Genomic DNA, 141,408 nt, shown 5'->3' with positions numbered 1-141,408 from the left:
CCTTGCAATGAGGAAGGCCTTGCAATGTTAGAGGAGATTCTGGATTACGTTTTCATAATAATCTTTGTTAAAAGAAGGTTAGGGTTGAAGTGTTTCGGTGGAGCCCAGCTCAACCCCCCAAACACAGGATTTTAAAAAACCCACAAAAAGTTCTTCCTTTTTGAATAATATCCAGAGTTTGGAGTCTCACCACATCAGATTACTTTTCTAGATGGGGATTGTTTTAAATGTCCCTAAGAGAGGACGGTTTGGGAAGTTTTGCTGCACGTGACACACATTCAAGTCTAAGTGTGGGAAAAGGGCATTCACCACTGTCAATGACGAAGATGGTTCTAGAGTTGTCGGGGATCCTCAGATCCTTTCTTGGTATGTTCTTGCTGAGCAGGTTGAGAGCCTGGTCCCGACCTTGCCCAGACACCTTCTTACTGACCAGCATGTCCAGCAGGTGCATTGTGATCATCTGCAAATCCTTCTTCGTGTCTGCACAAAAGACCAGACAGCAGCAGGTTAAAAAAAGCGGCACTTTGAAGGCTGATAACCATTCAAAAGCGGTATTCAGTAGGGTAATTTTACTAGAATGTACATGGGGCTGTGTCCTAGCCCATGTGTCAATTTCATACAAGTGCAGAAAAGCATTATGATTGCTCATTCTAATTATGGTTCGGGGGCCTGCAGGTCTTCTGAATAAAGGTGTTTTTAACCGTGCTTGTTGCTGGATAATATGTAGCCTAGCTCCCTGGCCTCAGTGTTTGCAAATCCACCCACAGGCAACTAAAAGCAGAATTTGCAGGATCTACTGTTCAGTGCAATGGGAACCCGAGATCTCTTCATATCTCGGCCATCATTCAGTGGTTACATAGAATTAATTACCCAGCACCAGAGCCGCTTCTTTCCCATGTTCCTCTTTCTCTCCCACTCCTGATAAGGAGTCTGTAATGACTTGTAGGAGATTGCAAACAGCCATAGAGATTTCTTCGTTATCCACAGCCATCCACATACAAATTTTGTCAATTCCCAGGAGGTGAAGGATTGCTGTGGCCTGCCCAGATGAAAGATAGGATTCAGTGTTACAGTTCATATTATCTACATAAAGCAATTTACATTTCACACTCATTAAAATGTAACACTTGGCATGGGCAATGAAATAACAGGAGAATATTGAATTTGTCCAATACAGCACAGGGAGTGGTTTTGTACTTCATAAGAACGGACATGAGTCAGACCAAAAGGTCCATCTAGCCCAGTATCCGGTCTTCCGACAGTGGCCAATGCCAGGTACCCCAGAGGGAATGAACAGAACAGGTCATCATCAAGTGATCCATCCCCTGTCGCCCATTCCCAGCTTCTGGCAAACAGAGGCCAGGGACACTATCCTTGCCCATCCTGGCTAATAATCATTGATGGACCTATCCGCCATGAATTTATCTAGTTCCTTTTTGAACTCTGTCATAGTCTTGGCCTTCACAACATCCTCTGGCAAGGAGTTCCAGAGATTGACTTGTGCATTGTATGAAGAAATACTTTTTTGTTTGTTTTAAACCTGCTGCCTATTAATTTCATTTGGTGACCCTAGTTCTTGTGTTATGAGAAGGAGTAAATAACACTTTCTTATTCACTTTCTCCACACCAATCATGATTTTATAGACCTCTATCATATCCCTCCCCCCTCCCGTGAAAAGAGTCATCTCTTTTCCAAGCTGAAAAGTCCCAGTCTTATTAATCTCTCCTCATACGGAGGTGTACAATGACCTGTGTGACAGATGAAAGCCCTCGGAAGCACAGCTGCTTCAAAAGATGTGCCAGAAGCCACAGGCACAGGGAACATTCATCACATTTTCTATCGGTAAATGAGATCTGTATCTTTGGGGGATAGGGACTGTATTCTGCCTCCATGGGGGGGACCATTAGGGAGCTTCCTACAGGAACTAAAATCAGTGGGGGGTGATTATTGTGAATCCTAGGATAGATAACTCCAGAGAAGCACCATGCCTTGGGGTGAATGGCATATATGGTTCAGAGCAGGTCAAGAGGCCCAGTGGGCAAATGAAGGGCTTTTGATAGAAAGGGTGAGCCTGAACTGACTAGTGACCCGCCTTTGATCCTCATTTTGACATGAGACAAACAGGGGGCCAAACCCTGCTAAAAGGATTTGAAAGATTGGAACATGCCTCTATGTCAGAGGTGGGCAAACTATGGCCCGTGGGCCACATCCGGCCCACGGGACCGTCCTGCCCGGTCCTTGGTCTCCTTTCCCGGTGGGAGGCTAGCCCCGGTTCCTCACCTGCTGTCCCTCCTCCCCCGCAGCCTCACCTTGCCGCGCCACCAGCGCTCTGGGCGGCCGGGCTGCGCGTTCCTTCGGGGCAGCGCAGCAGCATGTCTAGCTGCTACCAGACATGCTGCTCTGAACGGCATGGTAAGGGGGCCGGGGCTTTGGATAAGGGGCGGGGGGTCCCACGGGCAGTCAGGGGACAGGGAGCAGGAGGCGGTTGGATGGGGCGGAGGTTCGGGGGCAGCACGGTCAGGGGATGGGGAACGGGGGGGTTGGATAAGTGTGGGAGTCCCGGGGGCCGGTCAGGGGGCGGGGCTGTGGACGGGGTCAGGAGACGGGAAATGGGGGGGGGGGGGGGGGGAGGGTTGGGGGCAGGGGGGGCCGGTGGGGGCAGTTACGGGACAAGGAGAAGAGGAGGTTGGATGGGTTGGGGGTTCTGAGGGAGGCACTCAGGTGTTGGGAAGTGGGAGGGGGTGGATAGGGGGCGGGGTCCAGGCTGTTGGGGGAGGCACAGCCTTCTCTACCCGGCCCTTCATACAGTTTCGGAACCCCGATGTGGCCCTCGGGCCAAAAAGTTTGCCCACCCCGATCGAAGTAGACTGTCTGTTTTTATAGAATGTTTTCTTTGTCATGCTTTGGTCCTAAATCAAATGTACTGAGCTCAGCGAAAGCTGACTGGTCACTACTAGACAGTGCTGTCTCTAGTGGTGTTGTACGTACCCACACGTGCACCCACACAAATACGGTCTCAATCTCTCAGCTGCTTATTCCGTCTGTGACGGAGTAGGGAGCATTAACTTGGTAGCGTTGCAGGCGGGTTTTACTAGTTTACGGTCTTCTGCTAACACGGGGCGTGGCTCCATTTCCCTGGGGTGCTGCACCAGTACTAGATGGAGATGGGAAATAAGGGTTTGACTTCACTGAGGGATGATATTTGATGACTCGCACGTAAGCGATGGCGGCTGCCCTTCGTAACCTGAGCCCAGGAGGGGGTTGGGGCCAGGTGACACCTTCTGTCCCGGAAACTGGACAGAGGCTGGGGGAGGAGCCAGGGGGTGTGGCTTGGTGAGGCAGCAGGAAGGGGCTTCAGTTTGGAGCTGGCTGGGAAGACGGAGGGAGGCCCAGAATCCGGGTCTGGGCTCCCCATCCCCGCAAGAGGGACCTGACTGAGGGGTGCTGTTTTCTGTACCTACAAGCTCTGTTTTAGACTGTGTTCCTGTCGTCTAATAAACCTCCTGTTTTACTGGCTGGCTGAGAGTCCCGGTGAATCGCAGGAAGTGCGGGGTGCAGGGCCCTGACTCCCCCACACTCCATGACACCTTCCAAAATTGAAGTCTTACTACTTATCAGTAGAGTCTGGATTGTCATGAGTCTAAAAGAGGGCTACTTTTTAAATGAGTCATTTGAGGACCACAATACTCACCAGGGTGGGTTAACTTAAAAGGTGGCTCATGGCCCACCAAAACTTTCGGGCTTTTCTAGATACCTTTATCTTTCTCCTCCAGCCTCTGACTTCACCTAATGAAGGTCTTGGCTAATCACCTCCCATCCTTCTCATAGAGACCATGTACCTCACTGCTCTATCAGGCCACCTCCTGGCATGGAGTCCAGGGTCCTGGCTTAACCCACCGTTGGTCACTGCCGCCTCCTACAGGATTGTGGCTGTACATACACCTCATTTCACAAGGGCCGGTGTTAAACCAGCCTCAGTTACATGCCGAAGGATATCTTTGAACCTGAAGTCCAAGAACAGCATCACAGGTTCAGCCTGTCAAGTTTGCACCCTATAAAGGCTAACTTTTACCCGCTGGCTTCTCTGTATTTCATTCAGTGCAAGGTTCACTTTTCATTTGTCTTTTAGAAACAGACTCAGTTCCATGAACAGCCAGATCATAGGAGTTCAAAATTTATTTTTCTTGTCCTTTTAGTAAGAGGAGATCGATATGGAAGTAAAAATGGCCATTCTGAAATAGTGAGAAGCAGGTTCCTTTGAGCTAGCGAGAAGCAGGTTCCTTTGAGTCCCCCGGTTATAGTGAGAGACTGAGGCAGGATTTCTGAGCCACATGACTTACCCGTGCCTTGTGTCCAGTGCACATGCCCGAAAGGGTCCTTACGGCCGCTAGGATCATCTCCGCATTTTTGGTTTCTATCAGCTGCAGCAGCAGCGCCACCCCATTGTTCTGGAATATCCTCTCGGCTCCTGCTTCCTCCCGCCCCAGAACAATGAGATTGTTCGCAGCCTGGGAAAAAGGAGGTGTAAAAAGTCAGAGGATCAGTAAGCAAGGAGTGATATCAATGGCCGTTCATTGCCCTCTATGAAATGATTGTCTCAATCCACATCCTAGCGAATTAGTTGCGTTCAGAAGGAGACTTTGCTGCATGAAGGAAGGGAGTGATTTAGGGTAAGTCTACATGGCATGCTTCTTTCAGCGGCGTGCAATGTACACATCCTGTCACAGAGATACACAGCTGTGTAGATGGAGAGGCACGGCTTTGACCAGTAAAGATGCCTGAAGGACACAAGGTATGCACTGAAGTACATCCTACACGGCTCTGGAAACTTTAACGGTTTGCAAATATTTGAAGGCATCACAACTGAAAAGGAATCATGTGGGGTGGTGTAATGGGGGGGAGGGGGGAAGATAGCTAGGAATAATGAAGGGAAAGAAGAGTTTCCTGGCAGCAAGATCTGTTAGGCCAGTGGTTCTCAACCAGGGGTACATGTACCCCTAGGGGTACACAGAGGAATTCCAGGGGGTACCTCAACTCATCTAGATATTTGCCTAGTTTTACAACAGGCTACATAAAAAGCACTAGCGAAGGTCAGTGCAAACTAAAATTTCACACGACGACTTGTTTATACGGCTCAATATGCCATACACTGAAATGTAAGGACAATATTTATATTCCAGTTGATTTATTTTATAATGACATGGTAAAAATGAGAGAGTCAGCAATTTGTCAGTAATAGTGCTCTGTGTTTTTATGTCTGAGTTGGTAAACAAGTAGTTTTTAAGGGAGGTGAAACTTGGGGGAATACAAGACAAATCAGACTCCTGAAAGGGGGGCCAGTCGTCTGGAAAGGTTGAGAGCCACGGTGTTAGGCTGTGGAATAACGTCCCATGGGAAGTGGAGGGAGCACTCTCTTTGGGCGACATACAACTCAACTGGGCAAAGAGCAGTCCTGCAGGTGGAGCCGGGGTCCTTCCCTTTGAACATCGGCAAACGTTTTGGGGAGGAGGGAGCGGCAGGAAGAGGGGGAATAAGGGATGGGCAGTTAGATACGGGCCTAAGCTGCAGACACCAGATCTGGTTTTGACTTGAGTTTGTGATTTGGGAGCTTTGCTGACATTCCAGCGGCTTTGTGGGGCTGTGACTCTGAGCATGTCAGTTCTCTGCTGTCTCACTGAATTCAGCTCCTCCCTTTCCCCCTTCTATTTGTTCAGGTATCTGGAACCCTATGAATGGCTGGGGAGGTGTAGCAGGGTGAGCACCCGCTCCAGCCGGAAGGGGTTGGAAAAGCCCTGCAGAGGGCTGGGGCAGGGAGCAAAACCCCGGCTGATTGTGGGAAGTGGCTGCAGCTGGAGCCACGCCCCAAACAGACTAACCGGGCCTTATAAGAAGGCCAGGGCAGCCAGAGTCAGTAGTCTCTCCTCTAGCTGTGGAGGGAGACAGGCCTGGCTGCTGGATGGGTGAGAGGTACCTGGGAGTGAGGCAGGGCTGGGGAAAAGCCAGAGGAGCAGGGGAGCTCCAGCCTGGCTACTCCCCAGGCTGTAGGGCCTGGTTCCAGGGCCCATAGAGGTACTGGGTGGTAGAAGGCGGCAGCCTTGCCTGTGATGAGTGGCTTTTCTACTGCAGTCTGCCCCCATGAGCTGGGGCTAGGTAAGGACTGGCAGTAGCCTAGACTGAGGCAAGGTGGGGGTAGTGGGTGGGGGCTCCCCAGGGAAGGGAGAGCCACAGAGATTGTTGGGGTATTGCCAGGGGGCAGCACCCCAGAGAAAATGGGCACTGGAGTCTGGGAGGGACACAAGGGCCAAGCCGTGGTGGATCACCGGCCTGCAGGGGGCGCTCTGGGCTGGAAATTGAGCTAATTCCCTGAGAGACCAGCAGGAGGCGCTGCTGGTGTGAGTCCAAATGCTCACAGGAGGGCAAGGAAGACTTTTGCTCCTGACTGTGGGCTTTGAAGTCTGACAACGTATATCAGTCATCTCCCCAGTTGCCTTTTAAGTCTCACCTTCTCTCGCTTCTCTTTCTCACTGTTCCCATCCAGCAGGATTTCAAACATGTTCTGCACTCTGGCATCGGTGGAGAACTGAATGTGCAGCTGTAGAGGGATGAAAGAACATCACGTGTTAGGCACAAGGGCAGAAACCTGAGGCCGAGTTTCCCCCATTTCTGTTTAGGCTGCACACATCTCTCTCAAACTGCAATATTTTAAACGGCCTGTTAAATCAGCTTCAACTGCACGCTGACTTTGGTTTTTGACTTTTGAAATGTCTCTTTCCACCTCTGCAGCCCAGAGATTCAGCCCATAAGCTGTTCTCTCTGCGTGGAGTGCAGGCCTTTGAACACATGGCATGTCATCTTCCAGCCCTCTGAGCGACATTTACCAGCTACACTCAGCGGATACGCTTGCTCCGGAGTACAGTGGCACATCTTCAGCGTCAATACACCTGGATGCAAAGCTTTGTGTGCACCGCCCAAGCATTTGGTGCTGCTGCAAAGGCATTTACCTTTTCCTGAATCTTGGCTCCCAGACGCCTCAGGGTCTCCTGGAAGTTTTTGTTGCGGGGCTCAATGGTGGCACACCTCTGGACGTCTTTGAAGGCTTGGTCCAGCTTCCCCAGGCTCTCCAGAGCCTGGCTGCGCCTGTACAGGGCCTTAATATCCGAAGCATTGATGTCAATCGCTAGGAAAGGGATCAAGAACAAAAAGGCATCAACATTTGCTTCAAAGTCCAGCCGCATACAGAGGATTCACTAAGACAGTAACGAAGGTACATGGCACTTTCCCAGGGCTCGGTTACCCTGTTTCTTCAATAAACCTCTATCCTATCTGATAGCTGACACAGTCAAATGCAATCTGGATATCGGTTTCCAAAAACATGAAATGATGCTCAAAAGAGCAGTGACTTAAAGTCATTGATTCTTTAAGATGCCTGGTGGGTCTTGCCCACATGTTCAGGGTCTAACTGATTGCCAGATTTGGGGTCAGGAAGGAATTTTCCCCTGCGTCAGATTGGCAGAGACTCTGGGTTTTTTGTTTTGCCTTCCTTTACAGCCTGGGGCACAGCTCACTTGCCGGTTTAAACTAGTGTAAATGGTGGATTTTCTGTAACTCAAAGTCTTTAAACCACGATCTGAGGACTTCAGTAACTCAGCCAGAGGTTAGGGGTCTCTTACAGGAGTGGGTGGGTGAGGCTCTGTGGCTGCAACGTGCAAGAGGTCAGACTAGAGGATCATGAGGGTCCCTTCTGACTTTAAAGCCTATGAATCTATGTCAGTGTGGAACCCACTTTAGGTGACTGACAACCTGCGTCCCACCTGGTGGGGTTGAGTCCTCCAGACTGATCTAACCTACCAGGGATGGTAATACTGCTCTCGAACGTGGCATCTGACCTCGTAGCCCGTTCCAGGGCACAGTGCTTAACGAACATCAGGGAGTTACTTCCCAGAGCTCCCTTACAGGTTTCCAATTTGGCATGTTCCTGAAGCTGGCAGAAGAGGTAGTTTGTGCTCTGGTGGACTGAGGGATCCATTGGCCATTTGGTAGCTGATTGATAGGCACTGTGTGATTCATTTTGATATCCTCTGGGAGGAGAGGGCCACCAAGAGATGAGAATACAGTCTGAAGGGCTTTAACATACCAATATAGAATAATAAAGTCCCTGAATGTCCCGAGTGTGGAGTTTCTTCTGCCCAAGCGCCGAATGGGGATTTGGGAGAATACAGGTAAGGGAGGAGACTGTGCAAATGGAACACCGAGACCACGTTAGGCTTAAGCCTCAGAGGAGGTCTCAAAACTCTGTTGCACAAGGGGGTTCCGCCATAAGAGCTCGGCGTTCACTGACCCTTCTAGCCAACGTGATTGCAGCTCAGAGGAGCCTTGAGGGAAGGGTGGTATAAAGAGCATCCCAAAAGCAGCTCTTGCAAGAACGACGTTGAGATCCCAGGCAGGAGGGGGTTCTCGGACGGGTGGGTCAGTATGCAACAATCCCTTCAAGGATCTTTGAACCATGGGAAGAGGCAGCACCAGGTTTCATACGGACATTGCTGGTACTGGAGTGGTCGTCAGTGCCAAGTCTTTATTTGACACAGAGTTCCAGTCCATACTGGTCTTTGGACCAGCTGGTAGGGGCACTCGTAGGGGATGACTTTACAGGGACCTGATCAGAGATCGATCTTCTCTCATCTGGGTCCGAGGTTGCCTGCATGCCTTTGTCCATCAGGTGAAGCTCAAGGCAGGCGTCCCCATAATCCCATGTCCATGGAGAGACTGTTCAGCGAACAGAACGCCAGTCTGGAATATGGCCCAGTGGTTAGGAGATTAGCCTAGGACTTGAGACCTAGATTCCATTCCCTGCCATGCCACAGACTCCCTGTGTGACCTTAGGCAAGTCACTTAGTCTCTTTGTGCCTCAGTTCCCCATCTGTGAAACGGGGATGACAGTCTAGCCCAGCCTCACAGGGCAGTTGTGAAGATAAATACCCGAAGATTGCGAGCTGCTCAAGTATTATGGTGATGGGCAATTTATAAGTACCTAAGTTAGCTAGACTCACAATAAAGGCAAAAAAGACAACAGTTGTGGCAGGCAATGAAAGGGATTAAGCCACTGCAAGACAGGCAAGGCTTAGAGCCCGCAGGCACCAAGCGAAACAAAAGGTTTAGTGATTCTGAATTAAAAGGGGAAAAATAATAAGGGTGGAGAAAACTGATTCCAATCTGACTCAGAATCAGATGAAAAAGGGCTAAGAGATAGTGGGTCAAACATCACTAAATTCTGTCTCACTGCCACGGGTGGAAAGAGGGAACAGAAGGACAGTAGTGGTCACCATGCCCTTGATGTCCTTGGATTTGGGGGGTGGGGAACCATGAGGACATGCGTGGCACAGACATAGCCCAATGGACACTGCTATTCAAAAGATTCAGATCTTGCGTGCGTGAGGCTCACACGTACCTAGAGTGGGATTCACACTGACACTTGAACATGAATTTTTGTCTAGGGAAGAGATTTTTTTCCTATTAGGACTCTCTGTTGCTTTTTCCCTATTAGTTCACTGAATGGATTTGCCAAAGTAAAAAAAGAACATCCATTCTGAGTCAGACCATGGTCCATCGAGCCCAGTATCCTGTCTTCTGACAGTGGCCAATGACAGGTGCTTCAGGGGGAATGAACAGAACAGACGATCATTGAGTGATCCATCCCCTGTCATCCAGTCCCAGCTTCTGGTGGTCAGAGATTAGGGATACCCAGAGCATGGGGTTTCACCCCTGACCATCTTGGCTAATAGCTATCCTCCAGGAACTTATCTAGCTCTTTTTGAACCCCAATATAGTTTTGGCCTTCACAACATCCCCTGGCAATGAGTTCCACAGGTTGACTGAGCATTGTGTGAAGTAGTAGTTCCTTTTGTTTGTTTTAAACTTGCTGCCAATTAATTTCGTCAGGTGATCCCTGGTTCCTATGTTATGTGAAGGAGTAAACACCACTTCCCTATTCACTTTCTCTAACACCATTCATGATTTTATAGACCTCTATCAGAACCTCCCCTTAGTAGTTCAAGCTGAAAAGTCCCAGTCTTTTCAATCTCTCCTCATATGGAAGCTGTTTCGGACCCCTAATAATTTCTGTTGCCCTTCTCTGTACCTTTTCTAATTCTAAAATATCTTTTTTCAAATGGGGTGACCAGAACTGCACACACTATTCAAGATGTGGGCATACTATGGATTTATATAGTGGCATTATGATATTTACTGTCTTATTATCCATCCCTTTCCTAATGAGAGTGCCTTCACTGACGTTTGGGATCTTTTTAATCTTCAGTTTTTAAGGACACGTTTATCAGTGTAGAAAACTTTCATCCCCCTTTAAGCACAATGGACATGCAGAGCCGATACCTGTGTTCTTGTTCTCCAGCACACCCCATTCTGTGAGCACATGGAACAGGGATGCTCTCATTTCATTGTAAAGTTAAGAGGATGAACTTTATATGAACTAGTATAGAATCCTGGTATTTAACATTCTAAGCAAAACAATTGCATAGCTGATTTCTTGAACTACACCAAACAGTAAAGTTACACGAGTACAATAGATAGATAGTTATGGGATACCTTTTTTGTATTTACCTTTTCATTTACGCAAAACCTAACACCAAACAAATAATAAAATTAGTTAAACTCAAACTTTTTTTTTATTATTATTATTATTATTAAAGCGGACATAAAACCAGATCTGAGAACAGACTAGATGGAGGAGCAAATGCATGTAGTGAGATTCAAATCCCACGTTTTAGAGCTCTCTTTCTGCTTACCTCTAGAAGCATCGGATGCTGCTTGGGCATAGCTCTCCTGTCAATTCAGAGGGAAGAGAGATTTATTAGCTATAAAGATGGGCAATAGACACTCTTTCCTTACTGGTATAGAATCATAGAAAGGTTGGCACATAAGACACATTGTAACAGCTTCCCGTACAACCATTGAGCAATGGAGGATCTCCAAAGAACTGGTTCTGCATCATTTCAGGTTTTTCTCCTGGCCATGTCAGTAGCGAAGATGATCAGGCAATCGGCAGGCTTGTGTATGATGGTCTTTTGTAGAAATCATCATAGCAAGTCATCGTAAACCAGCCTAGTGCGAGTTCGACTCCTTTGATGTGTGTGCTAACAACATATTGTGGATAAGCTGGCACCCAAGTTCATATACTGCAGAGACACGTCTATATAAAACTTACACAGAGGTATAAGGGTCAAGAATTCAGATCCCTCTGCTACCAAAAATCTCTCTTGTTTGGGCTAAAGATCTCCCTTAACTGGTAAGCAGCATGGGACCCTTCTCTAGAGGCTGGGCCCAAGGCTAACATTCCTCAGCTAGTACATTATGCCCCGGAGGCATAGTGGGATGTAGCATCTGGTATTTTTGCTTCATCCTCAAACAAACAGTGTCACCTGGAACTTTGTTGGAATTAACCTCCCCTTGGTAGTGAGCGCTGGCAGAGTTAATACTGCAGGGCTATGGCTCTTTGGCAGGTTGAGAATAACTGAAGGCCTCCGTTTGTATGGTCCCTGCTTTTTAAGAACTTGTTTCCATATGGTTTGTGCTAGGCAATGTGTTCCAGTCAGATCCTGTTTGTTTAATAGGCAGGAGGCCTCCGACACAAGGACAAGCGATTGAGGACAGTGGCTCAACTCCATTCCCTCCCAGTAAACAAACCCCTCCGGGGGGGAAGGAAAACTCAGTGGTTTGAGCATTGGCCTGCTAAACCCATGGTTGAGAGTTCAATCCTTGAGGGAGCCGTTTAGGGATCTGGGGCAAAAATCTGTTTGGGGTTTGGTCCTGCTTTGAGCAGGGAGTTGGACTAGATGACCTCCTGAGGTCCCTTCCAACCCTTATCTTCTATGATTTTTAGCCCTTCACACTAAACCTCTACAAATACTTGTCACCAAAGTGACATTATGGCCCAACCAGAAACACTCCATGGAAAGAAAAATGCACTTTAGTGTATCTAGATCAAAGTAACGTCTTCGAAATTAGTTGTGACGCAGGTGGCTCAAAGCTATTGCAGAACACCAGTACCCTGCCTGTCCCCGGGGCTCACAACTTGATATGCTGAAGAGAGCAAAACATTCTGGAACTGGTAGTGCGAGCGGCACTGTTTTCTATATTAAAAATAAAGTGAGCAGATAAGCCCCCCAATGCCCCAACCCACCTGTCCACCATCACTAGTTGCTATAATCCTTCACTTCCTCCCCCAATCCAGCCCCAGTTCAGAGGTTCTCCTCTCACCTTTTTCAGGAAGCAGGCCGCCCTATTCCTGTACAGCACAGCCTGCAGTGACTTGTCCTTGGTAAATTTCAAGGCTTTGGTGTAGCTGTTAATAGCATTCTCATAGTCATCGGCCTGAAAATACTTATTGCCTTCCTCCTTCAATTGAGCTGGGTCCTCCATCTGGGGAAGGAAGCCACAGTTCAGCCTCTCGTAATCTTCGGGGTAGTATCAATGTAAGTTAATGCTTTGGTTAATATTTGCAAAACGCGCAGCATTTTCTATGCTCAAGTACCTGCCTCATAGGGCGCAGGGAAGAGTAAACATCTCCCTTGTATTGATGGAACAGTGATGCATTATGCTGGATAACTAGCGCAGGACAACGCAGCATGTCCGCATCAGGGTAGCAATACTGGGATGGGGAGTTGCTCTAATTTGTCTCCAAAAATCTTTTCACAGTCCTTTCCTGGTCATTTTGCTGCCCTGTATTAGGGAGCTAAGCATTATGGAATCAGGTAAGTTGGACTGAATGCGCCAGAGACGGAAGGAACTATTCCTCCATCCACGCTGGATTCTTTCCTAATGTACATTTATTTTAAACAGTAGAAGTCTGGAATTCCAGATCCCAGTGCCTGGGTAGTGTGACAAGGTCAGGCCGGATGGCTGCAGAAGGGGCTGGGAAAACAGGTATGTTTGCCCTAGAATGCTAAAAGACCTTTTTCCCCACAAGCTGGGAAGGGGTTATTGAGGTCAATTAGGGACACCTGAGTTCAATTAAGGGCTGCCTGAAACCAGTTAAAACCTGGGGGGGGGGGGGAAAAGGGGGGAGACAACTGCAAGGCTGGCGGCAGTAGGGAGATCGGCTTCTCCAGTGTGAGAGACTGCACCCCTCCCCATAGGGGAGACACCCAAACCCAGTCCCTGTTTAGGGGAAGGACTGACACCCTGGGGCCAGCGACAGGACAACTCCTGCCTTAGTGAGGGGGTCAGGGAAAGGTCTCCCCTTTTTTTCAGTGCGTTAGAGACTGGTTTCCCTTGGTTTGGCAGGGGAGCACTCCTCAGGCCTGCCCTGAGGCCTACCGGGAAGGCTCTGAGAAACAAACCCCGAAGAGGGAAGACAGACATGCTCCAGAGTGGGGCTGATTTACCCCAGGCCCCGGCCCTGCCACAGGAGGGAGCGCTAGGTCCGGCGAGGCAGACGGGCTGCCTTGCCACAGTAGTCAAACCTCGACCCAGTCTGATCTCATGATCTCCACCCAATGCATGCAGCTTCAGCAAGAGGCCATGCATTGCAGATTTTAACACCACCACTTACAGCCACTTCACTGAAGGTTAAGGAAGCAGAGGAGAGCAATTGAAAGCTCATATTGCCATCACTTGGGAGAACCAGCACATTGTTGCTGGAAATGTAGCTGCTCTTAAAACTGGCCCTGGAGAATGTTGGCAGCCTATTTACATATATTGATGTACGGGATGCAACTCCAACCAGGAAAGAAGTGGGATTGCTAAAGTGGAGACTAAAGATAATCTAGGCATGGCCCAACACCTTAATAAATACTCTGCCTCAGTTGTTAGTGAGGCTAATGAAGAGCTTAGAGGTAGTGGCAGAGTGGCAAATGGGAATTAGGATATGGAGGTAGAAATGACCACATCCGAGGTGGAAGTCAAACTCAAACATCTTAATGGGACTAAATCAAGGGCCCTGGATAATCTCCATCCAAGAAATTAAAGGAACTGGCACATGAAATTGCAAGCCCAATAGCAAGGATTTTGAATGAATCTGTAAACTTGGAGGCTGTACCCTATGACTGAAGAATTGCTAATATAGTTCCTATTTTTAAGAAAGGGGGGAAAAAGTTACCTGGGAAACTATAGGCCTGTTAGTTTCACTTCAATTGTATGCAAGATTTTGGAACAAATTTTGAATGAGAAAATAGTTAAGGATAGCGGTAATTGGGATAAAATACAAAATGGTTTTACAAAAGGTAGATCGTGCCAGACCAACCTGAGCTCTTTCTTTGAGAAGATAACTGATTTTTTTAGACAAAGGAAATGCAGTAGATCTAATTTACCTGGACATCAGTAAGGCATTTGACAGTTCCGCGTGGGAAATTATTAGTTGGGGTTAATATGAGAATTGAAAGGTGGATAAGGAACTGGTTAAAGGGGGACTACAATGGGTCATTCCAAAAGGTGAACGGTCAGGCTGGAAGGAACCCCGCTGCCTGTCTGGGGTTCTGTCTGCCCCCCCCCACTGCCAGTCTGGAGTTCGCGGCCGACGGCCCCGCTCAGCCCGCTGCCAGTCTGGGGTCTGTCCGCCAGCCCCTGTAAATGTATTACTGGCATGCGAAACCTTAAATTACAATAAATGAATGAAGACTTGGCACATCACTTCTCAAAGGTTGCCGACCCCTGGTCTATAGTATTACACTGCATTTCTGTGGTGAGTGGAGTGGTTACCCGCTCCTGCCCTGTGGGGCTAGAAACAGCCCAGGAGAGGGCTGTGGCTGGGGCAAGAAGCCTGGGCTGATTGGGGCAAAGTAGGCTCAGCTGGGGCCATGCCCCAATCAGGCCCAGCTGGCCCTTATAAAAGGCTGTGAGCCAGAGGCCCAGGCAGTCTCCCTCTGTCCATAGAGTTTGGAGCAGGGCTGGGGAAAGGCCTAGGGAGCCGGGGAGCTCCGGCCTAGGAAAGCCCCAGGCTGCAGGCCTGGTAAGGCCCATTAGGTATTGGGTTTCAGGAGGCAGCCCATGGGTAGGCAGAGGCAGCAGGTCCGAACCCCCTTTGCCTATGATGAGTGGCTTACACTGCAGTCCGCCCCAGTGAGCGGAGGGGGTAGATGGGGACTGGCAGTAGCCGAACACTGAGGCGAAGTGGGGATAGGGGGTGGGGGTTCCCCTGGGAGGGGGAGACTGAGGCTGGGAGGGGTACTGCCAGGGGGGCAGCACCCAAGACAAGGGCACCGGGGTCCTGGGAGGGACATGGGGCCAGCAGTAAGGTGGATCACCGGCCTGCAGAGGGCGCTCTGGACGCTGGGAGAGCTAATTCCCTGAGGACGACCAGCAGGAGGCGCTGCAGCGGTGAGTCAAGACCCTTACATAAGCATGAAAGGCGGGGCCAAACTGAAGTTAATTTTGCAAGACAATAAATACGCAATGTTTTGTATTTCGGCATTACAGGAAAACGTTTTCAGAAGCAAAAACCCCATGTGAGTTTCTCGTCAAAATTCAAATGTTGACATGGCCACTTTAAAAAATTTTTTCTTATAAAACGTCAACCAACTCTAATTTGTTAACGAAATCCAAAACCAGCCTTTTAAAAATCCAGCCAACAAGGCAAGTAAGAAAAAGGCTAACTAAGGACTTCCTCAGATGAACGACTCATGTTGTCCCTACTCCTAGGAAAGAATTTCTAGAACCAGCTCAAACACTTTCCACTGCCAGAACTGGTGTACGATTAGTATGCCAATTGGAGTGGTTTGCTAGGCTGAAGCATTTAAAACAAAACCCAAACTGCTCCTCAGTGTGAAAGGGGCTGACCTGGCTTTTTAAAAGCATTTAAAGCCAGAAGATCTTTTTATTAGCAGCCAATTTGTGTGTGGGGGGGGGGGGGGGGGGGTGGTTGCAGTCTTAAAACTCAGCACAGTAAGCGGTGGGGTCAGTGTGCATGCATCACATGGTGAGAAAAGACCCTATCTCGCATTTCAGTTCCTAGCCATATTTGGGCAGCATTAGTTGCCCCTGCAGCCTGTCAGTGTCACCTGTCACTGAACTCAGAGTTCCCCACCCCCGCAGCAGAAATGCATTCCAAATAAAAAAGTCAATTCCTTAATGTCCGAAGGCAGTGCATTGCATCCCGCTGGTTCCTGCCCATCCCTGCCCTCCATACCTGGGGAGGAGATTTCAAAATGCTGCGACCGTCACCCGCTTGGGACACTCACTCTGCTTTGCTGAGCCCGTCCACTGGCTTCCTCCCCTTATACTACAGGAATAGGCTGGCCTCCCGGGCTTTATATAGCTCAGTGACATGGTTAGGGAGCCCAGGACAGCGAGCAAGTGGTTGGGGGTGAGGTCAGATTTCAAAAGGAAGAGAGTTTCTTGAATTGGAGGATTCTGATGCCTCCTGCTAAAGGGCCGAAATGCCTTTCAAAACACCTGCGTTGCTGTCGCCGAAAGCTGGACTCTGGGCTTTTTAAATAGGAAAAGCCGACAGCGGGGCTGATGGAACACCCCTGCCCAAAATGCGCAGACCCCCTTCCCTGGCTATCTAAGGAAGCATGAGACATCTGAGCCGCAGGAGCAAATGGTTTGACTCCTGTAACTGGGGAAAAGACCTGGCACCAGCTGCAATAACTAGAGCCTCCCAGCGCCTTCGAGAAGTTGCTTCAGAGGAATCCCATTCAGCTCTTCCTTCTCTGGTCTGTTTCGGAATCCACGGAGAGCTGCTGAAGCCCAGAGACAGCTGTGCTCACTGCCAGCCCGGGAAAGGTCCCAGAGGTAGAACCACACTCACGTTCAGTCCCGTATTGCCCCATGGCAACCGCTGAATCCTACCAAGGGGCTATGCCTTCCCACAGGATAATCTCATATCCAGGCGACGAGAGTGTTGGGTCTCAGAATTAGTGGCACACTAATCAGGACAACAGGTAAAGGTTGTGCAATGCTTTCCCAATGAAATAAGGTGCTTGCAACATTAGAGGAACTTTATTTTTTCAGAATTACAAAAACTGCATTTTTAGGGGAGTTAAGATTGCAGGGTGAACATAAGAACAGCCACACTGGGTCAGACCAAAGGTCCATCTAGCCCAGTATCCTGTCTTCTGACAGTCGCCAATGCCAGGTGCCCCAGAAGGAATGAACAGAACAGGTCATCATCAAGTGATCCATCCTGTGTATTTCTCATACCATTTTTTTTAAATTACCCAACATATTCCAGCTGTGCTCCAAATACAACATTAAGAGAAGTGGAAATAACTCAGACACGAGAAAACTCAGCTCTGGTTCCTGGCTTCTGACTCAGTCTCCACCCATTAGGGCTGGCTGCCCACACCCCAGCCATGAGTTTGCACAGACCCCCCTGACCTCTCCACGACCAACGCCCAAGCAGGGATATGGAGGGAACGTGCACCCCGTTCCCTAGCAAACCCCACGGGGCATCTGATCTGCAGAGAGCCATGCTCAAGCCCTCCGTGAACAGGTAGCCTAGGCTTGGGCCATTGCCTCACCGCCTGAACAGGGCCTGAACAGTTTGACGGGAACAGTCAAATTGAAGGGATTGCTTCTTCAGTGCTGCCTGCTCTTTATGCTCTGTCTCCCGGCCTATCCCACTGAACAAGCCAAGGTGGGACTGTTAACTGGAGAAGCCTTGGACTGGCGCTCTGCTTTGCAGGGGCATGACAGTGGGACACTGGCAGACTGGAATGCTTTCCTCTGGGCGTTGGCCACAATTTTGGATCACCCTGTCAGGGGGTGTTCACCCCACGCTTGCCCTGAAAGGGTTAATATGCACTGAGATGGGAGCGAATTAACCCAACAGGCCACAGCATCAGCAATCCCCTGATTGAATGAGGAAGCCCAGCTGAGGAGGAACCAGCACAGCTGGGACTATCAAGGCAGGAAACTAGCAGCAGAAGGGGGCTGCTGGGAAGGTCTGCGGTCACTCCCTGGGAGGGGGGAGGTGTGTTTGGGCTGGCAGCACAGGGCTCTGCTCAGGGAAAGGCAGTAAGGTCTAAGAGGGACCAGACCTTCTCTGCTGGCAAGAGGGTCCCTGAGCTGGAACCCAGAGAAGTGAGCAGGCTCGGGTTCCCCTGCCAGCCACTGAGGGAGTGGCACTACGAGGCAGTGAATAGGAAGACTGCCTGAGCCTGTCTGTGGGGGGGAAAAAGTATGCTAGATGGACACTGAGCTAGAGGACGCCAGCTTTAAGTGTTTTGTCGAGTTACTTCGTAGGTTGAATCATGGCGAACATACAACCAGGAGCACTGCAATGAACAAAGGGTCCGAAGTCATAATGGCATCCCTACGGGAGGAGGCGGTGGGAGCAGTGAGACTACAGGTGACACAGATGCACAGACCGATGGATGAATTAGCAGGTCACACCATGGACGAGCTATTGGAGAGAGTCTGGACCCAGAAGCAGTAGAGGCAGCTCAGACTGCAGCGGATGATCCAAGTTACGAGACGGGCTTTTGTCCTAAACCGCCCTCTTCTTTCCCCATTGACATTAGTCAACCAAACTGCTCATAAACCAATATCTTCAGTTATTTGGCCTTGTGATGGTCCACGCCCCTAAGGTTGCAAGCGGCGTGGACTATCCGCCACAGTCCGTCAAAATAGCCCTTCGGTCCAGGGCAGTATGGCCTAGCGGCCAGAGTCTTGCGACACCCCGATTTTTTTCAAAGGAGTTCATACTCCAAACAGATGCATCAGAGGTAGGCTTAGGAGCGGTCCTCTCCCAGGAATGGGAGGGGGAGGAACACCCAGTACTGTATCTAAGCCGAAAACTACTCCCTCGAGAACAACACTACGCAACAATAGAGAGAGGCCCTGGCGGCAAAATGGGCCATTGATGCCCTACGCTATTATTTACTGGGGAATACCTTCAAATTGATCACCGACCATGCCCCCCTCAGATGGATACACAGCATGAAGGATGCAAACCCCCGAATTATGCGCTGGTACCTGTCCCTCCAACCATACGACTTCCGCGTTTTTCATCGTCTGGGTAAGGCGCATGCTAACACGGATTTCTTTTCTAGACTGGGAAAGGAGGATGGGGAGACGGACCAGCCCCGGGGACGGCCCTTCTTAAGGGGGAGGGTGTGTGGCGGGGTCAGGCTACCCCGCCTTAGCCCGGAAGGAGTTAAGCCCCAGGGACTGACAGCGGAAGTCCCGCCTCCCTGGGCGGACTGGGCATGCACCAAGTGCTATAGGAGTATAAAGGGAGGGAGACCAGCTCATTCTGGGCTGGAGCCCGTAGGAGAAGGACCTGCTGGGGAAGCTTCTGCGGCGGATCAGCCACAGCCGTTGGCTGCACCGGGAAGAGCCGCCGTCCATGGCCCGCCAGCGCCCCGGCGGTTGGAGGAGACCCAGGGGACGACCGAACCCGCCAAGTACTAAGGACCCGACGACTCCTGGGAGACCCCAACGGAGACTATGGTAGGAAGGGACACAGTGGTATTCCCCCCCAGGGAAACTCAGCGTGTTTCGGTCGGAACCCCCCCGTTGAGTTGGTGAAAAAGCCCTACGCTACGGTTAGGGCCCTGGGTCGGGGCCCCCCTACTGGGGCTGTCGCATCCCAAGGACATGGACTCTGGCCGCTAGGCCACGCTACCCTCCACCCGAGGGTTGCTTCCTGAACTCTGGCCAATAGGCCCTACTGCCCTGTAACCGAGGGCTGTGTTACAGACTCCTGCCGTTAGGCCGCGTCTCCTTGAGGAAAAGGGGACGTCAGACTCTGGCCGCTAGGCCATACTGCCCTGGACCGAAGGGCTATTTTGACGGACGGTGGCGGATAGTCCACGGCACTTGCAACCTTAGGGGCGTGGACCGTCACAAGGCCAAATGACTGAAGATATTGGTTTATGAGCAGTTTGGTTGACTAATGTCAATGGGGAAAGAAGAGGGTGGTTTAGGACAAAAGGAATACAGAGTGACACTTATCGTTATGGTTATATTGAGTTTGCAGACTAAATTTATGTTGTGAAAGTCGAAGGTGCAGAGAGAACACAACAGTGTGATAGCGGATTATATTCAGGAGGACTGGAGATGTGAAAGGGAATTTCAAGAAGATGATTTTTAAGCATTAGGTAACTGTCTTTCAGAGAAGAAGAACTGGTAACTCCAGGAGTCAACCCCACCGCAAGTTCTGTCCGTGTCTGTAGCATCCCAGCTTCAAAGTGGAGCGAGAGGCATCCAGGTACCTAAGCAAAACACAGCACCCAAGAGAAAAGTTATGCTACTTTGGAGAGAGAATGCCTGGCCATTGTGAGCGGTCTTCATTTTTTTTTTAAACCTAGCTGTAGGGCAGGAAGTTTACAGGTGTACACAGACGCTCACCTGGTTGCATTAGATGAAGGGATCCAATGGCAAACTAACACTGGAGTTTGGCTGTCCCGGCTTGATATGGGAGAATTCATCACAAAGGGGATGAACAAAACAGCAGGTGCTCTATCATGCAAGGATGTGAGAGCTTCCAAAACCTGCCTGCAAGCATATACTTTTGCAGTTTAATGTTAAAGGTAGAGCTGGGACATATAAACCTCTGTACCCCCCGCCCCCCAATCAATAAATTATACAATGAAGAGGAGAGAGTGAGTGTTTTGACAGAGAAGCTGTAGTCCAACCGAACCAGGTACATGAGTTAACACCGTGATAGTTGAGGGCTATCCAGAAACAGGAGAGACACCCAATTCAAATATTGATATTCTACCCATTGTAAGTGGTAGGAAAAGCAAAGAAGTCTACAGAGATGCCTTCCACCAGGTATAGGCAATGGGATGAAGAGCAAAGAGAAAAGCTGAATATGGGGGAGAACTTCCTGACTCTGGGATTTATCACACACTAGGGAAAAGTCTCCCACGGGAAGTAGCGGAGGCCCATGACTTGAAGCGAAGAGCGACACAGGAGGAAAGAAGCCTGCCATTTCAGATGACAGGAGACCAGATGGCAAGGCAATCAATATGTTCAATGGGGATGAAGTTTATCAGTTTAGTCTGCAGCTTGCCATGTGGTTGGGGAAGTGTTTGGAGATGAGAGGAACAGAAAGTTACTGTGCTCAAACTTTCAACATTCATTTTGCCTCTTGTACCCAGGTGCTGCAATCCAATCCCACGTTGGCTTGGACGGGGCCTAGATAACCTAATAGGTCTCTTCCATCTCTAACTTCGAAGACTCCATGACAGAGCAGGTGTCTGCTGGGTCTCCAAGTTAAGGTGACTGGCCAGTTTTGCCTGGAATACCCTATAAACCTGCCATGCAAAATGCACCTCTTTGGGGGAACAATAGTAGAAATAAGGAGGCGATCAAGGCTCCTGACTCCCCCAGCCAATTGGCACGTGCTTTGAAGTGTGACTGAAGGTTATTGCTCAGGCATCTTCTGCCTGACAGCCAATGGGCTGCAATGTTTTTAAAAAGCGGTCGGCGGCATGACTGGCCAACCTGTTCACTGTAAAAAAACTCCAAACATAAATATCACTGATTAAATAGCCACCGTGAGACAAAGAGCAAAATTTCTTTGGATTCGGTAAGGTTTTGGAATGGACTTCAGTATAGGTTAGGTTGTGGACGGGGTTTCGCTTTCCTTCCTGCAGCTGCGCTGCTACTATGCCTTCCTGTACATCATTGAAAATCCTCCCCATTAGCCATCGGCTCAGGTAGGCGAGAGAAGGCCCTTACACATAGGTGGTGGTGGTTGGGGGAACACTTCTTGCCTGGCCCGGCACCATGGCAATGGAGGTAGATAGTTTCATTTTCCTTTGGGAGTCAGTGCTGCTAAACAAACCGCATCCCTTCCCCTCCTCCCCGCCCCCGGGAATATTAGCCCTTGGTGTGTGTGGGGGGGTGTTTGGTGGGACCGAGTTGGTGGCAGTTGGTTGGCTGGGCACAGGGGCTGCATGCAGACTGGTGACTAGCAGGGGGCACCAGCAGTCTTCCCACTACCACAGCAGTCAACTGGAACTTTGTTTGATGTTAAAAATACATAGTTCCCAGGGTGGCCCTTTCACATTTACTGTTTTAAACATATTTAGTGTTCGAGAATGGCACAGAAATTGACCAATGCTTGTGCCAAATGGTGGTTGGCATTAGAATTTGTCCTAGCAAAGGACGATACAGAGGTGACACATGGGGGACATGCAGGGTCAAGTGGAGAGGGGCTCTGTCCTCCTGCTGCGCCTGCCCCCCTGACATGCTTGGCCCCTGTCCCCGGCAGCCAGGCCTGGGCTGGGAGCGGAGGGGGCAGGACCAGCCACTTCTCGTGCCAGCCGCTCCGGGTTGCTGCTCCGTGCAGTGCAGCGGCTGCCCGAGAGAGCTAGGTGGGTGGGAGCCTCCCCCCCCTGCCCAGCATGTTTCTGGAGTGGGGGGCGCAGCGGGAGAAGGGCAGCGTCCCTACCCACACAGGTAACATGGGACAGGGAGAGTGCGGCAGACCTGGGCTGGGCGCAGGGTGGGGGGGGAGGTCACTGGGCAGAGGAGACATGTGGGGCAGTCACGTGTTCTCCCCTTTAGATTGTGGCCCCCCCAGTAGGGGGAGGCACGAGTCGTGGTAGGTGTGTTACTGTCCTAGAGTCCAAGATTTGCAGGTTCTGTTTTTTTGCTGCTACATTGGGTAAAAACAGCTTCTGGTCCCAGATCCACACCTTCCTCAAGCAAACGGGCCAAGTCCGGACAAAGATACTGCAAGCAATGGCAGGAAGGAAAGGACCTGAAAATGGATTATGCCCGTCGTAGGAGATGTTGGTCTGACTCGCCGCCAATCCTACAAATGGACACTTTGTGCCTGCTAGGATGTGGCTCTTGTGAAGCATGTGAAGGTGGGAACAGCATTTCTCTTGTGCTGTTCCTCTTCCTCAGTGCACTGGACTGACTTTGGGGTTAGTGTTTCTCAGAAGGTCTGCTTCTGCTTCATTGCATCAGAGGAGCCCGAGAGAGGCTTGCTTTTCAGCGTCCCATGCAACTGTACAGAACGGTGGGTGGTTTGGGGGACATCGTGAGTCATTCGATAAGGACAGAATTGCACTGGCATCACGATCCCTGCTAAAATTATTAAGGGTGATTTGAGAGAACTGGATGGTTGCGACTACAGTTAACTTAACCGCTTGACAAAATACAGAGGACAAGCACGTCCTACAGTTCTGGGTAGAGGTGTACAAACCCACTGATGCAAGCACAGAGAAGTGCTTTAGGGAACCTGCGGCGTTTGCGCTGTCTTTGTTGTCAATGCCGCTAAGCTATGTGGACATGGACACGGACAAGACTCTCAGATGAGCATGGTCTGGCACTGAGTGTGTGGGGCACACCTCCTCTGCCATGCCCAAGGGCTCCGATACAACCAGCAGGTCTATCTCCATCCGAATGGTCTCCCTTGAGACCTCTGAGCAGTGGCTGGTCTTTTACCAGGACTTACCCGGGAACTGTGGGCAGGTCTAGTCTGGCTGCGGAGGGGGACAACCTCCTTGCTGAACCCCTGCTACACAACCAGCACATTGGTGGGAAGATGGTGGAACCCCCCTTGGTCCACCACGGCTGGTGGCAGTGAGATGAGGGACCTCCTGCACTACAGTTGGAGGATCTGGGTGGACCCTGTAGCGCTAGCCCGGCACATAGGGCTGCACACCCCTCGTGGCCCCTGCTGCGTGCTCCAGGAGGCCAGATCGGCCTTGCCAGCTGCTTCTCTCAAGCGGGTCCTAGGAGAAAGTGCATTTCAGAGTTTCACACTTGTGCATTGTGTGGCGAGATGGAAAGCCTGGCACACGTCTCCCTAGAGCATGCTAGCTTGCAGCCTCTGTTCTGGCTACTTCAAGGCTTCCTGAGGGATTACTTTAATAGGGCTCCATCTGGGAGCTGGAACCCCTGTTACTTATTCAATTGTTCCATGCTCTACTGGACTGTATATTGGCCTTTGTTGGATAAACTCCACAGTCTTATTGTTGTGGACCCTCACTTTCCTCCCCCCCCCTTTTTTTGGCATCATGTCTTAAAATTAGTGTGTAAGCTCCTTGGGGAAGGGGTCACCTCTCACACTGTGGGGTACTATTAAATAGTAACCAAGCCTGCTGAGGGTCACTGCTCTCCGCCATACAACAGAACTCTGAGGTAGAGGGAACCAGTAGGGTCAAGGACCGGATATGACTTGAGGCCTCCCAGCACTGCAGGGCTGTTTGGAATTCCCCCAGGACTGGTTTGAGAAGCTAGTAATCAGTTTGGAGCTGGGGATGTGGGCCAGATGTTCCCCCCCTGGGCCCCAGGTCTGTCTCCTCCAATAGCAGGGAGGAATAAGCCAGAATGTGATGCAGAGAGAAGATTTCCAGGCCAGGCTCAGAGGTCCCTGTTCCAGACCCAGACGGTCGCACCCATTGCCTGATTTGTTCTGCTCTCCGCTCTAGCAGCATCTGCACGTGGTGCTGTGATTTATTCCCTCTATAGCAGTTTGGGAAGCCTTTAAAAGCGCCTGCAGGTCTGTGAGTGCCTCTAGTTGTGAGCCCATGCTCCCCAGAGCCATGGGAGGGCATTGGTGCATGCAGGTACCTATTGTCCAAGACTGGCTCATTTTCCTGCCCTCATGGTGGAGGTCTGGAAAGATCCCTCAAGTCCTGCTGGCCCTAGGAAGGAGGTGGGCGTGGGGCAATCTGTGGGGCCAGGACTAGATCTGCCAGGGAGACTCCGGTGTTTTGTAATACTTGAAATGGACTGGAGCGACCCACGCCAAGGCACTGTCATTGTAACTGAAGTAGGAGGAGGAAAAGAACCCTGCATGGATAGGGGAAGCTGCCAGAGGGTAGTTTAACCCTCTCGTGCCAACCCTCCCCTTACTGATGGCATTTCACCCTGATGCCAGCCGTGCCTAGTTTAATGCTGCTCTGCTCATTTTAGATTTTCCCCTGCAAAATACAGCTTCCAGCAGCAATTGCCCATCTTCCCTCTCCCTGGCACCATGGCAGAGGTACCCTGTGTAGCAGGATGGATCACTCTGGAGCAGAGTGAATCCCCATCAACTCAAGAAAGAACAGGTGTGTGTGTGTGGGGGGGGGTGTAACTGAGACTGGGTAATTGGTGGCCCTGAGTCTCCTAGATGGAGTGTTGTGTCTCCACTCCAGGAATATAGATTTAGGGAGGGAGATGGGATCGTCCTGACCTTGAAAGGGGCAGTTTCTGACAAAGGGGACAGCAAGTTCTGGAGGCCGAAGAGCCAGTGACACACATTTGTCGAGATAGGGGTGAGGGTAAAAAGAAGAATTCTCTGCTCCAAAGAACCCTTGGCAGTTCTGGGTCTGAAGAACAAAACTGCCTAAACAGATGAGACCAGCGGGTCCATCCAGTCCAGTGTCCTGGCTGCAACGCTGGCACATACCTGATGCTTCAGAGGAAGGTGCAAGAACCCCCAAGGGGACAACCATGGAATAACCTGCCCTACATCAGATGTACACAAATCAGTGTTTCCACTTGAGAGAGAAGTGGCTCATGGTGGTTTGGGGGACCTGCCTGGCCGCTGCAGTGTGGTTTACACACATACAAACTCCATTGTTTTCTAAGCACTGTTTTGTTTAGAAGATCGTCCTTTGCCTTTACCTTAGCTCTGTAGCCTCCACGCCCAAGTGGTGCCAGGAGAGCTAACAATGGAGGGCTGTTAAACCCTGATCATCAGTTCAAATGGAAGCACCCGTGGACTAAGATCTGGCTATTGCCAGGGAAACTGGATTGCCAAGTCTGACTCCAGAGGAGTGGTGACCAGGCAACAGATCACCTGATGTGTGTGTGTGTGTGTGTGTGGGGGGGGGGGGCGGATGCGGATTCGGGGGGGTGGGGTGTCACCTGGCAAAGGGGACTGGAAGTCAAGCAAAGGATGTAAAAGGGGTAAAAAAAAAAAACCAAGGGTGATGTCATGGTAGGGGTCTACTACCCTCCACCTAACCAGGTGGAAGAGGTGGATGAGGCTTTTTTTAAAAGCTACTAACAAAATCATCCAAAGCCCAAGACTTGGTGGTGATGAGGGACTTCAACTACTCATACATCTGTTGGGAAAACAACTCAGCAGGGCACAGATTATCCAACAAGTTCTTGGAATGTACTGGAGGCCATTTTTTATTTCAGAAGGTGGAGAAAGCTACTAGGGGAGAGGCTGTTCTAGATTTGATTTTGACAAATAGGGAGGAACAGGTTGAGAATTTGAAAGTGGAAGGCAGCTTGGGTGAAAGTGATCATGAAATGGTAGAGTTCATGAATCTAAGAAATGGTAGGAAGGAAAACAAAAACAAACAAAGTGGAAGTGGCAGAGGTGCTTAATGACTTTTGTTTCCGTTTTCACCAAGAAGGTTGGCGGCGATTGGACATCTAACATAGTGAATACCAGTGAAAATGAGGTAGGATCAGAAAAGGCTAAAATAGGGAAAGAACAAATCAAAAATTACTTAGACAATTCGATGTCTTCAAGTCACCAGGGCCTGATGAAATGCATCCTAGAATACTCAAGGAGCTGACTGAGGAGATATGAGCCATTAGCAATTATTTTTAAAGAAAATCATAGACTCATAGACTCATAGACTTTAAGGTCAGAAGGGACCAATATGGTCATCTAGTCTGACCCCCCGCATGATGCAGGCCACAAAAGCTGACCCCCCCACTTTCCCTTAACTCTGCTGTTGAAGTCTCCAGATCGTGATCTAAAGACTTCAAGTCGCAGAGAATCTTCCAGCTTGCGACCCCTGCCCTATGCTGCGGAGGAAGGCGAAAAACCTCCAGGGCCACTGCCAATCTACCCTGGAGGAAAATTCCTTCCCGACCCCAAATATGGCGATCAGCAGAACCCCGAGCATACAGGCAAGATTCTCTAGCCAGACCCTCATTTTACCAGCGATGGCCGTTATTGCCTAATTGATTAGAATCACGTAATCCCATCAAACCATTCCCTCCATAAACTTATCTAGCCTAATCTTGAAGCCAGAGAGGTCTTTCGCCCCCACCGTTTCCCTCGGAAGGCTGTTCCAGAACTTCACCCCTCTGACGGTTAGAAACCTTCGTCTAATTTCAAGCCTAAATTTCCCCACGGCCAGTTTATATCCATTCGTTCTCGTGTCCACATTAGCACTGAGCTGAAATAATTCCTCTCCCTCCCTGGTATTTATCCCTTTGATATATTTAAAGAGAGCAATCATATCCCCCCTCAGCCTTCTTTTGGTTAGGCTAAACAAACCAAGTCATGGAAGATAGGAGAGATTCCAGATGACTGGAAGAGGGCAAATCTAGTGCCAATCTATAAAAAGGGAAATAAGGACAACCCGGGGAATTACAGACCACTCAGCTTAACTTCTGTACCCGGATAGATAATGGAGCAAATAATTAAGCAATCAATTTGCAAACATCTAGAAGATAATAAGGTGATAAGTAACAGTCAGCCTGGATTTGTCAAGAACAAATCATGTCAGACCAACCTGATAGCTTTCTTTGACAGGGTAACAAGCCTTGCGGATGGGGATTGGTGCGGGGCGGCGGGGGGGGGGGAGGGGGGGAGAAGAAGAGCAGTAGATGTGATATAGCTGGACTTTAGTAAAGCTTTTCATACTGCCTCTCATGGCCCTCTCAAACAAAGTGGGGAAATACATCCTAGATGGAGCGACTATAAAGGGGGTGCAGAACTGGCTGGAAAAACACTAACCCAGGAACCTATCCTTGCAACAAAGCCCGATGCCAGCTCTGTCCACATATCTATTCAAGTGACATCATCATAGGGGAGACTGGCTGGACCCCCTGACGCTTGCTCGGCGCATGGGGCTCTCCAGGCCTCGTACTCCCCAGCGCGTACTTCAGGAGGTAAGGGCCGCTTTGCCGCCCGCTGCTCGGGTCTACCTCGACTGGGTCCTGCACGAGGGCACGCCCCGCCCACCCTCGGCCCTCTGGACCTTTTCATCGGGCCCCTGCCCCGTGGACCCAACCGGCCCCCCGCCCCTTCTCCGTGAGCTGGCTGCACGACTTGCAGCCGGTTCGTTTCCAAACCGCGCCAAGGAAACATCTATACATGCTCGTGCTCCACACCCTTCACTTCCTCACCCTCGTGTCCCACCCCGATACAAAGTGGCGGGACCTCCTACCACCTGTTGAGGGTGAGAAGCCCCGGTGGGCCAGCCTATACTCCATGCTGGTCCCGAGGCCCGCCGGGAATATCAGCTGGCGGCTCCTTCATGGGGCCGTGAGCACGGGCGTGTACTTGGCGCGGTTTACCCGTCCCAGACACCTGTCCTTTCTGAGGCATGAGGGAGACCCTGGCTCACGTTTACTTGGAGTGTGCCAGGTTACAGCCCCTACACCGGCTCCTCACCAATATTATGTTGCGTTTTTGGTTGCACTTTTCCCCTCACCTTCTCATTTACGCACTCCCTATCCGTGGCCCCACTAAGTCATGGGACCTCCTGGTCAACTTCCTCTTGGCCCTGGCTAAACTGGCCATTTATAAAACCAGGGAGAGGAGGTTGGCCGATGGAGGCTCCTGTGACTGTGGGGCCTGTTTCCGGTCCTCTGTCCGTTCATGTATCCGGGCAGAGTTCCTCTGGGCGGCATCCACTGGCTCTCTTGACATCTTTGAGGAGCAGTGGGCGCTGTCCGGGGTTCTCTGCTCGGTGTCCCTGTCAGGTTCCCTTCATTTGAGCCTTTGACCTCACTCCCATCCCTGTTCTCATTAGTTGTCCCCCGGAATCATTTGGTTTCCAGGCCCTGTGGATACTCCCCTTAGGCTGGGGGGAGGTCCTTCCGCCCACCCGCCCACTTCCTGGATCCCAATAGGATGAGTGCAGGGCACTGGACTAGATGACCTCTCAAGGTCCCTTCCAGTTTTATGATTCTCAGAACTTCTCACTGGTCATTTTAGAAGGGAAGAAGAGACCAAGATGGAAAGGGCGACGCGATCCTGGTCAGTGCTGGTTCTGGGAGACCAAGTCCCAAAGAACTCGACAGGTGAAGAAACTGAGGCAGGGACTCAGGCGTTTGCTTTTGCATAGATCTGCATCTCTTGTGCTCTCTGCAGAGCAGTGTGATTGTTCTAGAAATCCTTTTGCAAAGTCTGTTTACTTTAGCAGTCTTGCATCGCTCAGAGAGGATGACTATCTACTAGAATGCCCACAAGGAGTGCTGAGAAGGGTGCGCTTAGGCTTGTGGGGGGTGTTCACCACTAGTCTGGGGATTAAGGGTGGGCTGTGGGGTCCCCACTTCCAAAGAGCAATACCAGAAAGTCTGGAGTGTGCCAGAAGCAGAGACCGTTGCTAGAGCTGGAGATCCAGGGGAACTTTAAAAAGAAGCCGCACATGGGCCCAAACACAGGAACCTGGTGAGGATCCAGGAGGGGGAGCCTGACCAGTTTAAACTCCACTTTTTCTGGCATGCATCAGAAAATGCCCACGCTTAGTCTTTCAGTGAGGTAGGCCTCAGATTTGCCATTTCTTCAGCTCAGGGCTACCAGTTTAGAGGATCCGAAGGAGACAGTCTGCTGTTTGTCAGCATTCTCTGTAGGGAGTTGGGATTCCAGTAAGTGTCTCCCTTCCTGGTGACAAGACAGACTGCCTGAAGAAGAAAGCTAAAGGGGACTAGGCTTATTTCTAGTCCTAGCTACATAGTTTACAGCGCAGTTCTGCAGTATTCCCAGGTCTGAGTACCTTCGAAGAATAAGTTTGAATAGGGCTGCATGTCGTAAACAGGATCTGGGGAGAGCAATGTTTAGCAAGGTAACTTACTAGCCCTTTGAGCGCATCACAGAATCACAGTTGACTTCTTACTGTACAGCCAACACATTAAACAGAGTAGCAGAGCTAGCCGCCAGCCATTTCCAAAGCCGCACTAAGGAAATAACCCTGCTTTGTTATAGTCTATGTAGGATTTTATACCATGCATATTACCATAGTATCTGAGCATCTTCCAGTCATGCATTAAGCAGAGGGACTAACATCTCATGTGTTTGCTCTCCTTCCCCCCACGGGAGAAGTGTGTGCAGGGGAGTGCTTTGTTTTGTATTCTCACTAGTGTACACAGTGCTGTGTTTGGTATTGGTAGAGAAAGCCAGAGTCAAACACTCAGCCTTAGGGTGAAAGGTGGGGAAAATTTGTGATAGACCTTGGATCCTGTGGCAGTTCATTCCACAGGTTGGGATGTGTTTCCAAGAAAGCAGTCAGTTCTTTAAGACTATTTGTCCCCATGGAACGAGAAAGGGAGATTAATTCAGATTGTCATTCAGAAGTCAACTCAGACTGTAATTAAGACAGCCATTAAACAGGTCTGAAATTGACACTTGTTTCATTTCACTCCCATATCACAGAAGCCTGCCTGCTTTTCAGAGAATCAGTAGTGGGTTAGTATGTCAGAGCCAGTTTGGCACAGGAAAAGTATCCCTTCCTTGCTTTGTGGATTATACACTCTAGCCCTAGTGGACTCAAGAGTGGGAATATTAGATCAAGAATTTGTACAGAAGTAGTTCAGCAGCAAGCATTACTCATTCTGAAGCTGTGATAGTATTTAAAGTCTCTAGAGAACCTGCCATATTAGCTAGTGATTGCTGCATGTTTGTAGAGAACTATTAACTGAACGGATCTGAGCCCAGAAATCAAACATTGCTTCAATATATCCCTGAAGAGCATTTTGGTTACTATGAACCTCAGGATCCTTATCAAGGACTTTAGCTACTTCGCTTTCAGGTGGCTATTAGCTTGCAGTGCTCAGAGCTAAAACTCTGCAGACCCAGCCATTTAGATTCGCTACCTCAAGCTGCTGGAGTAATTTTAACATGAACACTAACAAGACCACAGACTTGTTTAAAGCTACAAGTCCTTATATGAAGGAGCATCATTGTAAGTAACTGACTTTCTGATCACATTTGAGTTGCCTGCTCCCTTATAGTGACTATTTAAGAGGTTTCCTTTCTGCTGCCTTAGTTTGCAGATTGTATTGACTGTTTCCTAGAGACCCTCACAGAAATAAAGAGCTGCATTTCATGAACCTCTCCTAGTTAGCAGTTTAGGCAAGAGAAAAGAATAAGAGCTCCAACTTGCAGTCCTTGCTCACTTGATACAAGCCTCTAAGAATGAATCTTTGCTCCTAATATTCATCAGGGATCAGTCCAGAAAGAGAGAGATGGAGCCTAGTAACCTTCATCTAGAAAAATCAGCAGTCTAGTATATCTTGCTTTTCAGTTCTAAGCCTGGCTCTATTTTCTAGCTGATCTCAATATTAGTTTACTCTACTTCATTAACTTTTGCTGCTGCTGCTCCACCTTTTCAAAATTTCCCCCTCTCAGCACTAACACTCTTTCCCAACTATCCCTTCCCCAAACACTAGCAATATCTGCTATTTTAGCAATCAATCCACAAACTCCCCCCTTCCCACTATTTATAGATCAGGGGAGGCACTGAATGGCAATCACCTGTGCTAATTCTGGCCGGCAAGAGAGCCACATCCTTCCACAAAGCAACTGATTAGAAATGCATCCCAGCTGGGAATAGGCTTGGATTTTTTTTCCCCCTCCTTCCCCACCTCCCTTCCGCAGTTGTCTTGCTGAGCTATAGTAAAGTTGTGGTGCTTTTAAGTCATATACCAGATTCAGAGCAGTTTGGGGTCATTGATAAGGGATTTCTACAGCAAGCTGGTTAGTGTGCTGTGATCTGAAGATACCTGCGTGTTGTATGCATGCCCAGTGGCATTATTGTTAACCAGTGTTTGTTTCTAACAGGGGCCCTGGTGTCTTTTAAATTTTTTTACAAATTGCTATTAAAAACAGTGCGGAAAGGTTTTTCTTTCTGCTTTCTCAGTGAGGGGCATTTCAGCAAGGAAGAGAGACCCAGCCTTTCAAAGGTATTCAGGCTCCCAACTTCAGTTGAAATCAATAGGCGTTAGGGGTCTAGATTTCAATGGGCGTTAGGAGCCTAAATATCTCTGAGGATCTGGGCTAAACAATTAAAGTCCTGCTCACGCATGTGCTGAGTTATATGCCCGAGCGTAGCCTCGTTGCCCGTGACGGGGCTGCCCACATGAATGAAGTTAAACACATGCAGGATGGGGGCTAACTAAGGTAGCCGACCTGCCTGTGTGCACGGAAGCTCATTGCAGGCGTGGGGCTCAACGGACTATATAGAGAAGCAACGGAAAGGACTGTAGGAAGTGCTGCCAAAGCAAACAACTGACGAAAGAGAAAGGGGGGATCTGTTGCTAACTTCTTTCAGTTATGATAGGCCTCGATCCTACCGTGAGATCACAGGGGTCCCCCCCCCGTGTGGATCTGATTGTAGGATGGTGGCCACTGTCACCTTGGGGGTTATCAGTCGCGCTAGTGATTGTAATATGATTGCTTTGAGATCCGGGAAGGAAGGGGCTATAGAAGTGCAAAACATTTGTTATTCTATAATGATTTCAAACTTGCGGCAAAGTAGGGTGACCAGGTGTCCCGATTTTATAGGGACAGTCCTGGTTTTTGGGTCTTTTTCTTATATAGGCTCCTATTACCCCCCATTTTTCACATTTGCTGTCTAGTCACCCTACGGCAAAGGGAGAGGCCAAGGCCCTGGTTCAGGAAAGCACACGTGGGTCGTGTTTTCCTGCTACTACTGGAATTTCCCTCCTCCTCCGGCTCTCCCCAGGCAGCCAGCAGGTGGAGATAGACAGCTCGGGCTGAGCCTGGCCCGTGTTTGCTCTCTGAACCCGGCAGAGGAGCAGGAAGTGGAGGCAGAGGCAGGCTTGGGGAGCTGAGCTGTGTGGGGCATGGTGTTCGCAGGTGAGCGGCGGCCGCCTGGGGAGCACCGGGGGCGGGTGGGTCAGGCGGGGGGTGTGTAATGCAAGCGGGGCTGGGGCCCAAGCAAGGTTTTTACATTCATAACTGACGCAGCAAGCCCAGGGGTGCCGGGGCTCAGCCCGGGCACGGATTAAGCTCTGGTTCCCGGGGATGCTCGGAGAGCAAGTGGGACCAATTGGGACGGGTGCGGGAGGGGCAATAGGTGCCTATATAAGACACAGCCCCGACTATCCGGCCCGGCCCTCTGAAATCGGGGCCTCTGGTCGCTCTCCGCTCAGGGCTGAGCTTGCTAGCGGCCGGTTGCTCTGCAGCTGTTGTGGTCCTGTCCCCTTTCGCTGTGGGGCTGCTCTGTCTTTGGGGCTGGGGGTGCCAGGTTTGCTAGCCCCGCCGTACGTCTGCAAGAGCCCCGTAACGCAGTTGCTTATTCCGGGTCCCGCCCTGGAAGCGAGGTGGGACAGGCTGCCCCGTGTGTGTGTGTCTGGAGAGCGGCTGGACGGGAATGGAGCGATGCCCGTGTTCAGAGTCGTGTTCTTCTGCCTGCTCGGCTGGGTGCTCCGGGAAGGGGTCTCGGCGCACTGGGCTCTTCTGGGATTCTGTATTATTTGTATGACTTTATTATTTGCATGCTGGTTAGTCCTACACACTAGGAATAAGGTTCCCTAGGACTGCTTGTTTCCCTGCAGCCAGGCCTGAGGTCCTGATGCAGTCACAACGGTCCTGCCATCCCCTGGCAAACGGCTTGGAGGTGTCGTGCATGCATATTCCTCGCTAGCAATGTCAGAGCTGGGCGCAGACGCTCTCTGATTTCTACCCTGCCAAACTCCTGGCCATGACCACGTTAAAGAAAAGATGCGGGGACCAGCGCAAAGGGCTTGGAGACCTCGCTCCTCTTGAAAAGATGGAGCAGGGACTGGCTTTTCATTGTGTGCGTCCAGCGCCTAGCCCACTGGATCCCTCATGACCGCCTCCAGCTGCTGGCACAAGACGAGCAATAAATAATAATTGTGCATGACCCAGGTAGTGACCTGCAGCTGCAGGATCCAGGAATCGCTGTGAGCTAGCGGAGGGCTACACAAACTTGTCGTTCAGATTCCGACAATCCCTGATCCCGAGAGACGCTCCCTGGTGCGCAGTGCAGCAGGGCGAACCGTGCAATGGTCCTCGCTCGCAGTGCTGGCCGCGGGACTTGGCCGTGGCTTTGTTCATGGAGCTGCAACCGAGACGCAGGTGGTGGTACAGAGAGTGAAGGGCAATGGTGTTTCCGTGTCCCCGGAATAACAGACCCGCCCTCTTCTCTCTTGCGCAGGGTGCAGGACTGCGTGGCGCTCGGCCGCCCCACATAGAGATCCTGTCCCCTTCCCTTCAGGGGCTGTCACAGGGACATGGTGATACTCCGAGCAGGCCTCTGCCCCGGCCTTACGGCAGAGATGATCCAGCTTCTGAAAGCCAACAGCATCGCTACAGGTAAAGGGGCAGCCCGGGGTCTCAGCACTAGGATCTCCCTCACCTGGACTTCTGGGCGAACCCCGGGGAGTAGTCAGGGAAGGGCACAGAGCTCTCTCGCCCACTGGCCGTGCTCCTGCACCGACGGGCGGGACTGGCTGGGAGCTCAGTATTGTGCTCCAGGAGCATTCCCAGATCCTCCTACTGGACTCTGCTCTCTCCCTGGAGCAGTGTAGCGTAGGAGATGGGGCTCACGCCTTCCTCAGCAGTGTTAGGGGGTATGTACCTGAAGCCCGTTAAGGCAGCCAGACACCACGGAGCTGTGTCTGGCTCATCTCTGTATCTAAGGCGATGTCTGCGCGGCAAGTGTGAATGCAGCACACGGAGACATAGGTTTGACCTAGCCAGCTCAAGTACCACTAGCAGTGACACTGTGGCAGTGGCCACTCGAGAACATACACGGGGTCCCAAGCGGGTGTGTAAGGCCTGTACAGTGTGTGGAGTGTGCCGTGGCTTCATTGCTACAGTTAGCTGAGCTTGCGAGCTCGACGCTAGCTCAGGTGTGTCTACGCGTGCTGCAGTCACACATCGTATTGCTGTGGAGATGTGCCCTAAGGCTGTGGAGTAGCGTCCAGCACCGCAGCATTTTGGCACTTGGCACATCTTGTATATTTTATGTCATGCTGGGCCTCTCCACGCTCTGCAGGGACACTGAAATGCTGCACTTAGGCGCTATCTGCTATTCCCGTCTTGGGCTTCCACGCCACTCTGCCAACGCACTGGGGTCCTGCCGTGTCGCGCTCCCTGCCGTTGCAGTCCCGCGCCGCTCCTGAGCAGCTGACGACGACGGTGCCGTGGGTTTGCCAGCGGGTGATTGATAAGCCCCAAAGGCCATTCACTTTACACTCCGTGCTCCTTTACAAACCCAGGAGTGAACGTGTCTCAGACTAGCCCTGTGACATCTTCAGTGAGCGTTCCTTTGATTCACCACTGCTCGCCATTGGGCTGAGCTCAGATAACACCGCTCGGCGTCTATGAGTGTGTACAGCTGCATGTTAAGTCTCACTGCCCAAAACTGGATTTGGCTCTGTCTTCTGGCTCGGGGAGGACAGGGCAGAATAGTGTCACCGTGTGTTGTATCGGAGGAGTTCTCTGGCATTCCAGGGCTGTTACATTTTGGCCCCCAGCTGCTTATCTCTGACTGTTACTTGCAGTGGTGGACCTTGTCTCCTCGGACCTGGAGGAAGTTGCCCGGAAGTGCTGCCTGTCCTACAAGGTGAGAAGAGATTCCTTGGTGTTGATGTTTAATCTGGGAGCTAAAACTGTAGCCTGCCGGAGAGAGCCATGTTTAGCCAAATGCTTTCATGTGGGTCGTCTGTCTGCAGAGACCGCCCCCTAATGCACGACTGGGCTAACGATGCATCAGTCTGTCTGCTGGGTGCTGTAGATCTGACCCGATGTTCCTTAGGGCCTTCCGTCTGTCTGCAAAGGCTCCTTCTCTGGGGAAGTCGTCATTCTTTGTACTGAGATAGTCTCCTAGCAGCCCCAGTCATGGACCACAACCCATTGTGCTAGGCACAGTACAAACCCAGAACAAAGATGGTCCGTGCCACAGATCTCTCTCCAAATTCTTCAGTGTCCCATTTGGGGATGGCCGTCTGTCCACACAGGCCCTGGTCGCCGTGAGACGTGTGTTGCTGGCACAGTTTTCAGCCTTTCCTGTCAACGGGGCGGATCTCTACGAGGAACTCAAGAGCTCCACAGCCATCCTGTCCACAGGGAGCAAGAGGTGAGGACGTCACACGCGAAGGGGAGAGGGGCAAGGGTTAAAGCTGAATAGTTCTTCCCTTCCCCACCCTCTGTTGCCAGAAGCCAAGTTGGACTTTAAGCTTCAACCTGGAGACAGCTCCAGCCGCTGGGCTGAGATCTGAGCTGACGCGGTATCTGTCAAGATTCCCTTCCAGCAGGGACTGAGCTGGAGACCTGGTGCACCTGGAAGCAGCAGGGCTGCCTCTTGAGTAGAGAGAGATTCTGCTTTGCCGGTCCACAGCATTAGCATGTTAGCACTAGTCACCTATTTCAAGCCACCAGCCTACACTCCTGCAATTGACCCTTGCTCCGACCCCCCATTGTATTCATCTCCCCGAGCACTTGCACAGCTGCTGCATCCTGACTGGAGATTTTTATCCCATTCGGTTGCAGAACGTTATAAGCATTTGCCCAGGTGGCGATTTGAGCCATTAAGGATGGTTACTGCTGCCGGAACAGCAGTGATGGCCCTGAGCGTGAGGACCAGGGATAGAAATTAACAGTTCGATACTTGGTATCGACCACTCCCCCTTTCTCCTTCCCTACAGAAAGAGGAGTGAGAGGACGGGGGGAGAGTCCGTGGGGACGTGGATGTGCTGGCTGAGTACATCTGAGACACAGATACCCAGAGGTTGCTGATTTCCAGCCTTCGTTAGCTCAGGATTGATTCTCGTTGTTGTTGTGTGTTTCTCCTTTAGCTTGGATAAGCTGCTGGACTCTGGCCTGTACACTGGGGAAGTGACCGAGCTCACAGGAGCGCCCGGCAGTGGCAAGACACAGGTAGGCCGTTCTGGGCCTAACAGAGCAGATGTTATAATTCCTCCCCCTCCCCCAGTTATTTAAGGTGGCAGCTCCCTACACCCCATCACTTGTGGCACATTCTGCATCCACAGGGAAGAGGGAGCTTGGGTCTCCTTTGTTACTCCACCTTTCATTGTTTGATGGTTGATACTGTGCTCATTGGGGGCTAACTGGGGGGATATTTACAACAACTGAAGACCAATAAACAGCTGTTGCCGCACATCTGGCAAGAATCCAGACTCATCCTACCCCCTGTGGCCACTGATCTTCTTCAGCTACTAGCCCAAAGAAGGAGATGCGTTAAACTGACTCATCTTGCGCCATGTCCGAAACGGGGGGCTGTGAGCTGTGACCCAGGCTTTACCTAGAGCACATGGCAGGTGCCCAGGTGGAGTCCAAGGCCTGGATCTGTTTGGTGAGGTCTGCGTCAGTCTCCCTGCTAGCAGAGGTGAAGGGCCCTGGTGGCTCCGCTCTCCTGTCACTGTATGACTGCGTGATAGTGGTTTGCAGACAGCGAGCCCGCTCCTTAGCTTGGCTCAGGTGTAACGTGCTGGGTTCAGTTTGAAAACTAGCCCCTCCGCTAGGAAGGACGGCTGCAATGGGGTGAGATCCATCCACGCGCTCTCCCTCCTAGGTGTGCCTCAGCATAGCCGTGAGCACGTCCCACGACCTCAAGCAGAACGTCCTCTACGTCGACTCCACGGGCGGGTTCATGGCCTCTCGCCTGCTCCAGCTGGCTCAGACCAGGACAGGGGATGAAGAGGAGCAGGTCAGTGTGGCTGCATCCCTGACCCCGACTGCTTCCAGCGTCAAGAGCAGCGGAGCTAGTGACTTCTCGGCTGCTGTCGCTGACAGTGGCCTGCCCCTGAACCAGCAGAGCGGATACCCAGGAATCCGATTTTTCCTCTGATGGGACTTTCAGGCAATTCCGTGCTCCAGCCTTCTGTCTTCTTGGGCTTCCCCTGGCTCCCTCTATGAGCACCAAACCTTCCTTTCCTGGCTCAGTGGGAGCTTTGGGTGCCCAGCACCTCCTGAGAATCAGGCCACCTATTCAGGTCCCTTGTTACAGATTTAAGCTGCCAAACATTGGCCTTAATTATTCTATGCCTCAGTTTACCCACCTGTAAAGTGGGGATAATGGCACTGCTACATGGGGGCAGTGGGCAGGGTTGAGGACCCTTGGATTAAAGATGCTTGTAGACGTGTTGGCTGGGAATGCTGGGCACCAGGTTCGAACATATTGTAGCCACCCGGACTTTGAAAGGTCTTGTTTGGGTTTGGAGGATGGTGCGGTTCATGGAGAGGGTGAGGCTAGGTCTGAATGAGCTGTCTCTGCGTGATGCTTCTGCTCTCCTCTCCCTGCAGGTGGAGGCTCTGCAGAGGATTCAGGTGGCCCGGGTGTTCGATGTCTATAAAATGCTGGATGTGTTACAGGAGCTCCGGTGCAGCGTGTCCCAGCAGGTGGGGCTCTGGCTCTCTCGCTGTGATTGTGTAAAGATCCACCCAGTCAGGGCAGTGGCCCGATCCTGGGAAGCCGCGGGGCTGCTCACTTGAGTTCGAATGTGCAGGATCGGGCGGACTGTTCTGTTGACATCAGGATTTCCAGGCTACTTTAAGACTCCGATCTCTTCATCCTGCCCCAGAGCTACTGGTGGCCACGCATCCTGTGCTGGCATAAGCTGTACTGGTGCCACTCTGCGTGGAACTTGGTGCCCTATGTGTTGCCCTCACACACTCTGTGCTCCGCTCCCCAGGTCCTGAGCTCCTCTGGGCCGGTGAAGGTGCTGGTGGTTGACTCCGTCTCAGCGGTGATTTGCCCGCTCCTCGGAGGCAGGCAGGCGGAGGGTGAGTGAGGGGCGCCGCGGAGCGAGCACGGTTTGAGGATTCGAAACTGGGTCTCTGCAGCAAAGAAACACTGAGCTACCCATGGTGGGGACAGACAATTCCAGTATTTCTTCTGGATCTTGCTAATTACCTGCAACGTTTCCAGCTGGTATTCTGTGCTGTCGATGAGCCCCAGTATAGTCTGATCCCTGAGCCCCCATGGAATGGGGAGAGGAAAATTTTGTTGTTGTGTTTTATTCCAGGGCGGGGTGGGGTTATATAACAATGCAGCAGATACAATGCACTTACTGGAGACCACTTAAAGCTGTACCATTCAGATACCCCCTTATTCGCTCCCTCCCAGATAAGCTCGAACACTTAGCTGATTTCTTACTCGTCAGAATTTTGTGGGGCTGCTGGAACCTCTACAGATTTTTGTCACTGATTTCTAGTAAGCTGGGGGTGGCGGGGCTGGATTGATCCTGGAACTGGACGGCCACTGGTAAAACACTTCACATAGGCCAGAGCGTAACTTCTAGTCACTACTGACTTGGGCTGCATTTGATTGTGCCTAAGAGTGAGGGACTCCATTGCCCATTGCGAGTCCTCTGAGCCATCTGGCCTGTAGTTATTGGAAGTCAGTGGGGGAAAATGTCACCTAACGGCTGTCTGGTGGCCTGAAACAATCAGGAGACTCGCAGTCCGGTTTCTAGAGGACAAGTGTGCACGCTGGTCACCATCACAATTAGGGCCGGGTGGCAGTCTCAACAGAGAGGCAAAGGGTTGAATGGGTCATGGACAGTCATGTGGCCTAGTGGGGGAAGGCATTGTGGCCTAGTGGATAAAGCACTCGACCGGGACTCAGGGGAGTTCTATTCTTGGCTCTCCACCTGGCTTATGGGATGACCTTGCACAAGTTGCTTTCCTTCTCAGTTTCCCCATCTGTAAAATGGGGATAATACTACTGACCTCCTTTGTAACGCACTTTGAGATCTGTTGATGAGAAGCACCGTAGAAAAGCTAGGTGGCGATATTATTCTAGCACTGGTCCCCCTGGCTCAGGGGTGGTGCCCGTTAATGGGGTGTGTGTTGGGGGTGGAGGAGGGAAAGATGGAACTGCTGCTGCCTATGCTAGGTTTGCTCCCTGGATACGAGAAATATCCAGGGACTGACAAATAAGCATGTATTAACTGCACTAAGTACATAATCTATCGGGGTCACCTGCCTGGGTGGGAGTGTGGAGGACTGAGGGAACTGCTCCTGATTCATTCTCTCAGGAGAGGGTCCTAGGTCTCGAAGAAACTGCCGATGGAAGCAAGCCCTGAAATGCTATTGTATCGTCATCCACAGGCTTGGCCCTCATGATGCAGCTGGCCAGGGAACTGAAGACACTCGCCAGAGAACTGAGCATGGCTGTTGTGGTGAGTTCGTTGGCCAGTTGCTCTTCCTGGGCTGGGAGCAGGGGACCCGGAGTTGAAAAGAATTTGGGGGCAGAGAATTATGACAGAGGTGAATCTGTCCCGGAGGAGTTCAGGACAGGTAGATGACAGGGCTGTTTGCATTGTTCTCTGAGGCAACAACTGATGTAGATTCCTATATGATCTAGTTGCCAGAGTGGCCCTTGAGCCAGTTGTCTTTGAGTAGGTACAGGGCATTACAGCATTTATAAATGGATGGGGCCTCCGTGCTCTGTCCTTTGGTTCTGGGGCTGGGCGTTTGCACAGAGGGTTTGATTCCTGGGAGGAATGCTGTGACCCTGAGCAATGTGCCGAATGGGGAGGTCCTGGCTGAGAAGCATCACGAATAGTCAATATACTGGAGCGGGCATTAAAATGTATTGGGAGAATCTGGCTTTGCCGTTGCGCTGATCACCCATAAAGCAGCAAGCAAAGAAGCAGAGGGGAAGAACAGTCACAGATTCAAGGTTAAACTCACCGCCTGGGAGGCACTGCAGTTCCCAGGAATGAGGGAGTCAGCTATACATTGGCCTCTCCTTGCTTCATGGCCAATCTGGGGCCAGCATTCATTTTAAGCCAACGCACAGGTCTTATCGAAGCCGTTTGTGTTACCCATGCGAACACACTGTGGCTTTTTGTCTCCCTCTAATGGCCGGAGCAGGTATAGTCAATTGAGCCCATTTGAGCTAACAGACCTGATGCTTTAGCTCAAGTAGTGGAGGTTCATGTTTCTAAAACATAAAGTGGTGGCCAGGCAGGGGTATGGACTGTGGTGGACTGGAGAACTGCCTGCTTGGGGAAGCTTGTCCAGTACTGCTTGAGCTAAAAGATAACCTTGGAAGCAGTAACGCATTTGTAAACCTGTATACATGGCCTAGCCACTGGAGAGGCACAAAGAGCCAAACCGGATGATATTTCGAAGGGCACGGGGCTTAATTTGTGCCAGGGCTGAGCCCCGGCACCTCTAGGCTGGGCAGTTCTTAGCCCCGGCACCTCTGGGCCTCCCGAGTCAGTTATGAAAGTAAAAAAACTTGCTTGTGCCTCGGCACCTCTTTCATTACCAATTAAGCACTGGACGGGCAGCATGGCCAGTCATGACAAGGGGCAAAGGAAGGAAAGGAACAAAAATCAGTGGAAGCAGCTGATTGCATCCATTAGCTCCCTCATCATCAAGAAAGGGATAGATAATAAGACAGAAAATATCATGTTGCCTCTATATAAATCCATGGTACGCCCACATCTTGAATACTGCGTGCAGATGTGGTCGCCCCATCTCAAAAGAGTTATATTGGAATTGGAAAAGGTTCAGAAAAGGGCAACAAAAATGATTAGGGGTATAGAACGGCTTCCGTATGAGGAGAGATTAATAAGACTGGGACTTTTCAGCTTGGAAAAGAGGCGACTAAGGGGGGATATGATAGAGGTCTATAAAATCATGACTGGTGTGAGAAAGTAAATTACTCCTTCTCATAATACAAGAACAAGGGGGCACCAAATGAAATTAATAGGTAGCCGGTTTAAAACAAACACAAGAAAGTTATTTTTTCATGCAACGCACTGTCAACCTCTGGAACTCCTTGCCAGAGGGTGTTGTGAAGGCCAAAACTATGACGGGGTTCAAAAGGGAGCTAGTTAGATTCATGGAAGATAGGTCCATCAATGGCTACTAGCCAGGATGGGCAGGAATGGTGTCCCTAGCCTCTGTTTGCCAGAAGCTGGGATTGGGTGACAGGGGATGGATCACTTGATGATTACCTGTTCTGTTCATTCTCTTTAGAGCACCTGGCATTGGCCACTGTCAGAGGACAGGACACTGGGCTTGATGGACCTTTGGTCTGACCCAGTATGGCCGTTATGTTCTAAGTGTCCCAGTGTTTCATTGCAAGAAGTAGCAGTTATTGCTGGTAACTGGCTGGAACTGATAAGGTGGTTTGTTGCATTCCAGGTGACTAACCACGTGACCAGAGATGGCAGCAGTGGTCACCTGAAACCAGCCCTAGGTCGCTCCTGGAGTTTTGTGCCCAGCACCCGGGTGCTGTTAGAGAGCAGAGAAAGCACTTGGGGACAAGCTAGCACCCGTCGCATTGCTTCCTTAACAAAATCGCCCCGGCAGGTGAGACTTTCCTGAAGAGCCCGTCTGGGAATGGTGGGGATGGCCGTGGAGAAGGTGGTTTGGAGTTAAGTCAGAGATAGGATGCCAGGCAAGGACCGAGTCCTTAGGGAAATAATGCAAGAACTCTGGCTTCATTCAAGAGTCACCAGCAGGACTCTGTGATGGGCTTTGGGGACTTGAAGAAAATACAACCAAGCTATAAACTGTGGAAGTGCATGCATTTCCCCCGCTTCTAAATGGCCCATTTTATCATTCCGGACATACTAAATCAGTTGCTCCATTTCTAATTTGGGTCACACTGACTCAGTCGTTCCATCGAAACACTCCTGACTATGCATGGTCGTTAAAGATCCCATATAACTACTGGCAAGAGGAAGCACATTGGCTCAGGTGTCCTGGTCAGTTACTAACATAGGTGACTATATCGTATTGTTCTCACTGCAGTTTCAAATTAGATACTATGGGCCAAGCCCTCAGATGGTATAAACCCATGTAACTCCATTGAAATCACTGGATCTGTGGTGATTTATACCACCTGAAGATCTGGCCCTATATTCGGTTTCCCTTCCTGAGCCAAATTGCTGTCGAGTGTATTTGTATTGCAGTGGTGTCCAGAAGCCCAAATCAAAATCAGAGCCATATTGTACTGGACACTAAATAAAATAGTTAAAGACGATCCCTGTCCCCAAAGAGCTTACAGTGTAACACTGACAGTAGGTACAGATGTGCCCTTAATTATGGACTCTTAGGGCTTGTCTACATGGGGACATAGAGAAAAGTTTATCCGAATGAACTAAATGTGTGAATTTGAAATGGATCAGTTAAATCACATTAAATCCGAAGAAGTGGGTTGTAGCCCACGAAAGCTTATGCTCTAATAAATTTGTTAGTCTCTAAGGTGCCACAATTAAATCCCTGTGTGTATTTACTTATTTCACTTTGGAAGTGAATTAAAATAAACTGAATTAAAGCCACTGTAATTCTGAATGAGGGTGTTCACACCAGGATTTAATACGGTTTCACTAATCCAGTTCAAATTCATGCCTTTGGTTAATTCGGATTAACTTTCCTGGATGCCTCGGTATAGCCAAGCCCTTAGATATGTGAGCTTAATTTCCTCTTGGCTTCCCTTACAGCCAACTGGGATTGAGGTGGAGCTGGACATCGGAAGCTGTGGGGTATTGGAAGAGAGCCCAGCTGCATCCGGAGAGGGACGCTGATGGAGGGTGAAAAGTGAACAGCAGATTACAAGGGCCTTTACCGTGGGCACCTTTGCAGCTAACATTACTGAAGACTGCAGAACCAGACCACGTTAGCCAAGCCATCTTGGTGGCCAGGAGAGATGCTTGGAGTCCCAGTAGAAAGGACTGTAGAAACAGGTCTGTTTCCTGTTGTCTTTGCCAATTAAGGAACTCCCTCATCTTGGACAAGGGAGGTTTGGGGTTCCAAGGAGATCTCAGAGGAATGCGTTTGAGTCAGACAAGCGCTGCGTGTGGCTGTAGCACTTTTCTGGAGTGCATTAAAACCACAAGCCCTTTCCTGGGGGTTCTGTGGATTATCAGGGGAACCTTTGTCTCAGGGTGTCATGGGATCAGCAGGAATTTTGCTGAATTATTTGATGAATAAACACCAGGCTGTTGGTAACGTGGCTTTTTATAACCAACTGCTGCCTGATCCCAGAACCTCCAGCTCTCTAGTGAGGGTCCCTGGGAGGCCTCAAAGAATACCGTCAAGACCTTCACGAGCTGGAATTCCATCTACTGTAGCTGCCATTAGTTTTAGTCCTGTTATACCTCTAAAGGATCATCACTACAGCAGCCTTCAGGCCTGGGTCCCGCTCTGCTTATTCTGTAGCAGCACTAGGGTGGACACAGGCTGCTAAAGGGAAACCACATGATAAGTTCTCAGAGCTTTTTATGGTCACATCTTTTCGACCCAGAGTAATCATGGGTAGTTTGTAGGTGGGGGCAGTGGTATTTTAGTGTATATTGCATAAAGAGTTGCTGCTACCTCATGGAAAAAGGTATACGTGTCTTGGGCCAGAGCCTTAGCTGGTGCAAATTGGGTGTTGCTCCTGATTGACAGCAGTGGAGCATCTGGTCCCGTGTTTACGCACTTTTTGGCTGATGTATTTGATATCACTTCCTGTATTTCTCTTCCTTTGACTTTTAAAAAAAAAAATTATTATAAGGAATATTTTGCTTGGAAAACAGGAACTTTGTTTTAATGAGGTTATTCTACACCTGCTGCTGCGCCTGCAAACGATCACGATTTCGAGTGAGGACAGACGGACTCTAAGGCCTTGCCTGAACTCAGGGAATTATACAGAAAAACACCCACCTGATTTAGCTGAATCAGTGTTTGCACCAGTGAGAACATTAGTGTAGACGAGACTCTGGTCTCCGGATCCATTTCTACCATCACATGGATTCGACTTGCTTTTCACTAATGCTGCAATGTAAACAGGTCCAGCTTCATTCTATACCCTGGCTCCCATTCATGTTAGCACTGCTGCAGCCAAACTGCTGTTTGACTCAGTAAGGAGTTTTTGTAAATTTCCCCAGAGTACACATTGACTTAAGGTCTTCTATTTTTGTCTGTAGGCAAGTGTCCCTGGTAATGAAAGGGGCAAAGAAACACACAAAACGGATCTGAGATCTCGATCTCATCGCCCTAAACTGCATGTTTTTCAGAATTTCCCAGGAGGCAGCAGCATTTCTGGGTTTTGCTACCATTAGATTTTGTTTCACTCACCCGTGTGTTGCTACAGTGCTTGTGAGAACCCCAGATCTCCATTCTCTCAGGGATATAATTTAACAAGAAGGTCTACAACACCTCCCATTAACTCAGCCAACCAACAATTTAATGCAAATAGTCGTCATGCGTGTCTGGGGGAGATACAATGGGCCAAATTCTCTGCTGCCGTAAATTGCCACAGCTCCCTTGAAGTCGGTGGAGCTGTTCCAATTTACACCCAGAGCAGGCATGATCTCACTCTTTGCCCCCCAAAAGCCAGAAACAGTAATCTCAATAGAACTCAATGCATCAAAGAGAAGGAAGAGCAGAGGTGACTCTGGTCAGGATCTGAACCCCCAGCAGGGCTGGGCTTGGGTTCAGATTTATTCCCCCGGTTGAATCTCATGCAGGGGTTCAGACCCTAAGCCAGCTCTTGCTTGGGGTAAAGGGTTGAGCCCAGATCCATGACCCACTGGTCAGGGGAGTCAGATCTTAGAGGCAGGTCCTTAGAGCCAGGTCGAAGGGATGATCTTGGAGCCTGGACTCTGCCTGGGGGCATTCAGCTTTGATCCTGAAACAGGGCCCTGCCCAGGGCTATGAAGCTCCAGCTTGGAGCCCAAGGGTGGGATTTGCAGGGTATGGGGACCCCGGCACCAGGCTCTGTAGTAGGGTGAGGATAGGGTGACCAGATGGCCCAATATTAGGGGCTTTATTTTATATAAGCAACTATACCCCCCTCCCTGGAAAAAAAAATCCTGATTTTTCACACTTGCTATCTGGTTACCCTAGGTGAGGGGACCCGCCCCTGCCTCGGGCGGGATTCGAACCGACTTTCCCAGGGGCTAGTTATTTCCGCCCAAAGCACCACTCCCAGCGTGAGCTGCGCTGTCCCCGCCTCCCCACCAGAGGTCGCTGTGGCGGCGCGGGCTGGCAGGGCGGAGAGGCCGCTCTAGCCCTCCTCTCTGTGGCTCCCGCCGCTCTGGCCCCCGTCTCTTTGGCTGGCTCCGGCCGGGGTGGGTAGTTGTCATAGCGCCGCCGCCGCGCGGGGCGGAGGGGGAGGTTCGGTGCAGCCGCCCGCGCCGTCCCCTTCCCCTCGCCGGAGGGGCGGGCCCGGGCCGGGCGATACCGGAGACACCCCCTCCCGGGAGCGAGGGGCAGAGCAGGTGAGGGGGGCGGGGTGCCCGGGGTTGGGGGGGGCAGGGGAGAGGGGGGGGGGGGGGGGGGGGGGGGGGGGGGGGGGGGGGGGGGGGGGGTGGGGGGGGGGGGGGGGGGGGGGGGGGGGGGGGGGGGGGGTGTGTGTGTGTGTTGGGTTATTGGGCTTTGTTCTCTCTAGGGCAGGGGGTGAGGAGAACAGAAGGGGGCTGTATTTCTGCAGAGGGGTTGGGGAAGGGTTGGACAGCCCCTTAACAAAGGCTGGTGGGTAAAGGACTGGCTGATTGTGGGGACTGGGAGTTAGGAGCTGCTGTGTTTCTAACCCCTGGCTTCAGTGCTGGCAGGTAAGTCCCGTTCTCTCTCTGTGTGCCTCACTTTCCCCATGTGTCCAATGGCCACAGTGACACTGACCCGCCTCGGAGAGGGTTGTGAGGCTCAGTTAGTTACTGTGTGTAAATGCTGTCAGACAGTAGAGTGCTGTGTAAGTGTCAAGCGTTGTCATTTTGCCTAAGCTGTTTGCTCTCATGTGCATTTTGTCACGTCCAAAGGGCGCTCGTTTGGTACAATGCCAGTGGCATCAGGATGCCGTTTTCTTGATGTAACGGAGCCAAACTAATTTCTCAATGAATAACTTTACCCTTCTAGTTGAAATACCCTCCCTGTTTTTATGTCATAAACAAAATCAGGCAAAAATTAAATATTTCTCTTAACAAAGTGTAAACAATGATGGAAATGTAGCAGGGAGGCATTATCTGTGAGCCAGGTGAAAAGTAAAGGTAGTTTGACTGTTCTTCAGAGGCTTTTTCCTGTAAGCTAAACAAAGTGTTGCCTCTGTTGTTGGGGAAGTAATGACATGCCTTGTCAAGGTAGGCTTCTAACAAACATTACAGTATTATGTTTAGTTGTAAATCAGTTTGAAAACTCACTTACTCACAGTCCAGTCTGAATTTATACAGATTAGGCACTTATGGGGGGAAGGGAGCACGTGCAATCACTTTACATGTTTTGAACGTTAATGGAAGGACTCTTGCACTTTGTAACAGTTCATGTATCTTAATCTAATGTATCTTTATGATAGCAGAAGGCACTCCAAGACTGTAGAGGTAAGCATGATATAAGAATTTACATAGCCAGAAGAATTTAGCTTTACAGTTCACAGATTCTAGTAGTGTGCAAGGTGATGTTGTTTAGTCTGCCAAAAGATATGGAAGTGTGTGTCATTTATGTATTGTTTACTAAGACTCTGCATTGCCACCAACTTTTTTCACAGAATATGTATACGGTATGTCCTAGAGCATGTTGGGCAATTCTTAATTAGATTTTCTCTTTGGAGAACTATTATGCTATGGTGTATTAAGTTGTGTTACTCACTTGGTCTTTCTCACTTGACTGGCTCAATAAGGAATTGGACTAAGGGAAATACTTCTCTAGTTTCAGCACTCCCTTTCATTATGCTGGTGATTGGAAAGTACAGTAATTGTTTATTTAGGATTATCTTTCTGCAGGTTTGAAGGCAGTGGGGTTTCTTTTTCTTCCAATAACTGTACTAACTGCAAATTGATATGGCATAGATGGCTACATTAATCCCTTTTGGTTTTGTTTAAAATTTACTCACTATCATAATTTTCACTAGTACCATTTTATTTTGCCAGATCCAAATAAAGTGAACCCATAGAAGTATTAGCAGAAGAGTAGTGAGGGTGAACTATCTGTGTTTAAACAATATTTTTATATTATTTCCTGAATGTTCTAGAACAGTGGTTCTCAGCCTATTTACCAGTGTGGGTCACACGTGCAGCTCTCCGTGTTAGGTGGGCTTCATCCACACATAACACAATATACCAGGAGTGGCCAAATTTACTGACCCTCTGAGCTGCATACAATAATCTTCAGAAGTGCGAGAGCCAGAAGACGCACACAACCCGCCCTGTGGGGCGGCGCCTGCTGGGCTGTGGGGCTTCTGTCCCGATGCTCCCCCCCAGGCCTAAAGTCCTTAACCCCTCCCCATCCCCCCACCCCCGGGCCAAAGCCCCTAGTCTCACCACACCACCGCAGGGCAGAAGCCCCAAGCTCCCCCTTGCCCAGTCTTGAAGGTGGAGAATGGGTGGGGTGCTTGGGGGGCTCCAGGAGCTGCACTTTAACTGTAAAAGAGCCACATGTGACTCATGAGCCACAGTTTGGCCACACCTGCAATATACGCTACCTGTATGGCCCTGAAAATGTCACATGGGCCGCAGCTCTGTGCTGATTGGGCCGTGGGTTGAGAACCACTGTTCTAGACCCTCACTTCTCTCATATTCAAAATACTATGTCCCTATAACAACTTCTGTGCTCACAATGTTGGTGGTGAGAAGGATTTGTGATTATAGCAGCAAGCTGCCCTATGGATAATCATAACTGGCTTTAATGGAACAACTGGGTCCAATGAAACAAATTGATGTACCTAAATCCATTATCTTGTCTAGCACACTGGCCAATGCTGGCTGCTTCAGGATGCATCCTGTGAGTGGTTGGGGAACTATCTAACTATAGAGTAGTGTGGTTTGGACATTTCCTCTGTCAGTATTAATCAGACTTTAATGAAAGCAAATATATCTTCCACTGTCATTTATGTCTGTAGATAAATGTTTATTTACTCATGCCTTTACTGAGGTGAAATAGACTTAGAATAACTCAGGTTTCCACAAGAGTTATGCCCTTTGAATGGAGTGTCTCTGTACCCTCTCTTCCTATGCTTGCAGGATTAAAAATAAATTTAAGGCAGAAAGCCATGCAATAATATCTGTAAACTATCTGGGGCTTGTTAGCATGCTAGATGCATTTATTTTGTCAATCTAATTCCTTCCTGCCTTCCCCGTCCCAAACCTGTATTCCCTGTCTTTGTTGTTGGCTTTAGAAGTATATGCTTTTAATTTTTGTAGCTAAAGATGTGCTGATTACTTGTAATACTGTAGCCTTGTAATTCAACCCACCAAGTTTGTTGGTTTCATTTACTTATAATGACCAGAGGTGCGCAAACTACGGCCCGGGGGCCGCATCCGGCCCTTCAGACGTTTTAATCTGGCCCTTGAGCTCCCGACGGGGAGTGGGGTCTGGGGCTTGCCCTGCTCCCCACGTGCCTTAGCTCTGCGCGGCTCCCGGAAGCAGCGGCATGTCTCCCCTCCGGCTCCAGGGGCAGCCAGGGGATTCCACACGCTGCCCTGTCCCAAGCAGCGGCCCTGCAGCTCCCGTTGACCGGGAACTGTGAGCATTCATGGCCCGCCATACAATTTCCATACCCAGATGTGGCCCTTGGGCCAAAAAGTTTGCCCACCCCTGACCTAGACTGTAAATTCCTTGGGGACTAGGACTGATTTAAATTTTTGTCCAGTGCCTAAATATTTTGGAAGGAATATTAAATCTAATGTTTCAGGCCTTAAGTTTGCCTCTATAGAGATCATGGTGAAACCTCATATCGAGGCAGGCTATCCTACACCTGTCTACTGTGGGGATCATACACCTTCTTCTGAAGCACCTGGTTAGACTTAAGACTTAGACTTAGAGCTAAACTATGTAAGCCGGGTTTTAACCTATGTAAGAGTGCTCACACACAAAAATGCATTGATTTAACTACATTAGTGCAACTTGTATGTGTAGATCAAGCCTACGTTGATATTGTCATCCTCTCTTTTCAGTGTCAAAACAATCTGCTCTAAAAACAGTCATTTTATGGCATCAGTAAATCGCTTCTTAATACCATACCAGTCAGTTTTGTGGTTGTTAAAACCACCCACTGTAAACATGTGCTAATGAGAGGGTATTTATAGTGCTTTCTGTTTATGTGCAATGATGACATGTTTTGTAGGCTTGCATCATGCATTCATAGTTTTCTTACACATTCACGTCAATATTCCTTGGGAACTTTTTTCTCTCTAGATAGCGGTGGCTCAGGCTAGCCGCTGAGCAATGGAATTCTTTGGATGGGAGGGGTGATCAGTAGCAAATTCAAGCTGCATTGTACTGTGCAACTAGTGCATTCTGATACAACACAACTGGTAACTCCGCTGTGGTCTCAGTGAGGAGTCCCTCGTATAAAGAGTTGGATTGGTGGACCCTTTGTCCTTTAACTATTTGCAATGAGCTACCTTTATTCATCGCGTCTCTAATGGGGTCTTCACAGGTACCTGGTTTTGTAATTTTGAACACAAATGGGTCCTGGAGTCCAGAAATATATATTTTTTTAAATGATCAGTATCTCTATAATGATAGGAAGATATATGTCTTCTGTGTTTAGACAATTAGCATTTTTCTCATGTGAATCCAGGGAACTCTTCCCATATGTGCCTGACACACTAGGCTAATTGCAGAGACGGGTGAAATGTGAAGCTTAATAGATTGTTGGAGGTTTTTTGGAGGGGGCGGGGTGGTTAAACAATAATGAAACTGTTAGATGCTTGCAGGGAAACACTGCTGCCTGTGTGTGGACTTTGCACTGGAGAAAGTTTCAATTGTTTCCGAGCAGGGCTAGCTCTAAAATGTCGCTTTTGTGGCTGCTAGTAGCATAGTTGTCTAAATGACTGACTCTCTTGAGGCCATTATACAAGCATTGCAAAATATTTTTGGAAACAGTTTATTTTTCTGATTCAAATAAAGCTTTGTCTTAAATGTCCCTTCCCACTTTATAATCAAAAGCCTAGAAATTGAGGGAGATAATTCTTATATTTTTTAATTCACAGAATGCTGCAATTCAAAATTCAGGTTCTTCAAACTGGAGACTGATACTTGCATAGTTCATGCCTTGTAGTTTTTAAAGAAATTGAAAAACTTGTCAGTTGTTTGTTTGCTTATAAGATCAGTCAGCTTCTGGTCTGTGTCGCTGTTTCATATCCTTTTTGTGCACAGGGACCTCTGTTACCATAAGTAAGGGCAAGTTTACACTACAAAATTAAGTCGACCTAAGTTATGACGTAATAAAATCACTTTTAGATGTCCACAGTATGCTCCTTGTGTGGGTGGTGCACGTCCTCACTAGCAGTGCTTGCACTGATGCAGAGAGCAGTGCACCGTCTGTAGTTACCCCACTGTGCAACTTGCCACCATCTAGCGCAGTGTGTTTTGGGAAGGGTTTGCACGGCTTCTTGGGGGCAAACGAGTCACACAGGGCTGACTGGGAACATGGTGCAGTTTTCTCTAACCCATAATTTTATCTCCATCCCATAATGTTTTGTGCCTCTTTTCAAAAGCCCCACAAACCCACGCATCCTCCATCTGTGTGAGAAGCATGGATCCTGCACAGCTTTTTGTTGTGATGAGCATGGCGTGCCTGATTCTGCAGTATTTGCAGAGCTGCGAGAGGAGCTACAGGGAACATGATGACTCCTTGGAGGCTAGGTTGCTGTGGGACATAGAAAGAAACAATTCAAGGTGGTTGTTGGATTCACAGAGCAGCTGCAGAGGTGGAGTTCTGGTTCGGAACCTGAAAAACAAGCACTGACTGTTGGGATCACTTTGTTATGCAGGTATGGGATGACTAGCAGTGTCTGCAGAATTTTCAGATGTGCAAGGCCACATTCCTGTGTGTGTGTGTATGTGTGTGTGTGTCGCTTTCCCAAGCCCTCCAGTGGAGCGACACCAAAATGAGAGCTGCACTGACCGTGGAAAAGCAAGTGGCGATTGCTAGTGATCAGTTGGGAATCAATTTGGAGTAGGGAAATTCACTGTGGGGGTTGCTGTGATGCAAGTGTGCAGGGCCATTAATTGCGTCCTGCTATGAAGGATTGTGATTTTGGGCAATGTGTAGGACATAGTGGATGATTTTTGTACCAGTGGTGTTCCTGCACTGTGGTGGGGCGATAGATGGCACGTGTATCCCTATTTTGGCACCAGACCACCTTTCCACAGAGTACATCAACAGAAAGGGCTACTTTTCTATGTTTTGCAAGCATTGGTGGATCACCAGGGATGTTTTACTGACATAATCGCAGGATGGTAACGGAAGGTGCATGCACACGCATCTTTAAGAACATCGGCTTGTTCAGAAAGCTGCAAGTAGGGACTTTCTTTCCAGACCAGAGGATTACCATTGGGTATGTTGAAATGCCAGTAGTGAACCTGGGAGACCTAGCCTACCCCTTATTCCCATGGCTCATGAAGCCGTACACCAGCCACTTCGACAGCAGCAAGAAGCGCTTCAACTACAGGCTCAGCAGGTGCAGAATGACAGTTGAATGTGCCTTTGGCTGTTTGAAAAGCTGCTGGTGCTGTCTACGCATGAGATTTGATCTCAGTGGGAAAAAAATCCCAATGGTTATAGCTGCCTGCTAAGTGCTTCATAATATCTGTGAAGCAAAGGAGGAAAAGTTTCTGCCAGGGTGAAGGGCGGAGGTGGAATGGCTGTCTGCTGATTTTGAGCAGCCAGGTACCAGGGCTATAAGAAGAGCTCATCAGGCTATATGGATTAGGGAGTCTTTGAAAGACCATTTTAATAGTGAGCCACAGTAAAGTATGTTGCTGTAGTGTGCTGTGCCTGGCACTGTTTTTTTTTTTTTGCACCCCCGTATGAACCCTGTAATGAGTGCTCAATGTGTAGTAATATAACATTGCAAATGAATGTACCTATTGCTATTATCTGCGAATGATGTCAGACCCAACCAGCATATGTAGTGAACTAATAAAGATGAATTAAGTTTCCATAAATAGACTTTTATTCCAAACCCATGCAAATAGATTTATAACTGAATGAAACATTATAAATACAAGGAAAAGAACCTTTGAAGGGGAAAGAAGAGTCATTTTCATTTCACAAACACATACACCAACCGTCTCTCTCTCAAGTCAGTGTATGTGTGGCTGTGGTTGCCTGTACTCTCCCCCAGGGTGGAGTGATGGGGTAGTGCATCAGCCCTGGATGTCTTGGGAATGTGTGGTATGTGTGTAGGGAGGTCCCGGAATGCAGCTATCTATGGGCTGCAGAGGAAGGCGAGCACAGATCTGTTGAACCTGAAGATCAACAAGAGTCTCCAGCATCTCTGTTTGCTGCTTGAGAAGTGCTAGCATCTCCTGCTGCATGTCTCTCTCCTTTTCCTTTGCTTTTCTCCTCTCCACTCTATCTCTGTCCATGAGGGTGGTCCTCCAAGCCCTGTGCTCAGTATCTGAAGCACCAGAGGGTTGCAGGATCTTTTGAAACATGTCACTACACGTCCTCTTCCTTCTTCTTCTTATCTGACTGAGCCGCTCCACTGGTGTGGATGGAGAGACCCTCAAGGTCACATTTCCAGCTGCAAAAGATACAGTGCACAGAGGTACTATTGAGAGTGTATTCACAAGATAAATGGAAACTTGGTATACTGAACTCACACACAAGTTACATTCTCACTTCTCCTTGGGATTCATAGAGCACAGTGGCTGTTCCAGCCATGGTGAATACAGCCCAAAGGCAGGGGGCGAGTTGGGACAATGGGGGTATGGTAGCTCATGGTTATGACTATATGTGGTTAGGGAAATTGAACTGAATACTGGCACCGTTTTCCACAGGCAGTGGTGATTTTAGCTGAGATCTCACTCCTGCGGGTAACGGAGGCTGAAAGGGAACAGCTCCTGCACGCGTCTGTCTGCAGACCGGGACCCTATGCTGCTAGCCTGCGTGCTGCAATGGTACCTGCTGAAGTAATTGCTGAGTGGCATGGGAAAGTGTTCTACTGTGGCAGAAGAAATAAGGCAGCCCCGCCCAGAAACCTTCAGCAGAAGATTGCAGGAAAGTTTCCTCTAGATCTCTATGGAGGATTCATGGGACATCCCAGTGCACATAAACTATTGTGCAGGGCCCCCTCGGCTTAATTGTACAAGGGAGTGAGAAGCAGATAACCAATAGAGGCAAAGTTGCTATTTCACTACCTGTTCAAGCATGATTTAAAAAAGAGTAAGTGAACAGATGTCCCTGCGGTTTCAAAGCAAACTGCCCACTTACGAAAAGCAAACTGCCCACTTACGAGAGGTTCCTTCCCCTGCATTAGGCTCACCTATGCTGGACTATAGGGACTGGTTCGACTGCTCTGGAATAAACAGGTCCTGGCTCGCTGTACCACTGGATCCCCCAGTCACCTGTCCCCCATACTACTCCTCCCTCATCCAACACCACCTCCTCACTATTCACTCCGGGGGCCTGTGACTCTGACTCCTCTGAAGTACCATGGGGCTCTTGTGGGTGGTCTCCGCCGAGGATGGCATGCAGCTCTTTGTACCACCAGAGCAGCTGTTAGCGTCCCTTGCCTTCTGGTATGCCTGCCTCAGCTCCTTGGCTTTCACATGGCACTGCTACGGGACCCTCTTTTAGCCCTTCTCCCTCATGCCCTGAGTGGTCTGCTTGTAGATATGGACGTTTCTACAGCTGGATCGTAGCTGTGCCTCCACAGCCTCTTTTTCCTACAGACATGGGAGATCCACCACCTCCTGTGTACTCCAGGCAGGAGCAGGTCTGCAGTGTGTAACCAGCATGGTCAGCTGGGCAGTTGCTAGGTGAGCTGTCCATGCTGAGCAAACAGAAAATGGAATTTCAAAAATTTGTGAGCATTTAGAGCTCACCTGTGTACCTGGCTGCTGGGCAACAAAGTTCAAAATGGTGACCCTGGTGGTCACAGTAGGGCGTTGTGGGACACCTCCCAGAGGCCACTAAAATCGACATAAGCAGTGCAGTGTTTACACTGACACTGCGTCGACCTAAGTATGTCAACTTAAGTACTATGCCTATCGGGGAGGTGGAGTTACTAAGTTGGTGTAGCGGGCGAGTTACATCAGGAGCGACATTTTTAGTGTAGAGGCTTATAGAGTTAGGTCAACATAAGCTGCCTTATGCCAACCTAACTCTGTAATGTAGATCAGGCCTAACCCTATTTATTATAGAGACTTCTGTTACACAGAGGAGAACTGCAAGAGTCTGGATGCAGGCACTTTTACAAAAAGCAACTTACTCTTCTAACTTGCTTTACTATTTTTGTATTTATGCCAAGACTTTTCCCCTCCCCAGCTATCTTTTTTTCTTCTGTTTAATCATTGAAAGCTCAGAATCCTCTGTGTATGACATCACTGTGTTGCCATGAAAATTACACCAGTCATTAAATCAGTTTTGTGACCTCCTTCTAGGATGAAGTGAGAAATGGCTAAAATGTGTTCTTAAATTTACTTGCCACTGATGCTATTAAATATATTGGCACTCTAAAAGTGAATTGAAATATTTTAAAAATACATACAAAACCGTAAGATGTCAAAATGTAAGTAATTATGTATATTGAAATATTACAAATAATTTATGCATTTTGGAGCAAAATACTTGAAAATCGTTCTTTTTTTTTGGGTGCTCCCACCCCGGCTTTCAGATATCCTTGTCTAGTGCTACAGTTGATGCTGGTAACACCTTAAAGCTGTGTAAAGAATGGCTTTTACCTGATTGTTGTAGAGATACTGATGTTTTAGTGAGTAAAAATCTCTTCGTAATGTAAGTCTGTGTGTTTTACAAATTTGAGATCTCAAAAATAGCATATTTGATATTATTTATGCATTTCCATTCTCCTGACTCTCGTCCATTGCTTTACATGTAAGATCGCCCTTCCCACCAGTGATGACATTTTAAGTGATTACATGTCCTATGACATTTCCAGAACTGCAAGCCCTTAGAGATGTGTGCATTCTTATCCTGATGGCATGTTACTTCTATGTTTAATTCCAAAATAAATGTATGTTTTCAATGTGAAGATCCATCTTCGTGTAAATGGGCAATTCTTAATGAGCCATCAAGTTCAGAAACCAGAAGTCAGACTGGATATAAATTAATTTGATGTTAAAAGTCTGTTTGACTAAAAAGACAACATAATATAGCACTTTTTAATGCTAGAACTGTCATCTGTTTCTTGTGTTAGGAGGCCAGATAACAACAGCTGTCATTTCTGACCCACCACAGAATGCTGCCTGTGCACAGGAAGAGATTAAATTGACATCTTTAGTTGTTTTAGAATCGAATGAGTAAGCACACTGGGTCAGTCAAAAGTTATGTTTACAAGAGCGAGAGATTTTCCCAAGAGTGAGAGAAAACAAGATAGATCAACTCCTTCCAACTTTCATGATATTTGGTGTTTTTCTTCAAGCCCCAATTCCAGGAATCATATTATTATTTGACAATCTCAGCAGTTGTCTCCCCTTCCTCCCCAAAAAATCAGCTTTCAGGGTTGCCAGGAAGAACTTGAAAATGTAACTCAAGAGTACCCTAAAGGAATCAGAAGAGAAATAAAACTCCACAGATTTTTTTTAATCTCATTTTTAAGCCACTCATGATTTTGAGGGCAGGGGGTGTTATTTATGATTTTTGAATGTCTGGAGTTAGCAGTCCTATATCAGGTTGGAAGTAAAATGAACCTGTTCTTTCTAATGACTTGGACCATATATGAGGGATTTACTCTCCATGATATAGGTCTGGAATCTCATTGATGTTGGTTATTGTGGGACAGTTGAAGTGATCAATAGCTACTATCCTCTCTTTCTTTTTAAGAATTGTTGGTGTGGCTTTTCAATAACTTGGCCTGGTGACTTAAGCCGGTTTGTCAAATTTATGTTATTTACAGGACATGCCTCTATGCATGCATCTTGTATAACCAACCACTGTAATATTGAAATACAATTTTGCGGGGATATGAGTTCCAGTACCTTTGGTGAATCATCATTCAGAACTGCAGTATGATTTCCTTCTGCTCCTCTTGACATTCTACATTGATTTTTATAAAGTATGTACTAGATCAGTGTAGTGTTCCACCATAGTACAGGCGCAGTTGTTACACCATGCAGGAAAACAAAAACGTAAGAATCAATTTTTATTTCTTGCCAAGGTTGTGGGTACCGGTGTTTTGAAACTGTTACTGGTCTTCAGAGTGTTTGTACTGATCTGCCAGCTAAGCACCTCTGGGTAGATCTATACTGCAGCTGGAGGCGAGCTTCCCAGCCAAGGTAGAAAGACTGGAGCTAGTGTGCTAAAAATAACTGACACCCTAGGCTTGAAAACCTGGCTCCAGCCTGAGCCTCAGAGTCCACACTATTTTTAGCGCCCTAGCTAAAGCCCTCCTAGCACAAGCCTGTCTGGGCTGGGAAGGTCGCTCCCATTTGCACTGTATACATACGTGAAGTGCAGTGTTTCCACAAGATTGTAGAGATGGTATCTTTCAAACTGCTAGGTACATATTATTGCTTTATACTCTTTGGCAGTTGGGTTTGCAAGTTTCCAGATGGTATAAAGCACTGGTTTTTAGTTCTAGGAGTTCACAGGTTACCAACCATTAATATCCTGCTGGAATTAAAATTGGAGGAAGACAGAGAAGCAAGATGGCAATTGAAAATGTGCTGTTTGAAGGTCATCTGATGCAGTTTTTTTCTAGGCCTGGAAAATTTTGAATTATATTACTAGAAAGCTGAGAGATTCAGCTCTGTAATGGATAGTGATGTAAATGTCATACATCTCCTACTAGCCCTAGTGACTTATATCAGACATCATATTCAATCCTCTTGGGGGGTTTTCTAGCAGTTGTCCAAAACTGAACAGAGCAAATCTTGGACTTCAAACAGTTCAGCGCTAAATGGATATTGTTTTTGGAGCTATAATGATATTTATTATTTAAAAAGAGCACATATAGAGCACAGCTTCAGAGTGTCTGCAGTCTTTTACTCATAAAGCATTCCTTTATGGAGGCAAGTATTTTCATTCCTACTTTATAGATGAGAAAACTGAGGGTATGTTTATAATACAGGGACTATACCAGGATAGCTATAGTGCTGTAGCTATGTTGACATAGCTCTATAGTGTAGACACTGCCTACACCACAGACAGAAGGGTTTTTTCTGTCATTGTAGGAACACCACCTCCCCGAGCAACTGTAGCTAGGTTGATGGAAGCATTCTTCCGTTGACCTAGTTATGTCTACACTGGAGGTTAGGTTGGCATAACTGTAGTGCACAGGAGTATAGATTTTTCACACCCATGAGTGATGTAGCTATGTCAACCTAATTTGTAAGTGTAGACCAGGCCTGGTCTACAAAGGTTAATTCATTTGCCAAGACCACAAAGGGTATTGGAGTTAAAATCAGAACTAGCATGCAGGATTTCCTGTCTTCTAGTACTATGGTCTGTCTACTATACCCAACTCTCTTACCTGTTGTACACTTTTTTAAAAAAGGCATATTATCCATTATCTGAAAACTCAATTTTTCCAATCATTTTAGATGCTGTGAAGTAGACTCTGCTCTCTATGGGCTTGTCTACACTATCCGCCGGATCAGCGGGCAGCGATCGATCCAGCGGGGGTCGATTTATTGTGTCGACGCGATAAATCGACTGCTGAGCTCTCTCCTGTTGACTCTGGTACTCTACCAGAATGAGTGCAAGTGGAGTCGACAGGGGAGTGTTCAACACTGCAGTAAGTAGATCTAAGTACATCGACTACAGCTACGCTATGCACGTAGCTGAAGTTGCGTATCTTAGATCTACCCTGTGTGGTAGTGTAGACGAGCCCTGTGTGTCATACTGAATGAGTAGATGTTTAGTTTGCATTTCCCTTTCCCTTTGCATTTCAGAGCCAGTTTGGGTATGATTTTCAGGTTTATCTTGAATAAAGCTAGTTAAGCAACAGGTTTGCTGTATTTGCAAATAACTAGTATTGTATCTACAATACTGCATCCCTCTAATTAAAACTGTGTGCATATATTTCAGGTCTCATTCAATCCAGCCAATTAGAGTAAAAGCTCACAAACATTAGAACAGGCTGAAATCAGATTTTTATCAGACTACAGATAAACAGCAGGGCTTTAGGTTATGCTTGCAGATCTACTTGAGTTTTATGCTTTGATGCACAATTCTACTGCAGTATCGTGGATTTTGACTCTTCTCTTTTCCAGCATCACACTTCCCTCAAATTTGTATTGTATCATTTTTCCTCTTCCAGTGTACAAGTGTGAAAAGAAGCATACTTCATGGATGACTAGCACCATTGCTCTTTATTTTTAACTTCAAAAATGATTTTAGAAGTTGAAGCTTAACAAAAAAAAAAAAAAATACCACCACCAACACCCTCCCCTCCGCGCCCCCAAACCTGGCTTGGAGAATGTGTTGAGGATTTTTTCAGCTAGATTTATAACCAACAATGCAAGTTATTCGGTGATCTCTCTTGACTCCTGGTGTGGAAGAGGAAGTGAGCACACCAAAAAGAGTCTTTAGAGAATACGTAGTCTCATTATTATTTATTATTCATATTACTGTGTTGCCTAGGAGACCTACTCATGGACCAGGACCCCATTGTGCTAGGCACTGTCTCCTTGGAACTCTTGTACCCATCTGTAGCATAACATACATGTACGTCTTCCTGCCTCTGCTTGATCAAGGACTTGGTTTAATAAGCTCGGGAGATATGGATGACATGTTTCCCATTACTTTAATTACCCAGATACCTGCATTCAAGAAGGGCAGCCTTGTACTTTTCTCCCCATTTTACTGAAAATCTGTCCAAAGATTAACTGTAGGTGAACATGGAACTTATTCACCTGGATAGAAACCACCTGTCGTCATGAAACCATATGCACAACTATCAGAGGTCTTCCAGGCCAGGAACATCAATGGAAGTAATTCAGTCTCTTGGCATCTGTAGTGAAAACTATACTAATATGGAGAAAATTCAACTTAAATGGCATATTTTACTCAAATGAGGGGGAACGTCCCCTATTTCCCCAGTAATTTAGGATGACAAAGAGACAGTACCAATGAGGTCAGCCAATGATGCTGAGCTTCTGTTATACTGAAGTCTTTAGCAGTTCAAAGCTATCCATTCGGTACACAAGCTAAAATTACACAGACCTTCTTTCTCTAATACGTGGTTGCTTACATCATTTAGTTTGCAGTAGTCTTCTTTTGGTTAAACACCGGAAAGTTAACAGTTTTTTTTGCCTACTTCTTCATTAAGAACTTTTTTAGCGTTGGCAATGTTGAGTTTGCAGAAAGGAGCAAAGTGCTTATGATGTCAGAGGAGGAGGCCGGCTGGGCTATGAAGGTACCCCAGGGGTACCGAATCTGGCCTTCTGGTGGGCCCAGGCCTTTGCAACCTCAACCAGCTCTTGCCACTTGTGGCTGCCACAGGAGAGGGGGGCAGGCTGTTAGGAACAGGTCCAGAAGGGTGATGGAGTGAGGAGCCTCCACTGTATAGTACTGACAATTGTGACTCGCTTCATTTATGTCTACAGTGTATCAGCTAGGAAGTCTACTTATGTGTATTGGGAAAAAAAGTCAACTTTGTTTATCCAGCAGTTTGTTCCCCAGCTGCTCCAATATCTGAACAAGATCAATTGGTTGAAACTAAACCCAGGAAAGACTGAAGTGATGCTAGTGAATTGAGGAAGACGTTTCAACGCACAGCTTCACCCGCACTAGAATTTGTCAGCACCACTGTAGCCAAAGTGATACTGTAGAAGAGTGGACTCCCTGCTGGCATACTCCCTTGTGGCTGGGTGTGGTGTAGCAGCTCTTTCTCCTTTTAATGCCCCCTGCCAACAGTTGCTCTGGCCCTGCAGTGGACTCTCTTCTAGTGGTTTGGCCTTCCAGATAGGTAACTTTAAAGCCTCTGCCTTTCCAGGGTAAACAAACCATCCAATAAACTAAACTCAAATAAACGTAACTCTTCACCCCTACCTGCGCTTGCTTTTCTGCAGACTCTTCACCCCTTCCCAGACTCTGCAAGGTTGTCGTCCTGCTCTTGTGCAAAGTGACACCTCCCAGGGCTTTCTCTCTGGAGGCTTGGCTCCAAAGGCTGCAGTCGTTTTTGTCAGGGTGTTTCCAAGCTACCTTTTCCGATGGCAGGTAGGGAAACTCAGGCCCTCCCTCTCCTCTGGGTTCTAGTCCAGGGACCATGTGGCACGCAGCTAAGATCTGCTTTTGTAGACTCCTTGCTGCCTCCCTGGGACTTCTTCCTACCTTGGCCTTCCTTCAGGCCTTTTCCCACAGCTCCTTCCTGGGTTTACCGTACAATCTGCCTGTTTCTAGGCCCTTCCTTCACTCTCTAGTGACCAGAGAGGAACTGCATAGTTCTTCCCCTCTCTCCTTGCAGCTCCTTTCTCATCTGGGCTTCCTCCCTTTATGCTCACCACCCAGCTAGGCTTCATCTTCAGTTGGGCCTGGCCCACCTGCCAGATGTAACTACATGCCTTAATTGAGTTCAGTAGCTCCAGTTAAACTTCTTAGTGCTAGTATAGGGTATATATCACATGGTCCAGGTGCATGGTCCAGGAATCCTCCTGAACTTCTATTTGATACTAAACTCTCAAATTGAAACATTTTCCATTTCTGATTTGCTAGGAGACTACATCCTGTGGTAGTCCGAATGGACTTTGAGATTGGACTGTTGCAACATGTTATATTTGGATAGGAATCCACAGATACTAAAGAAACTCCAGCTAGTGTAGAATGTAGCAACAGGCCTTCTGACAGGCAAGTCGAGTGTAGTTGGTTACTCCACTGTTGTGTTTGTGGCGTTGTCTACCGATCAAGTTGAAAGACCTGATGCTGATCTTCCAGGCCCTCAGTGGGCTAGGTGTGAGCTATTTCACAGATCTTCTCTTCCTCTTTTCAAGATACCACAGGACCCTCTGTTGCTCTTTTCAAGATGTTTGTAATAGTTTCATTGTCCCTTAATATCAGCTGATAGAGGCTAGTTGGAACTGGAGATGGAGACTTCTTGGCAACTGGTCAAGGTCTGTGAAACACCCTTCCCAAGGAACTGAGGATGACCACAAAACTGACTGTTCAGAACTAAATGCAAGCCTCACTCCTTTAACATAGGCATCCCATATGTATGTTTTACATACATAGATGCAGAGAGAGAGGAGACACACTTACACTTACATTGTTATTTTACCTTGATTAGGATTGGGGGAGAGGAGAATAGTTGTAAAGTGAAGTTTCCAGCCATCCTGTGTGTTCCAGGGTTTTCTCTTCTCTCCGTGCTGTTCTCTCTCTCTCATATAATGTTTTGTGGTGATGAGAGTGTGGAATAAATACCTAGATAGTATGGTGTTATTAATGTGAAAGGATATTCCACAGGAACAACCCCCATCGATATTTTTAATTTTGACATTTCTGAAGAATTATGAGTGAACTTACGTGCACCAAGTGAACAACATAAATCCAGTCAAACCATCATCTGATAAATTAGATGTGAAAATGTATTGATAAAACAAGGCTTCATCTGACAGTTTGAAAACCTAACAGTATTTTAAGTAATCACAGCTGAAACTTAACTGTTAGCAATCTGTTAGCAAAAGCGCACCCCCCCCCAACCCCATGGCCACACACCATCACAGTGAGGGAATAAGGCTAACCTAGTGTTACAATCCAACACTGCAATACTAAAATGGATGAAAATTAACGTACAGTATACATGAAGGGCTATTTGTTGTATCATGCAATATATAAAGCAGAAATCACTGAGTAGACTTTGCACTCTGATTTTCTTATCAGCTCTGAGTCATTGTACTGTGTCAACTTTAGTCCATTGCTGAAGTAATATTTGCCAAAGATAAGTCACCAGGTTTTGCCAGTCACTCAGCTGATTGTTTCTCATGTGGTGCAGTTATCTGAAAGCGATCCCAGGATTCTTCTTTGTATGGAGAACTTAACGGGGGCTAACTCACAGCTTAGACATGTTTTGAAATTTAAAATAAAAAAATTTAAAAATATTATATTCCTTATGCCAACTCCATGTACTCTTCTTTCTTCAACCAATGCTTTTCTTTCCTTACTTTTGTACTGTTGCTCAGGAATATATCTGTATCAGCAAAACTTGTAAGTTTAGACAAGCTCAGAGAGAAGATACCTGATACTATGGGGCTTTTAAAAGTGATAGACAAAAGGGATAACAAGATTCAATGGCTGGAAGTAAAAATCAGCAAAGTTTTAAACTGGAAGTAAGATGCATATTTTGAACAGAGACGGCAATTAACGACTGAACAGATTACCAATGGATCTGGTAAATTCTCCATTGCTTGGAGTCAAAACTGGATGTCTCTGTAAAAAGTATGTGTTAATTCAACCAGAAATTGGTTGAGCTTCATGCAGGAATCATTGAATGAAGTTCTATTTGTGTTATGCAGAAGGTCAGGCAGGAGGTCATAATGGGTGTCTTCTGGCTTGGAAATCTATGAAAAAGCATAGATATCTGAATTCTAAGTTTAGTTACCATACACACAGAATAATCAAGATGAAACCTGCACCTTATCTTTGAACTATTCTGCTGCCAGCTGGTCTGTTTGTCAGTGTCCCAGCAAGGGCAAATGTTCTTCACTTCCATTCTTCTCTTCTTTTCTAGTTCACTGTGGTTTGGCGAGGCTAGGTGGTGGTGTCTTCATTAGCAAGTTATATATTACTTTATCCCTTAGTCCAGACACCAGTACAAATAGATTTACATTTCAAGGTTGCAGCTTCCTTTATTCCTTTTTGTCACATAAACAATTTTTCATTTACTTCTAATTTTTTATCTGTATTTCAAAGATTTTTTTTTTTACCTTTTTCATAAGAACTCTTTGAATTTGTGTAAGTTGTGAGTGGTTTAAATTGGATATACACAAATATTGGGCATAAAACTAATTTGCCCAAAAGATTTAATTTAACACCTTGGAATCTTTACCTATCTCTGTGTGTGTCTGAGAGCATACCCTCTTTGGTGCGGTTTTTTGTTAGCGTGTTAATGAAAACTTCACGCTATGGGTTTACTCTGTTCCATGCCAGAATACGGTCTGGAATATTAAAGATTATAGAAAAATCCATCATTCTGCCCATTGGAAAAACAGGTTGATTTCATATTGAGTGGCAAGATACTGTACCAACTGTCCTAGCCAAATTGTTCTTTTCTCTAGAACTTCCTGCTCAGAGCTGCTATTGTCGTTTCAATTTATAAATCAAAACTGAAGGTTCATTCATTTTCCTTTGCAAAGAATATTCATTATCACGCTAATGTTTAGAAGCTAAGACTTGAGATGTCTTGGCAGGCAAAGGCATGATAAAAGCGTTTCTTGGCCAGCTACCAAGAGGTTACATACTACTGACCCTATATTCTAAAACTGCTCCTAAAATATCCACTTCTGCTAGCTAAAGTTAACTGAATATAACCTTATGAGTTTTCTGCACATTGTAAGGATATTGGTCTGAATTCTGAACCACATAATCTACTAAGATGGAAACCTTAACGTGAAGCAGATCTACTTTGAACAATGTCTATGGGAGCATCATAGAATCATAGAAATGTAGGGCTGGAAGGGACCTCAAGAGGTCATCAAGGCCAGCCTCCTATGCTGAGACAAGACCAAGTAAATCTAGACCATCCCTGACAAGTGTTTGTCCAACCCATTCTTAAAAATCTCCAGTGATGAGGATTCCACAACCTCCCTTAGAAGCTTATTCCGGAGCTTAACTACCCTTAGAGTTAGAAAATGTTTCCTACTGTCTAAACCAAATGTCCCTTGCCACAGATTAAGTCCATTGTTTCTTGTCCTACTTTCAGTGGACATGGAGAACAGGCGATCACTGTCCTTCTTATAACAGCCCTTAATATATTTGGAGACGGTTATCAGCCATCACCCTTCAGTCTTCTTCTCTCAAGATTTAACATGCCCAGTTTTTAATTTTTTTTCTCATAGGTCAGGTTTTTTAAACCTTTTATCGTTTTTGTTGCTCTCCTCTGGGCTTTCTCCAGTTTATCCACATCTTTCCTAAAATGTGGCATCCAGAATTGCATAAGAATCAGCTAAGAGCCTCTGTACTCTGGCAGCAACATACTGTTTGCTGGGGTTTACATCTGGCCTGCTGAAGCTTCAGAAGCTGTTTTAAAATAGTCTCATCTCTTCTCCCCTTGGAGTTTGACAGGCAGGTTCCTGAAGATGATTTTCAAATACTGCATTTTTGCTAATAGTTTTCTCCTCTGATGTCCTATGCAGGAAAGCAATGAGGAGTCCGGTGACACCTTAAAGACTAACCGATTTATTTGGGCATAAGCTTTTGTGGGTAAAAAAAACCACTTCTTCAGATGCATGGAGTGAAAATTAGATAAAAGCATAAATATACTGGCACATGAAGAGAAGGGAGTTACCTTACAAGTGGAGAACCAGTGTTGGCAAGGCCAATTCAGTCAGGGTGGATGTGGACCACTCCCAATAATTGATGAGGAGGTGTCAATACCAAGAGAGAGAAAATTGCTTTTGTAGTGAGCCAGCCAGTCCCTATTCAAGCCCAAATTAATGGTGTTAAGTTTGCAAATGAATTGTAGCTCTGCAGTTTCTCTTTGAAGTCTGTTTTTGAAGTTTTTTTGTTGAAGGATGGCTACTTTTAAATCTGTTATAGAATGTCCAGGGAGATTGAAGTGTTCTCCTACTGGCTTTTGTATGTTACCATTCCTGATGTCTGATTTGTGTCCATTTATTCTTTTACATAGAGACTGTCCGGTTTGGCCAATGTACATGGCAGAGGGGCATTGCTGGCACATGGTATATAACACATTGATAGACGTGCAGGTAAATGAGCCCTTGATGGTGTGGCTGATGTGGTTGGGTCCTCTGATGGTGTCGCTAGAGTAGCTATGGGGACAGAGTAGGCAATGGGGTTTGTTACAGAGATTGGTTCCTGGGTTAGTGTTTCTGGGGTGTGGTGTGTAGTTGCCGGTGAGTATTTGCTTCAGGTTGGGGGGCTGTCTGTAAGCGAGGACTGGCCTGCCTCCCAGGGTCCATGCATCTGAAGAAGTGTTTTTTTACCCACGAAAGCTTATGCCCAAATAAATCTGTTAGTCTTTAAGGTGCCACCGGACTCCTCGTTGTTTTTGCGGATACAGACTAACATGGCTACCCCCTGATACTTTGCAGGAAAGAGAAATCTCTTCCCTCCCCGACCTGCCTTCTTTGAGGGCAGCCTGTCTGTTTCTTTAAAACACGAGAATTTTTCTTGCTGCTTATCATACCCTTGGCTTGCTGCTACTAGGGTATTTGTGCATCTCCCTAATTGCAGCAAATTCTATTTCTTGTGGTAAATTAGCAGCAAAATCAAACTTTTGTTGTGCTTTCTTATAATCCTACTGTCGAAATCCATAACCAATGATCACTATTTGTGGTGTTATATTAATGGCTGTCATTTGTTCTGCAGTACGCTTACTCATTTCTCTTAAACCTGGGAAGCAGCTTCTTGAGACTCTTACAGTTCAATGAACTACAGTAACTGTTAACTTTTTCATATATAAAAGCTATTCTTTCAGACTTTGGGTATGTCTACACCCAGCCGCTAGTTCGGCGGCTGGCAATCGAAGTTCTGGGTTCGACTTATCGCGTCTTGTCTGGAGGCGATAAGTCGAACCAGGAAGTGCTCGCCGTCGACTGCGGTACTCCAGCTAGACGAGAGGAGTACCGCGGAGTCGACGGGGGAGCCTGCCTGCCGCGTGTGGACCGAGGTAAGTTCGAACTAAGGTACTTCGAACTTCAGCTACGTTATTCACGTAGCTGAGGTTGCGTACCTTAGTTCGATTTGGGGGTTTAGTGTAGACCAAGCCTTTATCAGCTAAGCAGGTTTAAGGATCTTCTGAAACTATATCTGAGTCTTATTGTCATCCTTCTGATAACTCTAAAACAAAACGTAGGCTTAATAACACTAAGCTCAGTCCTTGTTTCTTCTGGTTTGCTCATTCCTTCTTTGCAATATCTGAACTGGTGCAAAGTTTGGGTGAGTTGGCCTATCTTTTTAAGAAAAATAATCAGGACAAACCATTGACATTTTTATATGCTGCTAATGTGGGTGGTCTCCAGTTCACAGGAGTCCTTAGGGCCTTAATGTGGATGTAGTTTTAATCTCTCGTGGAGGTTATAAATGCTTCTTGCAGTGTTCACAAGGTTCATATCTTGGGTCTGTAACCTTAGGATAAAATTAAGACTCTCAAAATAGTTTAGTCATTCCTTAAAATAGCAAAATTGCAAAAATGTTGAATTTCCAAAATACATAACTTCTAACAGAAATGTAATGCTCTGAAATTAGAGTTCACAAAAAAGCATAGGTAAGTTCTGATGATTTGTATTTTATTTATAGTCTGTGCATTTATAGCCATTACCACTGTGGTTTCAATTTAAGGCTAATACACATGATGAAGCTAAATACTTTCTATATTATGACTTTGTACCATGGAATGCTTCTGTTAGACTGTATTCCTTGAACACGAGGTGTGTTTTCTTATTTTGGAATGAGTACCATGAACACATAATACAGAATGCTGGGCTAACTACAGCTCCTCCACTAACATACTGGGACCTCAGACCTTACACCATGTCAATCACAATTTGTCCTGTTTTTTGTTGGTCATTAAACTTGTTTATAATTTGACATAAAAACTGTTTAAGGTTAAAACCTTCTGGCTCCAGGTTTTACACATTGAGCTGTAAACCAGTCTATATTCTTTATTAGCCTAAATGACCAGGTTATTTTTCAGTATGGTTGTTATCCCCAAATATTTGCTATACGGGATATACTGCCCCCACCCTCCGTTTCCCCATTGTACTTTCCTATTTAAAAATATCTGGTCAGAAATAAAGCAGACTAGCCTCCTCAGCATACTTCAGAACAGCTTCCAATGGTGTAGAAGTAAAGTCCATGCACCTACACAAATAGATTATTTCTGTGGAAGTTACAAAGAACAGGCTTTCAGCACGCGGTGACGTATGTAGACATAAGCATAATAGACTAATTCAGTTCACCTGAAAATTTAAAAATACCATACATTTGTTTTTCCATCCAAGGTGAGAAGTCTAATTGCTGCTCTAAGTGTATAATTCACAGCATGACACACTGTATGAACTGTTTCTCCTGTGTCATCAAGACTCTTGTTTTCTATTTGAATATAAAAATTTGCTGAACCTGCAAGCTTACCATTGTCCTGCTCAGGCATGTGTCCACTCTAGCGACAGTGCTAACTTTGATAGACCAAATTCACCTAGACTTTGAAAGGATTAAAGAGTCCAGTAAATCTGCAGATTATTGGAACTGCACCAAACTGCAAAAGCCTCCTTGTTTAAGCACATCTGCCCCAAAGGGTTGATTGTGTGAAACATTCAAATACTGTATGTTAGCACCTCATGCCAAACACTCCTCAGAGCTTGTACTGATTCACAGATTTTCAAAGTATGGTTTAATCATGTCATAAAATGTTATGTAGTGAACATGCACGAACAGCCTAGCTAAGAACAAAGGTTGACTCCAGAGGTTTGGAAAATCGAGAAACGTGGACTGAGCTGGTGCATACCGACACTGACCGAATCTGGGAGATTTGAGGGGTGGAAGCTTGCTGTGAATCGGGGGTGTGGAGGGGCAGTGAGGGGAGCTACTGAGAGTTGGCGGGGGGCAGCTGGGAAGCGGGTGTCCTAGCAGTTCCTACTGCCATTCCTCAGTGCCCAGTGCCATGTGTTCCCTCTTTCCGTTGGCAGCTGGCACAGCGATGCCTCCTTGTCCCCAATCCCAGTGGCTGGCACGTGTGCTCCTGTCCCTCCCCCAGGCCAGGTGCCTGTGCAAGGACCTGTGGTGGCTGGAAGGCGAGGAGAGGAGAGCAATCCTACCTGCTCCCTGGCGGCTGGCCTAGTTTGCTCTGGTCTCTCCTCCAGCTTCCGCTCTTGCCTCCACCAGATATTGGGGCAGAAGTATACCTCAGCCCCCCAATATTTCCACTGTGGGGGTGCTAGCCCCCCGCTTTCCCGGTTCTGCCGCTTCTGGACAGAATAGACGGAAAGATTTAAAAGAAGCTTAATAGTATCTGTTAACAATAACATGAATGCAACAAATACAGGGTGGGAAGCAGTGTGTATTCCTTATGCTAGTGACTGATGACACGGTAGCACATGTTCTGAGTGCCCAGAGGAATGTTTTCAGGCCTGTGTGCTTAGTAAATTACAAATAAGTATGTTATAAAGCACCACCACATTTTGGGAATGTTATTGCAGAAGTGGTTTTGCTCCACAAATACTGAGAGGAAGCATTCCCCCTCCTCTCTTTGCTCTCCCCCAACACACACACTGTTTCCTCAAGGAGTTTAGGTAGGGGTACATCTCTTACCACCCGGGGCCCAAGCAAATAGATATGTAGAGACATTCATCATTTCTTACCATTTAGCTCTTCTGTATTCAACTGTTTTTCTAAACAAGTTACCAGAGGTTAACACTGATTCATTGTCTGGAAGCTTACTGAGTGCGGGAGGCAAATTATGGTAGCTGACAACATTTCAGCTGAGTCCAGCTGTGTTAAAGGAGCACTGGCACTGCCTGTTCTTGTCTATTTACAGGCCTGCAGCAGTAGCTTTATATGTGGAGCCAGGTTGTAGAGGAAAACCAGCTAGGGTCTCGCTGTTGAGCTTACATAAGCACCATGTGAGAGAGAACAAGAGTCTCTAATGTCTTTCTGAGGGAGAAATTCACCAGTGCCTCTAAACTTTTCCTTACTCCCTGCTGCAAAGTAACTAAAAACTGCCTCACTCTGTTGTAGCTACATAATGTAGTACAAATGACTGTGTTGTGATCATAGAGCTCTGAACAATGCCCATGCACGACAGAGTGGAATTTAAACGTAGTCTTCCTCCTACCCCAATGAAAGTCTCCGATAAATGTCAGTAAAGTCCATTCTGAAACTCTGCCCGTGCATTTTCGTTAAGGGTTTAGAGCACGTTGTGTGTGGCAGATATGTACGTTTTTGGCATACGCTTGCAGTTGGTAAGAGAAAAGATCCAGTCCCCCTGCTACTTGCTGTCAAGTAGCTTAGTGAAGAAGCATAAACATTCAGTTCATGCCTGGCCCTCACTTTGGTAGGAAATATGTGGCTTCCAGGATGTTATTTAACTTGTGTTTTTTTTTTTTTCCCCCCTCACCCTTTTAGTTACTATGTGGGCAACCTGTTGTAACTGGTTTTGTCTGGATGGACAACCTGAGGAGATGCAGCAGCGGCCGCAGCAGGGTGCCAGACCCCAGGCGTATGCCAACCCAGGTTACAGCTCCTACCCTTCTCCTACAGGTTCTGAACAGAACTGCAAGGCGTGTGGGGTGCACTTTGAAAATTCCTCCAGGAAGGTAAGGGGTGAATTTAGCCTCTGATTTGGGCACCCATTTGGTTTGACTTACATAAATGATCTGGGAGTCAGATTGTGTATTTACAGAGTCAGTTTCAAGAGCCTGCAAAACACACAATCAAAGGAGGTCCTTGATTTAGGGATGTAGAGCAGAAGACCACTTGCCTTGCTTCTTTATTTCTTAGTCACTTTCACAATTAGCTGGCACAAATGAAAATAACCAACAGTTATTGTTGTTAACGCACAGTGGACTTGTCTGTACTAGATGCTTTAATAAAGGACAGCAAGCTACTTATAATCAGTTAAAGGGATACCAGCTTAAAAATGTTTTGCCTACTGTTATTGCAATTACCACCTAGGATTACTGAGTTCATTTGTAGATTGTTTACTTTGTGCATTTGACAGTAATTCATGTTATTGTCTGTTTTTCCTGGTCTTCTTGTGGGTCTTTACACAGTAATGGGGGAGAAGAAAACATTTTAAAAACAGGAAAATGTCATTGCAAAACCACAACAATTAGGCAGGCGTAGTACGTGAAATCATCATAACTCATTATTTTCAAATTGACTAGGTTTGAAGGTGTGTGTCCCTTTAAGAAGCAGATATGGCAATAAGCAAAATCCATCATGCTTACAATGGAAAAAGAGCCAACTCTTTAAAACATTAGTCTTCAGCTAAAAAGCCATCACTGTTTGTAGGGAGTGAATTGCCAGTTTAGCATTCATCCCTGAATTGCTGCGCTTCTTTTTGTGACAATCTTTTTTTTGGTTTTGTTTTGTTATCCCGGTTTGTGTACTAGATCCTTGTGCATTGTAGCTGCCAAAACTATTAGTGTCACAAGATTCAAAATTAATCAGCAGCCTCTGGCCAGGGAAATGATTTAAACGGGGAAGTTCCCAGAGTGCTTCCTGAAAGTCTTTAGGAGCTGGTTAGAATCCACACTCCATGACTCAGCCAGTATCTGATCTGTACCATGTTCTCAGAATTAGGGTGATGAATAAAGAATGGAGGCATTTGACCTGGATAAATTAAACTTTTAAAAAGCTCTATTTTAAGGTACTGCTTCATGACATAGTCCTCAAAAAGAGCTATAAAACCTACAATCAACTCGGCACCTGCTAAGGAGTCACATTCGTTTTGGCTCTACCCCTTTTTCAAGCATTGGAAATTTTGGACTGGGAAATTCATCGAATTGGACTTTGCATTTTTAGCCACGTTTGGATGCTCACATGTGGCTGGGAGAAGATAACTCTTGATAAAGCTGTTTTACCTGTCTGCCCGTAGAGACAACATGGATATGTCTTGTGTTATATTGTGAGAATCTTGCATTGCTTAAGAAACTAGTCTAAGGATTAAAATTTTGGAAATAATTTTTTTCGTAAGCAGGGTTCAGGCACATGTGTACTCAGAACTCTGTTCTGAAAGTAGGCAGTTTATCTGTGTATTGTAGTATATACCACTGCACTAGGCATCCTCTAAATATTGTCCCTAGTAAGAGAGTATTTCTCTCTACAGAATACATGACAAAAGAATTATTCAGAATCAAACTTCGACTCTTTTTCCACAACAGGAAATAAAAGGTGAGGAATAGATGATTTTTGTCAGTACAGTGAAAGATATGAATGAGAGAGAGGCAGCCATCGTCCCAAGGGTGGTACATTATTGGTAATAACAAAGACTTTATCTCTTTGCAAAAATCTAATACACAAACAATGGAACCCTGATTTTTTTAAATGTGTATTTTAATAGAATCCACCCTGAAAGTGATGACCTACTACTTGAGTTATCAATAGCATCCCATAGGGTTGGTGTCAAGTTCACTGAAAGTAGAATTGTTCATTGAGTCACACTTCTTGAGTTACTTATTCTCTACAGCAAGACTTCGGTCTACCCACTTGCTCCATAATTTACTCAGATTTGTGCTTCTAAATAAAACCAGCAAGTGTATGTAGTGTTGTGAAGATTATATTTTACTCGTTTGTTTACCAACATGTCATTAATGTTATACAGTCTAAGGTGATACCACTTTAGGCCACCATCAGGGAAATATGGAGATATACCTATCTCATAGAACTGGAAGGGACCTTGAAAGATCATCGAGTCCAGTCCCTTGCCTTCACTAGCAGGACCAAGTACTGTCCCTGACAGGTTTATTTATTTTTATTTTTTTGCCCCTGATTCCTAAATGGCCCCCTCAAGGATTGAACTCGCAACCCTGGGTTTAGCAGGCCAATGCTCAAACCAATTAAAGGACATGTTAGAATCTGTTTCCGCTGCAGCAGGATCATAGAAAACTCTGTATCCTATCCTAGGATGGCTGAAGCAGTTACCCAGTTCATAGTTAAATCAAGCCACTTGTATATAAAACATCATGCATATGAAAGCGAAGCCCTTTCAAATGGGAGGCCATACAGATAAATGAGTTTGTTAAAAGTGAGATTCAACAGAACGTTGACCTCTCAAGAAATAGATTTTTTCAGGGCATTCAACCCCTTACACTCTCTGTCTCTCTCTGTCTCTCTCTCTATATATATATAATTATCAGTCCTAATACATTGGAAAACTCAGATAGTTGTTAAAAGGATCAGGGCAGAGAACAGTGAAGACGTTTGCAATAAGGTAAATATGGAAATTTTCTTTGGATCTAATAAGATGCCTTTATATAATCATTGAAGCATCTTTAAAGGACATTAAATTGTTCTTGGTAGTGAAAACAATCTTGTTTTCCCTATTCTCCAAGCTAACTTCTGATCCTGGCTTCCTGTTTTCACAGGATGATCATTAATTTAAGTCAGGCGTTGCTGATTTTTTCCCTGCTTGTTAGCAAGGTATGCCAGGCATTTTTTTTTTGGACAAGGTCAAGTTCTCCTTGCCTCCTCCTCTTCCGCCCCCTAACAAAGATTTACGTGTCTCAGACATTGGCTGACATTTTCAGGAAGACCATTTTCTCTGAAGCATACTTACAGAAAAAAGCTCCTGGCAAGCTCAGGTGTAAGATATAAAACAAGAGCTCTAGTTAAAGCTTGAATGTTGGCATTGACTCACCTTTATCTCAAACAAAATGATGAGCCAAGTGAATTGAACAGAAGTTCTATAATTTCGGGAACCCTAGTCGTTATTGCAAACTGAACCTTTCACAATTTACAGCGTGCTGTCAAAGATTAAGTTCTAGGCAGTGTTTTGATTAAAATATAAAAAAAATTAGCGGAGGCATTTGTGACAGATATGGCAATTCCCTGCAATATCCTTGGAAAAAAATCTAGAATTACATTTAAGTATATTTGGAGTCCATTGTATTAAATGCAAAGGTTATGTATTATTCTGGGCTGGGACTATATGTCACTTCTCTAGGGAGATGTGATGGAAGGCCTGGATGATCAAAGAACTATATTAAACAATATATGTCAGACAAGAATGGACTTTTGGGACAATAAATGGGAAGTATCTACAGAGAGGTGAATGCAAATTCTCCACTTCCAGTTATGCAAAAACACCGCCTTTTGAAGCTACTCCCTGAGGCGTGGGCCTTTGTCCGCTGATTATCTGTTACATGAGGCCGAGATCAAAGGCACAAGCTGTATAAAGGAAAGACTGGTTGTTCTGGTTCTGAGCTAAGGCTATTATGAACTTGTAACCACAGGATTAAACCCTTTGTGGGGTGTGAAGGACTGACTCCTACCAGAGACCTTGTTGGAGTTGAGGGCTGATCTCTGCTAAGCTTTTTAGGATGCGTATAGGTTATTTTGTTGTTTTCAATATATTTTCTCTAATGCTTTCATCTTAAAAATAAACACACTTGCTTAGAAAGAGCTGTGTGATAACTTGTAACTGTTGGCAATTACAGCTGTTCATAGCCTTCAGAGAGAAAGCAAAGCACACTGGCCTGTTGCAGGCAGTCTGATTTGCTGGGGAACTCAGTGTAGGTAGGTAACTGTGCAGTCCTGAAAACCCTGGGTGGGAGGGAGAGTGGACACTCATCTCTCAAGAGAGGTGATGACTGAGGAACTGAGAGCCCAGAGCAGGTGTGCTTGAGGAATACAAGTTCAGTTGCTCTGAACTGGGATGGTGTTATTGCTGCTGATCCCTTGCTGAGATCAATTAGATGATGTATCTCCTGTACTATGCCACTGTGGTATCTGAACACCTCTGGAGTGTTAAATGCAGGGACATTCTAGGCGAAGGGCCCTCAGCTGTGGAATGAGGTCCCTCTAGTGTTCCTTCAGAGCCAGTCTGCCAGGTTTTAGAGTATGGTGAAAAACTCATCTTTTCAGATATGACTACCAGATGCTTCTAAACTAAAGCATTGTATCTCCCCTCTCATCTTCTCTGATGGCTAACTGGAAGAGGGAAAGTATTGGCCAGAATAGACGTTCTCCATTAATATTTGTGTAATGTATCCAGATGCCCCTGTGATGAGCAGTCAAGTATCAGGGGGCAGCCTGATACTACAAAAACAACAAGGAGTCTGGTGGCACTTTAAAGACTAACAGATTTATTTGGGCATAAGCTTTCGTGGGTAAAAACCTCACTTCTTCAGATGCATAGAGTGAAAGGTACAGATGCAGGCATTATATACTGACACATGGAGAGTAGGGAGTTACTTCGCAAGTGGAGAACCAGTGTTGACAGGGCCAATTCAATCAGGGTGGATGTAGTCCACTCCCAATAATAGATGAGGAGGTGTCAATTCCAGGAGAGGGAAAGCTGCTTCTGTAATGAGCCAGCCACTCCCAGTCCCTATTCAAGCCCAGATTAATGGTGTTAAATTTGCAAATGAATTTTAGTTCTGCTGTTTCTCTTTGAAGTCTGTTTCTGAAGTTTTTTTGTTCAATGATAGTGACTTTTAAATCTGTAATAGAAGGACCAGGGAGATTGAAGTGTTCACTTACTGGCTTACGTATGTTACCATTCCTGATGTCCGATTTGTGTCCATTTATTCTTTTGCGGAGAGACTGTCTGGTTTGGCCAATGTACATGGCAGAGGGGCATTGCTGGCACATGATGGCATATATAACATTAGTGGATGTGCAGGTGAATGAGCCCTTGATGGTGGGGTCCCAACCACATCAGCCACACCATCAAGGGCTCATTCACCTGCACAGATCAAGCTCAAAAACCACACCCTGAATTCCTGTTCTGGAACAGCTGACTCAGAAGCGTGAATTTATAAATCTGCTTTCTTTGAACTTTACGCACAATGGAGTTGAAGATTTTCTCATTCACCATAAGTAATTCATAAAACAAAAAAGAGTTTTGTCTTTGGTTCAAGAGTTTCTGTCTCTTGCTTTCAAGTCCAAGTTCCGATTCCTTATTGCTAAGGCTACGATTTAGTCACAGAGGGCGTTGAAGTCCCGGAATCCGTGGCTTCCAGTGACCTCCATGATTTCAGCCTGCGGCACGTGGGAGCTGCGGGGTCCTGCATTGCCCGTGAGGGGCAGGGAGCTGCGGGGTAAGTGGCAGGGCCCCTGGAGCTCCAAGCCGCCGCAAGTGGTAAGGGAACCCCACAGCTCCTGACCCCGTGGGCAGCGAGGAACCCTGCAGCTCCTGGCCGCCGCAGGCAGCGGGGGAAGCCTCAAGCCCCCGGCCACGGCGGGCGCCCCTGGAGCTGTGGGCGGCGGGGGCAACCTGCAACTCCTGGCCGCTGTGAGCCCTTGGAGCTGTTGGTAATGGGGGCCCCTGGAGCGCCGATATCCAACCTGCGGTGGGGGACCCTGGAGCGCCTAGCCACACGTACAGCTTCCCCGCTGCAAGCTATATGGGAACCCGCAGATCCCCATTTTGTCACAGATAGTTTTAGTAAAAGTCACAGACAGGTAACGGCCTCCATGAATTTTTCTTTATTGCCTGTGACCTGTCTGTGATGTGACAAAATCTTAGCTTTACTTATTGCATAACTCTAAAGAGTCTGGACGGGAGTGCACATTTATGGTGAATTCTAAAGGAAAAAAGCCAGTGACTAAATGGATGTGGGAATCAGGGGGATTAGTAATAGAATACAAATCCAGTTCAGGTTTGTAGTGATAGACAATGAGCTATTGGCTGATCTGTCGCATAGGCCACCAAAGTTTGGTCTCAGTCCAGCTGCCAATGGATAATTGATCCCGACACAAAAATCTCCTTCATAACTGGCAGCCTCAAGAGAAGGGCAAAGTACTGACTCAGCTTGCTGAGTCACGCCCTAGAGGTGGTCACTCGAGAGGTTGAGGCAAACTGCCAGACTTAGGAGGGGACTGAAAGTTTGTACATTACTGCGTATGCTGTACCTATGTTGTAGAGAGGGGAAGTGTCCCAAATACGGTGGACCTGGCACCTTTTACTAGCACTGAATCCATCCACACATTTAAAAGAAAAAAAAGGCAGGAGAGAGGAAGGACTCAAGTGACTGTCCTAATGATGTCAGGTATCAGAGGGGTAGCCGTGTTAGTCTGGATCTGTAAAAAGCGACAAAGGGTCCTGTGGCACCTTACAGACTAACAGACGTATTGGAGCATCAGCTTTCGTGGGTGAATACCCACTTCGTCAGACGCATGTGACGTCTGCGTCTGACGAAGTGGGTATTCACCCACGAAAGCTGATGCTCCAATACGTCTGTTAGTCTATAAGGTGCCACACGACTCTTTGTCCTAATGATGATCCTATTGTAAGTGCTCTGACCTGACTTTCAGAAATGCTGAACAACAGAGTTCCAGCTGTCAGCAGGAGCTGCGAGTGTTCAGAACCTCTGAAGATCAAGCCCCTGTGCCCAGGGAGATGAGGGTAGTAGAAAAACTTAGCTTGAACCAATAGAACTTAAACATTGAAATTGGTTTTGATGCCCGAAGCCGACGAGCTCTCAGAAGAGCTCAGATTTTCCAAAATGCTGAGCACCTAGCCGTTGTCATTCTGACATTAAAGGCCAGGTTCTTAAGCACTTACCTTGTTGTCAGTGTGCTGGGCTCCTTTGAAAACCTGGCTACTTATTTTGATGCCTAAATAGAAGCTGAATTATTTTGAAAAACTGGCTATTGTTGTAAAACTTGTTCTTGGTTTTCCTCGTGGCAGAGGCCTCTCCCAGCAGATAATTTATGCATGCTACCTGTTTAAATTTTTAAACCAGCACACTGATCTGATTTACTTTGGAAGGTCTGTTACCTTATAGGATAGATAGATCTGTTGCATCCCATCTGTGATTTAGCTGGGCAGATATAAACCATTGAAAACTGTTGCAGTGTTGGTGGAATTCATTATTGTTTAAAAACATTTTTGTGATTTGTGTAACAATTTATCTAATGTCTTTTATAAGACCTGTGTGTTGAATCCAGCCACATGTCAGAAATGCTTCTGTTTGTTAATTTTCTTTCAGTCAACAGCATGCTTTGTGTGCTTGACATATCTTTCATAAATAAGGTTTGATTTATCTAGAACAGTGGTTTTCAAATTTTTTTTTCTGGTGACCCAGTTGAAGAAAACTGTTGATGCCCATGACCCAACGGAGCTGGGGATGAAGGGTTTGGGGTGCGGGGAGGGGCTCTGGGCTGGGGCAGGGGTGCAGAAGGGGGTCTGGGCTGGGGATGAGGGGTTTGGGGAGGCTCAGGGCTGGGGCAGGGGATTGGGATGCGGGCTTACCTCGGGCGGCTCCCAGTCAGCGGCGCAGTGGGGGTCTAAGGCAGGTTCCTGCCTGTCCTGCCACCACGGACCATGCTGCGCTCATGCTGCGGAAACGGCCAGCAGCAGATCCGGCTCCTAGGCAGAGGCACGCAAGCGGCTCCGTGCAGCTGTTGCCCGCAGGCACTGCCCCCCCAGCTCCCATTGGCCAGTTCCTGGCCAATGGGAGTGTGGAGCTGGTGCTCGGGGCGGGGGCAGCGCGCGGAGCCCCATGGCCCCCCCACCTAGGAGCCGGACCTGCTGCTGGCTGCTTCCGGGGCATAGTGCACTGTCGGAACAGGTAGGGACTAGCCTGCCTTAGCTGGGCAGCACCGCCGACGGGACTTTTAACCGGGTCCTGACCAGAGCCGCCGGGACCTAGTGCCGTACATCCCGCAACCCAGTACGGGGTCACAACCCGCAATTTGAAAACCACTGATCTAGGACATGGGCTTCAATTTATATTATCTCCAGCTTGCATGTTGTGTTAACCCCAATACCGTTCTTCTATAATCACTCTAAACCTTTGTGGCTTGGTTTCTTTTTTTCTCTCCCTCTTCTGTTTGAGCAGCACATCTGCTTTGACTGTAAAAAGAATTTTTGCACTTCCTGTTCAAGCCAGCCTGAAAGCAGTCCCCTTGTCTGCCATCTCTGTCAGCGGTTCCAAGCCACAGCCTTTCAGCGGGAGGAGTTGATAAAGATGAAAGTGAAGGATCTACGAGACTATCTGGCACTACACGAGGTTTCCACAGAGTTGTGCCGTGAAAAGGAAGACCTGGTGTTTCTGATTCTTGGGCAGCAGCCTGTAATCACCCAGGAGGATAGAATACGAATCCCGCCATTAAACTCTGGCACATCTGGACAGCAAAGCTTTGTTATTCTGCCACAGACCAGCACAGCATCTTCTACCTCACATGATGCCTCTCCAATGTCTGCAGACTCCATCTTGAGTCCAATAACTCAGGAACATCAACAGGTACACCAGTGTCCAGTTAGAAGCACCTTTCGTGTACTTATTCCCTCTCATTGTCAGATTAATTATTGAGATGCTCCTTGTTTTTTTCCCATCAAAATTCAGCACATATCTTCCTTTATTAAAGATCAGTGCCATGAGCATGCAGGGCTTCTATTTACCACAAATGACAGTGCTTCAGCTACATATGACGCACAGCTGTCCCCATGTTCATAACAAAGCTATGTTCAGGGGGTCAAATCCGGAGGTCCTTGCTTAGGCAAACACCCATTGACTGCAGTGTTTGAGTAAGGACCTCAGACATTTTGCTGTAGAACAATTCAGAAACTAAAGGAATTCATTCTAACTTGTGGGTTTCATTGTTGCTGTTTGTCAGTTGTGGCATTTGTCCTTCCTGCATTAATGGAATTTAATATTTTTTTTTGGACGTTCAACCTTATTTTTGGATCTGGTTTGATATATTGGATACTTCAGTCACTGTTTTAAGGCAGTCTGGTCATTGCTTTGTGTTTCACCCCTACATCAGCACTGGATACCTCTGTGACTAATAAGTCATATGGCTATTTAATATCTATACTGATGCTAAAGCATATTTTACTTCATTTTCTAGCCAGGATGTTGATATCATACTGATAACTACAAGCAGCTGTTAAAATGTTATACCCTCATTCTGTATTTCCTTATTTCTTGTGCCAGAAGGCATCCAAAATTTCAAAGTGATATTGGAGTTGTAACAGTGGGGGAAAAGGATGGCTGAGGGGGCTCCTGGAGTCTGATCATCTACTGATTTGGGTCTGCAGAAATGCTTTGACTGAGGCCAAAAGTTATTAGCCCTGGCACAGAGACTGCCAGAAACTGTCCAGCTGAATTCTTTCAGAGGAAATCAGTCATCTGATTATTTATATTGCCTTGCTTTGTTGTTAGGCTTTCTACTGACTGCTGTGGAATGTTTCCTTAGGGTTTGTCTATACAAACACTAAGTTCACAGCAAGGTGGGGTGTAAATCTACCTCAAATTAGCCTGCTGCACACTAGAAGTGCCCTACTGTGCTTTAATCTACTCCTGTTTCAACGTGTGCACTATGGAACTTTGAGTGCATGGCAGTAGGGTCCATGCAGACACTTAGTGCACTAGTGCGAGGTGGATTTACACCCCAGCTTCCTGTGAACTAAGTGTTTATTTAGACAAATTCTTAATGTTTAACATCTACTTTGGGCCTTCCTGGTGGGCTTAATTCTCCCTGGGCCGGCTCAGAAAGTGCACCTCTTAGTTTCTCATGAGCTATCATGAGGCATGGTATCTTTAAAAATGCAGTTCTTCTTGAGGACATCTTTCCCGCGTGGAGGTAGAAGGGCTTTTTACTGCCATCGCATTAGCTCACATTTGGAAATACATGTGTTCACCTATGAGTTCCAAGTTTTCGCCAGTAAATTTCAGCTCCTGGCTTGATTCCTGTTTTCATCCGGTCACCTTGTGGGAATTCTCAGTAATATCAGCTCTTAAAATGCTTTTCATTTTCCTAGAGTTTTACAGATATTAACTAATCACAGCTCCCCTAAGTAGTAGGGGAACATTCTCCCCATTTTTACTAAAAGGCAAACTGAGGTGGAGAGGATAAATATCATGCCCAAAGCCACAGATGGGGAATCGATATGAACTGGGATTAAAGCTCCGTTCCTTTCACCCAGTCCAGTGTTCAGAACTCCTGCCCTCCCTCCACAGATGCCATTGTCCTGTCCCCATTGCAGCTTCTCACCCCTACCTGTCCACACAGCACTCAGCTCTAGGGAAGCCATAAACTCCAGAGCAGCTTGAGGTGTGGGAGCTGGAGGAGAGAGGCAACTAATCCCTCACTTAACATCTCCAACACAATACCCCAAACCCAGCAACGACGTGCAGAGAGCACTGTGCCCTTATGGTCATTGAGTAACTGATCTGAGCAGTCTTGAAGAGCGCCATCAAGTGGTCTCTCAATGAGCAACACAGCACAAATTCTTGACATATTCTAGTGATTGTGCTGTCATGACATCACACATGGATGCCACCTCACAATGAAGGATTGTAGAGCAGTGTCAAGACTTCACATCATGATAATCAGGTGGCTTTGTGCAACGCCATTTTGAGTCTCTATACCATCTGTCTCCTCCCAGTCCAGACTCATAAGCCCCGTGAGAACATCATGTGGGGGTATATTGTACATCATCAAGTATTCTAACAGGGCTCAATATATAATAAGGTGGGACCTGAAAGGGCCAAATGTAACAACACTAAAGTTTCAAATTGAGCATGCTGTGTGTTCAAGCCCATTCATTTCCCCTCTGGATATGCAGGGAGATTCACTGCTGGTGAAAGATTTATTTCCTCTTCTAGGCAAATGGGCATGTGCCTCCAAGCCAAGACGATATGACAGAAATTGAGAATGCAGCAGAAGCACCAACAGAGGAGGAGACACAGGTTTGTGTGTGTCCCCTAAAATCAGACAATAGAAATGGGAAGGGTTCTTATAAGGATTATTTCGTCCATCACCCAGCTAGTGCAGAATTGCCCCTACCGAGGACACTGCACAGAGTAGCAGAATAACAGTTTGGAATACAGCCACCAGAAGACACTTTTGTGTACATGGAGAATGGCAGAGAACCTCGTGTCACTTTAACACAAGTGTCCTCCATAATGGAGGACATTATAATGTAACTTTATAATAGGAGGAGGTGCTTTTATCTCCCTCCTAGAAGGCCCTTGTGTTCCTCGTAACTGGAAGGATTCATATTGCAGTATGGAGGGATGAAGATCATTCACCTCCATGGATGAGTTCCTAAGAAAAGCTGCTTTGAATTCTGTCATCACATTGTGAGGTCAAATGTTCGTCTGTCTTTGTTCCATTTCAGTCTGTTGACTCGGAGGATAACCTGGTACAGGGGCGGAGGGCCTCTCTTTCTGACCTCACGAGTGTTGGAGACATTGATGCGCTCTCGGTGCGACAGCTGAAGGAAATCCTGGCTCGCAACTTTGTCAACTATAAAGGCTGCTGTGAGAAGTGGGAGCTGATGGAGAGGGTGACCCGTCTTTATAAAGAGAAAGACCTTCAGCATCTGGGTAAGGTGGAGAAACTATATCCATTTGCCAGGCTAACTGTCTTTCTCAACTCTCCGCTTTGGCATCAACGGTAGCAAGCAACAAGTCAAAGGGAGAAGGGGCTATGGTCTCCTTTCTCTTCTGATTCTTCCTTCCTTCACTCTTCTCGAATGGCTCCTCCAAAAGTTTCTGCCTCTACCCTTTGCAAGTGAGAGTTGGAACAGACAGGAGGCATCAAGGACTAAATAAACAAGGCAAGAGCACGTCAGAGTCAATGCTGGTAAACTATGGTTAGGCTTAGAGAGACAAGGTGGGTGAGGTAACACAAATTATCGACCTCACATGCCAAAAGATACGAAGTAAATATCCTTAAATCAAACTCTTAAGTTCTAAAGCAGCACTATCTTACTTTGCTTCGGTGTACATTTTGCTTATTGATGGAAATATTTTTTCATCAGTTTGTTTGTACCGTGAAACCTCTGTTTACCCATATTTACCGATGATCTAAATATGCCTGCCAAGCTGATGGTTTACCCCTGCATGTGTTTACCCACATAAGAGCTTTGTTAGTGTGGTTCAATTCAGGAAAGCGACTGCTTCGTTGTGTAGTGAGAGTGGTTGACTCTAGTGACAAAATGTGTTCTTCCTGCTTGTTAGCCCCCGCCAGAGCCAACATAGCTGTGGAAGGTTGAGCTACCACCTAATTCTTGTGCATCATCACCAGAACTGTTACGTTCCAACAAGATGCATCCATGCCTACCTGTGGCCAGCAAGTCTGCACGGGTTATTACTGAGGGGCAATTGGAAGATAGCTGAGTTATACAGGTGTCACTGAGGGCTTTGATAGCTCTGCAGATCATTTGTTCCTGGTGGTGACTTGCATTTTAACTCTCAGAACTCAGGTTGAGTTTCAGGGCTAGTAGTTAGCCTCAGTTTACAAGTAAATACATGTTTTTTCTATTTGTTATGGAATCTGAGAGGAGATAAACATGGAAACCCATTATGCCAATTGTTGAGAATCATTTTAAGAACAGAATTTTTAATTTTCAGGTTTAGAGCTGTATTTATTTTTGATCATCACTTACAGGGGAATATCAACTTAAATCAAACCTCTCTGAATTTTGCCACCTACTATCATTACAGTAAGATTATAACTAAAAGACCAGAAGATTTTTTCCCCCTGCATTTTGTTTACTTTGTGCTTTAGACAAGCACTTTGCATATAGTCACTCATTTTGCCTCCTGTGGGGGATCTTTCGTACCAGAATATAGTGAGAAAAACGTTTAGAGAAATTGTATAAAATCACAAAATTGGAGTTCAATTGATGTCTTTTTAGAAAATACAGAAATAATTTAAGATAGTCATTTTGCTTTGTAAGGTCTTAAATTAACTGTACTTTAAGTAGACAATCTACTAGCCTACCCATAGTCCTCCTACATACACCTCTACCTCGATATAACGCTGTCTTCGGGAGCCAAAAAATCTTACCGTATTATAGGTGAAATCATGTTATATTGAACTTGCTTTGATCCGCAGGAGTGCGCAGCCCCGCCCCCCCCTGGAGCGCGGCTTTACCGTGTTATATCCAAATTCGTGTTATATCGGGTCGCGTTATATCGAGGTAGAGGTGTAATGTAGCTTTTCTCCTCTCTTTTTATATTGCAGTTGCTGACACGGATGATCAAAATGGTAAGTAATTAGTTTGCTCAACTATCTCACCACAAAGATTCTCAGGACTAGTTGTTGCTGTTGTGCGCTCAGATAGGGGAGAGTTTGTTTTAGGCACAAATTTTCAGCTCCTCCTTCCCAGATGATCAGGTAAATAGTCCCACATTGGTATCAATGCAGGAGCAGGACTGTTTACAAGTCTCCAGTTGTGAAAAGATGGGGCTTCTCAACTTTAGTCTCACATAATTATATATGATTTGACACTGAAGCCACTATTAATATATGTGTATTGGATAACACCGAACATCCTGTCCTAACGCCATGATGTCGTTTCCTTAAATCTAATACGTAAACCCCTTTTTGTCTTCAGTTTCCTCAGGCAGTGCTGGGCTCCCTCGCACTGAAGAGAATCTCTGCAAAATCTGCATGGACTCACCAATTGATTGCGTCCTGTTAGAATGTGGCCACATGGTCACCTGCACCAAGTGTGGAAAGCGTATGAGTGAGTGTCCCATATGCAGGCAGTATGTGATCAGAGCTGTCCATGTATTTAAGTCCTGAGGGAGCTGGAGGAAGACCAGTGTTGCCTTAAAGCCTCATCTGCTGTTAGAGATGGTCAGAATCTCTACAGGTAGGTCAGAAACGGGCACGTAGGACCTCACAAGAAACCCAAAGTTCATAGGCGAGATGAGGAAAGGAGAAAGCTTGGGGAATTGTTCTGATTGAAGCCATTGACTGGCTGTGCCCTTCACACCACAGTGCTTCACCCTGCAGTGCCTAGACTCCGGGAGCCCGCTGTCAGCAGCAGACACAGAAATAATTAACAGCTTGCATTCCGGGCCAGCTTGATCAACTGCTGATGGGGGGCAAATAATCACTCGGCTTTCCAAAACTAACACCAGATTCTGAGGTGTATTTCCTCCACAATAATAAATAAGGTGGACTGCGGTTTTGGCACATGACATTTTCTTTTGTTTTGCTGCTACTGAATTCTCCCCTTCTGGTTCCCTCTTTAACTTGCTCTGTTCCAGGCCACACCTCCACTGATATTTTTATTTTCAGGGAACAAAATCTTATTGGGCTGGTTCCCTCTCCCTACGCCTTTTTTTTTTTTTTTTGGAATGTGTAACTTTATTTTTATCTCTAGTTCCTTATGCTTGCAGGCCAGGCTGAACTTTTCTCCTCTCTGTTGCCTTTAGCTTTTTCATAGTCAGAATTAATTTCTAAGCCTAGCCCTGTAAGGTTATGGTGAAACATTCACTATTGCTACACATTAATATGAAAAGGAAGCAGGACTTCATACTGTTAAAGATACATTCTTTCCCTTTGAAAGATAAGAGGCAGTGAAGTGGCTTAGGACATAGAGCCTCCGCTTGACGCTTACCCAGCATAGGCAGTGTTTATCTCCCTCCCTCCTACAATTTGCCGTTCCTTGGGTTATTCTTTGTTATAACACCACAGGATGGTGTGTTGCCTGCCGGGTCTGCAAGCAATCCCTGTAGAACTGAACTGGCTGTAGAGTCAACCTCCTCCAGTGACTAACACATTGGGACCCTGAGGCACTAGTCCCTTACAATGCATTGCTTTGCTTGAACGCTAGTGGGAAAAACACTATGGCCGTAGTAGTGTGATTTTTGGTCTAGGGCTGCCTACACTCCTAAAAAGGAGTGGTGAGACATTTCAATTGTGAAGCCCTGAGTGGTGTATTCTTATAATGACCTCCTAAGGCCTAGAGATGAAGCTGTCAAAAAGAGAGAGAGACTGTGAAGTTTGGAGGAAAGTGTAGGATGACTTTTTCCACTGTGAATCTCTACAGCTGGGTTGTGTATTTTCAGTCTCATTTCTTGCTGTCTGCTGATTTGTCTTATGATTTGAGGAAGATCGTGATGATCAGTCCCCAGCCTTCCTTTTTCCGCCTGTTTACCAATTCACCGTTCCACAGTCCTGATGTGTTGCCAAATATGCAAAGACTGTTTGCCGAAGAGCACAAGATAACTTCTCCATTTTCCTTTTATGGGGATGAGGCTATAGATTCACCCTTAAAGAATTCTACAAGGTAGACAGGGGACATCAATCACAAGCTGTTCATGACATCTGTGGTTTAGAAAGTCTCAGTGGAGCTATTGCATTGTTTTTTCCCCTCTATGGAGTATTAAAAAAAGTGATCTTACACAGTATCCTGGAAATACTCCATTCTGAACTGCCAGAAAAATAATCAATTTCAAAATCATCCTATTATGCCTTAACTAAGACTTTTTTCAGCTAAATTATGGTTACACTAGTGTCTTATCTTATCCCAAAAGGCTACTGGAGCCATTTAAGGCTTAACATTTGCTTCAGATTGTTTTTCACAGATAGCTGTAAGCCTTACATGAGTTCTTCTTACATTATTATAGTACGTGCATGGGTATTCAGAATGAATGTGTGTGTGCATACATGGTATGGTATTGGGCCAGGCGCAGCAGCTATAGACAACAATTTCTATTTGTCTACTCTAATAAGAGTGGACATTCCTAAGCTCTGCCGCACTAGATATGTATGTAAAGAAGCAGCCTCTATTGATGTATCTATGCACACTTGTGGTAACAGCTGGTAATCTTAAGTAACTGCAAATGTATGTAATCTTTGCAACTATTTAACAGTGCTGTACGACAGTAGTTAATGCCTCTGCTGCAAGAAATGCATGGTGCGTGTGAGGGGGTCTTTCTTACGGAAGAGAGTAAACCAGTCCTGGTAGCTGATAAAGTATCATTCACGTATAGATATTTAAAGGAAGCTTTACCTCTGCATGGTGATCTGCAGCACCTGTACAGTAGAGAGGGCCTTTACTTTTATTGGTGGTGATTCCTGTAGAGGAAGGACAGGAGCCTAGCCTTGCCCCGCGGATCCATGTCCCTGCCCCTTCTTTCTGTGTTTCTCTTCATTTCATGTTAAGAGAGCTGCTACTTCTGGACATTGACATGTTTTATAATCTCTGGCTCAAGGCCTCGCATAGCCTTTCTTAAACAGAGGGGTACTGACACACTCATTGTGCCAGCAGCTAAATTGTATTCAGTTACATGGGAAAAGTATTTAAGTAATTGCTATTGAGCTGTTCAATCATGAATGGGAAGAGGTTGTTTACATCAGTCTCTACCTATGGGCTAAACTTACCAACCCCAATCTAGCATATTCACTGTGAAAAATAATGCATATACAGTAATCCATGTTCAGCAATAACTGTAGGATAGGGGAAGACACTTTCCCTATTTAGTAAGCAAATTTAAGGTTCTTCTGCCACTATTCTACAGCAGAAAGGCCCCACTGCAGATCAGTCTCTGCAAGGATGATTTTTAAGAACAAGATGTACACAGCGCCCCCCCCTTGCAGTTTGCCTTCCTTTTCCCATTGCAAAAATTGATTTTTTGCTGTGCGGGTGACAGAATTTATTTTAAAGTGAAACTTTAAGAGAGCTCCAGGAAACTGGTTCATAATCCAAAGGAATATACTGATCTGAACTAAAATGTATGAAAATATCCAAGTGCTTTATGTACATTGTACACCTTTTGTTCAAATGTTTTGAAAGTTAATGTTCTACTTGAAATGGCTTCTATTAAATCCTAGTTGATAGTTAAACAACTAGTTTTGGTACAGAGTTCTGCTTTATAATTTTATAATAAAGTGAAAATTTGATTTATCCAACTAGTTCAGTTTTCTGAGTTTCTCTCTTTTTGGGAGCAGCATAGGGATGGGCAGAGATGTTTGATTTACTGATGCTTTTGAAGTTTAAAAGATAAGGATAAGCATGAAACAAAATACCACGATGCTGTGTAGTATAAAAACTTGAATATAATGTAAATTCATCACCAAGCTCCTGTTCCCTATACCCAACCTGAAGCTATTCTTCCTCAAAAGTCTGAGGAAGAAAAGATGGAGCAAGCTCAACTCTCAACAGTAGAATTCTTAACCTTTATAGCGAAGTAGTCACCGTCAATAGGACTTGAGGGTGATCAGCCTTTTGCCATTTTCATATTACACAGTTGATGCAGGTGTGTGTAAATATTGACAAGAGCCACCACAACAGCTGCAAAGCAATTTATAACCAACATGCAAAGTCCACCTACGTCCTAAAGCGAGTAAGGAAATTCAAATAAAAATATACATCAATAGGCCTCACCAACAAATGTCTGAAGTCATTTTGAGTGGCTTATTAAATTGATTCCAAGAAGCCTGTTAGAACAGGAAGAAACTGGTGTGTTTCCTTAGAATTTCCGAGCAAGGTTAACGTGTCTTGGCCTAAGTTTATCAAATTGCTTTATGTACCCTAAAGCTGAGTGGCACATGCTCATCACACCTGACAATGAGATCCAGTAGATCAGGGCTTCTTAAATTAGGGGTCAGGACCCCTGAAGGTAACAAGGTTATTACATGGGGGGTTATGAGTAGTCAGCTTCCACCCCTGCAGCCCACTTTGCCTCCAGCATTTATAATGGTGTTAAATATATAAAAGTGTTAATTGATGGGGGGGGGGGTTGCACTCAGAGGCTTGCTGTGTGAAAGGGGGGCCCCAGTACAAAAGTTTGAGAACCACTACATTAGACCATCTCTAAGATGACCTTTTGAGAGGCAGGGTGGTTAGTCCACATACAATGGAACTATACTTCAGACAAAACTCTGAACACTGCCTCACTTGAGGTAAACAAAAAATCCACGTGTGGATTAGAGTAACGTTCCTAGACACCAGCAAGCCAGAGCTCTCCAGTTTATGCTAGAATGGAAAAGTCCTTAAGTTAGAGGCAATGCCTTGAGAAGCAAGTTATTACAAAATGAGCAAGGTGGGGCGAGCATCCCACCACATCTACATGCTTCCACCATTTTCTTTATAATAGGCCTAGGAAAATCTTCAGTGAAACAAATAAATAAGGCACTATAAGAAAAATTGTAAGTGCTGCCATGAGTGTGAAACAGTCCAGTCCAAACCTTGGATGCTGAATGGCCTTCCCTGGGCTAAAGGCCTCATGACCCTGCTATACAGGATGGAGAAACCACATGGTGCCTTCACTGCTCTGCATTACAGGTGCTAGAGGTTGAGGGGAGAGCATAGAGGCTTCATGTTATCCAAGGTGGGGCAGGGGAGACTATACATTTGCTATTTCACACACAATGGAACTGAGAGCATGAGCATCATGCTATCACTTTAACCTGACCCAGCAGCTACAGGTTTGGCTGGTCTGAGCCAGCCTTGCTTGTAACACTCTAGAACTATCACAACAGTATTGCAGCAACTTTCTAATAAAGCACTTGGACTCCAAAATCCATGATTTTTTACTTTCAAAGTTATCAACCCCCCATTAAATAGCCATCTATTTCTCTGCAACCCTATTTTCTATCCGAGTCCCACCCCCGGGCCATACATGAGTTGTCTATTCATAAAGTTTAGTGTCATGGAATAGTCTGCAGTATATTGAGATGGCAAAACCTGCAAATAACTCCTTGAAATTTGAACAGCAGCCAAGAGATTAGATTACCTCTACATGGCACTGATGTGACCGACTACTACCGGAATAGTCTGGTGTCCACACTTCAAGGAGGTTGAAAAACTCGAGGGGGTTCAGAGAAGAGCCATGAGAATGGGAAAAGATTGGAAAATATTCTGGCTCTTGATGGGGATCCTGGAGTCTGTTTAGCAGAATCATCTCTTTAAGGGATGATTTGATCACAATCTCTAAGTACCTACATGAGAAACCAAAGACTTGAGATGGGGCTCTTCAATCTAGCAAACCAAAGTAGAGCAAGATTCCAGGCCCTGGAAATTGAGGTTAGACACATTCAGACTGGAAATGAGGCACAAATGTTTACAGTGAGGGTAATTAACCATTGGAACAACTTACCCAAGGCTGTGGTGGATTCTCCACGGCTGGCCCCTTTAAGACTAAATATTTTTTTCTAAAACACATTAATTCAGGGAAATCCTATGCTCTGTTATATGGTCATAGTGGTCCCTTCTGGCTTTATAATCGATGAATTCCAGGAGACAATGCGCAGAATTAGCTCTTCACTAACCTTTGACTCCAGCAGCCTGGTTGTGACAAAAGAATATCTTGGTGACACAAACCCGTAACGGAAGTTTATTTGGCCCGGTTTTAAAATGAAACACTGTCTAAACTGTTTCTGGATGCTGACCTATAGCTTTGATTGTTAAAACAGGTTAGCCAGCAACAGTCTTAAAATAAACCCGAGGAGAAAATACCAAGCAGTATAAATGGCAGAGAGTTTAGACTAGCCTTCCTTTGTTTGAATTATAGTAGTGCAGCAAGTTCATACTGGTCATACGTCTATAGGAAGTTATACACACTGCCAGGGTTTGTCTTCTGTTCAGATACAGAACAGCCTGAGAAGAATCTCTGTCCTTACCGGAAAGGAGAAGACATTGTGTAGTTTTTATTTATAAAAATACCCAAACTTTAAAACAAAACAGATGAAATCAGCACCTAGATCGATCAGATGGGTTCAAATGATGGACAGAAAGAGAACGGATTCCAATGGTGCCATCTTTTAGTGAGATCTCTGAATTCATTCCAGCTGGCACTGATCAAAATCAAAGTGGTTGCTATGGGTCCTTAGAACCCAGCCATGAGGAACTCCAGGCATTTGACAGATCTCAGCCTCTCTTCCACCTGCCTAGTCGCTGCTGTTCCCTTAAGGAGTTCCTTCCTAGAGCACAGCAGTGTTGGGCCAGGCAGCTGCCTTGAGTTTTTAACAGGGGGCCACTAGCCTCCGTTTCCGGATACACTCCCAGATCCAGTCAGGAGAGACGCGTTTGGCTCCAGGGTTCTCATCAACATCCCCTATCACGTGTGTTGCTGAGGCAGTGTCGAACTCTTGCACAAGGTCTCCATCGTACGCCACAAAGTACCGGCGGATTTTGCTGAAGTCCTCCACGGAGGGCGGTAGGTACAGCTTCACCCCTGTAAATATGTCCAGCAGCGTCTGCGAATTGTGGGGAAATAGAAAAAGATGGTGAGGCGAAATAAGAGTGGGAAAGAGACTAGAGTGGCCTGGGTGCTTTACTAGATTAAGCGCTCTTCAGGCATGGACTCGCACTACGTACAGCTCCCGGTGGTCTTTGGGTGCTACCGCAACACAAATAAGGATGCAGCTTATTTAATAAAAGCTTTGGGAACAAAGAGACTTTTCTCAATGCTGAAAATGTTCAGTGTTGTTTCAAATGGGACCTCCGATTCAGAGGGGCTCACCCAGCAGGTGGTGAACAGGGAGCACGCTGAGGCAGCAAGATGCCCCCCAAACCCAGATGAGTAGGAAGCACAGGGCCTTACCTTCTATGCTGCCGCTGTGCAGTGTGAAAGCTACAGCAGGACAAGACAAGTGACAACTCTCCTGAGACATGTAGTGGTGGATTTGCAGGTGGTGCTGTAGGTAGGGGTTTATAGGGCCAACCCCTTATCCCCTCTCTGCAGCAATGCCTGCTAAGAACCCAGCAGGATGCCACAAGCTGACACTGTCAAACTGAACAAACGCCCTCCAGCGCCCCAATCTCAGTTCTTTGAAAGTATTCAGCAGGTTCCAAGCACGAGCCCCTCAAGTACAGAGTCCTGTGAGCTCAGAAGAGGGGGCTGCAAACCAAGAGGCTCTTGTTCTAACCCCAGTTCAGAGACTCTTACCTTTGTAAATCCCTCACTCTTTGGGTTTAGTTAATCCATCTGCACTGGGATCTCTCACACACAGACACACTCCTGTGAAAGTTGGATGCTGCAACTGAACTGTGCGTCCATAGCTAAGTGCCTTAGCAAGAGCTAAAGGGCCACTGCATTAGCCCCAAGTGTTACCTCTAGCTGGCTGCTCTCGGGGCCCAGTGACCAAAACAAGTGACAAGTGACCTCTAGCCTGCTGCTGAGATGCCCAGGGCCTTTGGCAGTTGGTGTATTTCAGTTTATCTAGTGCAGCACGGTAGCCCTGAGAGTTAGCACTTGCTATTCACATCAGGAGTTGTCCAGCCGACCCAAACCCAGGGACTCTTTTCCCTGTACCTGATCCGCCCCCCCCCCAGCTCGTACAGAGCGAAGCAGGGCCTTTGCCATTTCTCTCCAGGCAAAGGCCACAAAGCTTAAACCTTCCTCAAAGAGCTCAGCAGGGCCAGCACAGCCTGCTACAGGAGCCAGTGCACTTGTTCGTTGAAGGGTTTACTGCTGATTGGCACAGCAAAGCCCAACTTTTCCAGCCCCTGTTCCTCATCTACTGTGTCATGTGACAGCTCCTTGTCCTCACCTGCATGTTCCTGATCAGCTCTGCCTGCGTCTCCTGTCGTACTAGCCCCACTGCCAGTCTGTCCAGGCATCTCAAGGGTGGCTATGCTTTCTTCCGCACCATGCTCTCCGCATGGAACGCCTCCCCAAACTGATCCATGACGCGATCGCTCTCCTTCTGCAGACCCACCTGGCAGTCACCCAACTAATGGCTAGGGCTGAAGATCAGTCGATTGATTTAAAACCCACAAACTCTACAAGCCTTTCAGGTGCCTGGGCCGCGTAGCCATGTGACTTTATCCTCCCAATGATGAGTCACTTACGTATGCTGCACAGGTACACTAGTTAATGCAGAAACTGGAATGGCTCAGAGGCTTCATACTGCAGGACATAACGTGATCCCCAGCTGGGATCAGGACAGACACTTCCTCCCCTCTGCACCCCAACCACTTCCACACACAGCACTGCACCAACGCCCAGGTGCAGTAAGAGTAGCCGTGCCTTCTGTCACAACATCTAGTCCATGGAGTCAGGACGATGGGCCCCGAGCTGCTCTGGGATGACAAGCCCCGTTATCTCAGCCACTCTGTACTCCGTGTGAAAGGAGGAGAGGAGACAGAGGCTCAGTCGGAGTGGCTTGCGGCTACCATTTCTGCTTTTACATTTCACTGAACTCCGGTTCTCAGACTGGCTTACAACCAATCCAGTAGGCAACTACTGAGTCATCACTGCTTTGCCCAGGATGGAGGGCAGAGGCGGACTGAGAATGCACACTGCGTAACGAACACCTGGAAGAGAGCCAGGCTCCTGAATGAGCCAACGTGCCTGCTCACCGCATCAACCAGACGCCTCAGTCATTTCCTGCAAACCCAGCTGCAGTGCAACACTATCAGCGGGCTCTTTCGCAACAGAAAAATCCAGTCAGTTTATTTCAGTCTTTAATGACTAGCTAACGGGCTGCTCTACGAGAGTGGCTGAAAAAGGCTCTAGCTCTTCTACATGCTGATCTGCTAGCACCTTCCTGGGTGCCCAGCTCGCCTGCTGGTTCTCTCTCCACGTCTGCTCTGCAACAATAAACAACAGCCCCTCTGAGCGGCAGTTCTGCTTGCACCAAGTCTCCTTCCTAGCCGAGACTTGTCTCTGCCTGTGCCTGGGGGTACGAGGCCCCAGCCCCCCTGAGTAACTCACAGCACATTCCCATTCACCCTTCCTCATGGCTCCTTCCCCCCACCCCCTTCTCTCTTACTGGCTTCTCCAGAAGACTGAATGTACCTCCTCCTAGCCTGAATGGCCTTGTTGGCTTGGCCCAGAGATTGGATACGGTTCTGGCAGATCTTCCTCCACTGGGTGCAGTGGCCAAGAGCAGCCAGATGCTCAGGTTGAAGCAGGAAGGCTTAAAGCACCCACCTCCACATGCCAGGCCTCACGTACTGCAGCTTGGCAACCCTTGTTTTCCAGATAGCTGGCTGCAGCCATGCCGGGGAATATGTCCCAAAGCAACGGACTCCACTCTGCTGCTCCCCGGAGCCCACTGTACTGCGCGGAGAGCGAGCAGATCCCGCAATGAGGAGTTAGAGGAAGCGCCTCCCTTCCCTCCCAATCGCTGGATCAACTGCACAGGAGGCAGCTCCGGCGCCTAATCTCCAGGGTGGGGGTCTGGGTCATCCTTTGGCTGGATGCAAGGTGGAAAAGCTGGAAGTGAACCGATGATGGCGCCCCCACTTGGCAGTGGCACGCTCCAGGCCAACCCTTAGTCCTTCTCCCCAGGGCATGGCTGGCTATTGCTTGCTGCTGGGAACAGCTGCTTTACTGGTCACCGGAGAATACTACCGCTACCCAAGGTTCAGGGGAAGGTTACATCAGGCCCGTAGACTCCAGTATGGCAGACACCGTAGCAGCCTAGCTTCCCCCTGCACAGCACATGGCCTCTGCTTCAGATTTGTTCTGGAACACTCATGCGCCTTAATTTTCCCCGTCTCTTAACTGCCCTGCAGCTCCCCCACTGGTCTGAAGCCATCCCCACCCAGCCGTCCGTACCTTCTTCCTGTTGTCATCCAGCTCGGCTGCTTTCCGTTTCTCCCCTCGCTTCTCCTCCGCCTTCTTCTGGGGGGATCGACCAACTGCTTTGCTGCCTGTCAACAGGAATGGCCTGGATTAGTGCATTTTGCAGAGACGGGGGTGTTTTAAAGCAGGTTTGGATGCACAGATGGAGAGAGGAGAATAAGTTCCCTGCTCTAACCACTGTATCTTGGAGTGTTTTTATTATTTACCAGTTTGTCTCAATACTGGGCTGTAGCACCACATCAGCCTGGCTTCCACCTCTCAGTCCCAGGGAGCCTCAGACACAGCCATTCACTTGACGTTGTGAACTGCAACGCCAAAACCACAGGCGCTCACACCTTTGCACCGTGCAACTGACACTAACGTTAGGTACATGGTGCTGCAACACATACACCAGTGTTAGCTGAAGGCAAACGGAAGCCCAGTCACCAAACCCAAATCCCCAGAGGCCCTTACACTCTGTGGAGGACACTCTCTTACCTTCTTGCTTCTTGGCTTTTGCAGGTGACTTGCTTGGGGGTGTCTTGGGAATTTTGTGGGGTGTGGAAGACCTAGAATTTCCCTCATTCTCGCCACTGCTGCTGGCTGTGGACCCCTCCTCCTCTGCTACAACGACATTGAAATCGGACTTCTCCTTGGAGAGCTGGTACAGATCCTGTCCCACAAGGAAACAGATACTGCCTGTTAGCCACAGTGAAGTTCCCTGACATCACATGTGAAATGCCCAGACACACAAGCGATAAACCAGGCACCCCCTAGGGATCCTCTCTCCAGCACCTGCCCTCTGAAGCCCTTTCCTCACGCTCTCCACATCCTCCACCCTCTCCTGAATTCCTAGCAGCTGCTCCACGCAAGACACTAGGAGAACAGAAAGGGTCATGATTAAACACCAAACGACAATGGTGAGGCCGAGAACAGCTGACCAACAGCTGACTGGTGAAGGCAACCAAGAACCCATTTCAGTCAGTCAAGGACGGGACAGGTAAAAGGACGCGGTCAGGTTGTGCCCAGCGAGTGTGCTTCAGGCTCTTGGCAGATTGCCATTCTGACCTTGCTGTCACACTATGATCACCCCTCCCTTACAGTCAATTCACAGATGTCTCCCCATCCTTTATTGGGCATTGGTAGAATGTGGTAAGACTGGCAGAACTCAGGGGGTGGAGGTTACCCCTTTCCAGAAAAAAGTCTTCCTCCATCATCCTGGCTGTTACAAGAGCTAATGCAATGTGTTGCCAAATATTTCCCAACGGTGCACAAACGCTCTAGTAACTCGTATCCAAAAGCCTCAGGAAAGCCTATTGCTGTCCAGTATCGTTATTAATCACATTTATTATGCTAGTGCCTAAGAACCAACCGAGAATGGGGCCCCACGGTGCTAGGTGCTGTACAAACAGAAGCACATAATCCCTGCCCCGAAGAGCTTACAATCTAAATAACCAAACTGATCTCAGAAGCAGAGCAAAAATGCAGCCTATCACCACAAACACCAATTCCAGCAAATGTCTTTGTACACACGATGCCATCAGAATTTGCCTGTAACTTTATGAAGGGGTTTCCCTTTGGATTGATGTCCTTACTGTGCTACACCTGTGAATATATTACAAGTCTCACCTTGAGCTGAGGGAGGTTGGTGGCCGTCTTCCAGTCTTTGTCATCTCGGATCCGGGTGCAGCGAGGGAAGCGGATGGAGATCCCATCTGCAGTGTGGGCTTCTGCTTTAGAGAACTCAGCACCTGTGATCTCCCACACTGGGGCTTTCTAGACCGAGAATATTGGAGATCCATCAGCAAGAAAGCCCAACATTATTTTCCTTTGTAATCCTCTCTCTTCTACTAACTGAATGCATGTCTGAGCCCTCCCCCCATCTCTTTCACTGCAACAGATCAGGCCAAACTGAGCTAAATACACACAAATTAATCCTTTGAGTGTTGCCATTAGATCTTCTACCAAACACCTACAGGCAGCCATAAATAGTAACTCTGTTGTGTTTTCAATTATATGACCAGAAGTATCACAGATTGTGTGCACGTGTGTGTCAACTTTGAGATAATAAATATAACAGATATGCATGGCACTGAAGCCGTCTGCAAAATTATGGAGTGACAGTAGATATTTAAGGTTGCAATTCAATTTTCACGAGCCCTTTAACTTAGTAAAGTTCCTTTCTGCCTGACATTTCACGTGAGGTCCCTCGCCAGGGAAAGTGAGTTTTCTGGGATCAGGTGTTTCGGAGAAACAGGATTTTTCCAGAAATAAATGAGTCCTCTAAAGCAGTGGTTTTCAAACTTTCTTTCTGGTGACCCAGTTGAAGAAAATTGTTGATGCCTGCGACCCAACGGAGCTGGGGATGAGGGGCTTGGGGCGTGGGAGGGGCTCAGGGCTGGGGCAGGGGTTTGGGGTGCAGGAGGGGATCAGGGCTCTGGGCTGGGGGTGCAGGCTCTGGGGTGGGGCTGGGGATCAGGGGTTTGGGGTGCAAGAGGGGGCTCTGGGTTTGGGGAGGGGGTGTCTCAGGACTGGGGCAGGGTAGTGGGACGCGGCCTTACCTCAGGCGGCTCCCATTCCGCACTGCAGACTGTGCTGCGCCCTGGAAGCAGCCAGCAGCAGGTCCGGCTCGTAGGCGGAGGTGCGCAAGCGGCCCCGCGGGGCTCTTGCCTGCAGGCACCGCCCCCCGGCCAATGGGAGTGCGGAGCCGGTACTCAGAGCGGGGGCAGCGCGCAGAGTCCTATGGCCCCCCTGCCTAGGAGCTGGACCTGCTGCTGGCCGCTTCCGGGGCACAGTGTGGTGTGAGAACAGGTAGGGACTAGCCTGCCTTAGCTGGGCAGCACCGCCGACGGGACTTTTAACGGCTCGGTTGGCGGTGCTGACTAGAGCTGCCCTGACCCAGTGCTTGACATTCCACGACCCAGTACTGGGTTGTGACCCGCAGTTTGAAAACCACTGCTCTAAAGGTTTCTGTCAATTCCTCTCTTAGCAGCTTGGGCTGGAAACCTCAATTTTAAAAAATTTAAATCTTAGATGAGGTTTGATGCACTGGAATATTTTTCCCAAGAAAGGCTGCAAATGCGACATTGAGAACTTGTGCTTCCTCTCAGAGCCCCACCGCAGAAACTACTCTGTACATAGAAAAAGAGATTAGTGCATTGCCTCACGCCAACCCTGGAAAGCGTGATCTGTCCGTGGAAGCACTTGCCTTTGGGTCTGGAACAATGAAGTCTGGATAATAGATCTTGTTAATTTTCAGCCAGCTTGGAATTTTACTGGGATCCTAGAAGACCAAGAGGACAGGATCAAGCATAGGAAGGGTGATTATTACAACAATATGCCTGATAAAACACGAACCTGCTCCGACAGCAAATACGTGTTGAAGGGGACGTTAGCCCTTACCCTGGTTCTTGGCCCGCAGACAGAAAGCAGAAGACCAGAAGTCCGAAGTGCAGGCAACGCGATGTTTATTGGGGTTAAGCAGGCCAGCATATCCATAGCTCTGCACGCCGGCAGAGCCTTTTCCCCCCAGGGTCCCCCTTTTCCCCTTCCTTAGGGGGCATAATTATACCTGTAGTGCACGCCCTTGGTCCCACCCCTTACCATTTATAGTCATGTTCCATTTTGGAGGGTTCTTGGGGCTTTGGCACCACCTCTTTTGTACCCCATGAGATGGGTAAGGAGTGAGGTTGTGCTTCAGTCAGAGACAGGCATTTCTTTGGCCTTTTAGTGTCTCTTATACCTTCCCCCCAACCCTCCTTGCCCCTCCCGACTGGTTGCTTGACCTTATCTCAGGAGAGCAGTTTGAGGCAGGACTGTCCTTCAAGTGTGCGTTCATATATAACACTCCCATTCTGCCCAGCAACACTTTAGGTCTCTCTCTTACCCCCCCCCCCCCAATCTGCTTGTGGGCAGATGTAACAGTGTCTTTGTTCACACATATTAGTAAGAATATAAAAATATCAAAAATCAAATGGGTACACAAGATCCAAAATTCTATCTCAGGCAAATATACAGGCCTGAATACGACATCATCATGACTAACACTAACACCTGGTAGATTAGCAACAGCTCACTGCATCTCCGCACAAGTGATCTCTACCATTAAGAGGCCAAGATACTCCCTCAGGCCCCAGGAAAGCAGGTATTGGGAGGCAGTGTATTAGATCTGCAGCAACCCCTCTGCTGATTTGGGAGACTTGGCTTCCATTTATATGTTCATCCCATGTGAAAATTAAGCGTTTCCCAAATGGTTTAACTCGTTATAAACAGATTTTAGTCTACACAGATGTGCCAGGCAAAATGAATTCTCAGCCTTCTAAAATGCCAGGTAAATGCTCCAAGCACAATATTTGCCAACTTGGTATTTAAAATTCTGCACCTAGATGACACTTAAAGTGGCCTGAGATATTGGATTTAGGCAGGGGTGGGCAAACTACGGCCCCTCAGGGCTTTGGATCTGGCCCGCGGCGCTGCCGTCACCACGTCCCTGCAGCCCTCGGGGGGTGGTGGCGGTGGTGGTGGTGGTGGGGTAGAGGGCTCCATGCATTGCCCTTGCCTCCAGGCTCCACCCCCTGCAGCTCCCATTGGCCGGGAACGGGGAATCACGGCCAATAGGAGCTTCGGGGGAGGTACCTGGCGACGCAGCAAGGGCAGTGCACACAGAGCCCTCCCCCCTCCGGGACCGCAGCGCTTCCGGGAGCAGCGCGGGGTCAGGGATAAGGCAGGCATGCAGGGAGCCTGCCCTGACCCCGGTGCGCGCCGCTGCCACCCCGGAGCCTGAACCCCTCCTGTACCCCACCCCCCAACTCCCTGCCCTAAGCCCCCTGCTTGCACCTTGCATCCCTCCTGCACCCCAACCCCCTGCCCTGAGCCCCCTTGTACACCCCGCACCCCTCCTGCACCCCAACCCCCTGCCCTGAGCTCCCTGCTGCACCCTGCACCCCTGTGCACCCCAACCCCCTGCCCTGAGCCCCCTCCCACAGTCCGCACCCCTCCTGCACCCCTGCCCTGAGCCCCTCCTGCACTCCAACCCCCTTCCCTGAGCCCCCTCATACACGCCGCACCCCTCCTCTGCCCCAATCCATTGCTCTGAGCCCTTTCCTGCACACTGCACCCCCTCCCACACTCCGCACTCCCTCCCACACCCCAACTCCCTGCCCTGGCCCTGCATACAATTTCCCCACCCAGATGTGGCCCTCAGCCCAAAAAGTTTGCCCACCCCTGGATTTAGGTGTCAAAGGCACTTGCATTTGAAAGTTGTGGCCTCAGCGTTTGTGAAGCAACGCTCCCATCTAGTGGCTAGTGAGGATAAGCACAGCAAACCACACAAACTGCTATTTGCTGCTTCTCATCGGAATGTCTAGTAGCCTGAATGGGAACTGAACGGCCAGTAGCCTCACACACTGAGCTTGGATCCAAATATAAGATGTGCCCTTCCAGGACATGCCAGAGCCCCCCTCACCTTGCTGATCTTCACCATGTCCAGCTCCGTCTGCAGGCGAGCCAGGGTGGCATCATCGTGCCCGCCAGCACACTTTGTCACCGTGCACCATTTCTGGCTCTTGGGGTCATAGCAGCCCATGAGAAAAATGGACATCATCCCACCTGGAACAGGGAGCAGGGGGGTTCAGCATCGGAGTGCCAGGGGGAGCCCACCACTTCACGGCACACAAAGAGCCATCAAGATTCCCAGTCTCTGATCCTTGGGACTTTAGGCTTGTGACCGGGATTCCAGCCAGGCAAACCCCCACCCACAAAGCTTAACAATGAGCATCTGTACATTGGGCCACAGTGCACCAGCTGCCAACTCATTCGGCTGTGCACACTCTAGACCACAATGGAGCTGGGCTGCTAGCTGTATTATGGGTTACAGTACACACACACACCCACCCACCCTGGAAACCAATGAGCCAGAGATTTTTCTCCCACCTGAAGCATAGGCAAGTTATCGACTCACGTTAGTTCAAGGAGACATACCTTTACTGCCTTGTCCATAGAAAGCTCCCAGAACCACCAGGTCTGCCGTGTCAGCCATGGCACCTTCATTCAGATAGTCCTTTTTCACTTTTAGCCAGTGACGTTTACCGGGCTCATACGTACTCTGCAAATAAGCAAGAACGCTGAATCAGAAAGGACCCCATTCAGATTTCTGTGGGGAACCATTTTAAAAAGTGGCCCAAGACTTCTAGCTGTACTTGAGCAGTGTTTCCACGACCAGTCCGTAGACTGGGCTGGTCCCTGAGATCTCCCTGACACAATTTAGAAATGCAGCAAGTCAGTCCCTGGTATCAAAAAGGTTGAAAAACACTATACTAGAGTACTTCAATACTCCAGTTCACAAGGAAAGGTTTAGACTAAGGCTTCCCTTGTTCATGAAAACAGCACCTACCAAAATCCAGCATGACATGACACTTCAAAAAACAGGCTAATAATAAACAAGTGCCACATACTGTTTTCATCCATTGGTCTCAAATCACTTTCAGAGGGTACGTCTACACTTACCGGAGGGTCCGGTGGCAGGCAATCGATGTTCTGGGATCGATTTATCGCGTCTGGTTTAGACGCGATAAATCGATCCCGGAAGTGCTCGCCGTCGACGCCAGTACTCCAGCTCGGCGAGAGGAGTACGCGGCATCGACGGGGGAGCCTCCCTGCCGCGTCTGGACCCGCGGTAAGTTCGGACTAAGGTACTTCGAATTCAGCTACGTTATTAACGTAGCTGAATTTGCGTACCTTAGTCTGAAGTGGGGGGTTAGTGGGGACCAGGTGAAAGGGGGTTAAAGTATCATTATCCACATTTTACAAAGGGGGAAACTAAGGCATGGGGAAATGTAGTGACATGTCTATCGTCACACAGAGCCATGACTAGAACCCATGTTTCCAGACTCCCAGTTCGGTGCCCTAGCCACCGGACTACACTGCTACAGGCACAAGAGCACAATACAGCCCTGCTTCAAACGCATTTAGATAACCAGGAGACCAGATGGCAGGAAAACAATACGCGAGGGGGAAGGAAGTGAGAACAACACTGGTTTAGGTAAGAAGCAGTGAGTAATCTGGAGCTCAAATGAAATCAACTGTAAGGCATTCTCGGCATAGTTCAAAGGCTTTGATCTACTTAAGAGCAGAGTTCAAGGTAAGATTAGATGAAAACAATTTTACATTACACATAGTGCAATCTTCTCCTGAGAAATTGTTACTCCAAGATTCCAGAGAAAGTCTAAGCAAGGAAAGATCATGACCATAAGCAGACTTGCCTTTATATCTTTCAGCACCAGTCCTTCCAGCCCCTCCCGGATGACTCGATTGATCATATCTGCCAGATCTGAAGCTTTCTGGAAGGAAAAGGAAACTGTTGTGATAAGATTACCCTACCAGATAGACGTGTGTTCATGGACATTCCTGTGCTGACCGTTACCGCTCTCAGGCAGGAGCAGAAATGCATACAGAAAATGAAGCGACTGCAAGGGAAATGAACAAGAAGCTGGTTTCAGCAGGTGGTTTTCAGAGAGACAAGCCCCATTACCTGCTTTTCTCTATTGTCAGTCTGTGCAGGTAATGACTACTGCCACCAATAGCTCCAAACACAAAGAACAGTCATTGACCTTACAGTAAATGTGGTTATTCTAGATGTGTCATCCAAATGGATTCCAGTTCTGGGGCACATGACTCCACACATGCGAGAGCAGATTCTTTTGGCTGGCAGTCTCTTTTGGGGCTGTACTTAAGTCTTTGACATCCTCGTGCTCCTCACCTACAGGTAGAAGACGGTGGAGCAGACCCAACTGTCCCTCAGTTCCTTCACCATACAGCATCCAGATGATACAAGACTCTGTTGTAGCGGAAGAGGAGGAGGGCTGGTCATGGAATCCATGTGGACTACACACTCACTAAGGTAAGTAACCGTTCTTCAAGTGATTGTCCATATGGATTCCACTTCTGGTGACTAGATGGCAGTAATCTCATTCAGGAGGTTGATATTAGGAGTCCTATTTAAATGACAGCAGGGCAGCTCTACCAAAGCAGGCATCAGACCTTGATGCCTCAGCTAAGGTATAGTGCTGCGTGAAAGCATGGATTGACGTCCACCTGTTGAGACATCTCAAATCTAGAATCAGGTGCTAGCTTCCCTTGTTATCTAATCCTCAAAAAGATCAGTAAAACCTCTTTCCTCTGAGTTCCAAATGCACCTTCTTCCACTGCTCCAAGGTTTAGAAGGAAATCCACTTGTTTTAACAGTAGCGACAGGGAATGAGGTGGGAAGGAAGCAACTGAAATTGGATGGAATATCCCTTGTTATAATTTCTAAAAACCATTAATCTGAGTCCAGGCCTCCCAAAAATAAAAAAAGGTGTTGCCAAAGAGGGGGCGGGGGGCAAAGGGGCATAAATCTTGGGATGGTTCTAATTGGCTCTCAATGATGGTGACAAACTTGCTGTGAGGTAGACACAGGGTGTGCAGTAGGGGAGAAAGAGGCAGAGGGCCTCCTGTGCTGGAACCCCTGTTTCTCCCTCAGTGGCTCCAATGTCCTTTGTGCATTGTAGTAATAAGCAGAAAGTCACTGCTTCCTCCTAGGAGCTGGTGTGCAAACTCCCAATGAGTGGAGAGTGGCTCTTGAATCTTTCAAAGCATGCAGGGATTCATCAGTAAATGCATTGGACAGATCACAACCTTCAGCTGGAAGGTCCCCAATAGTCATTTGGACCCCTCTCTTTCAGTATTTCCAAAGATTAGAGCCATGAAGCCCCGCTCATGTTGATGGAAGGGGACACTGACCGAGCTGCTGTATCTGAAGCATCTACTGCAGCCAGTAGTGAGGTTTGGGCTACTAACTATCCCTCACAATGGATTTCAGCTGCTCCCTATGTTCTTGCAGGAGCTTCTCTAACTATACTATTGACTAGTCTACGAAAAATTGCACGGTGCATAGAGTAAGCAGACGGACACTACAAAGGTTCCATATTGCTGCCACGGATAGTAAGAAATGATGAGCCCACTCCACCCTTTATGCCCTCAAGCAGGAGAGCAGGTGCAGCCCCAAACACTGAAGGCCAAAAGAATCTGAGCACACCAGAAGTGGAATCCAGGAGGACAATCACTTGGCTAACAATCACCACAATTGCACCACTAAGTATACTGCTGCTCCATTAATCATGGGGCTGCAAAGTGCCCAGTTCATAGGCCAGAGAGATTACCATTTAAGATGCCTTTTTACTGGTTGAAACTGAACTCACTGTGACATGCTTCATCTCAGAGAAGAGTATCCGGTTGGGGATTTCCACCATGTTATCATGGAGAAACTTTCGACGCTCACGCAGGGGCCTAAGAAACACAGTACAGACACATCAACCAATGAGAAGCAAAAGATCCCCATCAACACGAAGTACTAGTCGCATGAACATTTAAACAGCACTTAGCAAATGCCTTCCTACATTTATTTCCACACAGAGAAGTGGAAAGTTCTGTTTTTAACAACTTCCACTTATAGCACTGATAACACAAAGATCTCAAAGTGCTTTGCCAATACTGAGCAAGCCTCACAACCCCTCTGTGAATTAGGTGGTCTTCATTACACATAATATATTATGTATACATTATACAAATGAACTGTGGCACACAGGAGTGACCTGCCAAAGCTCACAACAGGAGTAGTTAATGGCAGAGTTCTGAACAGAACCAAGGAGTCCTGGCTTCTACTCTTTTGCTCTTAAATGTTGACCACATTATAAGCAACACTAAAAATGTAGGGTGTTTTATTTCCTTCCCAATATTCTGGCTGGAAATCTGTGTCCTATATTCCATTTGCCAGTATGCCAGCCAGAATTTTGAGGAGGAAAATGTGCAGAGCTATCTTCAGACTAGGGTTGATATTTTCAAAAGTGCCTCACTTAAAAGCCCAAATCCCATTTTCAAAAGGGACTTGGGTACTTAAGAGCCTAAATCCCACTGTCTTTCAGTGTGACTTAAGCATTTGGGAGCCTAAGTCAGTTTTGAAAATGGAACTTAGGTGCTTTAGAAAATGTTGCCCTACACCTATTTCTCCATCCTGAACATCAATGAAGCGGTCTGCCAAACACACCTGTCCATCAGGCTGGTGTCATTGAAATAGATGCAGTCAAACACGAACAAGCAGACATTGGCATCCTGGAAAGCAGCTTTCTGCAAAACAATTAAGATCAAAGAAATCAATCTGTTTTTACCATCAAAAGCTATTATGCAAGCAGGAACACAGGAGAAATGTGACTATATGCAAAGTGCTCTCAAGCATACAAAACACTAAACAGAAAAATATTTTCCCCCTTTAATCTTTCATGCTAAAATTGTATTTTGCAACAGCCATAAACATTCTTACAAAGCCTGATTTAAATTTACAGTGTCTCTTTACACACAAAATAGGAAAATAAAACATGTTAATTTCCAAGTGACCTGGTAATAAAAGCTACAGGATATTAATGGCTTAAAGCAACCCAAGTAAAAGGAGTTACTGCTATGAGGAAAACCCAAACAAACCTTCCATTGATTTCAATAACCGGCTCCTTAGAAATCAATAAAACAGTTCCAATTTAATTTTCAGTTTATGGCCCTGATCCTCACCTCAGTTTAACACAGGTCTGAGCTTTAAAATCATACTGATATAGACCTAAAGCTCAGGTCAGTATCATTCTGTTCTTTTCCACCTGCTAAAGAATGTTGCAAGCAATCCTGAATATTCAATGGCAGAGAAGCCTGTAAGTGACTGATTTTTCCCTGCAATCTTTTTTTTAATATCCATCCTGGGCTGAAGTTTCCCAAACATCTGGACCACCATTTGATCAGACGATCTTCTGATAATCTAGTGCACTGTGCCTCAGCTGTACCTTCTAATTTACACTATCACATCCTTGGGCCAGGGACCAGATCTTCCTCTAGCGTTCTAGTCAGCACTGGGATGTGAATGGCCCTAAGTGATAATGAACTGCATGACAAAAAATTGTAAGTTGACAGACTAATCGCATCTAAACAACCAGCTTTAACCTTCAGACTGCGGCAGCAACACATGGCAAGTGCCCACTTTGGTACCTTATGCACTCCAAGGGTCCCAAAGGGTAGCGGTTTGCCGGCTTTGTTGTCAATCAGAAGAACTTCCGCATCCAGGATCATACTATGTCCACCAGGGAAAGCCTGAGGGATGAAGTCCTTAAAATGGGCTACCTGAAAAAGCACATAGCAATGACTTACTTTCCTTACACTCTCTAAGTCTGCCTAGGGGTCTGTCCCATTCTTTTAGCAAAGATGGGGGCCCCCCCACCCTTCACGCAGTCCTGGGAGGAAAGCAAACACAGCAATACACACAATGTTTTCCACTCAGAACGCAATGTACTTGGCTGGACAGTTTCTCACTATCCTAGCAGCAAACGATTGTACACTGGAGAGATAATTGAATCAGAGCTATAAACACATGGGAACATACCGGCAGTAACCTGCAGGAGGAGCAATTTCCCTCTTTCAACTTTGTGTAGCAGATAAGGCTGTAGTATTAAACACACTGCAACCATCCATAACACAATGCCATTCAACCCATGCCTTCATGGCAGCCAAAGCATCCCCGACAATGAGAGGTGTAGGAAAGACTGGGGTAGGTACAAAGGAGAGGCAGAATCATAATCCCTCAGACTTTCCCGGCACGGGAGAGGGAGTTATGGAGAAACATGGAAAGGAGAGGTAGGAGGGAGGAAGCAGGTTTGTATATAGGACACGAATTCTAGAAGATGGAGAGTGAGTTCAGACTTAGGCTTTCAGAACAAAAGGTACAAGTCTGAGCCTCTCCATGTGCCTCACAGTACAAATCAGTTCTCTCGCACGCCATAAATACTCCTCCTAATGTAAATCTTACCAAATGGGACAAGCAATACAGTAACTCCTCACTTAATGTCATCCCAGTTAACGTTGATCAATTAGAGAACATGCTCGTTTAAAGTTGCTCAATGCTCCCTTATAACATTGTTTGGCAGCTGCCTGCTTTGTCCACTGCTTGCAGAAAGAGCAGCCCGTTGGAGCTAGCTGCTTTCACACACTGAGTCTTTGAATCAAAGCAACCATTGAACGTGTGGTGTCAAAATGACTCTCAACCCTCAGTTCCTGGGCATTTCCCACAAATTACAGGATTAGAAAACACCCTTTATAGTGATAGACTCAAAGAGCTCAATCTATTTATCATAACAAGGGTTAAGGGGTGACTTGATGACAGTCTACAAGTATCTACATAGGGAACAAATATTTAATAACGTGCTCTTCAATCTAGCAGAGAAAGGTACAACGTAATCCACTGGCTGGAAGTTGAAGCTAGACAAATTCAGACTGGAAATACGGCATGAATTTAGAATGATGAGAGTAATTAATCACTGGAACAATTTACTGAGGATAATGGTGGATTCTCCATCAGACAATTTTTAAATCTACATGGGGTATTTTTCTGAAAGATCTGCTGTAGGAATTATTTTAGGGAAGTTCTCTGGCCTGTGCTGTACGGGAGAACAGACTAGATGATCACAACGGTCCCTTCTGGCCTGGACCCAGATCTCACACATCCATACTGCACTATGCAGACCTTTTGACTCAGGTGTGCAGCTTGAGCTGTATCCACACTGCAAAATGACAGGGCTTGCGCCCAAGGACTCAGGCTGTGACCCAACCCCCTAGAAGGGTCTTACGGACCCAGGTCCTGAGTGCTTGCTGACCCAAGTCTGACTGCTTTGGGTGTGGAAGAAAGCAGGGCTTCGGCTCAAACCGGAGTCAGAGCCCAGGCTTACTGTGCAGCATAGGCATGCCCCAAGAGCTTAACAATGAATTCTGCCCACAGTGCTGAATGCAGCTTTCAAAATTCATAGAACATTTGATATGGTACACAACGGTCTGCAACAGACACTGGGCTTCTTGGCTCCAGGAACTGCTCGGGAATTCACAGTTTATCACATGAGCCTGGAGAGGAGGAAAGCAAACAGAAGGCAAGTTACAAAAGGGAGCTTACGACTCTGCTTACTTTGTGAGGGAGGACAGGTTTGAGGCTTCGGCTGAAGTAGCTGAAGTGATCTCCATTCTTGTGGACCTGAACTCGCTCCCCATCGTATTTGATCTCTGCATACATCCCATTGGGGCACTTCTTCATGGCGTAGTCGATTGACTTGCAGGCTTCAGCCTTACAGAAGACAGGAAAGAAGAATCCCATGAAAACTTCACTTGTGAAGGTAGTGACTGGAATTACTTTTAACTAGTTTCTTGGAATGACAGATTTCCTGCTGACAAGTTCCCCTTTAAACAGATCGTGTTATCAGGGAATATCTCCTGACCTTCAGACCAAGTTCTCTTTTTCTTAATTTAACTCAGTCAATCTTATTTAGAACTCCGTCTCGCTTCACATAAACTTCACCTCTTCCAAGTATTTAGAGGCTGTAAGTACCTTCTTCCCCTCTAGGGACCACTTAGCCAAGATAGAAATATTTAGTTCTCTTTTGTTCCAACAAAAGAAAAACAAACTAACTCTCTGAAGCATTGTGCCCCAAAAGAGCGGAAATGATTTTCTACAAAACTTCCCAAAGAAAAGCCAGAAGAAACTGAAGAACTGTGAGTTCCAGAGAGAGATTTTTGCTTATTTCACATCACTACAATAACACTTATACAACACACTTCGTGCAGGCCTCTCCATGGAAGAGCAGTTTAAAGCCAGGTACTAGATCTGTGCCTCGCACCCCATCTTACATAACCATTTATGCGTCTATTGATCCTTAAAGGTCAGGATCTCAGGACAGTTTGTATGAGGATCCTCATCTCTCCCTCCTAGGCAAGGTAATGAGAAAATCCACATTACCAGCATGGGCTGAACAGGGGTCATCAGTGAGGCCTGGACGCTGAGGGTTCGCTTCAGACCTGGCAACTTCTCAGCCTCCTGCTGGTTCCTCAGCACTCGCTCCACCACATTCTGGAGATTGCGTGAGGCTTTGAATGCCTCATAGGCATTAGGATCTAAAGCATCCAACCTTTAAACAATTAAGGGGGAAAAAGAAAGTCACTCTCTCAAGCCAAGCCTCTCTGCAGACAGTTAGGCTGCTGCGGGCTTCCGTTTTTACGTCTCATACAGTAAATGTGGAACTCACACATGCTTTGCACCAGCATTCATTTTCAGATCATGCTTTATTAGCCGGATGATGCATTTCAGGTCATTCCCCGTGCACCTAAAATGAAAAGAGGATTCAATCAGAAGATGTTCATCTGAACTACTCCTTCCCTTGATAATAGGGAAAGGAATCTGCTCCAAACCTCAGCACCACGGGATAAGCAATGCAGCAGAATGAGAGTATGACTACACAAACGCAGAAGTTAAAGATGAGGACCCTCTTCAAATTTGAGTCCCATAGAGTTTTTAGCTTATATAGTGTCACTACAATAGCAGTTACATAACACAACGTGGGCCTCTCTGCAGAAGAGCAGTTTAAAGCCATGCCACCGGCCCCCCAGTCACTGCAACGTACTTTCTAGAGCTCTGAATGACTGAGGAAATGGAGCTCCCATCGCTTTCCTTGGAAAGCGAGGTGTATAATTAATCTCACTGTTACATGTGTGTTATGCAAATCACGAGGCAGATGGCATAGCTGCATTTCAGCAATACGATCACTGTCCATGTTGGAGGTATGCCCACTGTCTGCTGAAGTTAGAGTAGATACAAGCCACACACTCAGCAGGTCACAGTACTGAAATCAGGGTGTCTGGTATGGATTGAAACACTCACTCAGCTCCCAACAATCTATGCAAATAATCAAAAGAAATGCATTAAGGGGATGGCTCAGCCAGTGATCTAAATTTTAAGATAAGGCTCCAAAACTCTCCAGAAGCATAGGTTCAAATCCCAGCAGGGTCAAAACCTTTCATCCTTCAGCAGGAAACTGAGTTCCATGCAATTTACTGCATGTGGTGGTGAGTGGGCTTTTAGAAGAGACCGTGTGTGAAATGTCTAGATATTAAAGATGCCACAGGATTTAACACCGGGATTTGCCCTTTTCTCACTGTTGCACAACGGGTTATTTAGTGGATACAGTCATCTCTGGGAGGAGGGCTATCCAGTGCTGTTCTACGCATACAGTTTGCAATGATGCTACGTAAGAGGTCAGAGGATAGACTTCTTTGTATCAACCTTTAGACCAGCGTTTCTCAAACTGGGGTCTGCGAGGGTATTCCAGGGGGTCCGCCAGCCCCTCCCTCAACTCCTCTCCATCCTTCCCAGTGCCTCCTGCATGGTGGGGAATAGCTGTTCAGCGGCGTGCAGGAGGCACTGGGAGGGAGGGGGAGGAGGCGGCGATCAGCATGGCCGGTGGACCCCCTAGAGTACCTACCCTCAGTTCCCCGGTGTGCAGGAGGTGCTGGGATGGAGGGGAAAGAGTGGGGACGGGGCATGCTCGGAGGAGGGGGTGGAAAGAGGCGGAGAAGAGGAGGGGCAGGGGTGGGGCCTTGAGGGAAGGGGTGGAGTGGGGTCGGGGCCTGGGGCCGAGTGGGGAGCTTGAGGGGTCACGAAATTTTTTTAATCAAAATGGGGGTCTTCAGGTTGCTAAAGTTTGAGAACTGCTGTTCTAGATGTTGAGCATTATAGTGTCATCTCAGTGGGATCTTGGCCCTGGGACCCAAGTAAATGGCAGAGCTGAAAATTTGACTGACTTCCTATAAGGCCTGGTCCACACTAACCCCCCACTTCGAACTAAGATACGCAAATTCAGCTACGTTAATAACGTAGCTGAATTCGAAGTACCTTAGTTCGAACTTACCGCGGGTCCAGACGCTGCAGGCAGGCTCCCCCGTCGATGCCACGTACTCCTCTCGCTGAGCTGGAGTACTGGCGTCGACGGCAAGCACTTCCGGGATCGACAAGACGCGATAAATCGATCCCAGAAGATCCATCGCTTACATCCGGACCAGGAAGTAAGTATAGACGTACCCTAACTCTACTCGTAGCTCAGTTAAAGGATGATTCTTTCAAGTCAATATTTTCCAGTGAGGGACAAGAGAGACCAACTCCAATACAAATTAAAGGAGAGTTACCAAAAAGATTGAGAACATGTAGAATCTGGGAAAATGGAAAAACCCAAGAAGGTCTCGCTGCAAACTCCAAGGAATTCATTCTTTTGGCAATAACTAGCAATAGAATAAGAGCATATTTGCAAAAACCAAGAAACAAGTACTTGACACAGCCATTAGGAAAAGCAAACAGGAAGCTGGCTGCAGTGGAGCTCTTATCACACATCAGTTGAGAAAAAACTGATGGTGGTAACAGTTCAGTCTCACTGACAAAGAGGTTAAACGCTGACTTCTGCACTGTGCAGCATTCCTATCCACATCAGTTGAATCATGAACTAAGTATAGATGGAATGAAGTATCAAATACTTGACTTTAGACAGATGAGTGACACCAAGTCTGTGTGGCATGGTAAATATCAGGGTCCAGATTTTTAAAAGTGATTTTGGGTGTCCAACGTGAGATGCTTTCACAGATCTGATTTTCAGAAAGTCCTGGGCACTGCAAATCAGGCCCCTTTAAGGTATCTCAAAAGTTAAGCACTCAAAAAATTGAGGCACTAAAAATAATTTGCTACACTGGAACATCTTGGCCCAAGTGTTTATCATTATTCAGGTCTGGAAGGATCAATTCAAAAGCCTTACCATGGTCAAAGAACAAAAATGTATGAGATGTTACACTCTTACAGGCCCAAAAACAGATGGCTTGAAGGACTTCACAGTGTCCTTCAAATTTAATGCCCCAGTAATTCTATTTCTTCATATACAGAAGTTGTAGAAAGATAGTTAACAACTTCATTTTGAAATGTAACAAATTAATGTAAATTAATAATATGGTAACTGGTCCATAGCCAGAAACCTATATGGTGACCGAGCAAGACACATGCCCAGGTTCTTTCGGGTTTCTTCCCTCACAGTGGCCGAGATTAGATCAGAAGTTTCTCTGTTGACCTTCTGCTCAGTGCTGGTGTTAGATACTGACTTGATAGCCAAGACTGAAATTCTTTACACGCAGCATGAGCAAAAGCAACATGCTCTCCATGCTGATCAGTACTCAAATGAGAGTCAACTCTGCCACTGAAGGACCCTTTATAGATGCGAGGAGCAAGTTCAGTCTGTATGGCCTTTTCATCAGTAACAATTGTGGTTATAGTTTTTAATGTGCACACTAATCCACTAGGAACTGCACTGAGACCAACACATTTCACAGACTGTCAAAAAGCCAGAGTGCAAAGACTACCAATGTGGGCTGGATTCAAACCAGTTATCTAAATACAAGAGACAGATCCTTATCCCCTTAAAAAATAACCAGAACCACTCACTGGTTTGTGTTTATGGCCTCAGAGTCAGATTTACCAGTGTCTCACCCTACCTGCTAGCGATATCCTGCAGCACACTTTGCTGGTCGTCCTCCTTGGAAAGCTTTGAAAGTTGAGTGAGGAACTCATCCACTTCCTGGATGGTAAGGAGACTTTTGGCAGCAGGAGGGCAGGACTTGCTCTCTTCAAAAAAGAGGCGCACAGTTTCGGAAACATCTCCCTGTCTCCAAAACAAACAAAACCAGGGTGTTTATCAAACCTTTGGCAGGAGACTAAGGCAAAAGGGATGGAGATGAAGTATGGGTCAATAATTAGATCTTTAGTGGGAGGGGAAAGAGGGAGTCTGATGCCCGACCTCTATGAATGGGTCACAAGCGAAGAGCCAGGAAGGGCAACACTGACGCAGCACTGGGATTGTCTTCCCAGCCATTTCTTTTTTAAGTGGTATATGCAAGACACAGACATTGTGTCCTGCTGTCATTGTATTTTCCACCACTGCAACATTTGGGGCCTTTAATTTCCTCACCATGAATCCAATCTTGTCGAGTTTATGTGCCGTGAATTCTTGCTGAGTTCACTGGAAGCTAGTACCCTCTAAGTGGACCCATCATGATCGTTTGGATTATAATTTTGCTTTTATTTTAAAGTAAGTCCTTGCAAAACAATCAGTTAAATAGGACAAAATAAGAACCCCTGGGGTAGCTGCAGCAAACATTTCAGTGTGTCAAGTGTGACCAGTGTATTGTTCATAACTTTTACATTAGCATAGCTTTAGTCCTGGATGCTAGGGGTTAACTGATGCGCATCATAACGCTAGCCTGCATTCTGTTGGAATACCATTATACAAGAGGTCCAGTTTGTGGGAAGCTTCGTGATGAAAGAGAACCACCAACTCCAGCTCTGAAATCTTATAATCCTTTCAAGTGAAGGAAAATGTGCACGGTTTCAGTATCAAGGGGCTGAACCATGAGAGATGAAACGAACATGCGGTCTCCATCCCTTTACTGACCTGCTCCAGGTCTCGGACCATCTCCTCCTGGCTGCAGTTGAAAATCTTGCTGAACAGCTTGACAATCTGCTTGTCGTTCACGTTGTAAACACTTTTAACAACACCTGGTAATAGTAGCTTAATAGTCAGGTAGAGGTCACCATGGAAGCCATCTGGAAAAGGGCGTGTGCATCATTAGACACGGTCAGACATTGGTCTCAGCGACAGGCTCTAGATTCATGTACGCAGGGGCCCAGCAGGTAAGTACAGCAACACAACCACGGCCCACCATGTGTTGCCCTGTGGGGTACTACTCTACATTCAAGGACACCTCCCAGTTGGTCCCCCATAGCTAATTCTGATACTGCAAATTTAGGACCAGCTACAAAAATTTCTCCTGATCCCACCACGGGACCCAATCTTACTGAACTTCTTATCTAGATAACAGATGAGAGCAAGGCAGTCCACACTGTAGGCACTGCCCACATCACAACAGAGACAAAAGTGGTGCAGCGCACAACTCTGTGAATCTTACTCATGGACTTGACGATACTTTGTCCCCATCCCTGACGTAAAGCTGGGTGGCCTTTGCCGTTCATTATTTTCAGATGCCCTCCCAACACCGAAAAATGCCAAGCAGGAGTCACACACACCTCCCGCAGTTCCTTTTTGCAAGAAGTCCTGAATGATCTGCGTTTTCACGTTATAGCTGGGCTTCTCGGCAACCATGGCGCACAACTTTCTGAACTCCCGCAGCAAGCAATCCTTGTGCTTTGGGTCACACTTCTTTGCAGAGAGGCTAGACTTGTGGGGAGAGCTTTCAGGGGCTTCATCAGAATTGCCCGGTTTAGCTGTACAAAAGGAGACACAGCATGTATTTGACTTTTAATAAGTAGGTTGGGATGATAGGGTATAAACTTTGAAGATGAGGGTCACTACTGTCCAGGCAACTGAAAAGCATGAACAATCCCAGCAAGCTGGCAAAGCTTCAGACGTGAGTAGTGAAGTGCACAGCGATGAGATTTGTAAAATCAGGATTAAAAATCTGAACGTGCATTTTTAACAAAAAATTCAACTGCTTTAGTATGTACTTTGCACGCCGAGCACAGGAGAATTTTCTGGAATTTGTGAAATAAAGTTAAAATCGCAATGAGAAAGGATCTGTCAGCATGATCATTTTATTTTATTCTCACTGTATAGGCAATTCTCCACTCCAGCATCAGGTTTCCCCAATATTCTCACAGCAAAAGGCAACCTTCAGTGGAAGGAAAAGGCTTGACAAAGCTGCAGGCTCCCTTAGGATCCCTCCCTAACCATTTTTCATTTCTTCCCACTCAACTTCCAGAGGCAGATGCCAAGATGGAGCCCATCCCACGAGCCACAAACCGGATTCGGCCTCCTGAAGTACACTACAACCAGTTCATCCAAATTCCAAGTCCCCTGATTTAACTAATTTGAAATTTGTTTTACTATGCAACAGGTGAACTTGAGGGGACACAATCCAATTTCCAGTTGCCTATGGATAAACTAGGTTCTACTGTAATAATGTAATTACTCTGTGTACCCAGTGAGCATCTGTTTGTCTTGATGTTAGAGACAAGAGGATCAATACCCTAGCAATAGATTAATTAACTAAACCCAGGCCTCTTTACTGCTCACAAGGTGATAATTCCCCTCTGTTCGACATTGGTGAGGCCTCATCTGGAGTACTGTGTCCAGTTTTGGGCCCCACACTACAAGAAGGATGTGGAAAAATTGGAAAGTCCAGCGGAGGGCAACAAAAATGATTAGGGGGCTAGAACACATGACTTATGAGGAGAGGCTGAGGAAACTAGGATTGTTTAGTCTGCAGAAGAGAAGAGTGAGGGGGGATTTGATAGCTACTTTCAACTACCTGAAGGGGCAGTTCCAAAGAGGATGGAGCTCGGCTGTTCTCAGTGGTGGCAGATAACAGAACAAGGAGCAATGATCTCAAGTTGCAGTGTGGGAGGTCTAGGTTGGATATTAGGAAACAGTATTTCACTAGGAGGGTGGTGAAGCACTGGAATGGGTTACCTAGGGAGGTGGTGGAATCTCCATCCTTAGAGGTTTTTAAGGTCAGGCTTGACAAAGCCCTGACTGGGATGATTTAGTTGGGGACTGATCCTGCTTTGAGCAGGGGGTTGGACTAGATCCTGAGGTCCCTTCCAACCCTGATATTCTATGATTCTAAGGTTCAGGAACTAATCAGCAAATACGCAACTTATTACAGAAGCTTTCAGTTACAGGATACTACTCCACTTGGGAGGGATGAAGAGATCTGCACAGCTTCTGGACAGTTATATTCTGAAAACCATGAGAAATTTATTTCTACACTTGCCAACTCTGTGGTTTCCCTTCCCTCACCCACAAGGAAGATGGACGCTCAATTTCTTAGAGCTAAACTGGACAAAACTAGAAAACAGCATAAGAGAATCCTGTATGGGCAAGAAAGACTGGATGAAATAATGGAGTCTTTCCATCTCTAGCTTGTGTTATACAATTCTGAGCACGATGAAATAACCTACAAAACTAGAGTTTGTCCAATACAATAAAACATGTTTACTGAATTTTTATTTAGAAATGAAGTTTTTTCCAGTGGTACCAAGGCAAAGAAGGCCTGTGCTCACATTTCTGCAATTTTGAGGGAAAGTGATTTTACTTTAACAAGTGTCACTAAATATTAAAAAAATCCCAGATTGTGCTACCTGGTTTATTTCAGCCTCTCTTTCCATAGAAAAAGGTGCAGTTTCCAAATCCCAAAGGCTCTTCAAAGAACCAGCCAGGTAGCCAGTGTAAGTCACAAAATAAAAACGCTCTCCACTTCAGTTATAGGTTTCAAAATAACATCATTGTTCATGCATACAATTGAGTCCAGATCCTGCTCCCCCTAATGTCAATCAGAGCTTTTCCACTGACAGGTGCAGGTCCTTCTGATTACAGATAACTGGAGTCAACATTTGATCTAGACCAGTGGTTTCAACCTGTGGTCCACGAGCTCCTGGGGGTCCGCAGACTGTGTCTAAGATTTCCAAAGGGGGTTGCATTTTTTAGGGGCTTACAAATGAAAAAAGATTGGAAGCCACTGATCTAGACTTATAAATACAGTTCTCCAGTCTCCTTACTCTTTCTGGGCAGAAGATTTGGTAGGTTTTATCCCTTTTGTACACATCACCAAAATAATGCAAACATCAGTTCTTTTATGACTGACAGCTTAGAAAACACTTAACTTTGTCTACACAAAGTAAATAAAATATAAAGTTTTGTTAGCACTAAATCATTTCTTATTCACTAGATATAAATTACTGAGGTTTGACTCAAATTGAAACTCCACTGCTAATGCTATAATAAGAGGAATGAAGGTTCCCCCAGCATCAGCATAATTCCCACCTGTGAAGCCAGAGAATTTCTTTGGTGATGGATTGGGGGTAGCTAGTAGCTCCTTCTTGGGACTGGTTATCTGTCCACTGGGGGAGAGCTTCGCCTGGATTGTTGCCTTTTTCTTAGGTGTGGTCGCAGCCTTGGAATTGGCCTCTGTAGAACACAGTAAGAGGTAAAGCATGGAGATTACGGGTTGCGTTGACCCCGAACAACAAAACCAGGTAAGTAATTTACAATACTTTGCAATGAGCAACTTCTGTCAGAACTTACAAACAATCAACCCGCATAACACATGGAAGGAGGGGATAGGTAAACATTTTACAAATAAGAAAACAGAGCGGTTAAGTGATATGCCAAAGCTCACAGCAAGATAGAGCTAGCGGGGAATGGTAGCCAAGATTTGAGGCTCCCAGTGTCTTGCTCTCACCATTAGACAACAGTGCTTCCCTCTTCCACTCTTTTAGTGCTTGAATTCTGAGACTCTCTCTTCACTGCAGAGTTAACTCAGGCACTTGTTTAGATGTTGCCTCTAACCCCTCCGATCCACACATAAAACACTCTCACATGAGTTTAGGGATGCTTTAAACTTGGGTTAACTGGCCCATCTGGGGGGACAGGCTAGAGTCTGGGTGCCACTTTCACTCAGGCTGGTAATCCTCCCATTTTTCAGTGAGGATGCAGGCTAAGCTACTTGGGGCAGGGACCTTCTTTTTGTTCTACATTTGGACAGGGCCTAACACAACGGGGGCCTGGTCCATGAACATGGCACCACGGTAATACAAATAATAATAAATAGCTCCAGTGCTGATAGTCCTCCAATGACTTCCCCTCAACTGCCCCCAAGGACAGACAAGTTCTCTCAACTCACTGGGAAATCAGAGCACCTCAGCTTCCTGCAGTTCAAAGAACCATGGGATATGTTCCTAGAAGTTCTAGTGATACACAAGTGAAGGTGCAGCACCAGTGAGGACACAATAACTCAGGTATACTTTGTGGTATGGCTGCTCACACTCAAACTAGGCTAACCCAGGCAATCACCCAAGTTAACTCTGCCATGAAGACATACCCTGAGTATCATGGAGCAATGAGGAAGGATCCACTCCAAAGCCTTAGCTGCCACAACCTCTTTGGAAAAAAAGTAAGTTTTGATTCTTAGATGGTTTCTAAGGTAGCCAGGGTCTGTAACAACTGCAGAAGCAATGCACTTTGCCCCAGTGGAATGATACAAGACTCCTCCTCTTTCAACAGAGATCACTGTCAACTGATTAAACAGCTAAATTATACGACTGACTCCAAAAGGTGAAAAGCTTTTCAGGGAAAGGGCTTAAAGATGAGAAATTTGTGAAGGGAAGTCCTCAATTCAGACTAGGAACAGGAAAAAAATCACGCCTCAGTAGAATAACTGGTGTTGTAGAAAACAAAAGCATAGAAGCAATACTGATGTTTGAAAAAGCAAAAACTACCAACTTCAGTGCAAGCAGGCCATTTTTAGGAAAAATTAGACGGTAAAGGCAGTGGCAACTAGGTGACAGCAACTGAAAATGGTTTGGGGAATTACAGCATACAACACTAGCTTCCAATCTTTCTTGAGCAAGTAGATTAATTTAACCAAAGAATTTAGCTATACTTGCTAGCACCTGACACCTCCCATTCACTTGTACATGAGGGAACTTGGGCTTCTCCAAATCCACGTTGTGACTTCACACCTCTCAATCTCCAGGATGGATTACAGCACCACTGAATGGAAAGCAGCCATCCTAGAGACTCATAATGCAGAGGAAGAGACAACCGAACTAGTCACAAAGAACTGCAATTCCGTTTACTGGTCCATATACTGTTGGGTAGGAATCGCTGACATACAGCATTGCCTAATATTACAGATTATTAAGGCCCAAGACATGGCACAGAGGTTCTCCCTCAAGCATCTCACCTGAGATATGCTGGTTTATCATCTCTTTCTCTGGATCCTGGAGCTCTTCCCAACCCTCCAAGTCTGTGATGTCCTCAATCTTCTTTGTTGTGGCCCGAGCCCTCTCGAGCTTCTCAAAAATGCACTTCACATGGTACCACTCCTTCATCTCCCCGCCCGACTCTGTGAAGGGGTTGGGGACCACCTTCCCGATGCGCACCATCCCCTTCAAGATCTTCTCCTTACATTTCTTGCAGCCGGCTGTGCCGCGCTTGGCATAGTCCACGCAGTACCTCTGCTCCGCCATCTCATCAGGGACTGTGCAGGCCCTACGATGCCAAACATGCAAAGCTGAAGGAACAGCCAAGTCTTCAGCACAAGCTCCCCGGCTTCTGCTGGCAGAAAGGAGACACTTATTTCTTACCCGCAACCGGGACCAAGTAAATGGGCTAGCCACAGGGAGACCCAGAAGGCAGCTTTCAAATCTCAGTAGAAAAGCCAGTCTCTGGGGCAAGCAAAGTCCTTCCCTTCTGCTTAGTGTCCTGGCGGTCTGTGAGAAGAGGATCTTGAAAGCAGCAGGCATACAGATCCGGCGAGGTAACCCTAAGTCAGAGAAAAAGGGGAACAAAACAAGGCGCCTCCTTAAGTCTCTGAGCAGCGTAAATAGCCCCCCAAGTATATCCCCAGTGCTTTCCCGGGGCTGACCACAGAGACACGTGAGCGAGCCATGGGCAGGCAGCCAGCCCGCACTCCGCGCCGCAGTGCCCCGCGCCGGGCCAGGCCCCCGCCCGTGCCCGGCTTGGGGGGCCGTGGGCCGGGCTGTGCAGCAGCGCCGGGCACTGCCCGCTGCAGGGAGTCTCACAGCACAGGCCGCCCTGCCCCTGCCCAAGCGACTCCGCGGCCGGGCCGGGCTCCAGCCCCGCGGCTCTGGCCGGCGGGGGGAGACAGGCCGGGCCCCGGGAGCGGGGCAGGGCCGCCGGAGGGAGCGGGGGACGCGCAGCCCCAGGCCCCGCCGCCACTTTCCCCGGGCCCCCGCGCGCCAGGCACCTGGTTCCGGCCGCCGCGGCAGGAGAGTCCGGGGACTGACAGGCCCAGCCCCCTAGGCCGGCCCCGCCGCCCCCGCGTCCCCTTTAAATCCGGGACTCGCGGCCGCGCAGGCTGGCAGCGCGCAGGCGCACGGGCCCGCGAGAAAGGGCGGCTGGGCCGGGACGGGAGTAGGGCCCCGCGGCTAACCCCGCCCTCTGGAACGGGCCACGCCCCTCGGGAGTGACTCCGCCCCCAGCGTTAGCCGCGCTTCTCTCGGGGGCGTTTCACCCGTCGAGGAGAGACCCCCCCTCAGCAGGGTCGCCAACCCTCCAGGATTGTCCTGCAGTCTCCAGGAGATCAAGATAAATCTTTAATTAAAGATTATGTGATGTGATGAAATCTCCAGGAATTCCTCCAACCAAAGTTGGCAACCCAACCCCTCAACAACTCCAGTCTCCTCTTAGATCCCGCCCCCTCAAGGGAAACCCCTCCCCCTCCCTCTCACAACAAATCCCTTCCCCTCAGCACAGACCCCGCCCCTTACATCACATCCCTTCCCCTCAGCACAGACCCCGCCCCTTCAACACAGACCACGCCTCCTCAAGGGAAACCCCTCCCCCTCAGCACAGACCACGCCCCCTCAAGGCAAACCCTCCCCCCCAGCAAGACCCACCCCCTCAACACAGACCCTGCCCCCTCAATGCAAACCCTCCCCCTCAGCAAGACCCCGTAACTTACATCACATCCCTTCCCCTCAGCACAGACCCCGCCCCTTCAACACAGACCCCGCCCCCTCACAACAAATCCCTTCCCCTCAGCACAGACCCCACCCCCTCAACACGGACCACACCCCCTCAAGGCAAACCCTCCCTCTCAGCAAAACCCACCCCCTCAACACAGACTCTGCCCCCTCACAACAAATTCCTTCCCCTCAACACAGACCCCGCCCCTCACAACACATCCCTTCCCCTCAGCACAGACCCACCCCCAACACAGACCCCGCCCCCTCACAACAAATCCCGCCCCCTCAGCACAGACCCACCCCCCAACACAGACCCTGCCCCCTCGCAACAAATCCCTTCCCCTCAGCACAGACCATGCTCCCTCAAGGCAAACCCCTCCCCCTCAGCACAGACCCACCCCCTCAACACAGACCCGCCCCCCTCAACAGAGACCCCACCCCCTCATCAGAGACTCCGCCTCAGCATTGCAAACCCTGCCCACTCAGCACAGACCCCATCTCCTTATGGCAAATCCCACTCCCTCATGACAAACCCCTTCCTCTCACCATAGACCCTACTCCCTTATTCATATATTCCAAGGCCAGAGGGGTCCATTGTGATCATCTAGTCTGGCCTCCTAGCACAGGCAGAGAACTGCCCCAAAATAATTCCTAGAGCAGATCTTTCAGAAAAACATCTGATCCTGATTTAAAATGGTCAGTGATGAGAATCTCCCAGCACCCTTGGTAAATTGTTCCAACGGTTAAATACTCTCACGGGTAAAAATTTATGCCTTATTTCCCATCTGAATTTGTCTAACGTCAACTTCCAGCCATTGGTTCACGTAAGACCTTTCTCTACTAGACGGAAGAGCCCTTTATCAAATATGTGTTCCCCAGGTAGGTACTTACTTGTGGATCAAGTCACCCTTCAATCTTTTCTTTGTTAAGCTAAATAGATGCAGCTCCTTCAGTCTATCACTATAAAGCAGGTTTTCTAATCCTTTAATCATTCTCGTGACTCTTATCCGAACCCTCTCCAATTTATCAGCATCCTTCTTGAATTGTGGGCACCAGAACTGGACACAGTTTTGAAGTAACGTTGCACCAGTGCCAAATACAGAGGTGAAATAACCTCTCTATTCTTACTTGAGATGCCCCTGTTTATGCATCCCAGAATCGCATTAGCTCTTTTGGCCACAGCATCACACTGGGAGCTCATGTTCAGCTGATTATCCACCATGACCCCCAAGTCTTTTTCAGAGTTGCTGCTTCTCAAGGTATAATCCTCCATATTGTAAGTATGGCCTACAATCTTTGTTCTCAGCAGGGCCGGCGCTTCCACTAGGCGACCTTAGGCGGTCGCCTAGGACAGCAGGATTTGGGGGGCGGCATTTTGCGGTCCTCGGCGACAATTCGGCGGCGGGGGGGTCCTTCCGCTCCGGGTCTTCGGCGGAAATTCGGCGGCGGGTCCTTCACTCACTCCGGGACCTGCCGCCGAAGTGCCCCGAAGATGCGGAGGAGTGCCGCTGCCTAGGGCAGCAAAAGCCTTGGCGCCTCTCCTGGTTCCCAGATGTACACCTTTGCATTTAGCCATATTAAAATACATATTGTTTGCTTGCACTCAGCTTACTAAGGCAATGTCTACGCTACCACTTCTGTCAGCAAAACCTATGTTGCTCTGGGGTGTGAAAAAACACCCTCCCCCCAAGCAACATAAGTTTTGCCGGCATAAGTGGTAGTGTGCACAGCGTTATGTTGGCGGGAGAGCTACTCCCACGACATAGCTACTGCTGCTTGTGCGGGTGGTTTAATTATGTCGACGGGACAGCTCTCTCCCATTGGCACATAGTGGCTACACAAGAGATCTTACAATGGCGCACCTGCATGGGTCTGTAGTGTAGACATAGCCTAAGAGATCTAGATTGCTCTGAATCAATGACCTGTCCTCTTCATTATTTACCACTCCCCCAATTTTTGTGTCATCTGCAAACTTTATCAGTGATGATTTTATGTTTTCCTACAGGTGTTTGATAAATATATTAAATAGCATAGGGCCAAGGACCAATCCTGGTGGGCCCCAAGTGGAAACAGACCTGCTCAATGACAATTCCCTGTTTACAGTTACATTCTGAGATTTATCAGCCAGTTTTAAATCCACTTAATGTGTGCCATATTAATTTTATAATTGTTCTAGTTTTTTAATCAAAATGTAATGCAGCACCAAGTCAAATGCCTTACAGAAGTCAACACCCTTACCTTTATCAACCAAACTTGTAATCTCATCAAAAAAGGATATCATGTTAGTTTGACAAGATCTATTTCATGTTGATTTGCATTAATTACATTACCCTCCTTTATGTCATTATTAGGGCTGTTGATTAATCGCAGTTAACTCATGCGATTAACTCAAAAAAATTAATTGCGATTAAAAAAATTAATCGTGATTAATCGCACTGTTAAACAAGAGAATACCAATTGAAATTTATTAAATATTTTGGATGTTTTTCTACATTTTCATATATATCTTGTATTCTGTCATGCAATTGAAATCAAAGTGTATATTTTGATTACAAATATTTGCACTGTAAAAACGATAAACAGAAGAAATAGTATTTTTCAATTCACCTCATACAAGTACTGCAGTGCAATCTCTTTGTCCTGAAAGTACAACTTACAAATGTAAATTTTTTTTGTTATGTAACTGCACTCAAAAACAAAACAATGTAAAACTTCAGAGCCTACAAGTCCACGCAGTCCTACTTCTTGTTCAGCCAATCGCTAAGACAAACAAGTTTGTTTACATTTACAGGAGATAATGCTGTCCTCTTCTTATTTACAATGTCACCAGAAAGTGAGAACAGGCATTTGCATGGCACTTTTGTAGCCAGCATTGCAAGGTATTTACGTGCCAGATATGCTAAACATTCGTATGCCCCTTCATGCTTCAGCCACCATTCCAGAGGACATGCTTCCATGCCTATGACGCCTGTTAAAAAAATAATGCGTTAATTAAATTTGTGACTGAACCCCTTGGGGGAGAATTGTACGTCCCCTGCTCTGTTTTACCCATATTCTGCCATATATTTCATGTTATGGCAGTCTCGGATGATGACCCAGCACATATTGTTGTTCATTTTAAGAACACTTTCACAGGAGATTTGACAAAACGCAAAGAAGGTACCAATGTGAGATTTGTAAAGATAGCTACAGCACTCGACCCAAGATTTAACAATCTGAAGTGCCTTCCAAAATCTGAGAGGGAGCATGCTTTCAGAAGTCTTAAAAGAGCAACACTCCTATGCGGAAACTACAGAACCCAAACCACCAAAAAAGAAAATCAACCTTCTGCTTGTGGCATCTGACTCAGATGATGAAAATAAATATCCGCACTGCTTTGGATGGTTTTTGAGCAGAACCCATCATCAGCCTGGATGCATGTCCCCTGGAATGGTGGTTGAAGCATGAAGGGACATGTGAATCTCTAGCGCATCTGGCATGTAAATATCTTGCAACGCCAGCTACAACAGTGCCATGAGAACACCTGTTCTCACTTTCAGGTGACATTATAAGCAAGAAGTGGGAAGCATTATCTCCTGCAAATGTAAACAAACTTCTTTGTCTGAGCGATTGGCTGAACAAGAAGTAGGACTGAGTGGACTCGCAAGCTCTAAAATTTTACATTGTTCTATTTTTGAATGCAATTTTTTGTACATATTTCTATATTTGTAAGTTCAACTTTCATGATAAAGATATTGCACTACTGTACTTGTAATGGGGGAACTGAAAAATACTATTTCTTTTGTCTTTTTACAGTGCAAACACTTGTAATCAAAAATAAATATAAAGTGAGCACTGTACACTTTGTATTCTGTGTTATAATTAAAATCAATATATTTGAAAATGTAGAAAATATCCAAAAATATTTAAATACATGGTATTCTATTATTAACAGTGCAATTAATCACGCGATTAATCGCGATTTTTTTTTAATCACTTGACAGCCCTAGTCATTATTAATCGAGTCCTGTATGAACTGCTCCATTATCTTGCCTGGGATCGATGTCAGGCTGACAGGCCTATCATTACCCATGTCATCACATTTACCCTTTTTAAAAATTGGCACAACATTAACTTTCTCCCAGTCTTCTGGAATGTCAGCTATGAACTAAGATTTATTGAAAATCAACTTTAATGATCTAGCGAGTGGCTCAGCCAGCTCTTTAAAAACTCTTAGATGCAAGTTTTCGGGACCTGCTGATTTACAAATGTATAACTTTAGTAGCTTCTGTTTAACATCCTCGAGATATTAGTGGAATGGCAAACCCCTCCTCTTCAACACAGACCCTACCCAATCATGGCAAACTCCTTCCCCTCAGAACATACCCTGCCCCCTGCTGGCAAATCCCACCCCCTCAGCACAAACCCCACCTCCTCATGGCAAACCCCTCCCCTTATGGTAAATCCCATCCCCTCAGGCCTGCCCATACACCTTGTGGCCCTAATTGCTTGGAAATCCAGGGCCTGGAGATCATTATTGCTGTTACTAACCAGAAAAATATAGAAGTGTAAAGAAAAAATAAAATAACTTCTTACATGTTGGAAAGTTAGACACCTAGACTGGTTGTTGCCATGGCTATAAATAGGGTTCACCTTACACGACTAGCAATCTAAGACCAGTACAGGAGCCAATAGGAAAGCAGGACTTCATTATCAACATTCCATCAGCTTTATAATGGAAGATAATGACCAGGACCCAAATCCTTAAATCTCAGGTTTTGACCCAAATTTTTTTCACACACCTATAACACAGAACAAATTTAGTTGCTGCATTTATGGTACAGTGCTGGAGAGATTATCAAAGCAAAAGGTCACCCTCTCCAAATCTTCTGGGAATCCTTAAATTGATAGTTTTTGGGTCTGAAATTAAAGTCTTGATGCAAGACTTATTTCAGTTACATTCCAATGAATCCAATCTTCTCAGTATTGAGAAAATGTCCGGAATTACACTATATCAAATAAAGGGAAGATGTTTGGAATATTAATAACTGCTGTGAACAAATGTCTCTCTCCTCTATGGCCGCTAAAGTAGGTACTGAATCTGGGTATTAGCAGGAAAGAGATAAGAGAAATAGACAGGATTACCGAAAACAAGCATGTACATGGAATTATTATTTGAAGAAAAGTGGAGTAATGCTGGTGAAATAAGGGATCAAGCTGCTGCATAATGAGCCTGTTCAGCTCAGTTTTACTAATTTATTTGCATATTATTTGTCAATAGGGTTTATTTTGATAGGGCTTAGCAAGGAAAGCCTATTGCAGATGGCAGAGCCACAACTAGAATGGTGAGTACACATTCACTTTGAACAGGATTCATAATTTGTGTGTGTGAGAAGTGGTTTCCAAGACTTTCCCAGGTTCTGAAGTTAGAAAAGGTGTATCATTGAATGACATTTATTTTCATGGTCATATCTGTTTGGGTGAAATTCACCTCTGAGTAGAAGGCTATGCGCCACTTAAGTTCCACTAGAAACCTGTCTTAAATGGGATTAGTGAGGTCTAGGACTTTTGCTATTCCTCTGCACAGGGGTGAATATCATCTGTTGAGAACTCATAGACAAGGCACACTTTCATTCAGTTCATGCGCATTCACACAGGTAGACAATGGGTTCTCTGGAACCAAAAGTGGGAGTAGGTCTTGGTTAATGCAAACAAAAGAGCTCTGATCTCAGGAGAACAAATTTCCTCTGCTATTGCACAGTTAGTATGGTCCCGCTCCAATGCCCAATGATGCCAATGAAAAGATTCCTGTTGACTGCAATGGGCTTTTGATCAGGCGAGTTACAAAACCGAATAAAAGTTGAGAATTTAACTCCCTTAGACTCCAGCGCTCGCTAACAGGCAACTACTGGAAAGGGCAAACCTCTTTCAGCAACACACAGTCTCTGGATCTTACTTCTGATGCGGCAACAGAACTCTAATCGCAGGGACATTATCTCTTCTAATACTAGTGTTGTGGTATCATTAAAAGCAACTAAATATCAAGGCTTTAAATTAAGACACCCCTCAAAATGGAACACAGGGAAATTTCTAATGACGTTTTTTGTTTTTGTAATGATTCACAGACAAAACTGGACCCTGAATGAAAAAGGCCTTTGAATACCCATGTTTAAAGAAAATAAGTAATTTTGACAGAAAAGGGGCATTGTGTTTTCTATAACTCCCCCACCCCAAATAGATTAAATGGGTAGGATGAGCTACACACACTGAATTTGATATTGAAATATCAAAATGAAGAATTGCTAAGTGGTAGGATTAAAAGCTTTGATAGCTGTATTTTAATGATTTGTAATTATGGATAGTGAATGAGTTTAGATGAGGTAACACTTAGGCCAAGGCCTTGCTGGCATAAGTGGTTTTGCCAATTTTTATTTTACATAGGATTGCTGATTTGCTTAAAATGATGTTATTGCTGACTGCCAAAAGGTAGGATGTGCTGGAAGTTTTGAGGTAAAATACAGAGCTATACCTATCTCAGAACTGGAAGGGACCCTGAAAGATCATCAAGTCCAGCCCCCTGCCTTCACTAGACAGGACCAAGTACTGTTTTTTGCCCCAGATCCCTAAGTGGCCCCGCTCAAGGACTGAGCTCACAACCCTGGGTTTAGCAGGCCAAAGCTCAAACCACTGAGCTATCCCTCCTCTGTACAATACACAAGCTTGTAAAAAGAAGCCTTATTTCTGTGAAGACCCAGGAACACGGTGACGAAAAACAACATGACTTAAAACTGCATAAACAGCAACAAATGCAGAAATTGTGTAAAGTTTGTACGTGCATAATGTATGGGTTGCATAAAACCCTTGATGTGCTAAAAGCTGATTGGAGAAAAGTTAAGGAATAAAGATTGTGGACATTCATAATAATCCAAGTGAACAAGGCCCAAATCAGAGAAACACCTGACCAGAAACTGAAGGATGGGTCTGAAGGACAAGACCAAGGGATCAGGGTAGGTGATGGATATCATCAAGTACAGGAGAACTTCCCAGCGTCCTGGCATGTGGTAACTTGGGTCCTTTACCCATTCCATCTTGTCTGGTATTATTTCCTTGCATAAATGTGTGTTCAGATACCATAGTGACAATAATTGTGTTTGAAATTGTATAAATAAAGGCAAAAATTGATTAAGCCTAAATTGGGTGGACCTGTGACTCAGTTTCCCAATTTAAATCCCGACATTGGCATATTATTGTGTGACCCAAATGATGAAATGACAATTCACAGGTAAAGTTAAGGCTGAAATATCCAGAATGGTAATTTCTTAAAATATCATATTCCATTCACGGATTAAAACAAAAACAATATTTCAAAAGACAGGCAATAGCCAGCTGAGGTCAACCAACCGACTTCCACTCTGTGCCTGCGTAGCAGCAATTTTGCATGCTGCTCAAGCATCACCAATTGCCCGAAAGACCGATGCTGTCATACATGACTTCTCATGAGGAGGATTTGCACGATAACTTTAAGGAATTTTCCATCTAATGAATCCACTTTGTTTACCAAAATGTGGTTCCTCTCCTTCCCCTGCAGTAACCACAGTCCCTACTGCATCCCTCTCTTCCAGGGCTTTAACATCAGCTGCCTCCGATTCTCCTACACCTGCATGTGCCAGAACTTCAGCCCCTCTGGGACTCTCTCTCCTACCACACACGTTTCCAAAAACACCAGGTGACTCAAAACAGGGATCTACATTCCACTCCAAGATACCATGGTGGACATGAGGAGGGGGACACACCGCTGTTGCTAGTGTTGTTGCTGCTATGGAGACCCTGAGGCCTGCCTCCATCCCCCAGCTTTAACATTAATGCCAGGCTGATGTATAGACCTGCAGAGAGGGACCCTCTGTTCCTGCTACCAAGACTCTGAGCCTTGGCTCCATTCCCCAGATTAATATGAATGCCAGACTGCTATCTAGCCTTTCAGGGAGGGATCCATTCCATAAATATAATCCTTGCCTACCCAGTCCCAGTCTCCACTTTTCAGGCTTCTCATCCCAGTCCCAGTCTCCTTACCTAGCCAGTCCCAGTTCCCTTCCCCCCCAACCTAGTTCCTCGTCCGATCTGTCTATTAGCTTCCCCCCACTGGCTCCTACTCCCAGTGTTCCTTCCCAGGCACCTCATCCTATCTCAGGCTGTCTCCCTACTCCCACCCTGGCTCCTTGTCCCAGTCTCTTTACCCAACCAGTCCCAGTTCTCCCCCCACATCCCTGCTCCTTGTCATATCTGGCTCTCTTTCCCCCTACCCTTTTCCCCAACTGGTTGCCAGTCCCAGCCTTGTTGTCCAGCTAGTCCCAATTTCCTCCCTCTCCCCAGCTCCTCATCTGATCTCAGCACCCACCCCCGCAGCCAGCTGCCCCCCAGCTTACACTTCCTACTCTGGCTCCCAATCTTCCCCACCCAGCTCCCAGCCACAGTCTCTTTGCCTAACCATTCCCAGCCTGCCTTTCCCTCTGGCTCCCAGTCTCCTTGCCCAACTCGTCCTAGTCTCCCCATTTAAACTACCAATCACAGTTTCTCTCCCCTCACTAGACTCCTCAATCCATTCCTTTTCTTCCCTCCAGCCTGTCTTTTGTCCCCTTTGCATTCAAATCAGTTGACTTTCCCCTTCTTGGTGCCAGCAGGGGGATCACTGAAAGCACAGGAGAGATGGGCTCCCCATTCTCAGTTCCAGTGCTTGGCCCAGCCCTGGTCCTGAGCAGCTGGGAGCAGCCATTGCAGGGTTAGTGTTAGGGATAGTTTCCATTGCAGGGAAAGTCCTCCTGAGCCTCTGGGCTGGAGCAAGCTCAATTGTGGCCTCAATAATTTTTTAACACAGGTGAAACAATGTACTTTTCCTTAGCTTCATTCTTGGAAACAGATAAACCATTTTGGCTGAAATTTCCCAAAACTAATTAGCCAGAGGCAGATGCCCAGCATCAAAAATTTCAGCCCAAAGGGTTAAAATTTGGCAAAAGTGATAAGCAACTGAAAACAGGGTCTTATAATGGAAAATGTTGGGCAACCTAACTAATAGGTACTACTGCCAGCTCTACCTATAATAACATCATCCTATCCATCATCCTTTCTGTATTGCTAGTCAGCCTTCTCTACAATGATGTGTTTCCCCATAGCTCATGGTTTCTTGAAGGACGTCTTTTATAGTGGCAGAGTTGTGAGTCTGGTACGCTGAAGATGGCTAATTTATGATTGTACATTGTCAAAGTTATTTTTTAAACAGCAGAGAGTAATTAAAATCAGCTATAAAATAACGGTGGGGAAGTGCCTGAAATAAATACAATAGAGACAGCTGCATGCTGAAATAACTTTATTTAAAATGAAATTTAAAAGAGTCTCCATCCTGATCAGGAACATAAATCCAGACTCTTTTCCCGCCCCAGACTGCCTGAGCTGTCTCTTTAAGAAAAGAATGCTGTAGCTGCCTGAAAACAGGTGTTTACTGGGTCTGGGAGCCTCTCAGCTGCTGCTGATTAAACTCAATTTATCAGCCTCCTCTTCCTATAAAACTCCCAGGGAGCAAGCCTGCTGTTTCATTGCTCTATGGGGAGGAAGGATGTGTGGGAATTTTTGCAGAAGTTAGGGCTAGAAGTTAGATTAAAATGCTTCAGCTTTTTAATATCTAAACTCCAACAGCGCTTTTATCTTTGGATAGGGGAGAGACTATAGGAGCCATTAGCTCAAAATGAGTGTGGAAGAGCTGAGAACATCTGAACAGGGACCTCTCTAAATTAAGTTTAACTAGTTTATATAAATCAGGATATCCTTCTCTCTAGTTTACTTAGAGGGACTACTAAATTAGCCAGGAAGTCTAAATATGGATGTTTCGACTACAAATAGGCTGGGTCTTTAGAATCTAGTATCAGAGGAGAAGGGGCTGACTTTTCTTGTATAGAGATTTGAGAACTTTTCTTTCATTAAAACCTCCAGAGCCTTTAGCTCTAATCTATAGCTGTACAGGACTTCAGCTCAACAAGAGAAACCTCTCCTGACTTCTATCTCCCTTCCTAAACCTATTATGTTAGTAACTATTGCCACATGGTAACTTAGCTGTCTCCTCAACCTTATCTTTGTTCCTCAACTGAATGTATTGAGTGAAGGGTTTTTAGAATTTTTTTTAAACCTACCTAGTCTTAATCTCCCTGTTCTAAGCTATTTGAGGCAAGATGAATTTTGGCACCTGAAGCTGATAGCAACATACATTCTCCCTCTTAAAACTCATTTAGTTAATATCCTGGAATGTGTGTGTTTATGGGGGTGAAACAACTTCAGGGAACATAGAGGAAACTCCATTGTGTAATGCTGTGAAGAAAATCAGGATTTATGAATGGGCAGTCTGACCTCTAGTGGCTATAATTAATGTCTACAGTCCTACCTATCAGGAAGCTAGGTTAATGATAGGTTTCAGAGTAGCAGCCGTGTTAGTCTGTATCCGCAAAAAGAACAGGAGTACTTGTGGCACCTTAGAGACTAACAAATTTATTAGAGCATAAGCTTTCGTGGGCTACAACCCACTTCTTCGGATGCATATAGAGTGAAACATTGAGGAGATATATATACACACATACAGAGAGCATGAACAGGTGGGAGTTGTCTTACCAACTCTGAGAGGCCAATTAAGTAAGAGGAAAAAAAACTTAGCCCAGTACAGACAGTTTGATAAGAAGCAAGTGTGAGAGTACGAGTGTATGTGACTCAGGTGTAAAGCTGGTATGGTGTAGGAGTCTTTTAGCTCAGGTGTTGAACAGAATCTAATTCCTATCTTTACATTGGTGTGAGTAACTAGATGGAATGTGTGCTTCCTGACAACCATGAGCTCTTCTCTAGCTGCTGCAGCAGCTTTTAGGCCTTTCAATAGTCTATAGGACATACTGAGTCAAAAACATTGCCTTACTCTGAACAGGGGAAGCTACAAATGACCTCTAATTGAAAAACTTGATTTATATAAAGCAATCTCCTTTCTAGAAGAAAACACTTTAAAAGAAAAGACTGGCTAGTTGCTGGCAACTAGCTGCTAATGCATCCTTGCTCTAATGCAGGGGTTCTCAAACTCTTGTGCTGGTGACCCTGGTCACATAAGCCTGAGTGTGGACCCCATCAATTAAAACTTTTTTAAATGTATTTAACACCATTATAAATGGTGGAGGCGAAGCAGAGTTTGGGATGGAGGCTGACCGCTTGTGACCCCCGCCCCTGTAATAACCTCACAACCTCCTGAGGGGTCCAGACCCCCTGGTCTAATGAAATGCCTTGGAGGGGTCATGCAAGACATGAACATGGTCTGGACTGATGCACTGCAGTAACTAAAAAGCAGATCTAAGTAAATAGCAAGTGAGCGGATTTCTGGTCCCCCGTTTCTCTAGAATCTCAAGTGTGCTCCCCCTCCTGCGCTTAGAAATGCAATGCACTTAAATGCATGAGCTGAAATGACTTATGGCTTAGTGAGGCGGGCATTAAGAAATCCTATGGATAGACATACGCTCAAAAACTGCTTATCTCTCTCTTCTCCCCCCCCCCCCCCCCGGCTCGGTTTCCAAACATACTTTTCTGTATCTGAGTTGCACTTTGCTTTTGATTCTGCTTAACAGCAAAACATTCTTTCCACAAACCAGTGTCTGTGAATACATGATGATTATACAAAATAACCAGAATCCATTGTCCACTTACACAGAAACCCCTTTATTGATTCTAACTATTAAAGGTTTAAGTGGTGCTTGAAAAATGCAGACAGAAGTGGCTTCTTCTAGTTATATTGCCAGTAAAGACGTCCACTTCTGGATTGCTGGCTCAGCATAGGTGGGGAAGAGGCTACACAAAGGCACTGCTTTGCCATATTCACCCTCTTTTCCTACTGCAACCTCAAATGTACCTCTAAATCAATAAAACCATTCACCATTATAAGTCTGCCTCAAACTTTTGGGTGTACCGTCAGAATTTTGAACTAAAATCAGGTGAAATGCAGCGGCAGCAATCTCCTTGGGTAACTTTATTAAAATGAACTTACTGGGTTTTCTAGATGAAGCACCTCTCTAGGTAGGAGTCATTTAAGAACCAACACTAGAAACCAACTCAAATAAGCTGGTAGACATCCGTTGCATACTCAGTGTAGGCGTTGTGGAGGATTGATGCCACATAGCATGATGGCAGGCTGAATAGTTAGTATAGTGGCAGTGCAATCTGACCATTTTATTAGTAAATCAGTATCAAACCTCTGAGGGCACCCAAACTGTGAGGAGCTAAACTAACATTTTTGCTCTTTTCACACTAACTTGAAATCTGGATTGGGGTGGGCTTTAATACCCAGCCTTAAATAGCTCTGTTCCATCCTTCAGTATAGTTACCACTTTATCATTTGATATGACATGTAGCCATTTCACTTGAGGAATCTTTCATCTTGTCTGTATATTTAACTTGGCAAGAGGTACCATTCTTTGCTTTCAGGGAAAGCAAGTCATTGTCTCAACTACAAATCTGAAAAGTGTGGGTGCTTGGAATGTCTTAATATTTAAAGGTCCAGTAATCACCAAATGCGATCTTCCCTAGCTCACGTAGAGCAGAGTTTGTCACAGTGCGTCTTTCCCATCACAAGATGTTGGACTTGTACTGCCAAGCCAGGCAACTTTTATAATTTAGCTTTTAGGAGACTAAGTGCTAGACGTGAGTCGAAACAGTAATTTTGAATCTGCTTAACTCAGTCGAGTCTCAAAGTAGAAGAATGGTGTAACTAAGGAGGCAGGGTGAATGACATCCTTGTCTATTTTGGCCTGGTGATACAAGTCAGAGGTATTCTTTGGTACTATTCTGTTTACAAAATATACATACAAGCCTGTTTGTCAGAAGGCAGTAGAAGAAGCAGTTTCCTTGCTCGGAAATTCCCAAGTCTGCATTTCCAAGTTCTGTGCCCAAGAAGCATTCTATTTCAGCTCAGTGTCACGCTCACCACGGCTTCTTGCTTTCTGCCTTTCACACCAACCCAGAATTTAGCTCCTGCCTTTGTAATTTTACCTGGTTTAGGTTTGCTCAGGTCTTGGCAGACTGCCTTGGGCAGTAGTTTCTATTGTTTCTACCTATCTCTTTGCATGAAGCAGGTTAATTGCTGCTTCCATTTAGCCCGAAAGAAAGGTGTTTAAAGCCAATAGGTTTGCTAATCAGGTCACTGAGTCCTTGGATCAAAGACTCTCCATGGCAGCTATTAACAATTTCCAGCATAGTACTCAAACTGTAGCTATAGTTCCCTGTCTCTCCTTGACACTAAACAGTGCGGGGGGGAAGAGGGAGAATTCTGCCTTCAGCTCTCTGTAGCTACATTAGCACTGACCGAAAAAGCTAATTGTTTTGAGCCAATCCCCAGGAATGAGTCCCATATTGGGATTCTCTGAAAGTGTCAATAGAATAGTTAATAGAGGTTTTTTGCGAAACCAGTCAAAGACAGGCCAAATTAAGTCCCTGCACAAGAGGATATTAAGAAATGGGCAATATGAGAGCAGATGGAGTCAATGTTAACATGCAACATCTGGAAGGGATGTGAACTATTCATATACCCTTTTTATGGGGTTCTAAACAGCTCCGTGGGAGACCAGGGTATTGTTCTAGGCAGTTCACTGAGCACTTCTGCTCAATGTGCAGTAGTGGTTTTTTTAAAAAAAGCAAACCACTTATTTTTAGGATGCATAATAAAAGGATATTAAATGTTGCTGTACAATTGCTTTATAGAGCAGTACTGTATCACTTGGAATACTATTTTAGCTCTAGTCCATCTATATCAAAAGATAGAAAGGACTCAGATGTGGCTGAGTGATTAGAAGCACAGAATCCATTAAATACCCAAGATTGGGACTAATCTTGGAGAGGAGATGAATAGAGGAAACATGGTAAAGGTATGCAGAATGAATGGCTAGAAGTTTCTAATCTACCTTCCCTTATTCTTTAGAGAGGGTAAAGAGAAAACATCTGTTTAAATTTACCACTCTTCAATTTCAAGCCAGAAAGGAAAATTTCCACACAGTACACAGTGGAACTCCTTGCCACACGATGTCACTGTGGCCAAGAGCTTAGCAGGATTTAGAAAAAGTGAACGTTGCTTTTATCAATCCAAAAATATCCAAAGGTAAAGACTAAAAGCCCTTCTAGGACTCGAGTTTTATCTCATAACTGCCTCCTGCAGGGCTTCTCTGAAGCATCTGGTACTGGCTGCTGCCTGATAGCTGGCAGTGCACCTTATGAAAAGCATTGCAGTTCTGAGCTACAGCCCTTTCCTTTAGGTCTGAAACAATGATTTCTAGTGGCTTCTCTGTGGTCTTGAAGCTTATTTTTCTCCATGAAAACTCTTCATTCTAGTCATAGCACAAAATCTGACTTTTTTTTTTCCAGGTGAGATCTTAATATTTCAGTTTGTCCTTTTCCCCCTAATATGGAATTAAGTCCCCCCCCCAATGCTCAAAATAGTGAATAGCAAGTTTACTTCGGTTTCCAGTTGGAGCTGGTTAGGATTCTAAAGGCACTACTGTCTGGCATCTCTAAACGCTTTCTCTTTTTTTTTTTTCTCTTCAACTCAAAGTTGAACTGGTGTCTTGAATAGAGCCATCTAGTGCGTATCTTAACCAAGATTGCCTAGTTTTAGGGCTTTTCTTTCATGTCGAACCATCAAATAGTTATAAAGATAACCTGTTTGGAACTGAATGCAGGCTGATTTCCTTCCAGGAATATAAAATGAGCACAAACTCCTAGCAAACCGCACCTTTTGGAAAAGGAACCTGATCTTAAGATTCATGAAACAATATACTATATTGGGGGTTTCTTTGCCCCACTACTAACAGTCCGAGTTGAACATCAACTTGCTTTCCTGAACGTGCATATTGTTCAATTTAATCTTCGTCAAAATCAAACTGGATAGATTTAAGACCACTCCATGCATTAAATGAAACAGGCTGGGGTGTAGACACTGTCTTGAATGATACAAAAATAGGGTAACAACATAATCAATGTCTTGTTCATCTGAATTAAGTATGATTTCTTGCTCCTTTGAATTGGCAAGGCATTCTGATGACGTTTTTACTAATCTCAGAAAATGAGACCATACTGGTAGTCCTATTTCCATTTAGTATTCTGCCCTTGATAGTCAAAGCTTGAGATATATATTTTTTCAAATCATGTTAATGGTGCCTTTAACTCTTTTCCAATGTCTTGATGCAGGCGTTACCATATAGCTTTACACTAGCCTTCTCAGCACCCCCTACGGTGCTTCATGATTAAATCATTGGGTTTTTCTTGCAGACAGTTCTCCCATTTCATTTTAATATCTGAGAGTTACAGGGTCTCATAACTTTGATCGATTCAGTTCCCATACTTTTATTGCTGCCTATATAACTTCTGATCCTTAAATCTGACAATTATGTCCCCGAGATGACTGGTTTTTTAATGTTTAAAATATTGCTACCTTCCATCAAAGATCTAGTAATAGAACAGAATTGTCTGGGAGCAATGAAATGGTGTGCTTATGAATCAACTTCAAAACATTCTTCAACTCCAATTGTAGCTAAATCTGTCCCAAGTCCTCTAGAAACTAACACAAATCCATCTCAGGAGCAACTTCTCCTAATTCAAGAGGGGGGACATGAATTCCACCCAAATGTGCAGAACAATGGGTGTAGGAAGGCATCTAAAAGGAATCATTCCAGATAAAGCATCACAAACATCTGTGCCCCATGTTCAAGCCACCTTAAATTTTTTTTAAAAGGCCAGTTAGCTCCCCAAAAGCTAGATCTGGTACTGCACATAAGTAATCAGAGAAAATCACCAGTTTGGAGCTGAAGATGAGCTGTCAACTGCTACAGATCAGAAACTTAGGTCAGAGACCAGTTAGCATTTGCATTGTATTAAAGAAGCACCATACTGCTAGAGGTGAAACACAGGCTTATAAAATAGAAACCACTTGGGAGCCAGACCTGGGTAGCATGGCCTTGGGGCAAGCTGCTCCTACAAATGGGATACCAGCCAACTCCAGGTGTTGCACGGATCAATGTTTGTAAAGCACTCTGAACACGAGATGCCACACATGTCAAGCATTCGTAGATTTCTCTGCCTCCAAAGGAAGGATGCAAAACTAATTTAAATGCCAGTGCAAACTACCCCATCTTCAAAGGAAAGGTAGTTCACTGCTGGCTATAGAAATATACAGCTATCAAAAAGAGGGCTTACTCTCCTCTTGGGCTGCCCGCTGCCAGGCTGCATGGCCTCTTAGAGCTTCTGAAGAGGCAAGGGGGTCAACTCCTAGGTGTTGCCATAGACTCAGAGGCTGCTACAACAGCCTTTCCTCGCCATGTTGAGGCTAACCTGTCATGTCAGGGCTGGGGGCTTGTGAAGAGAACAAGCGTCCCTTGCTCCTGGACTTTCTGGCTGTTTTCTGACCAGATGTTGCCACTTAAGGCCTAGACTGAAATGTGCCATCAGTAGAGCTAGCTTTGCTGTTGTGGTAGGAAACCAATGCCAAGAGATGGCTTGAGCAAAACACATTGCTGTGAGAATGGATAAACTCGTGTGATGTGCAGCAGCACATGAACCATTTCGGCATAGAGGGGAAAATGTCCCATATCAACATACTGAAGGAAGCTAGTTGCTAACATACGCAGTGAGGCATTGCCTCTAACAATCACCATTCCTCTCTTACATGCTAAACAAGTAGTCAGGTCTCTAGACAGTTAAACTGAGCAATAAAGCGCTCGCTTTCATTGATTATCAATTGAAGAGACTTCTTAACTACTCATTCTATTGAACAGATGTGAATTCAGACTCCTTTTATGTGCAGCCTTAACCAAATGCATAACCAGGGCACTTGCATTCTTAACAGGAATGAGCAAATAGCTGGACACATGCTCTGCCAGGCAAGTGCATATGATGATGGTAACAAATCCTTACATTGCTCAGACCCAAGAAATGAAGATACAAATCATCCACTGTTCTTATTAGAAGGTGGCAGCTCTTGCATTCAGCCCAGCACATTCCTGAGCTTGTGGGTTTTTATTTTTAAAGGAGCAGGGTTAACCCATGTGTCCCATTTAGACAGTCGCAGGGCAAGTTAAATGAACTCTACTTTTCCAGAGTTGAGGAACAATCGACGTTTTTGCTGAATTTTGCTTCTTAGGAGCAGTCACATTCCTGGAGTAAGTCTTGTTCTGGACACCTTCATTCCCAGAAAGATGGTGAGACTCTAAAGGAAAGATATTAAGAGCTTAATGTGCTTAAAGTAGCCACAAACCAGTGGTAAAGGATTTATTTAAGGAGCTACAAGGAGGCCCGACTTGGAGCAATGGGATTAGACAAGCCATTAGTTAACAAATTGCATTAGAATATTTCCATCAATTTAACTCCATCAAACTACACTGCTTCGAATCTCAAGAGGTAGCTGCTTACTACAAAAATGGCACCCATGTGTCTGCTGGTGCTATTTGAACAGGTAAATGACTGTTGGCTTCAAATACCTCTACAGTAGTGTAGAAAAGGTAAACCGACCACTCACGTCTCCAGTGGAGAACTACTTGTCCTGGTTTCATTTAACTGGAAATGAGACACCCACACTGTCACTAAACCTATTTAACCTCAACTGAGTTGCTTGAAAACAGAGTAACTGCAACTGAAGGAAGTCCAGAAAACCATTTATGGAGAAGAAATGTGTGGACTCAACAGTTCACATAGACAACCTCTACTGGTGCAACCTTCTGAGATAAACAAGGCCTAAGAGGGAGATTTTAGCTGAACATATGGAGATGTGTCCCGACTCAAGGCTTCTTGCCTTGCTGCATGACAGATGCCACAAATTGCAGCAAAACTTTGCTCTTCTCACTGTACAGCTATACAAGAGGCCTCCATTGTAGCAACGTTCATCCGCTTTGCACAGTTGAAAGTGCAGTTGCATTCCCTCCCATGAGGGAAGGAATGCAACAGTTGTAAAATAGCCACCTGGTGTCAGTAGCCTGTATACACTTCAGAGGCTGCATTCTGCAATTGATCAGTATACTTATGTTGCCAGTAGTGCTGCAGGGAAACTAGTTGTAGGACTCAAACCAAGGTCTCCAAGTTTCTGGGCAACCTATCCGTGGCCTTGCTTACTGTATGGAGTGGCCAACATTCCAACAAGACAAGATGTTTGCTCTTCTCTTGAAATTTTCTTCCCTGAGATGGATTCTAACAAAGCCGTCAGTTCCGATTCTAATATACTTTCCAAAAGTCCTTAAAGCAAGGTAAGCCTTCAAAAATGGCTTCCGGTGTCCCCTCCTCCAAGGTAGACAAACCCAGAAAGGTTGAAACACTTTTTTTCTGTAATGGTTTGCTGAACTTGCTTAGTTTCAAGAATTCCCTTTATTTGTATCCAGGGGACTTGTATTTTGGCTTCTGAGCACCAAAGGCAAGAGCTCTGGGAAGTGTAAACTGCCTGCTGGCCACTTATCTCCGTTCAGAACACCGCTAAATTGGCTCTTGTAGGGTTCTGAGGCAATGGATTAGACCCCTCGGTGCTTGCCTGGTTAATGAATTGTGATTTTTAGTTGGCTTGGCAGATAAGACAGGATTGGCCAAGTAAGGAGGAGAGGAACAAGCTGGCACATCTGCCACCAGATGGCGAGTGGCTCTGACCTACAGCCCTTGGGAGGACAGGTTGCATGTTTGATTATACTTAAAACACCAGTTATAATCCCAGTGTCACTGGGCCAGTCTGAAATATTCAGATCCTTTAGGACTGCAATCCTGATTGCAGACTTGGAAATAGCAAAACCAAGAGGATGAAAGCCCCCTCTAGGCAGGTGAATAGATCAGAGGAAAGATTAAAGGGAGAAAATAGAAATGTGTGTATGGGGAAACTTAACATTCCTATATAGACAAGGCGCCGGAGGTAAATGGAACACTGAAACCCGGGAAGCTACAACAGATGAATCAGCAGGAAGCATTTCAGTGTTTGACGAGTCAAACACTAAATTCTGGCAAAATAATGAATGGACACCTCCAGCACAAGCCTGCTTTTCCGTTTCAAAGCTGAGGATTTCACAGTAGAACAGATGGCTCCGGCTAAAGCAGCTGTAGTTGAAATATGTATTTTGTAGAATGTTTGTACAAAGACTAAAGTGACTACATAGACACCATGTTTACTGTGCAGGAAATCTTTGTTGCTCCATCTTTTCTGCCATCTCCAGATCCATCGCTCAGCATATCGGTATGCATGACAATGGGTCTGGCTTTTAACCATAGCTGCTGGAGCTGGGATGCAGACTCCTGCCACGTGACAGGGCCAGGAAATAAAGATCCGTGCCTTTATTGCCACGCTTACGTCCTACCTCTGATAAATCTGTACAGGAAACTGACATGTTCCTATAGCTCGTGAAGTTATTAAATGCAGAGCATATCTTAATGGAGTATTGTCACTGTTCGGTGTTAACCTATTCCTTTAGGGAATGATGGCTGTGATATAGCCAGAGTATAATCCAGACTAGTGAGTAGCTGTCGCCCCTGCCCTCTAACTGGGGGGTGTGTGTGTGTGCGCCCTTTATGTTGCTGTAGCCTCCGGTCAGGACTGCTCACAAACCGCCTCCAGCATGGAAGTCACTCCCATCTGTGTCTGGGCATTTGCGGCCTGTCAGTCACATCCAAGCACCTATCAGCCTGAACTATACCACAGGGTGACCCCAGCACACTCCCAGTCCCAGATTTTCCTCCACAAATGTGTCCTGTACTGTCCGGCCCTCTCCTGGACAATACAAGCTCATATAAAGTCTGCCATTTTATTAATGGGAATGATATGCCCATGTCCTGTTATCCCAAATGTAGTTCCCCAGACACACTGGATTAGATAAATTACAAGTTTACAGACTGAGTACAAATAATGAGGCATAAATCAAATCTTTACAAGACAAAGAGCAAACGCAACTAATGCCTAACTTAACAAAGTGTGTTAAATTCAAAGCAAAGTTTTTCTCACAATATGCTCACAGCAGCCCTACCGGCCAACCTTTCTTGGCCTGGACCCCTTCTGTTTAATGTCCAATTCTTTTGTTCCTTCTGGTGCAATGCGGAGAGCAAGGGGGGGAAGGGTCCCTTGGGTTGTTTCCCCTTTCTCTTTATAATCCTCTTCTCCCCCTTGGAGAAGCAGCTGGGAGCATGGACAGGCAGTCAGTGTGGATGGGAACCCTATGCTGTTTGCTAGGATGAAGACTTTCTGCCCATGCCCTTTTTCCTGCCAGTGAATAGCCACTTAACAGGTGATGGCCATTGACCTTGTTGACACCTGGCTGAGGCATCAGCTTGCCGTTTGCCTCTGAGGAACTGGTTTAGCCACTCATCAGGCTAGGAACATGACTTGGTAACATCATACAGTGGACCCCCCCCCCCCAAGAACTCCTCGCATCGACTTCTATCAATTGGGGTGGGTTTTGCCCCCGTAGGACTGCCCAAGAGCATTAGGTTAATAGTGTGACTTTTTTTTCTCTGACTAAATAGGTTCTGAACTATATACATAATACTCAGGTTCTTGTGATGCACATATCTGGCAAAGTCTCTCAGTTTCATCGCTTTCACAAGCAGAGTTCATCATATACTCAATGATAATCATATTTACTTTATTGGTAGGAAACACATGGTCATTGTCAAAAGCATCGGCCAGCCCCTCCACAAAATAGATAAAAGGGATATTTACTGAGCAGTTCTTTATACAGAGGTTGCCAGCAACCGTAACACCACAAAATGTTTTCAGGCATAACCGACACTGTTTGTTCGGCGTTATCCAACACAATTTTTATAAAGTAACTTTTCCTGCAGTTGCTGGGCCCTGTGAGAATTACAGAAAAGGGGTGTTTCCACCTCGTATCCATTTTCAGAAGCCACAGGGCAGGGTTTTAAACCTTTCTCCGAGGACCCTCTTGTTGTAAACGTCTTTCTGCGTTTTCTGAAGGGTCTGTCTCTATTTGCCACTGATTTCTATTCCTTGTGATAGAGGGTTGCTGCACCTCAATCTTCTTTTGGGGTGTTCTCTCCCAGGTCCACGCTATAGTCCAGGACTAGATCTTTCAAACTGTCAAAGTTGATCTTTTCACACTTGGCTGCATTCAGGGTAATCCCTTTGATTTTCATACAGGCCTTTTCTCCCTACAGCCTGTACCTGTACATTTTCAGGCCAGCTGACACAAACTCCGTGATGTGTTGATCTGGCAGGATCTCGCTTGTGAGGTCCCCTAAATAATCCCACAGAAGAGGGTTCAGTCACCCTCCCTTTTCACAAATATCACAGATTCAGTGTCGTGGTACAGGCACCGCTCGTGTGGCCTGTCTAGCAGGTTGTATAGTTCTAAGCAGGCATAAGCGGTGTTGAAACCAACTATGTAGACGTTGGTATTGCCGGAGTCTGAGTACCGGTCTATTGCATACTTTCAAGACCCGCACGCTGTTTCATTGTTGATAAACTCCCAGGATGAAACCTTGTAATTGGGCGGGAGAACAAGTACTGAAAGAGTTCGTCAGGGTCTCTCTCGATCCTGGTATTGGGTCTGTTTGTTCTTTGGCCAAATTTACCCCAAAGAGAACTTAAAAACCCTTTAGCGATTTGGCGCTTAGCAGGGTTCAATGTGATCTTGTGTTGGTGTAAACGCATGCCTTCTTTCCACTAGCAATCATTAACATGCTGCTTTTGTTTTTCTTCATCTGTGCACCAGCTGGGATACTATGAGGCCTCTTGTCGTCAACTCAAAAGTTGTCCCCATCATAGGGTTCTGTGTTTTTCCACAATAGGTGACACAGCTGTGAAAAAAACAGCTGTTTAAACACAAAGGCTGTGCGTACCCTGTCAACGACAGTGTAACCGTCTCAAAAGTAGGGGGCTATTTGTAATTCCCTACCCCACGAAGCATGCTGTATCTGTATATTTCCTTTGAGAGGTATACAACAGCCACTGAATAGATGGTGTTGAATCTCTTTCCACCTGTGATATTTGGCTGGAGGAAGGAGAGCTACTGTGTTAGGCTGCAAAAACATAAACCTGTACATAGCCATGAAGACAGATGCCAGGGTTATGTACTGGAAAGTATCTGTACACAATTTTACCTCTGAATTTATCAGGGCCTTTCTCTACAATATCTCCCATCTGTCCTTTTCATCATCATCTTCTCTGTACAGGATACAGGC

General features: G+C 46.6%; 4 protein-coding genes across 6 annotated transcripts in view; 2 read left to right on the top strand and 2 right to left on the bottom strand.

Moving 5' to 3' along the window:
• UNC45B (unc-45 myosin chaperone B) overlaps positions 1 to 16,221 on the bottom strand; it is a 25,204-nt gene extending 8,983 nt beyond the window's left edge. Inside the window, exons 1-9 of the mRNA XM_026656547.2 lie at positions 16,137 to 16,221; positions 12,272 to 12,433; positions 10,801 to 10,837; positions 7,003 to 7,178; positions 6,504 to 6,593; positions 4,342 to 4,509; positions 871 to 1,039; positions 268 to 480; position 1 (exon numbers count right to left, since the gene is read on the bottom strand). The exon at position 1 is cut by the window's left edge and continues 141 nt beyond it. Coding sequence (XP_026512332.1) covers position 1; positions 268 to 480; positions 871 to 1,039; positions 4,342 to 4,509; positions 6,504 to 6,593; positions 7,003 to 7,178; positions 10,801 to 10,837; positions 12,272 to 12,433 — 1,016 coding nt within the window. The 5' untranslated portion in view covers positions 16,137 to 16,221. The remainder of the gene's footprint in view (positions 2 to 267; positions 481 to 870; positions 1,040 to 4,341; positions 4,510 to 6,503; positions 6,594 to 7,002; positions 7,179 to 10,800; positions 10,838 to 12,271; positions 12,434 to 16,136) is intronic.
• A 16,433-nt stretch (positions 16,222 to 32,654) lies between these two features.
• Positions 32,655 to 44,312, top strand: RAD51D (RAD51 paralog D). The gene is made up of 11 exons (XM_024207654.2): positions 32,655 to 32,705; positions 34,030 to 34,187; positions 35,381 to 35,442; positions 35,837 to 35,955; positions 36,674 to 36,755; positions 37,411 to 37,545; positions 38,142 to 38,237; positions 38,531 to 38,621; positions 39,951 to 40,021; positions 42,003 to 42,170; positions 43,307 to 44,312. Exons 2-11 carry the CDS (start codon positions 34,106 to 34,108, stop codon positions 43,388 to 43,390), a joined length of 990 nt encoding a protein of 329 aa, XP_024063422.2. The 5' UTR covers positions 32,655 to 32,705; positions 34,030 to 34,105; the 3' UTR covers positions 43,391 to 44,312.
• A 1,592-nt stretch (positions 44,313 to 45,904) lies between these two features.
• Positions 45,905 to 87,169, top strand: RFFL (ring finger and FYVE like domain containing E3 ubiquitin protein ligase). Of its 2 annotated transcripts, none has more exons than XM_026656489.2 (7): positions 45,905 to 46,069; positions 69,988 to 70,178; positions 78,372 to 78,776; positions 81,144 to 81,227; positions 81,659 to 81,866; positions 83,512 to 83,535; positions 83,885 to 87,169. In XM_026656489.2, exons 2-7 carry the CDS (start codon positions 69,993 to 69,995, stop codon positions 84,073 to 84,075), a joined length of 1,098 nt encoding a protein of 365 aa, XP_026512274.1. In that variant the 5' UTR covers positions 45,905 to 46,069; positions 69,988 to 69,992; the 3' UTR covers positions 84,076 to 87,169. The 2 variants fall into 2 exon arrangements, with proteins under 2 accessions (XP_026512274.1, XP_026512275.1); XM_026656490.1 differs by lacking the exon at positions 45,905 to 46,069 and adding an exon at positions 46,309 to 46,402.
• A 2,429-nt stretch (positions 87,170 to 89,598) lies between these two features.
• Positions 89,599 to 118,623, bottom strand: LIG3 (DNA ligase 3). Of its 2 annotated transcripts, none has more exons than XM_024207643.2 (20): positions 118,500 to 118,623; positions 117,474 to 118,055; positions 115,553 to 115,696; positions 112,798 to 112,995; positions 112,166 to 112,317; positions 111,210 to 111,376; positions 107,933 to 108,010; positions 107,647 to 107,815; positions 106,822 to 106,977; positions 104,862 to 104,993; positions 103,882 to 103,961; positions 103,037 to 103,124; positions 101,060 to 101,137; positions 99,780 to 99,903; positions 99,265 to 99,407; positions 97,009 to 97,083; positions 95,430 to 95,576; positions 94,299 to 94,473; positions 93,795 to 93,889; positions 89,599 to 90,483 (listed from the first exon to the last, which is right to left on the bottom strand). In XM_024207643.2, exons 2-20 carry the CDS (start codon positions 118,033 to 118,035, stop codon positions 90,250 to 90,252), a joined length of 2,997 nt encoding a protein of 998 aa, XP_024063411.2. In that variant the 5' UTR covers positions 118,036 to 118,055; positions 118,500 to 118,623; the 3' UTR covers positions 89,599 to 90,249. The 2 variants fall into 2 exon arrangements, with proteins under 2 accessions (XP_024063411.2, XP_024063412.2); XM_024207644.2 differs by lacking the exon at positions 118,500 to 118,623 and having other exon boundaries at positions 117,474 to 117,781; positions 117,877 to 117,968.
• Between the last annotated feature and the right edge of the window lie 22,785 nt (positions 118,624 to 141,408).

This window comes from Terrapene carolina, unplaced genomic scaffold (assembly GCF_002925995.2).
Source record: "Terrapene carolina triunguis isolate 2854851 unplaced genomic scaffold, T_m_triunguis-2.0 Scaffold231, whole genome shotgun sequence".
NCBI lineage: Eukaryota > Metazoa > Chordata > Testudines > Emydidae > Terrapene > Terrapene triunguis.
Note: the sequence above shows the minus strand (reverse complement) of the source record. Positions and strands in the feature narration are given on the sequence as shown.

Bases quoted from the DNA above. Each gene is read 5' to 3' on its own strand.
- RFFL (XM_026656489.2), top strand. From the start codon at position 69,993: ATGTGGGCAACCTGTTGTAACTGGTTTTGTCTGGATGGACAACCTGAG. The intron at 81,867-83,511 runs GTAAGGTGGAGA...TTTATATTGCAG, and splicing joins GAAAGACCTTCAGCATCTGG to TTGCTGACACGGATGATCAA. The intron at 83,536-83,884 runs GTAAGTAATTAG...TTTTGTCTTCAG, and splicing joins TGACACGGATGATCAAAATG to TTTCCTCAGGCAGTGCTGGG.
- LIG3 (XM_024207643.2), bottom strand. From the start codon at position 118,035: ATGCCTGCTGCTTTCAAGATCCTCTTCTCACAGACCGCCAGGACACTA. The intron at 104,994-106,821 runs GTAAGCAGAGTC...GTGCTTTTTCAG, and splicing joins AACCTGTCCTCCCTCACAAA to GTAGCCCATTTTAAGGACTT. The intron at 93,890-94,298 runs GTAAGAGAGTGT...TCCTGTTGACAG, and splicing joins AAAAGCCAAGAAGCAAGAAG to GCAGCAAAGCAGTTGGTCGA.
- RAD51D (XM_024207654.2), top strand. From the start codon at position 34,106: ATGGTGATACTCCGAGCAGGCCTCTGCCCCGGCCTTACGGCAGAGATG. The intron at 35,956-36,673 runs GTGAGGACGTCA...TTTCTCCTTTAG, and splicing joins CTGTCCACAGGGAGCAAGAG to CTTGGATAAGCTGCTGGACT. The intron at 38,238-38,530 runs GTGGGGCTCTGG...TCCGCTCCCCAG, and splicing joins GGTGCAGCGTGTCCCAGCAG to GTCCTGAGCTCCTCTGGGCC.